Genomic DNA, 136,092 nt, shown 5'->3' with positions numbered 1-136,092 from the left:
CTCTTGTGGGCTTTTCGGGTGTGCGTGTGCGGACACGTGCGTTTGCAAAGATTTCCCTGGGTGTGCTCATATGTGGGCTTGGTGCAGCGTGTCGAGGGGTGGGGTCGGGTCCCAGGGCCTCCAGGGCCGTGGGAAGGAGCAGAGGCCACCGGGACCCCACATCTGGCACCACCGGGGGACGCGAGTGGGAGGAGCCTGGCCCAGCCCCACACCAGGGACTCGTCCCTCAGACCCTCTGGCTCAGACGACACCCTCGTCCCCCAGCCCGAAAGGGAACAGATGTGTTTGTTTCAGTTCAGTTCAGTCCCTTAGTTGTGTCCGACTCTTTGTGACCCCAAGGACTGCAGCACGCCAGGCCTCCCTGTCCATCACCATCTCCCAGAGCTTACTCAAACTCATATCATGCCCATCGAGTCGGTGATGCCATCCAGCCATCTCGTCCTCTGTCGTCCCCTTCTCCTCCTGCCCCCAATCCCTCCCAACATCAGGGTCTTTTCCAATGAGTCAATTCTTCCCATGAGTTGGCCAAAGTATTGGAGTTTCACATTCAGCATCAGTCCTTCCAATGAACACCCAGGACTGATCTCCTTTAGGATGGACTGGCTGGATGACCTTGCAGTCCAAGGGATGCTCAAGAGTCTTCTCCAACACCACAGTTCAAAAGCATCAATTCTTCTTCACAGTCCAACTTTCTTCACAGTCCAACTCTCACATCCATACATGACCATTGGAAAAACCATAGCTTGACCGGATGGACCTTTGTTGGCAAAGTAATGTCTCTGCTTTTTAATATGCTGTCTAGTTTGGTCATAACTTTCCTTCCAAGGACCAAGCGTCTTTTAATTTCATGGGTGCGATCACCATCTGCAGCCTAGAAAAATAAAGTCAGGCACTGTTTCCCCATCTGTTTGCCACGAAGTGATGGGACCAGATGCCATGATCTTAGTTTTCTGAATTTTGAGCTTTAAGCCAACTTTTTCACTCTCCTCTTTCACTTCCTTCAAGAGGCTTTTTAGTTCTTCACTTTCTGTCATTAGCGGTGGTGTCATCTGCATATCTGAGGTTATTGATATTTCCCCTGGCAATCTTGATTCCAGCTTGTGCTTCATCCGGCCCAGTGTTTCTCATGATGTACTCCGCATACAAGTTAAATAAGCAGGCTGACAATATACAGCCTTGACGTACTCCTTTCCCAATTTGGAACCAGTCTGTTGTTCCACGTCCAGTTCTAACTGTTGCTTCCTGAGCTGCACTCAGGTTTCTCAGGAGGCAGGTCAGGTGGTCTGGTATGCCCGTCTCTTGCAGAATTTTACAGTTTGTTGTGGTCCGCACAGTCACAGGCTCTGGCGTAGTCAACAAGCAGAAGTAGGCGTGTTCGTTTACACACCCGGAAACTCGGGTGTCCCGGCCAGATGAGCAGTCTGCACTTCAGAGCCTCGTGGAGCTCGGGCCCCTGACTTCCGGCGGGTCACTGTTGGCCGCTCCTTGGTCGACACGTGGGAGGTGAGCGCAGCCTGGAGCCACGCGGGGCTGCCTCTCTGTGGGATGCCAGGCGATCTCAGGTGCGGGGTCCGGCACGTCACCCTGATATCCACGTCAGCTTCGCTCCACGCAGCGAGTCCATTCAGGGCCGGTGGGAGAGGTCGGCCCAACACCTTCCTGCGGCCCCTCCATCCCAGAAAGCTGGTGGGAGAGTCGTGCAGGCACAGAGAGTGACAAGGCGCTCGTGGATGCTCCCCTGGCCCGGGTCTCACCTCCGGCCGGCTGTTACCTGCCCTACGAAGGTGTGTGCGACCCCCTGCCCTCATCAGGGAGGTGGGGCAGGAGGGCAGGTGTCAGACCCTGCGCAGACCCTCCGGCCGCCTGCTCCTGCAGGCCTGGGTCTGCCCAGGCAGGGAGGGGCCTACAGCGGTCTCTCCCCTCACGCTGCCCTCGCTGTCTCATCGCCTCTGTCCCCCCAGCCCTGAGTGCACGGGACCAGAGACAGATGGAGATGTGCGCACGGGAGACGCCTCACAAGCACGCCCAGGCTCCCAGAGGCGGCGAGGGTCTCGGAGGAGTCCGTTTGATCTGCACGGTTCCTAACAAGCTCGGGGTGACCTCTGGAGCCCCAGCTGTGGCTGGAAGTGGCGCTTCCAGATGGTTCTTGGGGACGGTTTTCACAGACACCTGACCACTGAGGACCTGACCCTACGAGACAGAGGCCCCGCTCCGTCCGGCTCGCTCAGCAACCGCCACCAGGAATGGACATGTCCATGCCCCAAGCCCCCCGTACCCGAGTCGACGGTTTAAGCCACCGGCCTGAACCTCCCAATGACTCTCGTGAGGAAGGCCGACTGATGGAATGAAGACTGTGGCTGCCCTCCTGGGCTGCGTGGCGGGGTGAGGCTCGCGGGCCAGCCTCAGCTGCTCCGTCGCCTGTCCGTGGAGCCCCGGGCCTCGTGGACCAGGCGGGTGGACCTCGGTGGCAGGCAGGCGGAGGGGCCACGAGGTCTGAGCCTGCAGTGTCCTGGGCCGGGTGCGGGTGCGATGATCCCGCTCAAGGTCTGCACCCAGCCACCTGAGACGTGACTCTTCCCGGGAACGGCAGCCCTGCTGCAAGTCTGAATGTTGGCCGGGAGGAGGAGGGCCCGGGGCGGGGGCGCTGGGACGAGTCCGGGTGCACGCAGGGGGGTGTCAGGGGTGTGAGCGCCTGCAGGGTGGGGGGGGGGCAGGCCCGAGACGGGGCGCGCCTCCCCCAGCCTCTCTGCTTCCCGCAGAGCCGTCCCATTGAGCCCAGCGCCCCCAGCCCCCGAGAACAAAGCCCCAGGCCCACTTTCATCTTCTCTGCTCAGGGTCCCATGGGGAGGGATGAACAAAAGCCTGATGCAGCATCCCTTCCCGCCCCGTCACCCTCTGGCCACCCTTTTCTTCCCTTTATAATGTACTTTAATAGGGTCAGACCAAGATGGATGGCTCCAAGCCCTGGCAGGGGCGGGGGCGGCGGGGCTGGAGCTGGGACTGACCGCCAAGAGGTGTCACCCTTGAAGGCTGAAGTTGGGGTGCCCTCTGTCTCCTGGGGGACCAGTCTGGGCCTCTTGGGGTGCTGGGCCCTCAGCCTCGATCCTGGCTCTGGTCTTCTCCCGACCCACCGCCCCCACGCCCCTGGCAGTCAGCCAGGCCATGTGTGGGCCCAGGGGTCCAGTCCTGAGCTCAGCTCTGGTGTGGGATGGTAGGGGCAGACCCCGAGTCACTGCCCCCATGAGCCTGGACTCTTCCCGTCATCTGCCAGATGCTCGTTCACGCCTGGCGGGCTCCTCACTCACTGCTTGTCCTCATCAGCCCAGCGACTCACTTCTTGTTCTTCAGTCCCTCAGTCACGCCCGACCCCTTGCGACCCCACAGACTGCAGCACATGAGGCTCGTCTGTCGTCCACTGTCTCCTGGAGTCTCCTCAAACTCATGACATGGAGTCGGTGATGCCATCCAACCATCTCATCCTCTGTCGTTCCCTTCTCCTCCCGCCTGCAACCTTTCACAGCATCAGGGTTTTTTCCAGTGAGCTGGCTCTTTCCATCAGGTGGCCAAAGTGTTGGAGTTTCAGCTTCAGCATCAGTCCTTCCAATGAACACCCAGGACTGATCTCCTTTAGGATGGACTGGTTGGATCTCCTTGCAGTCCAAGGGACTCTCAAGAGTCTTCTCCAACACCACAGTTCAAAAGCATCAATTCTTTGGCACTCAGACTTCTTTATGGTCCAACTCTCACATCTGTACCTGACTCCTGGAAAAACCATAGCTTTGAGCATATGGATCTTTATTGGCAAAGTGATGTCTCTGCTTTTTAATTTGCTGTCTAGGTTTGTCAAAGCTTCCCTTCTAAGGAGCAAGCATCTTCTAATTTCATGCTTGCAGTTACCGTCTACAGTGATTTTGGAGCCCAAGAAAATAAAATCTGTCACCGTTTCCACTGTTTCCCCTTCTATTTGCCATGAAGTGATGGGACCAGATACTGTGATCTTAGTTTTCTGAATGTTGAGCTTTAAGCCAAGTTTTCACTCTCCTCCTTTACCCTCATCAAGAGGCTCTTTAGTTCCTCTTCACTTTCTGCCATGAGGGTGGTGTCATCTGCATTTCTGAGGTTATTGAGGTTATTGAGGTCTTGATTCCAGCTTGTGCTTCCTCCAGTCCAGCATTTCTCATGATGTACTCTGCATATAAGTTAAATAAGCAGGGTGACAGTTTACAGCCTTGATATACTCCTTCCCCAATTTTGAACCCGTTATGTTGTTACATGTCCAGTTCTAACTGTTGCTTTTTGACCTGCACACAGATTTCTCAGGAGGCAGGTCAGGTGGTCTGGTATTTTATCTCTTTAAGAATTTTCCACAGTTTGTTGTGATCCATAAGTCAAAGGTTTTGGCATAGTCTCTGAATAAGAAGTAAATATTTTTCTGGAACTTTCTTGCTTTTTCTATGATCCAAAGAATGTTGGCAATTTTGTTCCTCTGCTTTTTCTAAACCCAGCTTGTATATCTGGAAGTTTTCAGTTCACATACCGCTGAAGCCTAGCTTGAAGGATTTTGAGCATCACCCTGCTTGTATGTGAAATGAACACAATTGCACAGTAGTTTGAACATTCTTTGGCATTGCCCTTCTTTCGAATTGAAATGAACACTAACCTTTTCCAGTGCTGTGGCCACTGCTGAGTTTTCCAAATTTGCTGGCACATTGAGTGCAACACTTTAAAGGCATCATCTTTTAGAATTTGAAGTAGCTCAGCTGGAATTCCATCGCCTCCACTAGCTTTGTTCGTAGTGATGCTTCCTAAGGCCCACTTGACTTCTCACTCCTGGATGTCTGGCTCTAGATGCGTGATCACACCATCATGGTCATCTGTGTCATGAAGACCTTTTTTGTACAGTTCTTTTGTGCATTCTTGCTGCCTCTTCTTAGTATCTTCTGCTTCTGTTAGGTCCATACCGTATCTGTCCTTTATCACTCCCACCTTGCATGAAATGTTCCCTTGGTATCTCCAGTCTTCTTGAAGAGATCTCTAATCTTCCCTATTCTGTTGTTCTCCATTTCTTTGCATTGTTCACTTAAGAAGGCTTTCTTATCACTCCTTGTTATTCTTTGGAATGCTGCATTCAGTTGGGTATATGTTTCCTTTTCTCTCTTGCCTTTTATTTCTCTTGTTTTCTCATTTATTTGTAAAGCCTAAAATTCTCCAAGCCAGGCTTCAACAGTATGTGAACCGTGAACTTCCAGATGTTCAAGCTGGTTTTAGAAAAGGCAGAGGAAGCAGAGATCAAATTGCCAACATCCGTTGGATTATCGAAAAAGCAAGAGGGTTCCAGAAAATCATCTATTTCTGCTTTATTAACTATGAAAAAGCCTGTGACTGTGTGGATCACCACAAACTGTGGAAAATTCTTAAAGAGATGGGAATACCATACCACCTGACCTGCCTCCTGAGAAATCTGTATGCAGGTCAAGAAGCAACAGTTAGAACTGGACATGGAACAACAGACTGGTTCCAGATCAGAAAAGGAGTACGTCAAGGCTGCGTGGTGTACCCTGCTTATTTAACTTATATGCAGAGTACATCATGAGAAACGCTGGGCTGGATGAAGCACAAGCTGGAATCAAGATTTTCATGAGAACACTCACCCTCAGATGTGCAGATGACATCACCCTCATGGCAGAAAGTGAAGAAGAACTAAAGAGCCTCTTGAAGAAAGTGAAAGAGGAGAGTGAAAAAGTTGGCTTAAAGCCTAACATTCAGAAAACTAAGATCATGGCATCTGGTCCCATCACTTCATGGGAAATAGATGGGGAAACAGTAGGAACAGTGTCAGACTTTTATTTTTTGGGGCTCCAAAATCACTGCAGATGGTGATTGCAGTCATGAAATTAAAAGATGCTTACTTCTTGGGAGAAAAGTTCTGACAAACCTAGACAGCATATTAAAAAGCAGAGACATTACTTTGTCAGCAAAGGTTCATGTAGTCAAGGCTATGGTTGTTCCAGTGGTCATATACGGATGTGAGATTTGGACTATAAGGGAAGCTGAGTGCCAAAGAATTGATGCTTTTGAACTGTGGTGTTGGAGAAGATTCTTGAGAGCCCCTTGGACTGCAAGGAGATCCAACCAGTCCATCCTAAAGATCAGTCCTGGGTGTTCATCGGAAGGACTGATGCTGAAGCTGAAGCTCCAATACTTCGGCCACCTGATGTGAAGAACTGACTCATTGGAAGAGATGCTGATGCTGGGAAAGATTGAAGGTGGGAGGAGAACAAGAGGACAGAGGATGAGATGGTTGGATGGCATCACAGACTCATTGGACCTGAGTTTGAGTAAACTCTGGGAGTTGGTGATGGACAGGGAGGCCTGGCGTGCTGCAGTCCATGGGGTTGCAAAGAGCTGGACATGACGGAGCGACTGAACTGAACTCTAAAGCCTCCTCAGATAACCACTTTACCTTCTTGCATTTTTTTTTCCATTGGGATGGTTTTGGTCACTGCCTCCTGTACAATGCTACAAACCTCCATCCATAGTTCTTCAGGCACTCTTTTTACCAGATCTAATCCCTTGAATCCATTCTTCACTTCTACTATATAATCATGAAGGATTTGGTTTAAGTAGTACCTGAATAGTCTAGTGGTTTTTACTTTCTTTAATTTAAGTCTGAATTTGGCAATAAGCAGTTCATGATCTGAGCCACAGTCAGCTCCCAGTCTTGTTTTTGCTGATTGTATAGAGCTTCTTTATCTTCGGCTGCAAAGAATATAATCAATCTGATTTCAGTGTTGACCATCTGGTGATGTCCATGTGTAGAATCTTCTCTTGTGTTGTTGGAAGAGGGTGTTTGCTATGAGCAGTGCGTTCGCTTGTTAAGACTCTGTTAGCCTTTGCCCTGCTTCATTATGTACTCCAAGGCCAAACTCTCGTATTACTCCAGGTATCTCTTGATTTTCTAATTTTCCATTCCAGTCCCCTAGGAAGAAAAGGACATCTTTTTTGGGTATTATTTCTAGAAAGTCTTATAGGTCATCATAGAACCGTTCAGCTTCAGCTTCTTCAGCCTTAGTGGTGGGGCATAGACTTCAATATCATTACTGTGATATTGAATGGTTTGCCTTGGAAACAAGCTGAGATCATTCTGTCATTTTTGAGATTGTATCCAAGTTCTGCATTTCAGACTCTTGTTGACTATGAGGGCTACTCCATATCTTCTAAGGGATTCTTGCCCACAGTAGTAGAAGTAATGGTCATCTGAATTAAATTCACCCATTCCAGTCCATTTTAGTTCACTGATTCCTAAAATGTTGATGTTCACTCTTGCCATCTCCTGCTTGACCACCTTCAATTTACCTTGATTCATGGACCTAACATTCCAGGTTCCTATGCAATACTGCTCTTTACAGGATCGGACTTTACCTTCATCACCAGATGCATCCACAGCTGAGCTTCATTTCTGCATTGGCCCAGTCTCTTCATTCTCTCAGGGGCTATTTCTGCACTTTCCCACCTCCTGACTACTCTCTGTAAATCCCCTTGGTCATGGTCACCTGCTCACCTGCTTGGTCTGGTCACATGATCAGAGGTCACGGCCTCTGATCTCTCCCGTGGTCCTAGCGGGCAGATGGTGGGGTCCCTGCTTCACAGATGAGGAGGCTGGGCCTCTGGGCACAGAGGTCATGGCTGAGCGACAAGGTCAGGAGTACTTTTGTCCTGGCGAGGGCCTCCCTGGCCCATGACTTCATGGGAGACAGGCCCAGGCTCACCCTCTGAGCAGCAGGGAGACGGGACTTGGAACTGGGGGCTCGGGTACTGGGCAGGCCTGTCTTTGTTCAGGTAACAAAGGTGCACAGTCTCCCTCCCAGAGATCCAGTCACAAACTGAACTCACACAGTGAATGGAGGGGTTGGCGTTTCCCTTAACAAGCTTCTTTGACTGGGTTCTCCTTCCTGGGGGGTGGGGGCAGCTCTATCCACGGCCGCCAAGAGATGGAAACAGCGCATGTGTCCATCAGTGGGTGAGGGGATAGCCACACGTCTATCCATGCGGTGGAGTACTGCTCAGCCACGAAAGGGGAGTTCTGACACCTGCTACAGTGTGAGCGAACTTTAGAAACACCACGCTCTCTACAGGAAAGAGGCCAGATGCAAAGGGCCCGCGTTGTGTATCCCCACTTAGTTCAGCATAGGCGAAGCCACAGAGACAGCGAATAAGCGGCTGCAGGGGCTGCGGGAGGGGTAGCGGGTGTGACAGCCGGATGGTGCAGGGTGTCTCAAGGGGATGAAAATGTGGAGTTAGTGATGACGAACGCGCAGTTCTATGGAAAAGTAAAAAGTCACTGAGTTGTACACTTTAAAAGGATGACTTTTGTGGTTTTTGACATATCTCAGCTTAAAAACACACACACACAAAGCCATACAGGGGAGCTCCGCATGGCCAGGGGCCGCGCCCTCCTCTCTGGCTAAACAAGCGGCAGCGTGGGTCCTGTTTCTGGTGCTTCTGGAATTGGGGCCCAGGTACAGCCCAGGCCCTGCTCAAGGAAGGGAGGCCGGGGTCAGGACGGGGGTGGGATCTGTGCATGCTGACCGCACATCTCAGGAGGTCTGGGCCTCTCTGCCCAGCTCCCGCGTTAGACGGAGGGGAGGCTGAGGCTGGGAGAGGGACACCGGCTCCGCGGGGAGCCCTCAGACTTGAGCCGTCTTCCCTGCGTTCTGCCTCAGCAGCCCCGGGGTCGTGGGGGCTTCCCAGGGGCCACCTGCAGATCTGGACCTGGGACTCCTTCCTTTGATCTCCGGCCGTCCCTTAGGTCTGCAGTGGACTACTGGCCTTGTGTCTATCGCTGTCTAAGCAATGATGCTCCACGCAGCAGTTTCAGCGATGATAACCATTTGTGGTCACGCGCAGTTTCTCTGCATTTGGGAGCAGCTTTGCGGGGCAGGTCTGGTTTAGAGGCTCTTGAGAGGTTGCCGTCAAGGTGCCAGGGGGCTGAAGTGACTTGCTTGGGCTGAAAGGTCCACTCCCAAGGGTCTGACACACATCACTGGCACGTCAGTGCCCGCCGTGGCCAGGAGGCCTCGGTTCCTCCCCCGGTGGACACTCCGTGGGGCATCCTCACAGCAGGTGGCAGCTCCCCCAGGGCCGGTGATCTGAGAGCGAGCCAGGCAGAAGCCAAGGGTCTTCGGACCAGCCTCAGAAGCCACCCCCCATCATGACCACACGATGTCCACCTCTGCCCGCCATGGGAGGGGACCACCTCAAGGCTGTGGACCCCAGGAGGCGGGGTCACTGCGGCCGGCCAGGGGACTGATTACCTGAACTTGTTAAGTCCACACGAAAATCAAAACCTTTCTGGGGCTGGTGCGTGCAGTCTCTTCAACCCTTTGATCTTGCTGTTTTTAGTCCTTCCAAATAAACTGACGCTAATTCACTGTGATTGCTCCTGCCGCATGGAGCCCCGGGACCACCTCTCGGCTGAGGTGACATTTTTAAAGCTGCCTGACACGGTCTCCTTAGCAGGCAGGAAGACCGGCAGACCTGAGCCCTGATGTGGAAACACCCCCAGGCGTGTCCCGGCCTGTACCCAGCGGCCAGTGCTGGACAGGGAAGACCCAGTGGACTGTCCACGGGAGCTGTGTGCTGGGGGATGGCCAACCCTACGATAATCAGGAGGGCCTACAACTCAGTGAGAAACGCTGGGGCTTCCCGGGCAGCCCAGTGGACTCTGCGCTTCCACTGCTGGGGCCCTGGGTTCCATCCCTGGTCGGGGAACTAATCCCACAGCCAAAATATTAATCAATAAAAGTGAAAAGGGCTCCCTCGGCGGTGCGGCGGTATAGGATCTACCTGCAGACGCAGGAGACACAGATGGGGGTTCAATCCCTGCGTCCAGAAGATCCCCTGGAGGAGGAAACGGCAACCCGCCCCAGTGTTCCTGCCTGGGAAATCCCACGGACACTGGAGCCTGGTGGGCTTCCGTCTGTGGGGTCCCAGAGAGTCAGTCAAGGCGAGGAAACAACAATTAAAAAGAAGCGAGAAATGCTGCTCCCGGGGGGCCCCCTGCTTTTATTTCCATGTGGCTCTGCGTTCTCAGAGGCTGACCTCACTGATGGAATCCAGGCCTCCCAATCCTCCAGCTTTAGACGGCGGTGGCTGTCACTAAGCCGTGTCCGACTCTTGTGACCCCGTGGACTGTAGCCCTCTAGGCTCCTCTGTCCGTGGAATTCTCCTGGCGAGAATACTGGAGTGGGTTGCCATTCCCTTCTCCAGAGGGGTGAACAATTCTGGTCAGGGTGTCGATTTCTCTCCAGGAGGCCAGTGCCTGCCAGGTGCCCCCATCCCAAGCCCTCTCTGCCTCTGGGTTCAGGTCACCAGTCCCACTCGTCCCCCTTGCTTCTCCAAGCCTAGGGTGGGGACAGGCCCTGCTTCCAGCCCTGGCTCTTGGGGCCAGCCTCTTGCAGTTTCTCTCACCTTTGCAAACCCTCTGGTCTGTAAGCAGTCCTCAAATTACTCTGCCTGAGAGCAGCAACAAGAGGCCCCCCAACTGACGTGCCTCTGAAGGGGAGAGTGGGCAAAGGACAGCCGACAAGCTCCTCCCCCTCTTCTGGGAAAGTCCATCTCTTCGCAAGGGGAGGCAGAGTTTCCATCAGTATTGTTGGTGTTCAGTCGTTCAGTCATATCTGACTTATTGCACCCCACGGACCGGACTGCAGCATGCAGGCTCCCCTGTCCTTCACCATCTCTGGGAGCTGCTCAAACCCATGTCCACTGAGGTGGTGGTCAGTGCTGTGGACTAGGAGACCACGAGGCAATGTTCACACGACTTTCATTGAAACTCCAAGAAGACACAAAAAATTTTCTAAGAACATAGTGTAAGCGGGTGCTGGTCCCTTCCTGGGCTCACCAAGCCTTGTGGGCACAGCTGGACCAGAGGCCAGGGCTGGATGCACGGCCCAGCCTGGCAGTGAGTGTTCCTCCAGGGGGCGGGGAGTTGGAAATAAACGAAGATGTTGAGAAGATCCCCCGGACGAGGGCACGGCAACCCACTCCAGTCTTCTTGCCTGGAGAATCCCATGGACAGTGGAGCCTGGCGGGCTACAGTCCACGGGGGCACACAGAGTCTGACTGAAGCGACTTAACACGCACACAGGTACAGAGGACATTCATCAGATGTCCTTAATTCTAGAAAGAGTTGAATAACTTAATCTAAATTTGCCTGCCAGACCCCGATGTCAACATTACAAATGATAACTTGAGTATTGAATGAGTCAGGAAAATGTGTATGATATAATTTTAATAGAAAAACAAGAGCACAAAAATGGTAAATATAGTATGATCTCTAGGTTTAATGTATATATATATATATTCACAGAAAGTGAAAGAGAAGAGTGAAAAAGTTGGCTTAAAACTCAACATTCAGAAAACTAAGATCATGGCACCCGGTCCCATCACTTCATGCAAATAGATGGGGAAACAGTGGAAACATTGAGAGGTTTTATTTGGGGGGGGGGGGCTCCAAAATCACTGCAGATGGTGACTGCAGGCATGAAATTAAAAGACGCTTGCTCCTTGGAAGAAAAGCTATGACAAACCTAGACAGGATATTAAAAAGCAGAGCCATTACTTTGCAAACAAAGGTCTGTCTAGTCAAAGCTATGCTTTTTCCAGTGGTCATGTATGGATGTGAGAGTTGGACTGTAAAGAGAGCTGAGCACCAAAGAATTGATGCTTTTGAACTATGGTGTTGGAGGAGACTCTTGAGAGTCCCCTGGACTGCAAGGAGATCCAATCAGTCCATCCTGAAGGAGATCAGACCTGGGTGTTCGTTGGAAGGACTGATGCTGAAGCTGAAACTCCAGTACTTTGGCCACCTCATGCAAAGTGTTGACTTATTGGAAAAGACCCTGATGCTGGGAAAGACTGAAGGTGGGAAGAGAAGGGGATGACAGAGGACGAGATGGTTGAATGGCATCACCGACTCGATGGACATGAGTTTGAGTAAACTCTGGGAGTTGGTGATGGACAGGGAGGCCTGATGTAATGCAGTCCATGGGGTTGCAAAGAGTCAGACACGACTGAGCGACTGAACTGATCTGACTCACAGAAAAGAAAGACTAGCGGAAAAAGCCATAGTATTAATAATGATTGTTTCTTCATGCTGGGATTATTGGTGTTTTAATTTTGTCTCTTATCCTTTAGCTTTCTACATTCTCCAGACTTTCCCAAAGGAATTGCTTTTTCATTTGTTTGTTTAGAAAGTGTTACAGTAGTCGCTCAGTCATGTCCGACTCTTTTGCAACCCCATGGACTGTAGCCCACCAGGCTACCCGGTCCACGGAATCCTCCAGGCAAGAATACTGGAGTGGGGAGGCTGTTCCCTTTTCCAGGGGATCTTCCCAACCCAGGGATTGAACCCGGGTCTCCTGCACTGCACGCGGATTCTTCATCACCTGAGTCACCAAGGAAACGACTTAAAAACGCACAGCAAGGAGGACCAGCACAGACAGAAGTCACACGGGCAGACCGCATCACGTGACAGCCTCTCAGTCCTGTTCGCGTGTGATTTCCAGATGCCTTTCCCTGCATCATCGCTGGGGCGGCGCGGGGGGCTCTGGCCCCAGCCGGCTCTGGCTCGTCTATCTGACAGCTATCTGTCCCCGTTGGACTGGTTCAGAACGCGCCTCCCCCCTCCCTGCCGCCTGACTCCTTCCAAATGCTCTTCTTGTAAGCTCTGTGGCTCTTCCAGACGACACCGAGATCTGCTCAAGACAAGGAGGTCGCACGTCAGGGCCCTGAGTCCTGAGCCGAGCTGCCATTGGCTGGGGGGCTGGTGGGGACCCTGGCAGAGCCGCACGCTCCCGGGAAACGTACACTCACTGCGCACCTAAAGCCGTGGGAGACGGACTTCCCTGGTGGCACAGCGGCTAGGACTCCGCGCCTTCACTGCCGAGGGCGCGGGTCCCCTGGTTGGGAAGCTGAGATCCTGCAAGCCACATGGTGCGGCCTAAAAACCCCAAAAGGCAAACCCTAAACCCCACAAAACAAGAGCATCACAAACCCCGACGGGCCACCGAGCGCCGAATCAAAATGAAGGACCGGGAGGCGGACGGGCAGCAGAGCGTGGCCGGAGGGTCCTGGTGAGGTCAGGGTCAGCTAAGCCCGCTGATTGCAGTCGAGAGGGTTATAGGATGGACGGAAGGGAAACGGGTTCTTAAGAGAAATCGTGGGGGAACTGAAGGCATGTCGATGCCAGGGGAGCGGCGGGGGCCTGAGGACGCTTGACCGTCACACCTGCAGGGTCCGCTCCCGACGCCCTGCACCCGGTTCTGTGTTTGTTTTCAAGAGGCCTGCGATCTGCCCGCTTCCTGCCGTGCAGAGCCTGGCTCTGCCTTGACACGGATGCCCGTCTGAGCCCCCGTGGGGGGTTCCCGGCTCAGAGAGGGCAGAGGCGGCCCCTGGGCACGACCCCTCCGGCCCCACGGCTCAGCCCTCTCTCCCTGGAGTGGGACCCGGGAGTCGGGTCCATTCTGCGGCCTCCCCGGCCCCCTCTCCCGGCTCCTCCAGCTGGAAACATGCTTCCTCTGAGGCTTACGTTGCACCCCTTCCTTGGGAGCCCCCCGGACGGATTCGGCCCGGGTGGTGCCCCACCCCCGGCCCACCACTCCCCTGCCCTAGCCTAAGGCTCTCTTCTCTCCCTGTTATCACAAGGCCAGAACCCCGCAGACAGGCTCTGCCCTGGTCACCCCGGTCCCCAGCGCCAGGCTGGGTGCCCGCTGCTCAGGAGATACTCAACACTTTCTCCCTAAATAAGCCCCAGAGTCAAGGAAGGACTGGAAGCAGGCCCTGGCCAGGCCGCGTGGCCCTGACAGGCGTCCGGCGTGGGACTCCGCATCGCGCGGGGTCCTGAGCGGGCGGTGTCCTTCCTGCCGGAGGAACCCTCGTCTCCGTCCTCCGGGCCCTTCTGGGCCAAGCGGCGTGGCCCACGCGGGAGTGGATTCTGCAGGAAGCCCGCGTCTTTCCCAGCTCCGCCCCCAGCAGAGAAGGCTCCTCCTGCTCACCCCGCGGGTCCCCCTCTCGGCCCGTGCGGGGACCTCCGGATAAAGCCGCCCCCTCAAAGGCCGCCGGCCACCGCAGGCTCGGCAGAGGGCTATGAGGCCTGTGTCCCTTTCCCGTGTCCCCCGCCGCCCAGCTCCTGGCGTGGAGACCACGGCCCCAGCACAGCCGACCCGTGGCAGGTGGGCCTGCTGGTCCCCTTTGGCCCTGACAGCCTCGGTGACACCCTATTAAAAGCTGAACACGCGTTTTCCTCCTGCCGATCTTTTTCCTTTTCATTTAGCAAACATTGATTCCCTCCTGCAGATGGAATAGAATGAAATCACACATGCCTCTTTGGGGCGATTTAGCTGTCAGAGCCGGAGGCGCTGGGCAGACGGGGGCTTCTCTTGTCACCTCATCCACGGCTGGCTTCGTGACCTCAGACAGTCGTTTAGGCTTTCTTGTCTGCCGGTTCCTCCCCCTGGCCCCACCGGCTGGAAGAGGAGCCCCCCGCGCCCCTGGCCTGTGGAGCAGGAGGCTTTATTCACCAGCCAGTGGGGCCTCCCGGAGAGGCTCAGAAGAAACCTTCTGTAAAAAAGCCAAGTTCAAGGTTGTGTCAACACCAAACACCATGAAGTGGCAATTATCCAATTAACTTGATTAGTGTAGACAGAACCGCCAATGTCTGCTCGGCATACCCACTTCCGCCCATTTCCTGAGCTTAGGCAGCTGCGGCAGAAGAGAGAGAACGCTGGGAACAAGAGACTGGGCCTCTCTGCATTCCGGCCGCCCTGACTCTAGTCTGGGGGTGACAGAGCTTCCCCCGCAAGTCTGTGGTGAAGGCGTGTGGGCTGACCTCGGCAAGAGCTCTGGGTCGACGGGGGCGCTGGCTTTAAAGGCAGTGCACGTGGGCCTGGGTGGTGCAGACCCACTTGCATCCTGGTGAGCTGTCTTTTTTTCACCCTCCATGACTTTAGACGCTTGAAAAGTGTGTATTTCGTGGGGACTCCCTCCTACCAGGGCCAGCGTGGGCAAGGTGCTCTGTGCCTGGGTTTCTCCGTCTGGTCCATGGGAGTTCTAACGGCCTGAGCCTTAGTGGGGCGTGACCACAGGTTTGGAGAGTGATGACGGTATGACGGTGGCACAGAGGAAGATGATGGTGGTGATGATCGTGGCGATGGTAGCGAAGGCAACGACGGTGACAGGGACGGTGGTAATTATGGTGACGATGGTGTGATGGTGGTGATGGTAGAGAAGATGATGCTGGTGGTGGTCATGACGACGGTGGAATGGAGATGATAAAACCCCATTCTCATGGGCTGGCTGCACAGCCAACCAAGGAAACATTCTTAACCACACAGTCCTATCCACATAGGTGGAGTCAAATCCCCTTCTCTTGACTCGGGACCCTACAGCTTGCTTAACCAACAGAGCACCAGGGAAAAATGCCACGTGACTTCCAAGTCTGGGTCAGACGACGTTTTGCAGCCCTCCTGCCCCGCGGCCCTGCTAGGACATCCCGGGAGCCCTCGGCCATGCGTCAGTCTAGCTACCCGGAGAGCACGCCGCTGGGAAAGTGCGCTGGGCGACAGTCCCCGCTGAGCCCAGCCTTCCAGTCCTGCGGTGAGGAGCCAGGCTTGTGAACAAAGCCATGCAGACCAGCCTGGTTGTCAGCTAAGACCACCATGCAAACCCGCCTGTCACATGGAGCAGGAGAGTTGCCTGGTTGAACCCCAAAGGGACTCCTGACCCACACAGTCTTGAAACAGAACAAAGTGAATGCCGTGAGCTGCTCCATGTGGGGGCAGCGTGTGAGGCGGCAGCAGGCGCGTGGGACTGGCTGCTTCTGGTTCTCGGCCACTTCCTGGATGAACATGTGTCTGCGGGCGGCTGCTTGGCTTGGCGCCACACATCGGAGTCCCTGCCGGGGCCTGGCCCTGCTACCGGGTCCACTTCAGACAAAGAACGGACAGGTTCGCGCCAACTTCTCTGCCAGGGGGAAGGCGGGTGTATTTTGAAGCTAGGGCTTACAGGGCTGTGAAAAGTCCCAGACGGAAGGCCCTGGGTGGGCCTGGAAAGAGCCTGGCACTGTGTGAGCTGAGAGCTCCCTGGTGGGGCCCACCTGCAGCCCCAAGCCGCTCCACTCAAGGGCAGGACGGCCCTGAGGGACAGGAATGACTGGACGGGGCCAGCCGGGCAGCTCCCGGCGGGGCCCGTGCTGACCCAGCCTGGCACGTGCTCCCGCCAGGTCCTGTTTCTGGGGGCTCGCTGGGGGTCCTGGCCCGTTGGCAGGCTGCCCTGAGGGAGAGAGGGGCAGGGAGGGGGTAGGAGCCGCCAGGGGGTGGGCTGCCCCGGCCCGCCCCCGGCCCGCCCCCATGCGGGAGGGCAAGGGCGCCAGCGTCCCGGGGCTCCGACTCTGGTGAGCCGTCAAGGTCTACCAGAAACCAGTGAAAGTTTGACTGGGATTGTGTCAGTTCCTCGTAGGGAAAGATCTCATATCTCATCCAATATTCAGCCTTACAATCCATGAACATGGTACATCCTTCTGTTTATTTAGATCTTTATTTTCTTTCCTCAGCACTATTTTGTGATTTTTAAAGTAGAGATCTTGGACAAATGTTGCTAGATTTGTTCCTGAGCACTTTAATTTTTTGTGCTATCCTAAGTGGAATTTTTAAGACTTTATTTTTCCATTATTTGCTGCTAACATGTGAGTATGACAGATTTTTTTATATTAACTTTGCATTCTATGACTTCTCTAAATTCATTTATTGGTTCTTATGGTTGTTTTGTACATTTCGTGGAGTTTCCTACGTGAATTATCATATCATCTGCAAACAGGCACAGTTTTGCTTCTTTTCTGAACTTTGCCTTTCTTGCTTTTATCTTGGCTTACAGCAATGTCTGGGACCACCAGTACCAGGTTGAACAGGAGCTGCAAGAGACACTTTTGTTCCCAATACTGGGGAGACAAGTCAGTTTTTCACTGTTGAGGATGACGTTGACCACGGGTGGTTTTTTAGCAGATTCCCTCCATTGGTTTGAGGACGTGTCCTTCTAGACCTAGTTTACTGAGAGTTTATAATGGAGGAGTAGTGAATTTCGTCAAGTACTTTTTATGAATCTTTTGAAATAATCATATTTTCTTTTAAAATAATATGATTTTCCTCCATTAGCCTGTTAATAGCATGAATTCTATTGTTTTTCAAATGTTGAATCAATAATATATTTCTGAGTTAAATCTTAGGGATTGAGCTATTATCTCAATGAGGTAGTATCCCTTTTAAAGTGGATGGATGGGATTTAATTTGTTAATATTTTGATATTTTATGAAATCTTTGAAAAATATTTTTATTGAACATTTGACAAACGATTTGAATGATTGCTAGAATTCATCAATGAAACCATCTGGGCCTGGAGTTTTGGGGTTATTTCTGATAAATTGAATTTCTTTAATAGCTGTAGGATTGATCAGATTTTCTGTTCCTTCTGTCAACTTTGGTACATTGTCTTTTCTAAGAAATATGCCCATTTCACCCACACTGTCATATTTTTGGGTACCAAATTGCATATACAGAATTCTCTTTTATTTTATCAATATTTGTAGGATCTGTAGTAATAACTCCCTTTTCATTCTGATACTGATGATCTTTTTAATACTGGTTATTTTTGTGCTCTTTTCTCTTGATCATCTAGGCAGGGATTTGTCAGTTTGTTGATATTTTCAAAGACCCAGTTTTTGGCTTTGTCAGTTTTCTCTGTGCTTTATTTCTATTTTGTGATTTTCTGTTATTATTTTTCTTATATCTCTCATTCTATTTACTTTGGATTTAGTTTATCATCCTAAGGGGAAACCTTAGGTCACTGATTCTAGATCTTCCTTCTTTTCTAATATAATTATTTAAAGTCATGAATTCCTCTAAGAACTGCTTTAGTTGCATCCCATGAACTTTGATATGTGGGGTCATTGTTAGACAGCAGCTTTGTTCCCGATATTTGGAGAGAACAGGATGGACCCAGGAGTTAGACCTATAATTTCATCTCTGGGCAGGAGGACAGAAACGGGTCCACGAGGCAGCAGACTCCTTGGCCTGTCGTGGAAAGGGCGGTGGGCCGCCTGGACCCTCCCGAGGGCTCCGCTGCCTGCACATCTCAGGCTCACCGCTCTGCCTCTCCCAGCCATCCCGCCCGCCTCTGCCCGGGGCCGTCTGTCCATCCCTGCTCTTGCGGCGGCACTGCCCGCCTTGCGTTCCCCTCTGTCATCGCTCCAGGTCCAGGTCACACTGGCGTCCGTTCGTCTCTCTGGAACTCCATCTTCATGCTTGGCCCTTGCGGCTGCCAACAGTCCCTCCTTCCATGAACAGAGAAATCCGTCTTGCTCCTCGTCTAGGCGGCGGGTCGCTGCTCGAAGCCTGATAATCATGGTGATAGCCCAGCTTGCCATGCTCCTCACTGCCATCCTGGCAGAGACTGTCGCCCCATTAAGGATGGAAAGGAGGTTCAGGCGTGCTGGGGTCTCGTCCAGGCTCCTGTCACGGGGCTGATCTCAGGAGGGGCAGGAGATCCGACCCAGGTTCCCCTGCTGCCCAGAGAGAAGACAGATCCCGACTGGCTGCATGCGCTCCAGATTGGCGGTGGCTCTGTGTCCTCGCGTTCCAGCCACGAGTGCTGGCAGGGGTGGGGCTGGGCCCCCTACTTCAGCGGGGCCGCCTCCTCTTGAAAAGACCTCAGCGAAGACGGCAGGCCAGCCAGATGGCGGAGGTGTTGCTCAGAAGTGTGTGCACACTGCTTACGGGAGAAGAACCAGCCTCTTTCCCCAGCCGCGAGGATAGGTTTCGGAGTCTCTGGGAGTCTCCTTTCTTTTTTCCCACAGTCAAGTTTTATTTGTTTACTTTTAAAGCAAATGTATTCACTGTGTACTCTGTATGTGCGCTCCGCACATTCTTTGACCCCATGACCCCCCGAGGGGGTGGGGCTGGTGCTATTACTGGTTTCCATTTTATAGCCGAGGAAACTGAGGCTCAGAGAACACGGTCAGAACCCAGGTCTGCCAGGCCACACAGGACGTGCCACAAGTCTTCCCACCCCGCCTGGAGTGTCCCTGGAGAACGCAGGGGACTGAAACTCTATGGTCGCTCCTTTCGGGTTCCGTGTAGGCGGGGGGAAGCCATCAGCACCCTAAAGGGTGTTCCCCTGGGCCAGTTGAGGCCAGTGCAGCCTTGTTGGACATGCAGATGCTGACCCAGGACTGCTTGGCCGCCCCAGACAGACATCCTAGGCTCCTCTGGGGGCAGTTCCAGTGGGTACCTTTCCTCATGGGACCCAGCAAACCCCGTGTCCGTTAGAGGATCCACTGGAAAGAGACTCCGCTAACTAGCATCCTTTGTAGGCATCACGGGCCCAGCCACAGCAGGGACACACAGCGGGTGTCAGGCCTGACACTCCGCATGCTGCATCTCGGACTCTTTCAAGGACCTTCTAGGAAGCTTCTGGGGCCCTTCAGTGGGGATGAAACAGGGACAGAGCAGCCCAGGTGCTGGGCCCCGAGGACATGTGAGCTGTTAGAGCAGGGATCCTTCCGCGGGTGGCTTCCAAGGTCCAGTTCTCTCTGCACGCCCACCCCACAGGCCCGCAACAGCCAGGCGGAGGGCTGCCTGGCTCACAAGAGAGCTGTCTGTCTGTTCAGGGAGCTGGGCCCTCGGGGCCTGGTCAGAGAGGCCTGAAATCCAGCTTAGCTCCGAGCTTGACTGGAAGATGCAGACGGGAGCCGCTCAGGGCTGGCGGTCTGGGCGGAGGGAGGGGAGTCAACACTAATTCGTCTTCAGATGGCCGAAGGGGGTAATCGCCGGAGTGACAGGGCTGAGAAATCCTGTTAGTCCTCCGCTCAGCTCCGGCTGTCACGCGGCGTCCAGACAAAGCCGCTCCTGGGGGCTGCGGGCGTGATGAAGAGCTCACATTCAGGGAGGGCAGGCGGCAGGGACCCCAGAGAGGGGCTGATCCCTGAGGCCTGCTGGAGGGGGGAGGGCCGAGCCCCCGCAGCTCCAGGGCCTGCTGGAAGCGTCTGAGGGTCCAGGGAGCCGGCCTTGGGTGAGCCCCTCCCTTCTTCTGGGCCCCAGGGTCCCGTGTGTAAAATTGCGGGAGCGGAAGAAGACCTCCCGGGGATCAGGGTGGTCTGGAGACTTGCTGAATCCTGCCTGGCACACTTGACTTGCCAGTCCTCTGGAAACTGGTAGCGGCAGGGTGAGGCCACGGACTGTCTTGCCACTAGGGCAGCCGGGGCCCTGCACTGGACTGACCTGGGGTAGGATGGGGGGAGAGGGCCTGGGGTAGGCTGGGGGGGAGGGGGCCTGGGGTAGGATGGGGGAGGGGGCCTGGGGTAGGATGGGGGGAGGGGGGCTGGGGTAGGATGGGGGGAGGGGACCTGGGGTAGGGTGGGGGGAGGGGGCCTGGGGTAGGGTGGGGGGAGGGGGCCTGGGGTAGGATGGGGGAGGGGGCCTGGGGTAGGATGGGGGGAGGGGGGCTGGGGTAGGATGGGGGGAAGGGGGCCTGGGGTAGGCTGGGGGGAGGGGGCCTGGGGTAGGATGGGGGAGGGGAGCTGGGGTAGGATGGGGGAGGGGAGCTGGGGTAGGCTGGGGGCAGGGGGCCTGGGGTAGGGTGGGGGGAGGGGGCCTGGGGTAGGATGGGGGAGGGGGCCTGGGGTAGGATGGGGGAGGGGGCCTGGGGTAGGATGGGGGGAGGGGGCCTGGGGTAGGATGGGGGGAGGGGAGCTGGGGTAGGATGGGAGAGGGGAGCTGGGGTAGGATGGGGGAGGGGAGCTGGGGTAGGCTGGGGGCAGGGGGCCTGGGGTAGGATGGGGGAGGGGGCCTGGGGTAGGATGGGGGGAAGGGGGCCTGGGGTAGGATGGGGGGAGGGGCCTGGGGTAGGATGGGGGAGGGGACCTGGGGTAGGATGGGTGAGGGGACCTGGGGTAGGATGGGGGAGGGGACCTGGGGTAGGATGGGGGAGGAGGCCTGGGTAGGATGGGGGAGGGGGCCTGGGGTAGGATGGGGGAGGGGGCCTGGGGTAGAATGGGGGAGGGGACCTGGGGTAGGATGGGGGAGGGGGCCTGGGGTAGGATGGGGGAGGGGCCTGGGGTAGGTCGGGGCGGGAGCGTGTAACCTGCTCCACCAGTCAGGTCGATCAGCTTCTCCCTCTTGGACCGGGCTCCAGCTGTGGACGAGTCTGGACCGCGGCCGGGCAGGGCCCCCGGGAAGCTGTGATGGAAAGCAAGTCCCAGCATCCCGACCTGGCTCCCCTACAGAACAGGGCCCACCGCGGCGTTTGTCTCCGTGTGAGAATGAACGTGCTCCTGGAGGAGCTCACAGTCAGGAGGGCGGCCCCCCAGGCCCAGAGTCCCCTCCCCAGATCCCACCCCCTCTGGCCCCAGAGATGGAGGCCCTTTCAAACCTGGGCCACCCCGACTTGCTGGGGCAGAATCACTGTTCCCCGCTGAGCGTGCTGAGCCCCATCCGCCAGCCCCTGCAGTTGCCCCCCCCCCACCCGACCTCCCCATCAGGAGGCTCTGCCCTCTCCTGTCCCCCTGGAGCCGGCCCCACATCCAGGCCCCTCCAGACCCCGAGCCATGACGCCTGGTCAGAGAGCCCGGGAGCCCTGCTGGCTCTCTGAGCCCTCATCTGCATTTCTCCTGGGCTTCCTGTCGCGTCCCCTCTCTTGTCTGGCCCACCTGGGCGTGTGTCCCACCATGGTGCCACCTGCAGATGGAGGAAGAGTTGGCCCGGACCGCCGGCTGTTCCCTTCCTCGCTGCTGGTCCCCTTGAACCCTTGACCGCTGACTCCCGGGAGGCACCGCTGAGCGAGGCTGGCATTTGTGGGGTGCCGGGGCCCAGGCAGGGCCCCGTCCTGCCGCTCAGGATGTCTTGGATGAAGCCAGCCGTTCAGCTGTGTTGGCAACAGACAGCCAGGAACAAAAGCCAAGTGGCTTCTGCGTCAGCCTTTAAAACCACTGAAATGATCTCACTTGTCACTCTGTGGTCCAAATATTTTGCCCACTTAGACGCAGCCTTCTGTGCTTGTGAAAGCAAGTGTGTTATTACTCTCACCTGGCCCGGTGACAAGGTGGGCAGATCAGATAAATAACCTCGCAGCCGATCAGGCGAGTGGGAGCGTCTCCCTATCGGCACAGCCTGGACGCGGCTGCTTCCGGCTGGATGTGGGTGGAGGAGGGGCTGCCTGGGGTGGGTGGGGTGCGGGTGGCCTGGTGGTGGGGGCTGGGGGGGGTCCCCCACAGCGAGGAGGGTGGGAGGCAGGTGTGCTCAGAGAGGAGATGAGACCCCTGGCTTCCGGGGCTCAGGAGGCTGTCTTGGGGGTGGGGGGCCGCACAGGGCCCCGGGGGTGGGCTGGGGTGTTCTGAGTTGTAGACAGGGACCTGGCCTAGTGTCGCTGCAGCGCCAGGAGTCAACTTTCAGATGCATTCAGACAGGCTTTTGTTAACTCTATTTTTCTCTTTCTTTCTGATTTTAAATGTGATAAAGGCTCATTATAGAAAAACGAAGAAAATTACAAAGGCGGGTGTGCAAGCTCCCGGCTCCCCACCCGCAGCAGATGGGGCGAGGGGTCTCTTTCCGACTCTTGTGGGTCGTTTATGGTCAGAGTCTTCCCACCACAGGACTTTGTTTCCAGCACGCGTGTGTGTTCTGTCGGGGCTGATCCTGGATCATTCAAGAGACGATCGGCGGTGTCTGTCGAGGCTGCCCCCCTCCCCGGCGGCCACGCGGCCTCCCCTTCCTCACTCCGCCTCCTCTGAGTTTTGTTTCCTCAGGATGGAGCACAGCCAGCTCAGCTCCGGGCACCGCAGGGGTGCTGGAGGCCGGGGCATGCCCAGGGCAGGGCTCGGGGAATCACTCACCAGCGGGGTGCGGGAGGCAGCTTATGTTACAGCGGAGGAAGCCGAGGCTGGGGAGAGGACGGCCAGCCGGGGCGGAGGATGAGCCGTCGGGGGCACCCCGGGTCTGAACCCCAGCGAGTGACACCGGTCAGGCTCTCAGGGTGACAGTGTCCCCGGGCGGCTAATGTTTCTCTGAGCCCAGTGAGCCGAGAGGGCCAGCGGGCGGGCTGCTGCGTCCCAGGTACTCACAGGGCCAGCCCGGCCGGTCAGCTCTTGCAGACAGCCCGACACAGGCGTGGGCGGTGCTGCGTGGGGACCGCGGCTTCCCCAGGTGCCGTGACTCACCCTCTCTGCCCAGGGTGACGCGTGTGCGGCTGGCTAGGTGTGAACTCGCCTTTGCTGGTGTCCCTGTGGTCTCTCAGGCAGCTCTGAGCGGCCCCGAGGGCCTGCTGGGAGGCCCTTCTGCCCTCCCGAGTGTGCACTTAAGGCCTGAGACCCCGGGGCCGAGCCAGCAGGGCATAGCTCGTGGGGACGGGCCCTCACCCAGCTCAGCTCCAGGGGCCCAGCCGTGGCCGACTCCCCAGCCGTGGGCATGGTGTGGGCAAACCCGGCTGAAACGGGCCTGTCCCCACCGAGAGGCCCAGTCCCCTGCAACAACAGAGACCTACGTATAAACACCGGGACGATCAGGAAATGTCTAGCTACGAGGCTTAAACCGGGTGATGCTGGGACCTCACCTGGGCGGAGCCCCTGGAGGGACCTGGGGTGTGAGATGACCCTGGCGGTGACCCTGCAGGCTGGGCCGGGTGGGGCTTGATGACCAGGTCACCCCAGCGGGTTCCTCGCGGCTCGCTCAGGGCCGGCAATCTGCGACTTGATCTCCTTCAGGCCACCCTGGGCGCCGCAGGATCAGCCCTGTCTCTGCCCCCCGCTGGGGGTCCCCTCTTGACTCAGGGGTCTGTGACTCGGCAGAGTCGGGCCAGCCTCTCAGGGGAAGGGGACTGAAGCAGGGCGTGGCGCTGCCCCTGTCTTGCCCCCCTGCCCTCCACAGCAAAGGCCTTGGAGGAAAGGGCCTTGCTGCTAAGCCCACTTGCAGCTCCTGGGCCGTGCGGGGGGCCCGTGACCGCCAGGTTTCCACCTCCCGTCCTGCATCTCCTTCACCCCAGGGAAGGTGGGAACTCCACTCTCACATCCTAGGGGGAGGTGAGGGCAGCCCACCGCATGCAGGGTCTGGGCACTCTGGGGGCGAGGCGGGGCGGTCCGGGACGAAGCAGAGACCCCTGTCCTGGGAACGTGCTGCTGGAGATGCCCGGCCGGTCCCACATGTGGCCAGCACCGCCTGGAAGCAGGAGGCGGGGAAAGTGGCCAGCAGGGCCCACGAGGAGCGGGTGTCCCTGGGGGAGTGAGCGGAGGTCCACGCCCGTGGCCGAGGAAAAGCCAGCCTGTCTCCTCTGGCTCTTTGACAGTGCGTGGGGCTTGGGCTCACCTTCCCGTCCTGCCAGCGAGGGTGAGGCTGCATGTCCCGGGGAGGCGGGGTGCCGGGCCGGGCGCCCTGTGGGCAGCTAAGTCTGAGCGCTCGTCCTGGGCGCCTTTCCAGGGCAGCCCCTTTTCTCTTGTTTTTTTAGCTCAGACGTAGCTCCTCTGGGGAGCGTGGACCCTCGTCAGTGCGAGAAACAAAAGCCACAGTCATCACCAACCTGAGGATGGGGCTCCCTGAAGGGAGCCCTGGGGACTGGGGGCTGGTGGGTGGGCCAGGAAGGACGGGGCAGGGTGGGAGTGACGGGGGAGGGAGTTCAAACCCCCTGGAGGTTTTCTCAGTGCTGTCGCTGGGTTCTTCCCAAAGCAAACCCTAAAAGGCTTTCTCAGGGGACACAACTGACTCAGGGACTGGAGACCCATTGTACTGATAGGCAAGCCGAGGCCCCGAAAGGGAAAGGTGTTTTCCTAAGTACAAAAGTTCTGAGATGTGAATAGGGACCCTGAGAGCCCACCCCCAGGCTCGGAGAGGAACCCAGCCTCGGAAAACAACACCATACTTCCGCCCTTGCCCCGCCTCCCTGAGTATCTTGAGCTCCCATGATGTCCCAGGTAGGGCAATGGAAGGCTGGTGGTCCCACGCCCAGGTCCCCAGCCTCAGTGGGATCTCAGGTCTGTGGGAACATCCAGGAAACAGGCCTCCCGGAGGCACCGGGAGGGTGTGGGCTATCGGCGGGGCAGAGGAGGCTGAGCCAGGCTTTGGGGTGTGCGTGTCAGGAGCGGTCAGCCAGCTGCCCACAGGGGCCGCAGTGGGGCCGGGCCTTCGGTGGAATGTGGAGTGGCCGGTGTGGACAGCGGTCCAGAACTGCCGTCTGCCCGGGATCGGGAGGCTTTGAGGGCAGGGCTGGGTGCCGGCAGGAGGGAGATGACTCAGGGCAGGAAGGGAGGGCCTGGCTGGTTTTCTTAGGAGTTTTGGACTTTATCCCGAGGGCAATGGGGAGCAGGAAAGGGTTTTTAACCTGCTGGGCGGGGGGTGGCAGGGCTCTGCCCTCCACTGGGTGGCCGCTTCCTCGGACCTCGAGCTGTAGCCAGACCAGGCCTTCCTGGAATGGTGCTGGCCAAGGGCAGCCGTGGCCTGGCTGGTGGGTGGTCTGGGGGTGAGCGGGGTGGGGGGCGGTGTTTCCAGGGACAGCTTCTCTGGACGCAGGCACGAGGAGCCCCGGGCTAACTCCGTGGCGACGTTCCTATCCCGCAGCGCACTGCACTCCCCTTCACGGCTGCCATCAATACCCGCTCCCTCCTCCCGGGTGCTGCAGTGGCCACATATATAATATTTAAACCACATTGGTGGGTGACAGAGACGTACGGATATTTTTAATCCCAACAGGCTATTACGGTTCATATCATGTCTGTCAAATAAATATTATGAATCATTTCCCGTTATCTTTATGGGGGCAAGTTGACTACATCAGGGAGATTGCGCACGGCAGCTCTGCCCTGCGTATTTATCCGCCTCTTATGTATATGTATGTGTATAGAGGGAGATTTATGGAGCAATTGTCGATAATAAATGCTCCCGGTAAAACACATTATCTTCTTGCTCGGTGGGCGGCGTCTGGAGAGGGCAGAGGAAGAGGAGTCAGGGAGGGGAGCCAGGCCTGGGAGGGGGTCAGCACCCCAGGCTGCGCCTCTCGGCCTGAGCCCTTCTTCTCTGCTCCCGGGATCCGTCAACACTGATGTCCCTGTTGATGTTCTCATTTCACGTTAAAAATAAAAAAGGTCTAAATAAAAAAAAGTCTCTATGATTAGCTGGCTCTTTTCTTCCATCTTAAGAAGAGACTGAGGTTCAGAGAGGGCCATGGGCTTGTCGGCGGCTGAGCCAGGCACAGCCTCCCCACTCCTGGTACCCACCCTAGCACCCAGGTTTCCAAGCCCACTGCCTGGCCCTTCTCTCTGCACCTGGCCTTAGCGTCTGCACACCTGTGAGAAGCAGGGAAGTGGGGCAGCTCGCTGGAAGCCCGAGTGAGTGGTTGTCCCTAAGCGGGGGTGGGTATCTGACCATCAACCCTTATTGTGAATCTGTTGGCCTTGGTGCTGGAGCTGCTGCGTGACCTGGAGCCAGTCACTGCTCCCCTGGGCTTTTGTATCTGGTTAAACGGGGGAGCAGGAGTCTGTCTTTGGGGCCGGAGTTGGTGGATGGGGTGGCTGGCACTGCGTGGCCCCAGGGAACAGCCGCATCCTCCTCTACTGACTCGGAACTCTCTGGACCCCTGCCATCTGCCCCTCACCCCTCCTGCCTGCCCTGCCCCGGCATCTGTGACTCCTTCCAGGTGGCCCTGGGGTTTGGACGGACTATCTCTATGGAGGCCTCTGGAAGGATCCTGGGGCTTCCCAGGTGGTGCTAGCGGTAAAGAACCTGCCTGCCAATGCAGGAGACGTAGGAGACATGGGTGTGATCCCCAGATCAGGAAGATCCCCTGGAGGAGGGCACGGCAACCCACTCCAGTCTTCCTGCCTGGAGAATCCCATGGACAGAGGAGCCTGGCGGGCCATGGTCCCTGGGGTGGCAGAGGCAGACACGACGGAAGTGACCTGGCACGGAAGGATCCCGCCAGCCCTTGCGGGGAGCTGCCCTGAAACCCCAGTATTTCTCCACGAAGTTAACCCCATCCCCTGAGGCCTGTCTCACACGGACTGGTTTGGCCAAACCGCCTTTCAGCTCCCAGAGGTTTGGGACGAGGCTCCCACACGATGGGGGGGGGAGTGGCCTGCCTTCAGAGCATCTGATGGGGATGAAGCCTAACCTCTGTCTGGCCACGCTGGTCTGGATGCGCAGGGCTGGCCGCTGCTGTGGACGGGAGTGGTCAAGGGCCTGCAGGGCGACAGAGGCTTCGTAGAAGGCGTCTCCTCCTCCACCGTGTCCCACCCCCGGTCCGCTCACTTCTCCCCACTAAGCAGGACAGACTGAGTGCAGACCAGCCGCTTTCCCGAGCTCCCCCACACGATGGAGGGACAGGGCGGGACTCGGAACAGCTCTGTCCGCCTCGTTGGGCGAGCTCAGGTGCTGCTGCCCCTCTGGGCTTCCTCCCCACCTGCCAGCTTGAGTCAGCTGTCACCAGCGACAGAGAGGGACGCCCCCAGAGGAGGTGAGAGCGTGCCTTCCAGGCTGGGGGACTTGAGAACAGGCTGGGGTGTCTGAGCCCCAGCCCTGTTTATGGGGGTCAGGACCCCCCCCCCCCGCCCCCCGCCTGTGAGATCCTGCTGGTCATCAGCCCGGGATCACATGGACCTTCCCTGGAGGGAAGGACCCGGAAGCAGCCAAGGTGAGCCCCAGTGCTCCAGGAGCTGTCAGGAGCCGTCCACCCAGACGCCAGTCTCCGGGGCCCCGCCTGGCAGACAGCGGCCTTTAAAAATATTATTCACCAAGCGATTCCAGAGACAGTTTACAAGCCTGAGCTGAGACAGGCGCAGGGAATAGGCCAAAGCACCTTAAAAAGCATCCTTCAGGGGAAAAAAAAAAAAAAGAAAAAAAAAACCCCAAACAAAAAACAAAACCCTCTCAGATCCCAGGTTGTAAATAGATGGATATTACTATAAAAATATTTTTGGCAGCAGAGGTACAAGGCGGGAATGCTGGGGGCGGTTTTTTCCATGGTTAGCTGGGACCTGGAGACTCCAAATGGGGCAGCCACCGTCCCGGGCGGGGCCCTGTGGGATCCTTTGCACCAAAGAGCCCTGCTCGAGGAGGGAGTGAGAAACAGAAATAACAAGGGCAAGCACATTTTCCACCAAGGAGGCTGGATGTCTGCCTCCCTCCGCAGCCCGCTCGCCTCCCCTTCCGAGTCAGCCAGCTCCTGCAGCACCCTGCACCCCACCACCCCCGGCCCCCCGCCAAGGGCAAGGTGAGGCTGAGAGCAGCGTGGCACCTGTCGGCACCAGAGCCGGGCCCGCGGGGCTCCGGACACATGCGCCACTGCCCCCGCGGCCTCCCGGGGTCCTGGCTGAGGCTGGGGCTTGGTGACACCGCTGGAGGTCCCTCCTGGGAACAGAGGCCCCGAGGAAGCCACGTGGAAGTCCGCCTGTGCCTGTCTCCCTGGCTCCAGGCGCCAACAGTTCCAAAAGGAGTCGCTGAGTTTTCTGGGGCAAGGGGCTGGGGGAGGACTGGGAAGCCCCGGGTGTCCACTGTCACAGGCAGGCGACTTCAGACGCTCCAACTCAGGCTTCGAGGCCTCTAGGACCGGCTTGCCTACGAGCGCCCGGCGTGTTCCGGCCTGCCTGCCAAGGCTGTTGCAGGCTGTTCCTTCAACAGGCTGGCTACCTCCCCGCCCCGGGCGAGAGCTTGTGCTGGTTCTTCTGCCTGGAGTGCCCTCAGCCCTGTCTCGATCCGATGAAAACTCCCTCCTTCAAACCCAGCCCAAGAAACAGCCGTGTCCAGAAGCTGCGGGCCCCTGACACGTCCTGGCCCCTCGGTCACTGTCCTGACACTTCCGGCCTGCCCACCACTTCCCACCCCCTTGTGGGTGTCTCTTAGGTTCCCCCTGGGCTGGAGCTCCCAGAGTGCCCACTTCATCTCATAATATCGATGACTGCAGTGGCAGGAACGCTCAGGACTGAGCTCCTCCTCCTGGGGCCAGGCTCTCTCTCAGTTCAGTTCAGTCGCTCAGTCGTTTCCGACTTTTTGGGACCACAGCACGCCAGGCCTCCCTGTCCATCACCAACTCCCGGAGCTTGCTCAAAGTCCTGTCCATCGAGTTGGTGATGCCATCCAACCATCTCATCCTCTGTTCACGGGACTCTTGAGGCAAGAATACTGAAGCAGTTTGCCATTCCCTTCTCCAGTGAAGCACATTTTGTCAGGATTCTCCACCACGACCTGTCCATCTCGGGTGGCCCTACACGGCACGGCTCAGAGTTTCAAGTTGGACAAGCCGTGGTCCGTGTGATCACATGGCTCTCCCTGCCTCACCTCATTCGGGCTTCTCCGTGACTCAGAGGCACAGGGTGGCCATGCCCACTCTACAGATGAGGGCAGTGAGGCCCAGGGAAAGAGGGACCTGGCCAGACCACACAGCTGGTACGGGATAGAGCTGGGAGCCAGCCTGTGCCTGCTCACCAGGGACCACACCTCTGCCTAAGCAACGTCTGGGCCCTTGGCAAGGGCTCGAGAGATGTTTGTTGAATGAATGACCAACCCACGGAATGGACTCGGGGAGAGTTCACGTTTCTCTGGCACCCCACCCCCCTCCGCAGAGCACGGCTGGCTGTCCACACAGGATGCGGCCCGCAGGCCACTGGGGGCCAGGGCCTGTGCACGTTCACCTCGCTGGCCCAGGGGTTCCCAGGACAGGGCTCGGCTCTATCCTCGCTGCGGAGTGACGGTGCTCCGCGGTGTCACCTCTCCCAGCCTTGGCCGTCCTCCTCAGCCAGGTGGGCGAGCAGTGCCCACCGCCCAGGAGTTGTTGGGGGTGACCAGCCAAGAAGTGGGTGCATGGTACTGGGTGGTCTCCTCTCCCGAGCGGCAAGGGCCTCTTCGTCTCTGGCGGCAGTGGCGAGGTCTGACGTAGGTCAGGAGGACAGGCTGGGAGGACGGAGTTCAGACGGGCCACAGACGGTGCACACAGGGAGGGCCGTGCCAGGGGCAACGGAGACAGGCCCAAGGATGGGGGCTGGCACGTGGCGCGCACCCCAGACGTGTCAGCACCCGTGTTCACTCCTGCTCATCCTGCAAGCTTGCCCGCCCCCAGCCCAGGCAGGAGGAAACGAGCTTTAGAAGTGGGTGGCTGGCGGGGCGAAGCGGGGAGTGGGTTTGCTGCGATGACAGTGATGAGGACCAGTGTCAACACCGGCCACGGCTGAAGCCAAGGGCAGATGGGCAGAGGGCTCAGGAGCCAGCAAAGACCAGACTTTCTTGAGTAAGAGAGGAGGGCAGGCACGAGCAAGGGGGACAGGGCAAGCCTGGGCCATGGCCTGTGGTTGTGCCAGAGGAGGGAGCGCTCCCCAGCCAGCACTCACCCGCTCCCCCGCCCAGCCCAGGATGCTCCGGACAGGTCTCAGCAGCCCTGTGGGATCTAGCCCCTCGTTGTCCAGGGGGAGGCGGTCGTGTTGGGTGCCCATTGCACAGAGAGGAAAGTGAAGCCCAGAAGGGGGCTGGGGAGGCAGGCTGGAGGCCACGCAGGTGGCAGTGATGCCCGAGGCAGGAGGGCCCCCCTCTCCTTCAGGGTCGTGTCTGTCCCTGAGCTGCCGGCTGGGCCCTCCCGTCAGCGCCCCCGGCCCAGGGGCCACAGGTGCGGCCTGGGTGGCCTGGGAAAGCGTCTACGGGAGTGGATCTAGCAGGGCTGCGAGCCCGGGGTGGGGGCGGGGTCAGGAGGCCCAGGTCCAAGCAGGTATATAACCCTAACCCTAACCCTAACTCACGCAGGAGCCCCAACTCCAGCTGCCCCGAGCTGTCAGGACGGGAGTCCGTCCTTTAGCTTTTAAACAAACACGTCATGAATTTAAAAGTCAGGGCAGAGAACTGTCCAAGGCGTAAAAATAGCCACCTGACCACAGAGTTAGCACCCAGCTCGCGCGCCTGGTCCCCAGCCTGGTGCTCCCAGAAGAAGGGGCGCTGCCCCCCAGCCCCCCTTCCCGGGGGTCCCCCCGCTGGCCGTCCGTGGGGGCGGGGCTGGGGGCGCCCGGAGTGTGGGAGTGGGGGCTGGATGGGGGTCCAGAAAATGAAACCCCCCACTAGACGCCGGAGCCGAGCCTGTGCCGCCCAGGGCCTCAGTTTCCCCAGGCGCCCGGCAGGCTCTGCGCGCCGCGCGGCCGGCCGCTTTGTGTGGCCGCCCAGACAATGGCCCGGCCGCTGTCCGCCTGCTCCGCCCGGTGGTTTTTTTTTTTGGGGGGGGGGGGTGGGCAGGCCGGGGAGGGAATTCTGCTCCCGCCCCGCCCGCGCCCCCCGCCCCCGCGCCGCCGCCCCCGAGCGACTCCCGGGAACCCCTGGCGGAGGAAAACTTGCAAGTTTGCACCGCGCTCGCTCGCCTGCAACTCGGCGGCGGGGCTGGCGGCGCGGGGGAGGGGGGCGCGCGGGGGGCGGGGGGGGCGGAGGGGGGTGCGCTCCGGGCGGGCGGGGCTGGGCGCGCGCGCGGGGCGGGGGGCGCGCTCCGGACGGCGGGGGGCGCGCAGGGGCGCTGCGCTCCGGGCGGGCTGGGGGGAGCGGGGGCCGGCGGGGGGAGCGCTCCGGGCGGGCGGGGCTGGGCGCGCGCGCAGGCCGGGCGGGCGGGCGGCGGCGCTGCGCCGAGCCCGCGCCCGTCGCGGGCCCCCCGCCACCCCCCCGCAGGCGCCGCCGCGGTCGGAGCGGGCGCGGGCGCGCGCGGCGGGGGCGCGGGCGGGGGCGCGCGCGCGGCGGGGGCGCGCGGCACAAGTAGTTTACATTGTTGGGCGACTTTTGCAACAACTCGCCGCGCCGCGGCCTCCGCGCGCCGCCGCCGCCCCGCCGCCGCCGGCTCCCGCCGCCCGGGCCCGGCCGGCTGCGCCGGGGGCCGCCGCGAGGTCGCCGCAGCCATGGACACCAAACATTTCCTGCCGCTCGGTGAGTGATCGCGGGCGGCGGCGGGGCGCGTCCCCGGCGCGCGGGGGCCCCCGGCCGCCCCGCCCGGCCCCGCGCCCCCGCCCGGCCCGCGCGGAGTTGGGGCGCGGGGCCGGGAGCGGGTGGGCCGGGCAACTTTTCCCCGGGCCGGCCGGGCGCGGGGCGGGCGAGGGCGGCGGGCAGCTCGCGGCCGCGGCGGGCCGCCGACTTGGAGCGGGCAGCGGGCGGGCAGCGGGGCCGGAGGGGCGGCCGGTCGGCTGGACCGGGGTGGGGGGGCACCCCTTGCCCCGCCCGGCGGCAGCTGGCGCCCCCCGCGCGGGCGCCCAGCTCCAGCGGGGCGGCGCAACTTGTGCGCTCCCAGGCTCCGGCCGCCCTGGCATCGGGACGGCCTCTGCGCCGCCGCCCGGGCTGCGGACTCCAGCAGGCCGCCGGCCCTGGAACGCTCGGGACCCCTCCTCCCGCAGAGCCGCCCGGGCGCCGGTGGGCAGGGTCGCCGAAGGGCTTTAAGCCCGGGGCCATCAAACCCGGGGAGGCCCCTCCAGGAGCGGGGACCCTCACTCCGGCGCACGCGAGTGTTCCCCTGGCGTTCTCTGCAGCTGGCCCTGCACTTGGGGTGGACAGCCTGAAGGCACGGAGGGCCGGCTCTCCCGCCCTCCCGCTGCCATCGCCCCAGAGGCTCCCTTGCCCTGGACCGCTCTCCAGCTCCAGGTCTGGCCCCACAAAGGAGGAGGGGGCATGGCCAGGTGCCCCCAGCCCGCTGTCCTCCCGCGGGTTTGGGAACCAGTGAGAGGCAGGGGAGGGGGTGGGGAGACTTTATAAATGAGCCCGGGAAGGATATTAATTTGGCGGTGGGGCCGGCAGCCGGGCTGTCAGGCTGGGTGAAGGATTTGTGCTGAATGGAAATTAAAACAGCTGATTATGAATGAAACCCGCGGTCTGTTGCCGCTCCTGCCTGCCCACCCCCTTGCAGCCTGGGGTGCAGTTTGGCCACCCGGTTGGCCGCCGGAACGCGGCGCAGCTGCGGGGACGTTTGTTGAGATGGGGAGGTGGAGGGGAGCCGCGTGGAGCTGGCCCCGCTTCCCGGGGTGGCTGGGTGAGGGTCTGAGCACTCCTGGCCTGCGCGCAGAGGGGTGTGTGACAGTGACCGGGGTGGGCTTCCAAGTTCGCCAGGTCTAAGAAGACTCCTTCCGTGACCCTGCATGGTCCAGACCTCTGCAGGCGCCAGGCTGGGCGCTCTCCTTCCTCCTCAGAGCCTCCAGGGCGGGCACGCACGTCCATTTTGCAGATGAGAAAACTGGTTGAGCCCACCGGCTACAAAGTGATGGTTTGGGGTTTGAAGCCGCAGCCCGTGGTGGTACCCTTGTGTATGAACTGAAAGCTGAGTTGATTGTGACTGGCTGCTCCTGGGCCGGGCTGGGGTGCGGGGAGCCCTGTGTAGGCCAACAGCCTCTGCTGTCGCCTGTTAAAGTCTTACACACACGTGTACACACAATACACACACACAGAGGCGCCCCCTGGAATAAGAACGTTCAACTGTCTTTGCTCTTCTCCCGGCCCCCAGCCCCCGATGAGGCAGGGCCCTGCCTGGGTACGTGGAGCCGGACGGGTCCCCGTCCCTGACATGCTGGCAGGGTCCTAGGAGTGGGCCCGTGGAGGGCCCCAGCTGCAGGCTGGCTGTGCTGGGGTCCCCACAGGGAGGAAAAGAGGTGTCCCAGGAACCTGGACGGGTGTCATGTTCCCCCCAGTCCTCCCGCCGTGGCAAGGAGGCCGTGGGGGGGCTTCTCTCTGACCCGGCCTGCGGCCTCCCAGACAGCCCTGGACTCTGATTACACTTTATTTTTTTCCTAAGCTTGTGACCAGCTCTGAAGTCCAGTGGAGTTGAAGGTCCATTTAAGCGGCTACTTGCCTAAGCCCTTTTGTCAACACGGCCTAATCCCTCGTGGGGGGTGCGTGTCAGAAGGTCCGGCCTGGCCAGGCGTGGCTGGCCGCCCAGGGCAGACCTGGAGCAGTTGGGCAGGCGGCATTGCCCCTTAACGGTTGTCCGTCCACTTTTGGGGCCTCAGGCAGAGGGCCCGGTCCTTCCAGCACCCACTGCCTGGGGTGTGGCGGGCCTGGGTCCTTGCTCTTACCTGCCCGGGCGTCTCCCAGCTGCTGGGCCTCCCCGTGAGGGGAGGGCAGGGGCGAGCCCGAGGTACGGATCTGGGGGCCAAGAACTTGTCCACGGTCGCCCCTGCTGCCCACGGCTGACCAGCGCCCGTGCCTGTTGAGGGAAGGCCTGTGCTGGCACCGGGCTGGCCGATGGGGCTGGAAGGCTGAGTCTGCGGTCTCGAGGTCTCAGACCCCAGACCCCTGGCTGCTGTGGCCCGTTTGCCGGGGACGGGTGTAGGGGGCAGTAACAGGATGGTAGGCCCACTGGTCCCCCTCCGGGCAGCTCTTGGGGACCTGGGAGAGCTTGGAGCCCGGGTGAGGGGCATCTGGTAACATCAGAGCCCTCGGGACCCAAAATAGAGCACATTCTCGGGCCTCCCGAAATAACAGGGTCACGTGACTCTGCGGAGGCCGGGCTTGGAGGCCGGCCTGCCGAGGCAGTCCCGTCTTGGCCTGGGCCCTGGGACTGTTGGGGCGTTTGTTTTGGTAAACTCTGGAGGGGGCTCTGTTTGTTGACGGGGGAAGTGTCAGGGTGAGAAAAACAGCCCTCGGATGGGCTTGGCCGTGGCCGTGGCCGTGGCCGTGGCCTGGCTGGCCTAGACTTGGACGCCTGTCCACTGTGCCTGGGCCGGGTGCGTAGCCCTGACCCACTCTGCCTGGACGCGGTGGGACGCGCTGGGGACCCTCGGGAAGGGCCCCGGGGGGCGGGCCGGGCGGCTCTGAGCTGGGGCTTGGCTGAGCTGACCGAGCAGCCGTGCGCGCACTGGGGCGGCCGCTGGGGCCTGGCTCCAGCTCTACCAGCTCGTCCAGCTGTGCCTGTCCTTCGGGGCCTGCAGGGAGCTGGCACCTCCTCCAGGAGGCCCTCCTCCCGCCCTCCCTGGCCTCCCCCCTCCCCCCCGCCCTGGCCCCCGGCCCCCGGCCCCGTGTGGCTCTGGGGGCTGGTTTCCGGCGGTGGTCCTTGTCTGTCGTCCTGGGAGAGGAGGCCCCCGGGGCTGGTTGTGGAATTACTGTGCGTGCAGAGTGGGGCGGGTGTGCGTGGCATCCGGCATCAGGACGGGGCCCTTGCTGAGTCGGGGTGGGGCGGACTTAGGGGGTAGCACGTGTTGGGGGTGAAGACTCTTAACGGCCTGCCCAGAGCCTGCGGAAGCCGCCTGCAGAGTTTCACCTTCTGGGCTCACCTGGGCTCTTTCCACAGTTGGCCTGTTTTTGCAGCGGGTGGTGGTTTCGAGCTTGGCGTGTCCGTAGGAGCAGAGGGCTCCTGGGCTTGACTCAGCCGTCCACAGGACAGGGCAGAGGCCCCTGAGCTGGCCCAGGACAAAGCCTGACCCTCCTTCCCGCTTCCACCTGCTCCTGGTTTTGTCAGAGTTCACGGTAGGTGGCCATGGTGGCCAGGTCTTGAGGTGTCGGGTCTACGGTCTGTTCCCGTGGCAGCCGGCTACCGGCAGGGTCAGGTACGGCAGGGGTCTGGACCCTCGAGGGCCCTGGTGGCTGGGGGGCTGCTGCCCATCGGCGGGTGCCCTTCGAGCCCTTTGCCCTGGTGTGTGCCGGGCAGGCCCGTGTCCTGCATGCTGTGGACGGTTGGAGGATGGGCCCGGTCCCCTCCCCTCTCCCCGCCTCCTCTGCTTGCGCCGGGACGGCTCCGTTTTCACTCTCCCGTCCTCTCTCCTTCTCCGCAGGCCCCCCGCCTGCACCCTCTCGAGTGACCTGGTGTGCCCCGGGGACGCTGGAGCTGCCCCTTCCTGGGGGGCTGTGTCTTCCTGTGGGCTGGTGATCAGGCCCCTGGGGATCGGGTCCTCCGTCCTTGCTGCCTGTGTGTGTGCCCTGCCTGCCGGCCTATCGGAGCCTCAGTTGTTCATCTGTAAAATGGACGCACGCCCCGGCAGTCCATTGTGTCTCCCTGATGGCCTCCTTCAGAGGCGCGGCCTGTGGTCAGAGCCTCCCTGTGTCCCCTGTCTGGATTGGCAGCGGGCAGCGGACGGGGGCGACCGGGTGTCCAGTGATAGAGCAAAACAGGGCCATGAAGCAGAGGCGTAGCTGCTGCTGTCACAGCCGTGGGGCAGACGCAGGAAAGAGGGCGGCCCCCGCCCCGTCTTCCACGCGTGGAGCGCCGCCGCGGCCGCTGGTCTGGGCTCCCGCAGCCCGGCTGGGCCCTGCTTCCTGGCCCCTGGGAGGTGGTGCACGCGGGCCTGGCTCGCGCGCCCGCCGAGAGCCTGGTGCGGGATGTTCGAGCAGTCGTGCCCCAGCGCCTCACAGACCGGGAAATTGCACCCTAGAGTTACAGAGCAATTGTCTAGCTCAGCAGCGGAATGAGCGTGAAATGGAGCAGAAAGCAGCTAAATAAAATTGGCCCGGGCCGTCGCAGGGGAGAGTGGGGACGCACGCGCGCCCCGGCCCGCCCGCTGCCGGCTGTCCCGCGTCCCTCCGTCTGTGTGTCTGTCCCGGAGAACTGCGTCCCTGGGTGAGCCGGGCAGGTGAGCCTGGCGCCCGGCCAGGGCCGCCCTTCCGTGGGTCCCGTCTGTCCCGTGTCTCTGAGTCTCTCCTGTGACACGTCCAGGACCTGGTGCTGCCTGTCCGAGGACACGGTGGCGCCATCCCCGGGGTGCCCGCTGTGTCCCTGGGCCTGGGTTTCTAGCCCCGTGACGTCCTCGCAGGGACGGGCCCGTGGAGCGGTGGGAGCTGTCGGGCTGGGCTCGCCTCTGCGTGGTTCTGCCTGCCTTTTCTCCGCTCCGGTCGGGCCCCGGGTCCTGGGACGGGCCCCGACCGCCTCATCCCCAGGTGGCGTCTTCAGAAACCACTTGCCTGGCGGGCCCTGCGTCTGTGCCCCGTCCCGCCTCCCCGGGAGCCGTCCTAGGTGTCCTGGGCCCTCGGGTGAGCCTTCTGTTCTGGGAGACCTGATGGGGGTTGCAGCTTCACTGCGCTCGTTCTCTCCCATTCGCCCTGGAAGGTTCTCCTCCCACGTTGTCCGTGGCTGGGGGTAGGGCAGGGCTGAGGGTGGGGAACCGCCGGCTGGGTCACAGCTTGAGGTGCAGCCTCAGGACCCTGTGGCCTGGGGTCCCCGACCTCACCCTCACCCCCCAAGGGCGGAGCTGCCCACAGCCAACCCCTCAGGGCCCCGGGGGGTGCTGGGGGCGGACAGCCACAGGCCCAGGGCAGGGCGGCGCCTCGCTTACCTCCGTGTTCCCCACCCCCAGCCCACGCACACACGTGCTCGTGCCTGCACACCCCACGCGTCCGTGCACACGTCCGTGTACACGAGCAGGTGCATGCACGTGCGCGCACACGCACGCTGCCACGGGGGTGTGCATGCACACACAGCCCAGTCCCCACGAGGTCTTCCTTAGAAGGACTCGGGCCTGCCGGCTGGCTCCGGTCCACTAGGCGCCCGGGGAGCACCTGCCTGGTGCCGGCCGGGCCCTGCCGCCCCGCAGAGCTGGGCGTGAGCGGTGGGGGCGGTCAGGCTTCCTGCTGGAGCCAGTTCTGGCGCGGACTCTGGCGGAGAGGCGGGCTTGCAACAGGTGTGGGGGAGGGCCCTCCGGATCAGGGTCAGCTGAGACCAGCGCCCAGAGGCTTGGCCCCTGGGCCTGCACGGCCTGCGCTGGGAGGGCGCTGCTGTGTGAGAGGCGGCTGGTTGACACCTGGACGGGGAGGGGCCCCAGGGCCGCGGGGGTCGGAGTCAGGCCGCCAGCTCTGTGCAGAGGCTGAGCCGAAGGCAGGCGGGGGCTGGAGCGGGGAGGGTCCTGGGTGGGCTTGGAGCCCGGCGTGGCCGGTGCCCCTGTGAGTGGGCCTGGGCTGGGGGTGGGGACCCCACGTGGCTTCCTGGGCGCTCAGGCTGGGCCCCCGGGCTGGAGTTAGCTGTGCCTTCCTGAGCACGGGGCCAGGAGAGGACCCAGCCCCCTCGTGCGGGCTCACCCGACCTGCACGGCCTCTGGCTGGGCCCTAGTTTCCCTGGCCGGGTGTGGGGCATGGGGCTGCTGTGACGGGCACTCGCCGAGGCTGTGGCTGTCCTGAGTCGAGCCTCCAGTGCAGAGGGGAGGGGACGGAGGGGGAACGAGCTGGGCCTGGGCCAGCCGCGTGTAAATCCTGCAGTGGCCACGGATCCGCCCCGCGGAGTTCAAAGCTGGCCCCGGGTGTGGCTGCTCGGCTGTAATGAGGTTACTGATTCAACCGGCTTCCTGGTGCTGCCGCGCAGAGCCGAGGGAGGCCTGGAGCCCCGGGACGGATCTAAGTAGCCCGTAATTGGCCAATTTAGCTTAAGTGTCCCTACTGGCCCCGGGCAGAGGTCAGATGGTGACAGCCCAGGTGGCCGGAGTCGCCGCACTCACGGGCCCCTGGTGGACGGCTGCCTTCCGCCCCTCTCGGGAGCGGGCCCCAGGGGGGCGGCTGGCCCCAAGCCCCCGCCTGGGTCCCCGTCGCAGTCCCCTCCTTGCCCGTCTGTGGGCCCGTGTCCTCCGGAAGCTGCGAGCTGTCCCCGATCAGCTCCAGCCAGGCCGTTCCCGGCCGCTCCCTTGTGTGTGTGTGCAGGACGCGGGGCGGCGGGCACTCTGGACGGGGCGCTGGGCTTGGACGTGGGGTGACAGCGTGACCTTGGAGAAACAGTGGAGGGCCAGCCGGGGAGCGCGCAGGACCCCGCGCCGTCCAGAAACGTGCCGGGGGCTGAGTGGGGGGGAGGTCACCGCAGCTGTTGTTCGTGCCAGCTCACCCTGCACCGTGGAGGGCGCGCCCAGAGCCGTGTCCAGGGGCCGGCGGGCCAGCCTGGGCCCCCGGAGAATCCCGGCTGTGAGTCCAGAGCACCCACCTTGCCGGCCGTTTAGCCCTGAGAGGCCAGGCCGGGTACTGGGGGCGCTGGGCGGCGGTGCTGTGGTGGTGACCTGGCTGAACCGTCCCCCTCAAGCGCAGAGGCCCTGCGGTCCACGTTTTGGGGGGTTCAGTCCTGGGGAGCTTGAGAGACGTGCCCAAGGTGCCCTGGCTGGTGAGGGCCCGGAAGCAGGCCAGCGCTGGGGTCCGAGAGGTGGTGGGCATCCCTCTCGGAGACAGGGCCCGCTGTGCACCCCCGTGGCTCAGCTCTGTCTGGAGCAGCTTGGGGTGCCCTCAGCGGCAGAGGAGGTGTGTCCTGGAGACACCTCCCGATTGAGCTCTTGGGGGATCGCCTGAGCCCGCTTGTGGTTGCCCCACCTGGGCGGGCGGGTGGTCGCGCCCACCCTGCCTCCAGGGGTCAGGAGCACCCGCGCCCCGCAGGGCTGCAGCCCGGGCCGGGTGGACAGTCCGGCTTGCTCTCTGGCCAGCTCGCTGCGTGTCCGGGCAGATCCCGTCTCCCCTGCCGCGGTTTCCCTGGGGCCCTCTGGCTGATGGAGTGTCGGCCTCTCGCCCTTGGCCTCCTTCCTTCGAGCTGGGGGCTGCTCCTCAGGAAACGGCCCCGGGTCCTCTCCCCGCTGAGGGGGCCGGCCCGGGGCTGTGGGAGCTGGGTGGTCGGCTGGGGTGGGCCGGACGGTCGGTCCCGGTGGGCCCAGCTGCCCAGCTGTGGTTCTCACCTGGGGTGTTCTGGTGAGGCGGTTTGGGGGTGAGCAGCGTGAGGGGGAGTCGTGAGCGTTGCAGATGGAGGTTGGGCGGGGCCTGCGGGTTCTGTCGTGCCGGTTCGTGCCCTGTCCCCTGGCATTCTCCTTGGGCCCCCATCGCGGCACTCGGGCCTCTGCTCAGTACCGGGTGAACCTCACGCCCCCTTCCCCGCACTCAGCGCCGCTCACTCTGCTTTCTGGCTTTCTCGTGTTCGGAGCTGGTCGGTGAGAATCAGTGTCAGCTCTGAGCGGGGAGGCCGTGTGTCCCTGGCCTGGCCGGGAACCTTTCCGGGTCTCAGTTGCCTCACCTGTCACTGCCTGGGGAAGTCAGGGAGGTTGCAAAGAGGAGGTAATGTTGTTAGGCTTTAAGGGATAAACTAGATTCTGCTGGGTGGGCGGTGGGTCAGGACCCACCCTGGGAGGTTTCAGAAGGGTCCGACGGCACAGCCAGGCTCCTCCGCTGGCCTCTGGTTGCGTGGCCCGTCTGTGCTGGCGAGGCTCCAAGTGAGCATGGGGGGGTGTGTGGTCATCTGCTCTAGGAATAATTAACCTTGGGAGGAGGGAAGGCCGGGAGTGGGCCTGGCCAGCACCTGGCGGAGCCCAGCCCGGCGGCAGGCAGCCCCTTTGGGCCCTTTCCTGCTGACCTGACGTCCCCTCTGCTGCCTGGGCCTGGGGCGTGCTGGTCTGGAACGTGACCACACTGGCCCTGCTCGTGAGCGTCCGTCAGCTCCGGCTCCCGGGGAAGGGGGTGGCCGGAGCTGGGCCCCTCTCCATGTGGGGCAGCTGGAGGTCCTTTCCTCCGTCGCCTGTCTGTTCCCCCATCCCTGGTCCATCGCCGAGGTTCCCCGCCCCCGCCATGGAGCCTCCTGCAAGAGCGCTGGGCTGCCTGGCAGCTCCTCACTCACCCCGTCCTCGCCTGGATTGAGGAAAAAGAGCTCTGATTGGGGCCAGAGTCCACAGGGGGTGGCAGAGCCGCCCTTGCCCCACCCCTGCTCCCGGACTTTCTGCCCAGGATCAAGGTCGGGCGGGGGTAGGGCAGGAGGTGGGGGCCTTGGGCACCGAGTGCCGGCCGCTCTGGGCTTAGACGGAGGCGAGGTGGGTCACGACCTTCCTGGGTCTAGCCGGAGGGTCTCAGACGTGGGGAGGGGAGCCGGGGCCTCCCCGCTTCCCTTGTCTGTATCCCTGGACACAAGGTGGGTGCCAGCGACGGCCGGGGGCTGCTCAGAGCCCCGGCCCTCCTGCGTGAACTCTGTGACTTGGAGCGCGCTACTTCCTCCCAGTTTATCTCGGTTTCCTCATTCGTGAAATGGAAGGAAGGATGTTGGGCCGCGTCGGAGGTGGAAGTGCTGCTCCCCGCCGGGACCCTTGGCCGACACCGCTGGTCAGGCGGGCTCTTGCTCCTGGGGTGGGGGGACCCCGAGGCCTCGGTGGGCTTGGCCAGAAGGCTCGTTTGCTGCTGAACGCAGAGCGGCAGGCGCCACCGCGGCCCCGGAAAGTGTTTGTGGGCTGAGTTAGTGTTTCCCGAACACATCGCCCTGCTCCCTCCACTTGAGACTCAGAGTCCTCGTCATTGAATATGCCCGCTCTGGGGGTCCATCCCGACTCCCAGGGGAGAGGAGTCCTGCTGTGTGCCTGTCTACCCCGGGCTGATTCCTGGGCGTGGAGCAGCCCTCGAGGGAGCCTGAGGCCAGGGCCGGGGCGGTGTGTGTGTGTTCCTGTCCCCCCACGTCCGCTCTGCGTGCTGCAGAGGCCGCCGCCGCCTGCTGCTGGACAGAACCCGGGTTTCCCTTGGACCCAATGCCCGGATGCAGCGTGGGGGGCCCTCAGCCCCAGGTGATGCCCTGTGTTGAGATCTGGTTCCTTCCTCTGTGGCTGAGGCCTGTCTTGTGGAAACCTGACTGGTGGGGCGAGAGGTTCAGAGCTAACCTCCCGCCTGCCTGCTGTCGTCTGTCCATCCCTCCGTCCGTCTGACTGCAGACGCTTGACTCCTGCTGGTCGCTGGCGTGGCAGGGTTGTGTGAGGCCCAGGCCCCAGGATGGTGAGCGGTGCTCGGGGTCCGAGGGACGGGGCTGGACCCCAGCACCATCATTGTCTCACTTTAGACCAGAGTCTTAAAGCCCGTCTGGGCCTTCTTTGTAGAGTGTGGCTGATAAAGCGTGGCAGGGTAGGTCACTCACGGTTGACGAGCGTGGCCATGCCCGCCTTTGCTGTCGGGGAGGATGGTGTGAGTGTAGTGGCGGGAGGACTGCAGGAGGCAGAGGGCGCGCAGGAGAAGCATTACCGGGTTGGGATCTCTAGACTGGGTCGTGAAGGACGCGTAGGAGTTTGCCTGGGAGAAGTCAGTTTCAGATTTGCACGTTAGTTCTGTCTAACTAACATGTCTGAGGCCTCCCACCCAGAGCTTCGCGCATCTCCTGTGTGGCTGGCGCTGAACCAGCGAGGGGGAAGGGTAGAGATGCAATCAGAGAGCACAGAGAAGCCTCTGGAACTTCTGTCCCAGGGAGGTGGAGCCGTTGGAGGGTCCTGGGCCAGGGAGGGTGGCATCTGGCTTGTGTGTGAGGAGGGGCCGGCGGGCAGGGCAGGGGCCTGGTGAACTAGGCAGAAGCGGTCTGGGGCTTTGGCCCTGAGCGTAAGAGGGCCTGGGGCTGTGCCTTTTACCCAGGGAGGAGATCACAGTGGGGGCGGGTTTGGGGGCATCAGGACTTCGGGGGGGTGCAGCCTGGTGCCTGGTCGCTGCTGCCTGGCAGCTGGGCGGGCTGGAGCTCGCGCCGTGGACTCCCACGCGCTGTGGGCCCAGTGCAGTCCCACTGGTGCGGATGGGCGCCCGAGGGGACGGGCGATGCCGCAGGCCAAGTGCACCGCAGAGCCTGGGGTGTCCGAGAGCTTCCGAGGCCTCGCTGGGCCTCCCTCTCAGGCTGGAAGTGTGGGCAGGTGTGCGGGCTCCCACGGTGCCTGCCGACTTCTTCCCGGCTCCGTGGCGAGTGTGGGGCACGGGCCTCCTCTGACCCGGTGCGGTCTGGGTGCAGGACCGCGGGCAGTTCTGGTTCCTGGCTGGCCGGCCCCCAGTCCAGGTGCCGCCCCTCTGACCCTGGCTGGCACCCTTCCCGCTTGCAGTCCCAGGGTCACGGGGCAAGGTCACACCTCCCAGGCCTTCGCTGGCTGCGGTCTCTGGGAGACAGGCCGGCTCCCATGTGTGTCTCCCTGTCGCCCTGCCCGCGGCTCATTGCTGAGACCCACCTGCTTGTGGACAGTCCCCGTGTCCCCCCGACGGGCAGCGGGGCACTCTCGCAGCTGGCTGACGGAGAGGGATGAAATGGCTCTTGCGCCTGCGCTGGTCCTGGAAGGGGCTGATAAGCTGGAGTCTTTATCACGGGGCAGCCAGGGACTCCCAGGCTCCTGGGCCTGGACGGGGGCAGGCCGAGCGTGGCCTTGGGGGGGCGAGTGGGCCTCGCTGGGGGACCCTCCAGGGCTCTGGAGGCGGCCTGCCCTGGGCCTCCCTCCCCTGCTAACCCTAGGCCCCTCATGGTGGCAGGCCCCACACACACGAACGTGCACCCGCGTGCATCCCTCCCTGGTTCCTGAGAGGACTGCTGTCCCAGCCGTCTGGACGCCCTGCTCGGAGCTTGGTGGCCCTTGGCTCACGTGCCCGTGTGGGTGGTCCCTGCTGGCCGTGGGTCCCTTGGACTTGGCCCTCAGGACCTAGAGGCCAGGGGACCCCAGGGTCTGCCCCGTCATCCCCTGTTCTCACGGGACCCCGACTCGCGTGCTCCGGCCATCTCAGGGTCTGTGAGGCTGCTGGACAGAGAGGCCAGGACTGCGAGTGGGGTGTGTTCGGGCCCCTTGTCCTCAGGGACCCCCATCCTGCCCAGACTCTCCTTGGAGACTTGGAGCCAGGACCCCGGGGGGTGCAGAGACGGGGCCGGGTTCCGGGGCCGGAGCGCACATGTGCGCCTCCGCGTGCCTGAGCGGGTCGCGTGTGCCCACACGGGCAGGTCCGGCCTGGAGATGGACCCGCAGTCCTTGCGGGCCCTGAGGGCCCGGAGCGCAGCTGAGCGGCAGGCGTGGGCAGCGCCCAGAGTGTGTGCGGAGAGAGCTGGCCAGCCCAAGGGGCCAGCGTACCGTGCAGGATACTGGGGTTTCTCCTGGGGACTGGGGCGCGGGGCCCGCGGGCAGATGTACGCTGGAGGAAGACTGCAGGCCGCTGTGTGGAAGGGGGTCTGGGGCCAGCGGGTCCTGGGTCAGGCCGCTGATGTCACCCCCGAGTCTCCCCGGCCAGTCCCCTGGAGCTCCCGCTGGTTCCAGGCCTGGGGGAGGGGTCAGATGAACGTTAGACCAGGGGTGGAGGTGGAAGGGGCCAAAGGAGGGACGAGGATGCTCTGAAAAGGCCCCCATCCCGCTGCCCCGGGCCCGCGCTGTGGCGACCACACTCACGGTCAGCAGCGCTCGCCCGCCTTTTCAGCGGGCGCCCCGGGCAGGCTCAGACGGTCGATGACCATTGACCCAGCAAGGGAGGGCCCCCCTGGACGCGGCGGGTGGCCGAGGGTCCCCGCCCTGCCAGAGTTGGGGGGCGGTGAGATGAGGGAGCCCCAGCCCCCCTCATGCCCTCTGGCTGGGCCGTCTTCCCTTCCGAGGGATCCGGCAGCCTGGGGGAACGGGCCGGCCGTGAAGCCGGGGTCAGTCACGCACACTTTAGCGCGAATGAGCCTGACGCTAACCCTGCAAGTGCCTGCAGGGGAGGAGGGCATGGAAGGCTTCCTCGCAGAGAGCCAGGCCGGCTCCCTCACGGCGCCCTGGTGCCCTCACGTCCTGACCGCCCGCCTCGGACACAGCGTTCTGCTGATGGTGAGGGTCCCAGGCAGGGAAACCCGGCAGAGGGAGGCGGTGGGCTGGAGCCGTGGGCAGGGTAGGGGTCCGTGTCCGAGGCCCACAGGGCCTCAGCCCCTCGCCCAGGGTCACTCGGCCGGTCACGGCAGAGCTGAGACCCGAACCTGGCTCTCGAGAGCCCTCCGGGGCCTTTCCTGCGCAGGGCCGCAGCTGGCCGCCTGGGGTGGCTGAGTCTGGGCGGGGGGAGACATTCCTTGTCCGGGAGGGGCCCAGCGCGGAGCCCGCCCTGCTGGGCCGGGAGATGCCTTGTTTCCTACACAAACAACCAGGGCCGGCTGGAGCAATTTTATTTTTATTTCCTATTTTTACTTCCCCGTTGGCTCTTTTTAGCAACTCTGGGCTAGATAGGCCCCCGCCCTGCAGTCTCCACCCGGCTTCCTGGCGCAGTCCTGGGGCCGTGGGGAAGCCAAGTGTGTGTGCGCGAGACCCTGGTCAGCTGCGAGGCTTGCACAGGCCTGGTGGCGGGGAGCGCGTCTCTCCCCAGGCTGTCCTGCGAAGTGGCCGCTTCCCCTCCCCGGAGGCCCGTGGTGGGGAGTGGGCGGTGGCTGTGGGTGTGCCCCCCCCCCCCCCGCTCAGGCCCGTGCCTTGACGCCCCGCCCTGGTTCTCTGCTGGAAGCTGAGGTTGGGGGTGGCCGTGAGGGAGGAGGAGGGGTGACCAGTGTGGGCGTGCCTGCTGGGTGGAGTGGGCTGGGCACGCGCAGGTGAGCAGTGTGTGTGCCTCGGACCTGGCCGGGCAGAGTGCGCCGAGGGCAGGCCTGGGCTGGGCCTCCTGCAGGCCGCATCTGCTGGACCCAGGCCATCAGATGGAGTGTCTGGCCAGCCGAGGTCTTTCTGCGACGGGTGTGGGGGATGTGGGAGCCCCGGGTTGGGGGTTTACTGCCCAGTCTGGGGCGAGGGGGCCCTCACCTGCCTGCATGGGTGCAGCTGGGCCTTGTGCTGGCATCTGGCATCCGGTGGTCGGTCCTGGGCTCCCGGGTCAGGCCTGGGTGGGCCTGGGGCTCAGGTGGAGAGCTGGTGGGCTGCAGTCCAGCCGCTGGCCTGGTGCTAGCCTCTGCCCGGCATGCTCTACCCCCCCATCTGCAGGTGCAGGCAGGCTCGGAGGCCCAGCGGACCCTTGAGGCCTCTCGGGTTGCGGGTGTGGGGCCGCCAATCCCGAGTGTTCTGCAGACCAGGAGCCTGAGGTGCCCGGTCTGGGCACACCACATCGTGCTGTCTGCCTCAGGCCTTCCGTGTGGAGGGGCTGGCGGGACAGGCCAGGGCGGCAGGGTTTATCCAGGGCTCCATGTGGGACTAGCAGGGGGCCGTGGGGTCAGAACGGAAGGCCTGTGTGGTCCTGCCATTGGGGAGTTGCTGGCCAGGACGTGGACACAGAGGCACGTCCATCTCACCAGCCCTGCAGTGTCCACGTCAGAGATGGACCAGCAAGTCTGGGCGAGACCCCAGTGTGCTGCGGGCGCCTGAGGACGTAGGGCGGTGTGGTCAGGAAGGGCTGTGAGCGGGGATGGACGGAGGACACAGGGGCCCAGCCCAGTCCTGTTCTGTGCCCGGGGGGCCCCGCTCCATGCCCACCCCTCCATCTGTTGGCAGTAACGCAGGTGCCAAGCAGCTGGTTGAGCCTGGGTTCGCTCCTGCTGAGCCCACTTGTGCCCGGGACCCTCTGCCACTCCAGAGGTGCTGGGTGGGCTTCCTGGGTGGGCCTGGGCAGCAGTGCCCAGACCCAGCTGGTGGGTCTGGGATTCTGACCCGAGGGGCCAGTGCCGGGTCCCCAGGGAGGAACCGGCCTGGCATCGCTCCTGGCCCGTCATGCGCTGGCTGGCTCAGCTGGTCTCCGTGGTGACTGTCGTCCCGCATGAGGCGGCCTTCTCTCTGGGCTGAGGGATGTGGCTGGCCCCGCCCAGGAGGTGCCCGCTGCTGCTGGCCCGTGGGTGCCGAGACCACGGGGAGTACCTTCATCAGAGGCCAGAAAACCGAATCCCGTGGCTGAGGCGGGTGGGGGACACCTCCTCCTTGGAGACGATGGGATTTCTACGCCTTGCAGAGGCAGCGTGGGCAGAGGGCATCTGCCTGGTGGGGCTCCTCCCGGGAGCCTGGAGAAGCCACGTGTGGGCTGGGTGGCCCTGTGGGGGCAGCCCTCCTGAGCCTGGTCTGGGTGCCCACTCGGCCCTTGCAGCTGAGTGGCCTGGGGCAGCGTGTCCCTCTGAGCCTGGGCCTTGTCCTCTGTGGAGGGGGGTGGTGACACTTCCGGGGTGCTCGTGGGGGTGAGCCTTCAGTTCTGGGGGCCGCTCTGACCCTCGGAGTCCTTGCCTGTGGGTTGGGGAGCGGAGTCCTCACTGTGGTGCCTAAGGGCCTGTGGAGGACTGCCCCGCGGCACCCAGAGGTGGGACGGGCTGTAGGGGGGAGATGTGGGAATTTGCACCCCCCCGGGAGGGTTTCCCTGGAAGGGGTGGTTCCAGACTCTTCTGGGGCCCAGGAATCCCCCAGGACCAGGAAGGGAGCCCCCTCGCAGGTGCCGCCGTGATGCGGACCCGGTGGGGAGGGGGGCGCTCAGTGCCTCGTCCGCGCCGGCCTCTGCCCTCGCGGCCTGGACAGGAGCGCGCGTTCCCTGGTGGGCGGGCTCGGGCGAGCACGGCCCCAGTCCGTGGAATGGTGTGATTCTGGGTGCCTCTCTTCCTTCAAGCAAAGAGGATCTTTCGAAACTGTGGGAAAGAGCATTTCCTCCCCAAACGCGGGTGGGGGTGGGGGCTCGGTCAGCAGACGTGACGTCCCCGGCGCCCTCTCGCCCTCCTGTACTTCCGCCCGTGACACTCACGGGCCCTCGCCGGAGGGGTGGGTGGGTGGTCAGGCCTGGTCAGCTCCCCCCTCTCCCCCAGATCAGGCAGGCGCCCCCCGCAGAGCGGAGCCCCGAGGGGTCCCTGCTGGGCCATGTGCATTGTGAGTCCCCAGCTCTGAGCCTCGCTGTCTCTGTTCCCGCTGCCGGGTGGGCCTGCCCTCCCCTCCCCGGGTTCTTCGCCCCTGCAGCCTGATTCCGGCACCCCTCCACCTCAAAACCGTCCCAGGCCCGAGCCTGCTCCGTGCCCCAGGAGGGGCTCCCATGCAACACCCGGCCTGTCCTGCCCCCGGCCTTGGTGTCCGCAGCCCCAGGCGGGTCCCTTCCTGGGCTGAGAAGAGAGAGGATGCTTGGTCCCGTGGTGGGGGGGCTGGTCCTGTGGGCCGGGCCGGGCCGGGCCCCGGGGCGGGAGCTGGGCTTCAGCGAGCTCACTTCCTGCCCATGCTGCTGGAAGGGGCTGTGATTTGGCCCACCCTCCCCCAGCCCGGGCTCCTGACTCAGCAGCCACAGGGCGGAGGGGAGACCGGATTTCTCGACAAAAAAAAAACCCCAGCCCAGGGCACCCATGGCCCAGATTTCTTTTGCGAAGGTGGGAAGTCGAGCCCCGGGTTCTGTCTGGGTTCCCAGCAGGAGGATGGGGGGCGGGTGGGGCTGGAGCCGGCTCTGGGCCTTGGGGCTGCGCGCTGCCCCCCTCCCCGCCCAGCCGGACTGCCCTTCCCTGGGCACAACCCTCTGTGGGTCCCCAGTGCCCGCAGGATGTGGTTCTCGCTGCCGCCTGGCCCTGCTCTCCTGTGACCCCCGCCCCGGGTCGCTTGGTCCTCAGGAGCCACGCCTGCCCCGTCCTCCGGGTCCTGCACACCTTCCCGCTCAGTCAGGAGTCTGCATGTGTGCGTCCTCCTCCAGGAGGCCCCCCTGGGTTAGGTCCCCTCCCTTCACGGCCGTGGTGCCAGCGTCCCATCCCCTGGAAGGAGAGACGGGCAGGGCCTCGGAGCCCCGTCAGCATCAGTGCTGGCCGGGCGGTCCGACGGCGACCTCCAGGGGCCCTGGGCCAAGCGGAGGGCCAGGGTCTAGTGTTCACAGAGCCCGTTGCTTCGGCTGCTTGAACGGGAGGGCCCTTTGCCTGGTGGAGTGTTCAGGGGCCCCTCTGCCTGGAAAAGGGGAGTGGGTGGCCCCAGCGGCCACGTGAGCGTCCAGTCTCAGGCCTCGGGCGGCGTCTCCTTGCCTGTCGGGGGCACAGCCGCTCCCCCGGGAGTGTCTCAGAGCTGGTGTCTGCACGACCCGAGGAGTGTGCGCCAGGGAAGGGCCACGTCTGCAGGTGGGGGCTTCGTGTCTCCTGGGCCAGCAGCAGTGGGGGCACCTGCTGGGCTCGGGGCCCTTTCTGCCCAGACCTGGGGCCAGGATGGACGCGGCCCTTTGGGGAGTTGGCTCCTGGGGTTGGGCAGCCGCAGTCCTGGCCTCAGCAGCCTCCAGCGGCAGGGGCCGCAGCCACAGGCTTGGGTCTGGCAGGACCATCTCTATCGCTCTGACATTGCGTTCTGGGCCTGGTCCTTCCTGGAGGTCTTAATCCAGAGTCTAATAACAGCCCCGGTGACCCCCACTCCTGGTGACCCCCACTCCAGGTGACCCCCCACTCCCGGTGACCCCGACCCCGACCCCGACGGTGCCACCAGCAGCTGCCTGCTTGGCCCCTTGAGGTGTTTGAGAAGCCTCAGCTGGGAGGGGCTCTGCCCCAGGGAGGGCGGCGGGCGGGAACAGCTGAGGAGTGCCCGGCCGGGAAGTGGAGAGGCCTTGGAGGCTTGCTCCCAGCCCCGTTCATTCGTGACTAAATCTGGGTCATCTCCCGGCGCAGAGGCGAGCCGGCTGCTGCACCTGCCTTGCGGGCGGCGCCCGGACGCCCCTTCCTACGGGAAGCCCTCCTAGATGCTCCCCCCCGGGAGGGCCCCCTCCACACCCACGGCGCTTGTCTTGTGCATCTGGGGTGTCTTCCCCCCGCCTGCCACGTAGGGACCCTGTGGGGAGCAGGGGGCGGCGGGTGGGTGTGGGTCGCGGGGCTGATGCCTGCTTGCAGCGCTAGCTCACCCATCCCGGAATGCCGGACCGGGCCGTGCCTTCGTCCTGCGGTCCCTCCTCCGCCACGCCGTGGTCCTCGGGGCAAAGCCGCGGCCCCGGACCGGGCACGCGTCTCTGCTCCCGCGGGACCAGTCTTCCTGCTCTGCTTCCTGTTGCTAGAACGTTCGAGCACGTGCTGGGTCTGCCCTGAAACCTCCCTCCCGACGGCCGGCCCTGCAGGCGCTCTGCGGCCCCTCCCCGCCCTGTGTGGGGGTCGCCATCGCCCTCGCCCCCACCCCCCGAGTCTGCCCTTCCCTCTGAGGCTCTACGTCCGCGGGGGGTTCGCTGGTGGGGCCTCCGTCCCACCCCCGACCGGGGCCCAACTCTGCGTCCGCGGGGGTCCCAGGGGCTGTGGCCACCCCCCCCTCGCAGGTCTTCACACACGGAGGATCGTGGCTGAGGGCGGGGCTGGGGGCTTCTGGGGGCTGCCACGTCCCCCCGCGTCCTCCCTGGGTGACCTTGCGGAGCTGGGGTGGTGCGAGCTCTGGGGGTCTCCCGCGTGGGCACGGGGCGGGGGCTGACAGCTGGGCCTGGCCAAGGCCCTGGGTCACAGGATGGGAGGACCGGGCCCGGGGAGGTGCTCTGCCCGACTTGGTGCGGGGGCGGGGGAGACGCTGCCCCTCGGCTGCACTGGCCGGAACCGCGGCCGCGCGGGAGGACCTTGGCCGTGGGGGAGGCCCTGTGCTTGGGGGGGACCCCCGCAGGCTGGGGTGGGGGCCGGGGTGTCTCCCCGGACAGACTCTGCTGCCGCAGGGGCAGATAAAGAGTTAAGGGCCGAGGGAAGTAATAATGTTTCTAATTTTCCCCTGTGATTTAATAAAAATGTAGATCACTGGGCGGAGGACGCCCTGGCTGGCCGTGGTGTTGACCGAGGTGAACTGTGGGCTCGGGGTGGCTGGCCTGCCTTTGTGTGCCCCCCACGCAGAGCGGGGTGCTGCCGTCCCGGGAGGCCGGGCGGTGAGGGGCGACACTGCGCCCTCCGCCCCGATGGACGGGTGCTGGGGGTCGGGGGGCGGCCCTCACGGTGTCCGGGTGTCCACTGAACGCGGGGCCCCCGGGGGAGCTGCTCGGAGCTGGGCTCCCCTCTGACTGCCCCGCCCCCACGTCCAGAGGAGAGCGGGGTCTGCGGTGACGATGGCCGCAGCCTGGGTACGTGGGATGACGCTGGAGGTGCACGGTCGGACGAGACGGGTGGCCAGGCGGCGCTGGGGGGGCCTCGGGGCAGCCCGTCCAGGGGCCCCGGGGTGGGGGTGAGGCCGGCCCAGGGGGGTCAGTGCAGGGGCCCGGGTTGACGGCAGTGCAGTGGGTGGGGGGCAGAGCCGGGGGCTGCCATGGGAAGCCCTGCTGCTGCAGAGACGGGGCCCCGGGTCAGGGTGGGGTCCCGAGCTCCCGAGGGCTGGTGGCCTTGGGGGTGGGGGCGTGGTGGGGCTGGGCTGCGGTTAGAGCCATATCCCAAAGGCCAGGACTGGAGGCCTTGGGAATCGGGGTGTCTGCTGGGAATTGGGGTTCTCTGGGTATCAGGTTTCTCTGGGAATCGGGGTGCAGTCTGGGAATTGGGGTTCTCTGGGAATTGGGGTGCCTGTGAGGCTTGGGCCTGACAGGGGGTGCTGTTTGTGGGGCGTGGTGGGGAGGGTGGAGTCTCGGCCGGTCGGTTGGGCTGCATGGGGTCGCGTGGAGGCCGGAGGACCTGGGGACACTGACCCGGGCTGGGGCCGGAGCCTGGGGACCTGGGGCCTGTGGTCAGAGCGCGGGGTGTCCTCGGTGCGGCATTTGGTCAGCACGACCCCGGGGCTCGAGGGTGGGGGCAGGTGGCGGGGTGTCGGCTCGGCCATGGTTGGTGTGGGGGGCGTGGCCTGGCCGGGGGGTGGGGGCTGGCAGCGTGCTCCTGGGGGGGGCCGGGGTGCTCGCTGAGGGCGGAGGGCTCCAGGGGGCCCTGCCTCAGGCCATTGGGTCAGGGCTGGGGGAGCCTGGTGCTGCTGGCTGAGCCCCGGGGGCCGCTGACCCCGTCTTGGCTGTGGGCCTGCCTTCTGGGGTGGGGGACGCTCCTGCACAGCGTCTGCACCCCCTCCCTGTCCCGAGGTCCATCCCTGGGGGGTGTCCCGCTGGGCCTGGGCGCTTGATGACCAGGGTGGGGGGCAACCGGGACCTGGGTGGGGAGAGCAGAATCCTCAGAGGGCCCTGAAATGCCGGCCGACCCCCGACCTCGGGGACGTCAGCCTAGCTTCACCCCGGACTCCGGCTCCGCAGCGTCCCTGGGAGGCGCCGCGTTGCGCCAGTGGGCAGAGCGGCTCCAGGCAGGGGCTGGCGTATCGGCCGAGACCCAGTTCTGTCACTAGCAGTGCAGGCAGTGCCCGCGCTGAGGGAGGGGCTGGCGAGTGGGTTCGCGTCGGCCCTGCGCTCACGGCGGGGTGGGGGTCCCCTGAGTCCTGCCCCGGCCCCGGAGAGCCCACGTGGAGGCTTTCCCAGGGGAAGGGCCTGTCTGGGCCTGGGGCTGTCCCCCCGCCGATTATGCTGTGCCTGGACATCTGGGCAGGGAGCGACCCCGCCTGGGGGAGGGCTCGGTGGGCTTGGGGTGGGGGTGCCCTCCTGGTGGAGGAGGAGCCAGTGGACAGGGGCTTGCGGCCTTCTGCGGGCGCTGGGGAGGGGGCCGTGCCTCTCGGAGGAGGGCGCGGAGGCTGGCTCGGGGGCTCGGGCGGGGACTAACGCCAGCATCCTCCCGGGAACACTGCCCCTCCTGCCGTGCGGGACCCCTGCCACCCTCCCCGGGCACACGCCTCTCTCCAGGGTACGCGCAGGCCCGGGGCCAGGAGGGGTGGGTGTCCAGATGGCCGGGCGGCGCGCCTGCCCAGTGATACCAGGAGATGCCGTGCTGATCGCGGCTGTGATTAAATGACCTGTCCAGGCTGGCTGGGCAGCTGGTCAGCGTCAGCTCGCACGGCAGGATGTGTGGATGCTGCCCGCTGCAGCGGAGGTGGGCTGGTGGGGAGCACGGGCCCCCAGGAGCCTCGGGGGCGGGCGCTGCAGGGTGCAGGGGTTAGAGACGCCGGCCTGCCCTGGGGTGCAGGGTCGGATGCACTGCTGCGGTTAGAGACCCCGGCCTGCCCCACCTGCCCGCCCTGGTCCCTCCGAGCCTCAGGCCCCTCGTTCGTGGAGGCGACTGCCCGTCTTGCTCTTGCAGCTGGGCGGAGCAGAGGCCCCTGGCAGCTGGTAGGTGGCCGGGGCCCCCTGGGGGCCGCCTGCCGCGGGCTCCTGCTCCTTGGAGTCTGCAGAATCTTTCTCCTTGGAGGCCCAGCGGGCATGCGGCCGGCGGACGTTCCCAGACCTGCAGCCGGGGTCGCCATGTGGGCGCCTGGCTGGCTGCGTGGTGGCCTCGTTCACTGTCTCTCCCACCCTGGGCGGTAGCTCATCCCGGATGTTTTCCTCCTGGGGCGGGAGGCAGGCGGGCGGGAGGTCGGCCCGGCTCCTCACCCGCCCCACGGCACCCGGGGCCATGTTGCGGGGGGGCTCGGGGTCCCGGGTCCCCCCGTCCTCATCTGTGTTCTCAGCTGACCGTTCCCTGCGCCCAGGTGAGGTGGGCAGACGCCCCGTGAGGGCCGCCAGGGCCTCCTGCCTCAGCATCCCCGCCTGTAAGACGGCAGCCGACGCAGCGGTCGGGAGGAGCGTCACACCGTGAGGCCTGCCTGCCCGCTTGGGAGCAGATGCTGGCAGCAGAGGCCACCCTCTGTGGTCCCCTTAGGAAGCGATGGCTCTGGGGAGGCGCTGACTCTTCTGGGGGCGGGCCGGCCCTGGAGGTCCAGGCAAGGCAGGACCGGAAGCAGAAGGTCGGGGTTGCTGCTGGTGGCCGTGGGTCCCTTGCTCCCCTCTGGGGACTCGCCCCCTGTCGGGGTCTGTGGGCCCAGGGCAGGACGCTGGGCAGGGAGGCGCGCGGCCCAAGCGATGGGACTGTGCTGGCGGGGGGCGGCAGGTGTCCAGCCCCCGCCCTGACCGCGTCACCCCAGCCTCGGTGCCCTCCCAGCTCAGAAGCCCCTGTAGTGGCAGGGATCCGACGCCCCGGGAAACGTGATCCCCTCCCGGGCCTGTGAATATTTCATCAGTGGATTAAAAATTGAAGCCGAGCCATCGTCCCCCACCCCGGGAGGGTGGAGGAGGGGCGCTGGCTCCGTCTCAGCCCCGTTTGAGCCTTCTTCTCGATAATGGAGCCTTGTCAATTAGAGAGTGACATTGCTGTTTAAAATGCCGCTGTGCGGCCTTGTTAATTACGGCCGAGATGCAATAGCCAATCTGCTGCGTGAGTGAATTCTTAACCGTCTGAACGAGGGGTGACTGGTGCCCAGCGGGGTTTGTCAGGGTGGGTGTGCTGGGGGGCCTCGAAGATTCGTGGGGGCTGCGGCGCTGGCTAAGCGGGGGGCGTTTGGCGTGTGTTGGTGATGGGTGTGTGTTTCTGGCGTGTGTTGGTGGGGTGTGTCTGTCAGGCGTGTGTTGGTGAGGGGGTGCGTGTGTCAGGCGTGTGTTGGAGAGGGGTGTGTCTGTCAGGCGTGTGTTGGTGGGGTGCGTGTGTCAGGTGTGTGTTGTTGGGGTGCGTGTGTGGCGTGTGTTGGTGAGGGGTGTGTCTGTCAGGCGTGTGTTGTTGGGGTGCGTGTGTGGCGTGTGTTGGTGAGGGGTGTGTCTGTCAGGCGTGTGGTGTTGGGGTGCGTGTGTCTGGCGTGTGTTGGTGGGGGGTGCGTGTGTCTGGCGTGTGTTGGTGGGGTGCGTGTGTCCGGCGTGTGGTGTTGGGGTGCGTGTGTCAGGCGTGTGGTGTTGGGGTGCGTGTGTCAGGCGTGTGGTGTTGGGGTGCGTGTGTCAGGCGTGTGGTGTTGGGGTGCGTGTGTCCGGCGTGTGTTGGTGGGGTGTGTCTGGTGTGAGCTGGTGGGGTTGTCCAGGCCTGCGTGTGGGGCTGGGGGTGCAGACTCTGGCTCCGTGTGTTCGTGGGTCGGGCCGGGCGCGCCTGGGGCTGAGGTCAGGAGGCCTGGCGTGGGAGCGCGGGGCGCCCCGGTGGTCCGAGGGCCCCCTGAGTGACAGGAGGGACTTGGGTGCGGTGGGGGCAGCTCTGGGCTCCAGGGCTGCGTGGCTGGGGCTTGCCCAGGCCTGTGCTGGGTGCTTGGCAAGCTGGGGTCGGGGAGCCCCCAGGCCTCCCTGGCCGTTGGGGAGCCTGGACGTGGGGGACAGTCCCACTCCAGCCAGGCCTGGTGCTTGCTCGCCGGGACCCTGGGGTCTGCAGGGCTGCGTTGGGGCCCGCGGGTGTGTCTCGGGCCCCGGGGTGGCAGCAGGGGTCCCCTCCAGGCCCACGGGCGATGGCCCGGCGCTGGGCAGAGCTGCCCGGCTCCTCCCCGCTGTGCCCCTGCCCAGCGGCGGGCAGAGGTGGCCGCCCGCCAGGAGCAGGCTGTGTGCAGCGGCGCGTCTGGACCACCCAGCCTCCAGCCTCCCTCCGCCGGGCCTCGTGTTTTCCTTTGGCGGGGCCGGTGCTGATCCCCGGCTGCTGGTGGGCGCTGGGCGCCGCGCGCCCCGGCTGCGTCCGGCGGCTCCCGCCCGGCTCTGCGGCGGTTTCCCCAGTGAGGCAGAGTTGGGGTGCGGGTGTTGTGGGGTCATCTGAGGGGCTGAGGGCAGGGCCAGCTCGGGGCAGCTTCCCGTGGGTCCTCAGCCTCCCCTGAACGCCGCGGGGGGTGGACAGGGCCCTCGCGTTGGGCACGGTCCTCCTGGAGAGCAGTGTGCCCGCCGCCTTGGGGGATGTCCCGGGGGCACTGCATGGGCTGGCGGGGGGGTCTGCACCTGGAGTTTTGGGGCCTCAGGAAGCGAGCTCAGCTGGGAAGGAGCCGTGTTTATTTTCTTGGATGATTTAAAGGCTGCTGGAACGGCGCTTGTGAATGTCCGCACAAGGTGGGGTTTCTGATGGCCCTGGGTGTGGCAGGCCCCGGGCCAGGCGGACGGAGCCAGAGGGGGCCCTGGCGGCCTGGGCTGCGTGCGTGCATGTGTGTGGTGCGTGTGTGTGCGTGTGTGTGTGTGGTGTGTGTGCCTCTGAGCATGCACGGGGGCCTCAGGCTGGCGTCCGCTCACGTGGCTGCCCGGGGCACTGCCCGCCCTCAGCACACCTTCCCCTGCGTGCGGAAGGGCCCTGACGGCCCGGGGGCTCCATCTGCTTCTTGGGGACTCTGTGCCCTGGTGCGTCCGTTTGCCAGTCCTCCCGAAGGCGTGGCCTGGACACAGCCCGCCTCTTCCAGGTCAGAGGGGCGTCTGCCCTGTTCCCCCGCCATCCCTCCTCAGGGCGGGAGGGCTGAGGTGCCTTCTGTCCGGCAGTGACGCCTGGCCTCGGGCAGGGAAGGGCCTTTTCTCCTGGAAGCCTCCTGGGGCCTTCGGAGGGCGATGGGTGTCCAGGGCTGGGTGAGCCGAGCTGTCTGTGACCTGGGCTTCCTGGCCTCTCCCTGACGGCGCTGGCAGGACTCGGGGGCAGTACCAGACACCGCTCCAAGCCTCACTGGGGGCGCCCTGAGGAAGCTGCACCTGCAACGGGGGGGCGGGCTGGGGCTTGCCGTTCTGGGGAGCAGAGGTCTCGAGGCCCCGGAGCAGGGACTCAGGCTGGCCCTGCCCTCAGGCCTCCCTGGTCGGCCAGCCATGGCCGCCTGGGGCCTCCGGAAGGTGCAGCCGTGGGGGGAGGGCATGGATCGTTCTGACCCGGGCTCTGCCGTCGTCCGCAACTAGTGGAACTGAGCTCTCTCCGCGGGAGCTGAGTGACCAGGCTGTGTCCCTTGTCACTGTAACTTCTGCAGAATTTGCAGCCAGATGCCGCTGCGGGTTACTCTGTGTCTGCCTTCCTGAGCGGTCGGCCTGGCGTGAGAAGGCCTGTGGGCTCAGTGAAGTGTGAGGCTGAGTTAGCTGTAGCTCTGACCCAGTTAGGGCGTCCCCGCCCCGGGCAGCCCGCCTTTGAAAGAGGGGAGCTTTCAGAACTGCGGTGTCCGGACCACGGCCTAGCCCAAGGAGGGCGGCAGCCTTGGAGCCGGGCTCCCCAGCGGCCCTTGGTGACGCTGACGTGCAGCTGGGCCAGCAGCTCCCGGTGCCCTTCCTGTAGCTGTGTGCGTGCGTGTGTGTGCTCGTGTGTGCATTCGTGTGCGTGTGTTTGCGTGTGTGTGCATGTGTGCGTGTGTGTACGTTCGCGTGCGTGTTTGTGGGAGTGGCGTGGGCATGCGTGTGTGTGCATTCGTGTGCGTGTGCGTGAGTGGCGTGTGTGCACGCGTGTGCATGTGCGTGCATGTGTGCATGCGCGTGCGTGTGGCGGGGGCGGGTATGTGTGGTTCCCAGGAGATCTGCGTCTTCGGGAGCTCTGCTGTTGCTGAAAGTCTCAGATCTGGGTCAGGCCACGCCCCGCGCCCCGGGCCCTCCTCGCTCCTCAGGCGATGCTTATCTGAGTCCCTGATCTTGGCTCCCGTCCAGTCCCCCACGCCTGTGCACTCCGACTCCCCTGCCAGCGCCCGTGGGCCTTCCAGGCTGGCGATGAGCGTGGGCCTGCAGGGACTGGGGCCACCAGGACGTGTCCGCTGGGAGTCGGGGGGCCTGCCCCAGCGCTGCGGGGTGTCTGGACCAGGGGGACTCCCAGGGCTGGCTCCCCTGCCCTCAGGGAGCTCAAGAGCTGGGTCTGTTCCAAAAGCGCCAGGACCTGTGACTGAACGAGGGGTGTGCGTCCTCTCTTGGCCTCCGGGGTTCAGGGTGGCTGGGGCCGCGCTTCCTGCAGTCAGGACCCCTCCCACACCGTGTCTGGCTCCCCCCTGCCTGTCTCTGCCCCGGGGCTCTTTCTTCCTCACCTGGGGAACTGCAGGCCCAGGTCCCTGGGGGGCTGTGGGTCCCCAGGGTCAGTGGGAGCAGTGACTGGGGGGCTGGGCCAGGCAGGGGCTGGGAACCCTGTCAACCAGAGGACAGACGATGAAGGCAAGTGGGACCCTCACTGTGGGTCAGGGAGACGTCGGGCGCGCCCCACCCGTTTGTGGATCTGGCCGTGGGAGGCGGGGAGGTGAGGGGCTCTCGGTAGGCCGGCGCAGGCCCTGCTGCTTGTCCGCTTAGGTTCTGATCTCCGCTTGTTTGGGCTTCACTCTCCGGTGGGGTGGGGAGGGGAGGCCCAGAGTTCAGGGGCCAGCAGAGCCCGGGAGAGAAGGGACGGGGTGGCGGCTGCCCGGGGCAGTTTGCACAGGATCCTCCGTGGCCGGGGCGAGTGCCCGAGGCTGGGTAGGCCTGGACCCCTGCCCGCTGCCCCCGGGGGGGGGGGGGCGGTACCGCCTCCGCCCTCGCCCTGTTCCCCAGCCTGCAGGGCGGCGGGTCCTTGCAACACGGCGGAGGCAGGTAGGGGCCTGGCCCCTTGTGCAACCTACAGCTGGGTGTGGAGTCCCTCCCAGGCCTTGCCTCTGCTCTGCCCTGGAGTCTGCATTTTTTGGAAAGCTTTGCAGCGATCTAGTCCCAGGGGGGCAGAGGCTGGGAGTGGCTGGGCTGCTCCCAGGTGTCCCATAAGCCCTTGGTGGTGGCGGGGGCGGGAAGCGGCGGAGTTGACCACAGTTAGGTTGGGGAGGGGGGTGAGGTCTGGGATGGCTGCTGGGCTTTGATGTCCCTGAAGAGGGGCAGGGTCGTGTGTCCACGGGGAGCCAGAGCGGGGTCCCCCAGAGCTCTCACTGGCTCAGACCAAGTCTCCTTTCCCCGCTGACCGGAAGCATGGGCCCTGCTGGCTTTTGCACCTTCCCTTGCCTCCCCTGGAGGGCTGGGGCCTTCTTAGGAGGTGCCTGTCTTCATCCAGCTTCTCCACCCCAGCTGGCTAGACTTGTCCCGAGCTGGGGGTGGTGTCAGGCTTCTGTGGGCCGCCCACTCAGGAGCAGGGGGCCTGTGGGCAAGCTCCTTAACCCACCCTGCCGCGCTCGGCTTCCTGGTCACTGGCGTGGGCAGGATACGGTGCTGCTGCCTTGCTGGTTCTCTGGGCGGCGGTGGGATCGGCCTGGTTCACGTGGCCGCGGGGCCTGGGGTCCCTGGACCGGGCCTTGGGCTGGATTCGCGGTGCTGGGTATAAGACTCCCTGGAGGTCGGTCCAAGGGGAGGCGGGGGTGCCGGGCACGCAGCCCTGCGAGGAGGGCGGCCCCTGTGCAGAGTGGGGGCCTGCGGGGCGGGGTTGGGGCCTCCCTGCCCCCACCTGAAGGCCCTGAGTGCCCGGCCCGGGGGCACACGCTCCTGTTCACTGGTTCTTGGGCCAGACACCGCAGGGCTTCAGGCGGGAAGGGTGGAGTCTATCAGGGTCCTGCTGGGGCGTGGTTGCAGCTTGGGCGGCCGCACCTGTGCCCACGCGGCTGGGAAAGGCCTCCCCTCGCCGGGCCCCCCTCGGCCCCCGCCCTGCTGGAGGGCGCCTCCTGGGGCCCCTCACCTGCCTCCCTCCCCGCCCTGCAGGCGGCCCCAGACCTCAGGCCCGCACCTCACGCGGGCATCCCAGGAAGCCCTGGGGAGGGCTGAGGAGCGGAGAGAGTGCAGCGGGGGCAGAAGCTACACAACAAAGCAAAGCAAAAGCCTGCCCCCAGCCCCCAGCCCGCACCCCCACGCCTCCTTATCTGGTCCCCGGGCCTGCCTGTCGTAATCGTTCACTCGCTCGGGGCTGGGTTGAGAAATGCGATCGAGAGATAGTCGTCCGGGGCGGTCGGACGGGTTTGGATCCAGCTCCCAGTGGAGGGCCTGCTCTCCCCCCACCCCAGGAGAAACTGGCCTGCACCCTCCCGCCTGCGCCTGGCCCTCTTCTGGGGAGAGGGGGGTCCGGGGCCAGGAGGGGAGCCTGCATCAGGAGGACCTTCCCCCCGCCCTTGTCCCACAGCTGTGTGACGTCAGGACCCCCCCTTCGCAGCCTCAGTTTCCTCCTCGGCCCCTGGGGTCTGTGTGCAGGGGTCGTGCAGGCCTGGGGTGGTGCCAGCCAGGCCCCGCGAGCCCGGGGTGCTGCGGGGACGCAGCCCTGAGCAGGGTGGAGGGAAGAAGTGCTGGGACCTTCCGGGAGGCAGACATGTCCAGAAATAAGCAGTGAGGGCCACGCTCGGGGCGGAGCACGCATTCCTAGAAAATGCAGTGAGAACGGCGCTTTCTCCGGACGACGATCAGTTTTGCCCCCACAGCCTGTGACCTGTTATCAGAGGACGAGAGTGTGGGGCAGCTTGGGGAAGGGAGTGGTCAGTGCTGGCCGAGGAGGAGCCCGCGGCAGCCAGGTGTCCATGATACTGGGGAACATGGGTGGCGGGCTGAGGTGGGCGGGCTGGAGCGTGGGGGGCGTGGGATCCTCTGGGTGCGTGGCGGGAGGGAGTGCGACCCCCCACGTGTGTTCCTGTGGACAGACCCTGGTCGCTTGCCCTTCAGAGGGGTCCCCGTGGGAGGCCGTGTGTCACTTATAAGAGTGGCCCCGGCCGAGGAAGGAGCCAGCTGTAACCCCTCCCTGGGTCAGAGCCCAGCCTGCGTGCTCTCACCTGTGGGTGTCCCGGCCCGCTGGGCTCTGGGCTGGACAGGGGGCTCGCCAGGCCGTCAGTGGCCGCTTTTAGGCAGGAGGTCAGTGAGGACTCAGAGTTGAGTTGGGGCGACGGGCGGGACGTGGGCAGCTGCTGTCCAGCGTGACAGGGCCTCCATCAGCCTGGGCTGGGGTGGAACTTGAGGGGAGCCTTCCTGGAGGAGGCAGCAACCTGCAGGTCTAGATAGGGGAGTGAGTGGGGGCCCGGGTGGGGGCCCGGGGACAGCAAGCACAGAGGCCGAGAGACGAAAGAGGAATTCTGGGTTCTTGTGGGGAGGCCAGACCTGAGGGCAAGGGGGGCCACGGCAGGCCCCAGAGGGCTTCACGGGGTCTGACTCGAGCTCCTGGGCGCCCTGGCCGTGTCACATGCAGCAGGCGGCGAGGTCCAGTGGCAGAGGACTCTGCAGGACCCGGCCTTGCGGGCGCCGTTTGCTGCTGTTGCCCTAGTCTCCCTGCCCCACCCTGCTGTCTGCAGGATGGGGCTGGGGGGCCGGGGCTGGGGTGTCCGCGAGGCCGCGGGCTGGCCTTGGGCGTGTCGGCAGTTCTGAGCTTGGTCTCCGTGTGAGTGTGCTGGGCACGTGGGCAGAGGACCAGGAGCCCTGCCGCTCACCGTTCACTGCGTGGGCTCAGGAGGTGGCCCCAGGATCCCTCGGCGCCCAGGAAGCCACAAGGAAATAAGGGGTGCGGGAGAGCCCCGGGGGCCACGGCGGAATGGCCGGCCGACTTACGCTTCAGTGGGCGCAGGCTTGGGTGCAGAGGGCGTGTGAACACCCCCTGGTAAAGGGGAGGCTCCAGGTGAGGCCAGGAGGACGCAGGGCCAACAGCGGAGGCCGGGGGGCTGGCGGGGGTGCCCCTGTCCGTCACTGGGACGGGAAGGGAGGCCGCGGCGCTGCTCTTGGGGCCGGGCTGGGGTCCCTGGCCCTCCCGAGCGAGGGTGTCTTAGAACCGGACTTGGAAGCGGCCGTTCCCCTTGGCCCCTGCGGAAACTGAGGCCCGGCGGTGGGTGCCTGAGGCCGTTCAGAGCCTGGGAGGCTGCAGGGCCGGTGGCTTCGGTGGTCTCCCGTGGCGGGGTGCCTGTGGGCTTGGTGTTGGGGGGCCGCCTTGTGGTCAGAGTTCAACAGCAACCAGCTGACTGGCCGTGCGGGGCGGCCCGCCCTCCCCAGGCGCCTTTCTCCTCCGGCTTCGCTCCCCTTCCCCCTCATCCCTCTTGGCTCCCTGGTGCTCCTGCCGCTGGGGAGGGTGGTCCCTTCCCCTGGCCTTCCCACCCCCATCAGTGGGCCTGGGTTTGAGTCTTCCTGAGGACTGGTTGAGACAGACCCCTCGCCTTCTCTGCTATAAATAAATAATAATAATAATAAACCCAGTCAGCATTTGTGGCCGGATCCCTACGGGGGGCAGGTACACGTGGCCGGGGGTGGGACCGGCCTCGGCGAGCCCTCGTGGGGGCGGGAAGCAGATGGCCCCTCCTCCGTGTCCACCCGTCCAAACCCACGGCCGAGGCTCCGGAGGTCCTGCGCCTGCCCTGGGGACCCCAGCCCACGTCCCGTCCGTTTCCCTCGCGGGCTGCCTCTGGCTGGCTGCCTGGGGGCAGCCTGGGGGCTCTGGTGAGCCTGGCCTGCGAAGGGAAGGGGCTCACATTCCGAGACGCCTTGTTGCCCCCACCAGGGGTCAGGGTGGAGGGTCTGGGGACCCCGGGATCCCGGGCTGGAGAGGGGCGAGGAGCCAGACCCGGCGGTGGAGCTGGGGGGGCCGGGCACCTGGCGGGGCGGCGTGCTGTGGCCTTCAGCCCTGCCCTCTGGGCTGGTGTTCCCACGGCCACTTCAAGGCCCGGCTCTGACCCAAAGCCCCTTTGCTTTCGTTGTCCTGCCTGGGGGGGCCCGGGGCTCCTGGGCCGGGCTGAGAGCCAATCGGTGGCCTGCCCAGGCCCTGGGGCGCGGGGTCGGCATCCGGCCGCTGCCCGAGCTGGTGACAGGCTGCAGACTCCCTGTCGTCGGGCCGGGGCGGAGTTGGCAGGAAGCAGCTGTTCCTTCCCCTCCCTGCCCGCTGGTCACGGGATCGTGCTGTGGCCGTGAGCCCGGCTCTGCCCTGTGGCCTTGCAGAAGTCCCAAGTTCAAGTCTGCATCCTTGTGGCTACTTCCTTCCCCAGAGGCCTGGCGGTGAGGACCGCGTGGGCGCAGCACCCGCCCCGGGCCCCCGGTCTGAGCCACTCTCAAGCCCACCAAGTGGTCTCTCTTGGTCCTGCAGACGAGAGGCGCGTCAGTCACAGGGCTGCCTTGTCTGGGGGCAGCCTGGGACCTGGGACCACCCGGGGCGGGGGAGTTCTGGTCAGCGCCTCCTGGAAGCAATGGCCCCATCCGAGGTCTGGGGATCCTGGGCGTGGGGGGCTGCCCGCTGGCCTGGCCAAGACCTGGGACCTCGGCCGGGGGCACGGTGGTCACATGGCGCTGAGGTGGGCTCTGAGCTGCGCTGTTGGGCGTCTGGGGGACGGGGTCCCGGGCTGGGAGTCCGGCCTGTCTCCAGGGGCTGTCAGAGCCCCAGGCGAGCCCCATGCTGGCTGTGGTCTGGGGTCGGGGAGACACCTCGGTGGGGTCTTGGAAGGCCTGACTCCCTCCGAGCCTACCGTGGCTAGTACCTTGTCTGGGCTCTGCTGGGGTTTTATCTGATGGGAGCCAGTGGCCTTGCGGTGTTGGACTTGACTTTCCCACATGCCTTGCCATCTGACTCATCAGGGTAACGTAGTGACCGTGTTGCTAATTCGTTCGACTAATTACTTCTGGAGCTTTCTCTGGGCCTGGCACCTGGTCTTGGAGCCAGGAGGGAACTTGGAGAGCTCAGTGACATGGCTTGGAAAATGCCGGCCTCCCTTGAGGCGGGGCGGTTGCCCCCAGGCCGGCCCCGGCACTGCCCGGGCCCGTGACCCACTGGGCTGCAGGCCCCTGTGTGCCGAGGTGCGTTTCAGGGCCTGGCCCGCGGCGTCTGGCCCTGGGGTCCCTCCCTGCACGGCCACCCACCGCCCCTCACTCTCCCCAGCCCGAGTCCGCCCCGGCGGGGGTGGGACAGCTGTGGCCAGGAGGCCACGGGGCTGAGATGCTTCTAGCGCACTGGATTCACCGGTAGCTGGGGCGCCCGCCGCATCATGCCTCCATCTGTGGGTGATGAGCTTTCAGTGCTGTAACCTGCCTCCCGCCCGGCGTGCTGCGGTCCCTGGGGTCGCAAAGAGCCGGACACTCTGAGCGACCAAACTGAATTGCTGAGCTAGTGCCTGATGGAGCTGGTTAAAATCTGGGGCACGGCGGAGGTTCCTGGTTTGGGATCAGGCCTGTGGGCGCTCAGGGTTGATCTGCCGTCTGCCCACGTGGCCAGGTGGAGGTGGAAAGTTCCAGAGCAAGCTCCCAGCCCGAGTGCCTTGGGCTTGCTCCTGATCTGATGCGTGCAGGGGCCTCCCCGCCTCCCCCGGCCCCTCCGGGCTGGGCTTGTTCCCAGGGTGCGCCCAGCGGCAGCTGGCGCTGGCCTCGGCGGATGCGCTGAGAACCACCTTTCATCCCTGGGGTGGCGGGTGGGGGGGGCCTGGGGTCACACGAGTCTCCCCCGAGCAGGAGAGATCGGCGGTCCCAGGGTTGAGCCTCAGGGCCCGCGTTGCGCCTCTTGTCTCTGGTGTGGCTGTGGCTGGCTCCTGGGTTCCGAGTGGGAGGTGGAGGGGGTGGTGGTCTTCTCCTCCGCCAGCAGCCCTGCCCCCCGCCGCAGCCTGGCTCCCACACCGTGTTCCCGGGGCCTGAGGTGTCCATGGCTGGGAGCTGTCCTTAGGGGAGGACAGCGAGGGGCTGCAGAGCTGGCACCGCTCCCCATCCCCCGCGGCAGGTCGGGGACGGATGGTCACCCCTGGGCGCTTGTTTGCTGCAGGGCTTTGCCTGCAGGTGGGGAGCCGCCTGGGGTGAGGGATGCCCTGTGAGCGGTGGCCATGGGCGAACGGGCAGCAGGACCTCGCTGCCCCCTGCCCCTGCACAGCCTGGGGGCGGCAGGGTGGCCTCAGAGGGGCCCCTCCCCCGGGAGACAGGCGGTGGGCCCAGGAGACTCCGGCCTCGTCTGCCCACCCTCCTCCCCGCCAGAGGGGAGAGGTGGAAGGCGTCCACTTAGGCGATCAGCCAGTTTCACAGCCCACTGGTTTCCCGTCTGAGCGCCCGTCCCAGTGGGCCTGGGGTGGGCCCCGGGCCGCTCTGCTGGTGCTGGTCAGCCGTCGCCCTGCGGGGGCGCCTGTGTCTGCGACTCGCTGGCACTGTGTCCAGGAAGACGTGGACGGTGCATGTGGACGGAGAGTCCTGTGGCGAGGCTGCGGTGACCACGCCGCGGGAGCCCGTGTCCCGGGCCGCGCCAGGCACGGTTCTGCTCGGCCAGGGGCATTCACTGGGGCCTCAGCAGGAAAGAGCCCTTCTGCAATGCCGGAGGCGTGGGTTCGACCCCTGGTTTAGGGAGATGCCCTGGAGAGCGGAATGGCAGCCCACCCCAGTGTTCCTGCCCGGGAAATCCCTTGGACAGAGGAGTCTGGCGGGCTGCAGTCCACGGGGCTGCGGAGTTGAACACGACCGCCCGGCTGAACGCAGCCGCCACTCAGCTGATTTGGCGGCAGCCCCGTCCGCCTCGGCCCAGCCCTCGGAGGCGTGAGGACGCCGGGTCCTGGGGGCCCCCCGCCTGGTCCGGGGCGACGCCCGCTGCCAGCAGATGCGGGGGCGGGCAGGGCCCCGGCTTTCGGGCAGACGCAGGTGGTGTGAGTTTTGGGTAAACACAGTCATGCCGCCCTTAGCGGAAACCTCGGGCGGTGACGCTGTCACTTCCACTTACTTTAGCAGTTTAGGGGGAGAAGCCTTTCCTGAGAACTTGACGGTCTGAGGAGAGAACAGCACATCCCCGGAACGGGGGCAGGCAGCGAGGCGGGGGTGGTTGCGGGGCGCTTCCCAGCCACGCTGGGTCTTCTCCGCCCCTCCTCCCCCGACCCCCTCCCTCCCACTTTCTAGATTCTTCTACCTGGATGGCGTGACGGGTCTTTCCCCGTAAATCTCGAGCTGAGCTGAGTTTCCAAGGCCCACAGCGTCTTGCCCGCTTGTCGCAGACCCAGGCGCGGACGCCGTGGGGCGGGAACCCATGTGTCCTGGCGGGGTGGGTCGCAGGCTCCGGGCTCACCGCCCCAGCTCGTGGACGTTACAGACGAGGCTCTCCGATGCCTTCCCCCCTTCCGCCCCCTCCCCTTACGCGTGAGGAGGCTGAGACTGCAGAGGGCTGTGCCCGTCCGCCCCCCGGTAAAGGCCGTGCCCGTCGGGTGGGCCGTGTAGCCGGAGTCGGGGTGCAGAGACGGAGGCCCCGATGACGGAGCCAGCTGCACGCAGGCCTCAGGAAAGCCCCCCACGGCGCGTGTCGTCTCCCAGGGTCCTTTCGGGGACCCCAGCTGTAAGGACGGGGCGGGGCACTCAGGGCCACACACGGGAGCCTGCTGGCGCCCGGCCGACAGCCCCCGGGGCAGGGGCACCTGGGCGGGTGACGGGCACGTGGGCCCTCGGCCCTGGGCGCGCTCAGGCCGTGGGCCGACCCCGTCTCCGAGGACGGGCTTTGGCCGGTGTGTTGGCCCCAGGGTGAGGCCGGGCGTCCTGGCCCCTCTGCGGGCCTCACGCCGGCCCCGTGTGGACGGTGGGCGCTGTGCTGAGCGTGGCTGGGCCCTCTGCCCCTTGCCGGGGACTCTGCCGTGGGGGACACAGTGTGACGCGGGCCCTGCCGACCCTCAGAGGGCCTGGGGCGGCGCTGGTGAACCAGTTTCACACCTGCTCTTGGTGCTCGTGGGAGGGCTCTGAGGGGCTGGGGTGGGCTTGGGGAGGGCTCAGCAGGCTCCGTGGACGGGAGGGAAGGTGCTCAGGGCAGACCTCTCGCCACGCCGTTCACAGGGCCCCACACCCATGCTGCCTGGGTCAGGCCCACGCTGGAGGAGCGGTCCCATGCCGGGGGTGGGTGGGGGGCTTATCTGGTGGGGGAGGCGCACACAGACGCCCGGCCTTGATGAACCTGAACCCTCTGCGTGAGCCTGAGGGTGGCCTGGAGGTGGCGGGTCAGGGGTCAGGTGAGCGACCTCTAGGAGCCTGAGCCTTGATGTCTGGGGTTTTGTCTGATCTGTCTGCTGCCTGCTTCTCGCACCCCTTCCTCTCCGGCGGGGCCAGCGGGCTGGCACTGCTCAGCATCTCTCAGGCCGGGCCTCGGGGGCCGTGTGGTACCCGGTCTCACAGGGAGACTGAGGCTGTGAGGCGCCAGGCCCCGGGGGGAGGCGCCCAGGGAGGGTTCGTGGTCCCGGGGGGGGCGGGGGGTCTCCAGAGCCAGCACCGCCTGGGTGGTCCCCGGCGCACACCCGCGTGCACGGGGCGGGCGCAGGGTCTCCTCTGCAGGGCTGGCTGCCCCCCGGGTTCAGGGGCTTGGCCGGGGCTCAGAATTCCCCGTTATCTCAGGCCGTCGGGCTTCCTCAGCAGGCTGTCCCCGCCCCCGCCCCGGCCCATCTGGAACTCGTTACCCCTGGTGTCAGCGGCACAGCCGCCCCCATGGCGGGCTCCCGGGACGGGGATGCGGACCCCCCTCCAGCCTGAGCCCCCTCGGGCAGCGCGAGGCCTGCGGCCTGCCTGGGGCCAGTGCGGCAGGGCCCGTTGTGGGGGGCCGTCAAGTGTCCCCCATGGGCGGGCTGGGCAGGCCTGGTCTTCCTGCTCCAGAATCAGCGCCTGGGAGGGGATGTGGTCTCGGGGTCTGGGGGAAGCGGGTCCCTGCGTGGATGCGGGGGCGGCTGAGGCCGGAGCGGAGGGTCGCTCGCCCAGCCCCGGGGGCAAGGGCTGCCCCCTGCCTCGGTGCCCTGGGGGGTGGCCGGGTGGTGGTCTCGGGCGTCCGGGGGGCTCAGAGCAGCCGGGGAGCCAGCTCCGTGTGGGCGGCTCGAGCCTCTGCCCGGCCGTGGGCCACCCCGGGCGGGTGTGGTGGGCTCCCCCGGCCAGCCTTCCTGGTGTGCACCCCTTCACACCTCTGGGCTCCTCTTCCTCGCCAGGTGTCGCCGGGGACTGGGCTCCGGCAGCCACGCTGGCTCCCGGCCCCGCTCAGCCAGCCCTGCTGATCCTGCAGGAGCTGCTGGTTAACCTCATGGTGCCCCAGCTCTCCAGTGTCAGCCGCAGGCTGGCCCCCCCGGAGATCCTCAGCGCAGGGCCTTCCCGCCGGCTCGCTGTCTTGTCGGTCAGCAGCCCGGCTCGCTCTCGCCCTGGGGGAGCCAGCGTGTGGGCTGGGCTCCAGGCCTCGGCCGCCTGAGCGGGGCTGCAGCAGGGATGGACCGGGGTCTCTGCTGCCCTCTCGGGACTTCCCGCCATCTGAGGGGCGGTGGCCGGAGCTTGGCGGGCCTGAGTCGGGTTTGCGGTTGGAGGAAGCGCAGGCCTTCAGCCTGGGAGCGCTGCAGTGTCTCACCTGCTTCCAGTCCTTCAGCTACGGAGGGTCCTTCCCCCTTGACACTTACATGACGTGGGGGTGGGAGGGCGGGGTGGGGGGAGGCCTGCAATCAAAGCCCCCTCCCCCGGCCGTGTCTCCAGGAGCCCCGTCTGCGCGGCGGCCGCCTCCCCTGGAGGAGAACCCACCGGTGGCGGCCCCGCCCGCTCTGGACTTGACTCCCAGTGTCCCGTGCCCCCCACCCCGGGCTCAGCGGACGGTCGGCAGGGGCTCGACAGAGGCACGACCAGGCCCCCGGAGGAGGCGGGGCCCCTTTGGGGACGGGGCCACAGCTCTCACTCTGCCCCAGGGCTCTGATGGGTTCGTCCCCAAGGGCCAGGGGCTTCCGCCCGAGGCTAGTCGGCCCCCGCCTGGGGGACCGCCCGGCTCTGGGGCGCGCTAGACGTGCACCTCTCGGCGGCAGGGCCTGGCGGCAGAAGGTGCGGAGGGCTGGCTGTCTTACTGAGTGAACGGGGCTCCGTCCTGCGGGCGGTGCGCGCATGTGGGCGCCTGAGAGACCGTGGTCTCTGGGGCCCCGTCACCCTGTCCCTGTGAGGTTCCCACTCCCCCTCTCCCGGGCCCCCTGACCCCTCGGGGGCTGCCGAGGTTTGGGGGCCCTGGGCGTGGCTCCAAGGTCCAGCCGGGGATGGCTGAGTGGCCTCGGGGAGTCCCGTCCCCTCTCGCGCTGGTGCGCCCGGTCTCCTGCAGCCTCGCGGTTCAGAGGTGGGAAGGGAGGTGGGGGCTAGGTGCGAGGCCTGTTTCACCTGGAGGCTCGCACTGCCCCTTAGGACAGGCATGCGTGCGCGTGGGCCTGTGCAGAGAGCCGCGTGTCCCCATGTGGCGAGCGCGGCGTCTGCAGCGCTGCATCCTGCCGAGGGTGGTGCGTCCCTCATCCCTCTCGGCTTTCGGATCCTGCTGGTCTGAAGGCCCAGCCTGGGCGCCGGGGGAGGGCATCCCGGTCATTTCGCCTGGGAACAGGGAGGACAGACCTGTCTGTCCCCGAGGGCACGTGTCCAGGGGCTTCCGAGGGCACGTGGGGTGACGACCCTCCTCCGCGGGTCCTGGGAAGCCTCTGGCCTGAGTGAGCCCGGCTGACCCTGCCCTCCCCCGCAGGAGAGCCCCCTGGCTGCCGTTCCTGCTGCTCGGGGCGGGGGCCTCTTCCGGGCCTTGCCTGCCACTGCGTGCAGACCACGCGTCCCGAGGACCGTCCCCATTTCTGTGCAGGTTTGCACTCCGTCCCCCCAGTGACTGCTCTGCCGTGTCCCCGGATCTAGAACAGCACCCCATGTGTGGGAGGCGCCTGGGGCCCTCCTGATGAGGGCGCAGCGTTTGAAATTGTGTCTCTGTGGGCGCCGCCGGCCGCGTCAAGCCTTTCAGGGTTTCAGAGCCGCCGTGCTTCCTGGTCGCCCGTGAGCTGGCTCTGAGAGCCGGCTGGACGTCGTGCTGGCCGCTGGTGGGGGCACCTGAGTAGACATGCTGGCCCATGGAGCCCCCTGTGTGGCCAGTCTGCGGGGTGGGCTGAGTTGAGACCCCGGAGGGCGTGCTGCGCAGAGGGAGCCTCGCGACTGCAGGGCCACGTGTGCTGAGAGGCGATGCTGCTGGGGGCAGCGCCAGGCCGGGTGGCCGGGTGAGGGTGCAGTCACTGTGGGGGGAGTGCTGCCGTGTCCCCCGCCCCCCGGCCCCGCCCCAAGTGGTCCTGGATGTGTCCCGAGGGCCCAGGGCCTGCACTGTGGGCGGCTGTGCTGGGACCCTCGGTCCCCGGCGCTGGGGGGCCGGCAGGCTCCTGGGGTCTGCAGGGGCTGGGGCCTTGGGCATGTGGGCAGAGTACCCCGTCAGCCCCGGGGACACAGGGAGAGGGATGTCCGCCTGAGGCTGACCCCCACCCCAGCTCGCCCTCCCCTCCCGCCGGCCGCGTGGGGTCCCCGCCGCCCTGCTCCTTCGGGCGCGGCCTTGGGCCCCTCACGTCCTCCTCTGAGGCGGGCTCAGCAGGTCCCTTCTGGGCAGCAGGGGTGCCCTTGGGCGGCAGCTGCTGTCCTGGCTTCTCCCGTCTTCCCTCGATGTTCAGCCAAGGGACGTGGGCCACACGCAGGCTCGGCCGGACCCCGTGCTGACTGCGAGGCCTGGGTGGGCCGGGCCGCGCCCTCCCGACTCGGCTCTGCCCTGCCCCGGGACTGGTGGGGGGGCCTCCGACTGCGGGGCACGCTTGCTCTGGGATGTGCTCTCCCCGAGCGCTGGGTCCGTCAGGGCCGCACGAAGCTCGGGGCGGAGCAGGCCTGTGTGGGCTTGTGGCGGCCCAGGGCCGGGGGGCGGCCTCTGCACCTTCGCCATGGCCCAGCCGGTCCGTGCACCCCGAGGATGCAGGCCGAGGCCCTCCTGGGCGCCGCTGCATGTCGAAACCGGCCGCTGACGTGGCCGCAGTGTTGAAACAAGTGCCTGCGGGTTTCCCAACATCCTGCCGCCGTCACAGGACCGAATGTCAGGAGCCGGGTTCCAGGCCTGGCCGGGGCCCTTCTCTTGGGGTGCCCGGCTTCCCCTCCTGTCCCCCAGGAGACCGAGAGAGACCGCCGCTCCGCCACGTCCCCCCAGGGCAGGGCGGAGGCCGTGACCTCAGGGCCGGTGACTTTACTCTGAGCCCTCGTCAGCCTGCTGACCTGCCTGTTGTGTGGAAGTCAGGTGGCGTTGGAGTGGAGGGCCGGATTCAACACAGGCCTCGAGTCTGCGCTGAGGCTGTGGGCTGGGCAGGAGGCGGGAGCGGGCACGTGCCCGCCCGGGAGGCACACGCCCGTCTGGTGGCAGCGGGCGGTGGCCAAGGGCCCAAGCCCCTGTGCCTCCGAGAGGCTGCCCTTGGTGGGGGTGTAGCTTTGAGCCACGCACCTCGGGGACCGGGGCCGGGGGAGCCTTAGGTTGGGCCAGGTGGCCCCCTCTTTCTTCTGCTGCCCGCGGGCCTGAGTCCGGGCTGCGCTGTGTGGGCAGACAGCGACCACGAGGGCTGCAGGTTCACTGGCCACCCGCTGTGCGGCAGGCCCTCGACTTCGGGGAGCCCGGCCTGTGGCCTCCCCGGGGGGCTTTCTTATTTTCACTGCTTACGGAGGAAGCTGAGGCCCAGAGAGGCCAAGTGACCTGCTGGGGTCACACAGCAGTGGGCTGGAGCTGGCGTCCAGGCTGCCCGATTTTCCTAGGATTCTGCTGGGTCCGTCCAGGAGGGGCTGGTACTGTGGGGAGGTCCACCCCCAGCCCAGCGGCGGGTCCAGGCCCTGCCGGGCCGAGCTGTGCAGCCTCGGGCACACCGCCCAGGCTCTGATCCCCCGAGGGGACCCTGCGGGCTCTGGGTGAAGGGGAGGAGGAGAGGGTCTCGGGCCCACCTTCCCCGCCGGCTGCCGCCACAGACCCCAGCCCTGTCCCCCCGCGGGGTGGGGCCTGGGGCTCTGGGAACCTGTGGTCAGGCCTCGCCCTGGCTGTGGTGTCAGCCTGTCGCCTGCCAGCAGGGGAGGGGCCCTGGAGACACGTCTCTTTTGGATGAGGAAGTGGACGCTCAGAGAGGGTGAGGGGCCGGGCTGGGGCCACACAGCGAGGCGGGTGCTGAGCCCGGGGCCTGTGGAGAAGGGTCATCCGGAGACCCATGCCCGAGACCTTTCCTGGTAAGGCGGGGGTTTCGGAGGTCGGGGTGGGCAGGACCCTGCGGGCTCCGGCCCGTGGCACTCAGCGCTTTCCCCGGGGCTGGGAGTGACAGGGATGGAGGCGCGGGGCCCCCAGGAGGATTCCCGGTTACACTGCCCGCTGTGTCCCGGGCTGTGGTTGGCGCCTGCCCCGAGCACCAGCAGCGCGCCCAGCGTGGCGCCTCTGTGTCCTGAGACAGATCTGTCCGGACGGATCGTTAGCCCATTTTGCAGATGAGAACCTGGGAGCCCAGAGTGCCCACGTGGTTTGCTGCGGCGCTCGGTCAGGAGGTGGGGTGGACCTGGCCCCTGGCTGGATACCCCCTGGCACCAGGGCTGCGCTGCGTGAATCTGTAGCCCTCCCTGGGACTCTGGCTGGGCTGGCAGTCCTCAGGGTGGGCGTGCGTGCAGGGCTGTCTCGGCCTCCCAGCTGTGCGTGGGGAGCCCAGGGCTTGGTTTGGGCCGGGAGTAGGAGTCTACTGTAAGTTATAGCTGGAGGGTGCCCCCCACAGGCAGCCCTCCTTGATGTCTGTGCCCAGAGAGTGCCGTCCCTCCTGCCCCCTCTCTGACCGGCTAGCCGGCTGGGCGCTCTGGGCTCCTGGGAGGCCTCTGACTGCGGCCTGGCTGTCCCTGGCAGGGCCCGGCCTGAATTATCCGCCTGTTCCCGGCACAGTGGAGGCCGTGGGGGGTAGGCCACCCACTTGGGAGGGCTCTGTGATACATACCCAGAGGGGGCCCTTCTGAGTTCGAGGACGCTTAGATCCAGCTAGGTCGGGCCAGCCGTGAGTCGTGCCGCCAGGACCCAGGCCCAGGTCCACAGGCAGCGTGCGCACCCGCGCTCAGCTCGTCAACTGCGGGGATGGCCAGGGACAGGCCAGCCTCGTGGTCACGGCCGCCTGGACGCTTTCCTCTTGGGTGACGTCTCTTTGCAGGAGAGGAAATGAAGGCTCAGAGAGGCTGTTCAGCCTGTTGGGGTTGCGCAGCTTGTCAGCAGCTTGGGGTCTCTTTGAAAGTTGGTCCTTCCCTTTGAAACTTGGTCCTTCCTCAACGGGTTCTTACGGATCGTGGTGAAACCTGCAGCTTCTATCAGCCCGTTCCTAGCCCCTCATCCCCCTCCGCTTGTCCATTCAGTCTTCATCCGTGCCTGCAGCATACCAGGGTAAGGCCAGGCCCCAGCGCTGCCCGAAGAGCCGGTTGTGGCTCCTATTCTCGGGCCTCCCAGACTTTGGCGGCCTCAGGCCCGTGGGCCGGGGGCACGCTGTGAGTGCCCTGTTGAGGGTGTGCCGTAGAAGGCACCACTACCCCGATGGGGAGAAATCGCGAGGGCTTCCTCGAGGCGGTTTTTATTTAAACTGGATTGGAGCGAGCCAAGAGAGGTGCAGGGGGACTTTCAGGCCCAGGGAACAGCATGTCCTCGAGGCGAGAGAGCCGATGTGTTTCTGGAAATGACCCGGTTCCCATGCCTGGGGGTAGACCCAGATCGGGGAGGGCCAGGCACCCTGAGGGCTGGCTAGGCGCAGGGAGAGAGGTGGGTGCTGGGCGCCCAGGAGAGCGTCCTTCTGGACCGCGGCGGAGCCGGGGATCACCTGGCTCATCCCTGATCTGGGAGGTGGCAGGCTTCTTAAAGGGAGGCCGCGGGGTACCCAGGCTCCCCAGGAGGCTCAGCGGTGAGGAATCCGCCCCCCAGTGCAGGGGACCCAGGGGTCTTGGGTTCAGTCCCTGGGTCGGGAAAATCCCCTGAAGGGAATGGCAACCCCTTGCAGTGTTCTTGCCTGGGAAATCCCATGGAGACAGGAGCCTGGCGGGCTGCAGTCCACGGGGTCACGAGAGAGTTGGACGTGACCAAGCGACCGAGCCCCAGCATGACGGTCCGCGAGTGGGCCTCGGCCCTTTCTGGGGCCCGGGGTTGGGGTGCTGAGGTGAGCTGACTCTAGGCGGCTGGGGGCTCTTCAGGCAGACCCCGGCCCAGAGGAAACCCCAGTTCATCTCAGAGTCAGCCCGGGCCCGCTGGATGGGCTGGCGTTAGAGCTCGGGCCTGAGTGACGCGGGTTGGCCGTCTCGTCTTTCAGCCCAGGCCACGGTGGGATGGCCAGTGGGTGCGGGGCTGGGCAGGGCTCCCCCTGCCCTCCCGGGCCCCTCCCAGCCCACGTGCGGGAGCCTTTGAAGGGCTCTGGGGCGGGTGGGGTTCTGAGAAAATGGAATCTTCCTTTGGCCTGGAGAGCGCTTTCGGCGGGAGGGTTTGTGCACGTGGCTGATGAAGGGAACTGCTGAGATTCTGTAAAGCATCCCCCCCACCCCTCACCAAAGACAGAACAAATTCAAGCTGCCCTGCAACTGTTACCACAGCCAGACAGAGACTAGAAACCGGCCCCAGAATCCCACTCTCCCAAGGTTAGCGCGCTGGCCGCCTTTGCCCTGCGCCTGCAGACAGATAACGGCCTATCTCGGTGTTTATTATTTTCTAAGTAAAAACGGAACACAGATTTTCAACGTCTTTTCAAATTAAGGCCTCTGGTGACGAGGAGGAGGAGGAGGAGGCCTTTGTGGGGGGCCAGCCCTCCCACGACCGGTGGAAGAGAGCAGGTTCTAGGGGATTCTGGACCCAGACCCAGGGTTCTGCACCAGGCACAACGCGCCCCCCGCCCAGCTGTGCCGACTGCCCTGAGGGCATTGCCAGGCATGGGGGGCGTTCAGGGGCTCCTGGGCCTCCCGCAGGGCATGTGTTGGGTGTGTGCACACGCCCTGATATGTGTGTGTGTGCTGACGGCCGTCTCCGTGTCTCCACCCCCTGCGGGACGGAGGATCTCACTTCGCCCCTTAACCGTCCCCCTGCTGGCCCCGCTCGCCTCCCTCACCCCCGCGCCTTCTGCCCGGGCGGCCTCGGGCACCCGTTCCCCCTACGCTGACCAGCGCGTGGCCGCGGGCAGGTTGAGGTTGGTGTCCAAGCCTCGCTTCCCCTTCTGCAAGAAGACAGCGACGCCTGTAGGGTTTCTGAGCGCGTGGGATGAGCCGCACGTTCAGATGTACGCAGGGCAGGCTCCTGGCCACGGGGTGCTCAGGAGACACCGGCCGTGCGCTGCCGGGTTGGCGTGTACGGGTGGGCCACGGAGGCCAGACAGCTTGCCGGGGGTCCCGGGCTGCCTGTACTTGAGACCAGTGAGGGGTTTGGGCGCCGAGGATCCGGGGGCCTGGTGGGGGGCGGGTGCGGGACGCTCGCCCCTCCCTGAGGCTGCCTGCTGGGTGGAGTGTGTGGGTCTCTGAGCTCAGGGCAGTCTGTATGTCCTCGCCACGTGCCCCTGTCCATCCTAGGAAGGCCCTCTGCTGCTGTTCCCAACCTGAGCCGTGGGATCCTTGTGGGCCGCGCGGTCCCTGGCCTAGGAGGGGCCCTGCGAGCGTCAGGGGCTCGGCCTGACTTGACCTGGTCGAGGACAGAAGCCCAGGCTGGCGGCTTCCGACCTGCGGGACCAGGGAGTCCTGCCTCGTTCCCTGGGGCCCCGGCAGGGTTGGCACTCAACTCTCCGCTGGCCTGGGAGGTCAGCCGCTGGGCCCCTGATGGGCCGACGCTGCCCTCCCTGTGTTCCCTGGCGCGGGGGTCATGGCCTGTCCTGGAGACGCCCGGCCAGTGACCAGGTAAGAACAGGGGTAGCCCGGCCCCCCTGCCCCCCTGCCCAGAGCAGGGCTGGGTCCCTAGGCGAGCTCCTCCACGGGGCACGCAGGCTCCGCTTGGAGCTTGCCCCGAGCTCCGGGGTCTGTGCGCTCCCAGCGAGAGCTTGGGAGCCCCACCCTTGTTCAGGGGCCCAGAGTGAGAGCCCGCCAACCCGTGTTGGGTTTGGGGGTGTGAGGAGCACCCCATCCCCCTGAGATGTAAAACGCTCACCCCGGAGTCTGCGTTCCTCCCTTTTCTTTCTTTTTTTTTTTTTTTTTTTTCAGCTAAGACAGCAAAAGAGAGGATTTATTGTACACGTTACATTCAGCCACAACTGAGAAGAGAACTAGTCCACAGTTATCACAGGCCCAGGGCAAAGGACCAAAAGGGGCGGCTTGGGTCCGAGCAAGGTCGGTCTCTCAAAGGTGGTCGAGGCGATCGGAATGGCCACAGATGTTCCAGGTCCACTGAGAAGTTCTAGAGAGTAGGCATGCAGTCCACAATTTGTACCAGCGCCCCTGGCCTCTGGCTTCCCTTGTTTCTGCTTCTGTGGCTTCCATGGGTGTACAAGTTTACTTGGACCTCTGCCTCATCTTTCTTCTTTTGCGCTTCAGCCTGCGCATTCGCTTCTTCCTCCACTTCGCTCTCATGGCGCAGAGGTTTCTCAAAAGATGGCGCTAAGGCCGAGAGGTGTTCCTCCCTTTTCTACCCACCACGTGTGTGTGTCTTCAGGGCCATGGGGCCCTGCTTCCCAGACCCACCCGTGTCCCAGCCCCTTGGGTGGGGGCGGCGTGTTGGGGGGCGCCGTGTGCCTGGGCTGCCTTGGGGCTGCGGAGGTCCGGCCACCTGGGCCTTGAGGCCTGCGTTCCTCCCCGCACGCGGCCCTCCCGCCCCACACGTGTCCCTCCCGCACGCGGCCCTCCCTCCCGCACGCGGCCCTTCTCACACGGGCCCCCCACCCCCGCACTCAGCCCTCGCTCCCTGCACGCGGCCCTCCCCGCTTGCGGCCCCCGCAGCTGCCCTGGATGCTGAGCAGGCCTTGCACTACTGCGGGTTCGGAGCCTCTGGCAGGAAGCTGGCAGCCGCCACGCCTTCTGGGCGAGGCAGGGAGGGGCCAAGGGTGTGGGTGAGCGAGGCCCTCAGCTTGGGGGCGGCAGGGTGCGGGCCCCCCGGGGCTTCGCCTTCTGCAAGGGGAGGGGCTGGGGTCTCGGACAGCGGGGGAAGCCTGACCACCCGGGGCTTGGCTGTGTGTGGGGGTCCTAGCCCTCAGTTTCTCTCTTGCCACCTGAGGGGCCGCCCACTCCTGTCTCCAGAAGGTGGACGAGGGAGAAGAGGTGTCACTCCTGGGGGGACCGTGGCCTGGGGGGACCGTGGCCGGAGGTGGGGACCTTGGCCTGGAGGGGAACTGTGGCTGGGTGGGGGGACTGTGGCCAGGGGTCTGTGGCCAGGCGGAGGACACACGAGGACCCTCCGGGACCGGGGCAGGGGGGCGGTGTGGCTCTCCCTGTCTCCCCTGCGGGCTCAGCCGTGGTTCACTGGGCCCGTGGAGAGCTGGGCTGCCCCCGGAGGTGGGGCGCTCCTACCCCCTCGTGCTCGCCCCGCTTTGCTCGAGGGGAGGCCTGGAGCCGGCTTTGCTGAGGGACGCGGGTTCCGGCTCGCCCAGGACTCTGGACCCCAGCGGGGCCGCAGCCTGACCGTGCGCCGTCGGCCCGCAGGCGTCCATCCGGGCCCCGCCACGCCGCCCTGGGGCCTCCCCTGCTCGTGACTTTGTTTTGTTCCCTCGAGTCAGGTTGTCCAGCGCCATCCTGCGCCCGGAAGCGGGGTCTGCCTGTGCTGTGGGTGGGGGAGCCGCGCTCCTCGCCTTCCCTCTGGTGCGGACCGTCCAGCGGTCCGTCAGCGAACGCGGGCAGTGCTGGCCACTGTCTCGCCGGCAGGGCTCTGGGACTGGGTCCCGGGCCCCCGGCGCGCCCCGCGCGGCAGGGCCTGCTTCACACCGTCCCGTGGGCCTGCGAGTGGCAGCCACCTGGTCCCTTTGTCTTCATTTCCCGTGCAGACCCCGCCCGCTCACCTGGGCTGGCCGGGCTCCTTGCCTCGGGGCTTCTTGCCTCCTGTGCAGGAGTGCTGAGCCTTGCCTGGGGGCTGGAGGGGCAAATGCCACCTTGAGGTGGGCGCCTGGCCTGGTGGTCTCCTGGGGGGCCGTGGGGGTGCAGCAGGGGAGCCTGACGGGGCCCTGCAGGGCTGGGGGATGGATAGATATGGGTGGACATGGCCCTTCTGCATCGGAGGCCTGCTCTGGCCTTTGCAGCTGCTGTGAGGCGTTTGCTGCGCTCCCCTGACGGCTGGCAGGGCCTTGGCTCCCGGCTGTCATGGCCCCTTCTTGGCCCCTCTGGTTTCTGGGAGGTTACAGGACAGCCCTGACGGGTGTCTGAGACCTCGGGCGCAACCTCAACAGAAGTAAGGCCTCGGCTCAGCGCCCCCTATGGATGTGAGAGTTGGACCACAAGGAAGGCTGAGTGCTGAAGAACTGATGCTTCTGAACTGTGGTGTTGGAGAAGGCTCTTGACAGTCCCTTGGACTGCAAGGAGATCCAACCAGTCCATCCTAAAGGAGATCAGTCCTGAATATTCATTGGAAGGACTGATGCTGAAGCGGAAACTCCAATACTTTGGCCACCTGATGCATAGAACTGACTCATTGGAAAAGACCCTGATGCTGGCAAAGATTGGAGGCAGGAGGAGAAGGGGACGACAGAGGGTGAGATGGTTGGATGGCATCACAGACTTGATGGACAAGTTTGAGCAAGCTTCTGGAGTTGGTGATGGACAGGGAGGCCTGGTGTGCTGCAGTCCAAAGAGTCAGACATGACTGAGCGACTGAACTGAAGCCCGTCCTTGCGGTGGGCTTCCCCAGGGGGCACCTGCCAGAGCCTGAGATCCGCGGCCGTGGGGGCCCATTGGCCTGCCCGGCGTCCGGGTGACGCTTGGCCGTGCAGGGAAGGGTGGTGGTCCGGGCCTGGATTTGGAGGGCTCGGCTCCCGCCCCGGTCGCTCGGTCAGCACCCTGGTGTCTGGGCTGCTGGCGCGGGGCAGGCAGGAGTGCAGCTCCTGGGCCCTCACCTGAATGCTCCCCTGGGTCCGTGGAGTCTCTGGGGTCAGACTGCAGCTCCTGGGCCGCCTGCCTGAGTTCGACCTTCCTGGGCCTCTCCCAGGGGCCCTTTGTGGCCCAGAGCCGGGCCGGCCCCGCCCCCGGTTCCCAGGCCCACCCGCCGGCCTGCGGCATCGAGTCTGGACAGGTGTGTGTGTGTTCAGGGCGGCCGCCTGCGGGGGGGCCGGAGGCGGCGTGCCGGCCCCATGAGTCACCCCGAGCCTGGGCGTGGGGGCGGCGGGGGCCGGGCCGCGGGCTGGCATGACGGGGCACGCCGCCGACCAGGCCTGGGAACTGGCCGCGGCCCTGGGGCGGTGGGGGAGTGGGGGCTGCGTGTGGCCTCCTGGAGCAGCCGGGACAGCCCAGGCCTGCGCGCGGGGTCTCCGAGCGCCTGGGGGGGCGCTCTCCTGCTGCGGGCCAGGCCGTGCCTCACAGGGACCCTATGCCCCCCCGTGCCCACCTTCCGCGTGGGCTGAGAACCTGCTGGGGCCAGGGGAGGTGGGGCGGCAGACGGACATGGAGTCCAGGCCCCGGGGTCCGGGGGTTCCGTGTCCAGACCACCTCCAGGCCAGGCCCTGGTCCTCTGTGCCCGGGCTGTCCCGTCCCGTGTGGCGGGGGTGGCCGCATCCCGCTGACCACGTGCAGCGCCCTGGCGCCTGGGTCTTGGGAGTCGGAGGCCAGAGGAAGGGCCCCTGCGGTGCGTCAGGGCCGCCAGTCCTGGGGTCGGGACGGGGGGGGGGGGGTGCTTAGAGCCGCCGGGGTTCCCATCCTCCTGAGGGTCAGCACCCTTCTTGTCTGCTTGGTGGCAGAGCCGGCAGAGCCCCGGAGGAGTGGGATTCGGGGGCCCCACGGTGGGGCGGGGTGCTGGCTGTGCGGGCTGCAGACGGAGCTGGGTCTGGGCCTGGAGATGTCCCGCCTTCCAGGGCCGGCGTGGGCACCGCCGCGAGGGGCGGCTTGTGGGCTGGGCTGGTCTCCCAGGTCCTGGGGGCGGTGGAGCGTGGGGCTGGAGCAGGCAGAGGTGGCCGCGGCCTGAGAAGGCAGCACGCCTGGGGCGGGGACCCTGCCTGCCCTCGGGGGCGGACGGCTCAGACCTCAGCTGGCATCCACGGGGCTGGGCCCCTGTCCTGAATTCCCTACTCTGTCTAGCAGGTGTGAGGAGGGCTTCCAGGAGGGGGTGTCCCTGGCAGGAAGACGCAAGGGGAATGAATGACTGCGTCTACGCTGAGGGCCAGGGCTGGGGCCGAGAGGGGCCGAGGGCCACACCCACTGGAGGGGCCGGGGCGCTGGGCCCTGAGGACTGTGTGGGGCAGGTTGGGCCTGCTGGCGCTGACGGGTGGAGACCTCTGCCGAATCTTTTCCAAGATAACGGTCAGCAGAGGGCTGGGGGCCCGGGTCTGGGTTCTGGGGGGTGGCTTCCCTGCCGACCAGCCTGTGACTTGCTGGGTGTCCTGCGGTGCTTCCTGGGTGTGGGGACAGGGGCAGTCCAGTGCTCCTGGGGGGCGGGGGGCGCTGCAGGTGGAGGGACCCAGCCTCAGTGTGCCCGCCGCCGGGTGTGGCAGCTGGGGGCCCTCTGCCCCGCCCCCCGCCCCAGGCTGGGCCCCGAGGGGCCTTGGTCTCTGCGCTGCACCCCCCGTGCCCTGCCCCCGCCAGGATGTGAACGAGGCGGGGGCGCCGCGGGCCGGGCCCGGGGCACGGGGGGCTCCACGTGGCCCTGGTGAGGCTGCCTCCGCCCACCCTGGCCCTTGCCTGCTGTTCTCACCACTGGCCGTGCGGGGAGGAAGGAAGCTGAGGGTTGGGTGGTGTGTGTGTTTGTTTTCGCCTGGGCTCTGGGGGCCCAGGGTAGGGCCCGGCCTCCGGCCGCCAGCGCCTTGACTGCCAGGGCGAGAGGCCGGGGCTGCAGTGGGGCTGGGCGGCCTCCTGGAGGCTGGGAGGTGGGCCCCGAGGCAGGCCTAGGACAGCCGGTGGGAGCCAGAGGCTGCCCACGGGGCGAGCCCTGCACCAGCGTCTTGACTGCTGCCGGACCAGCCGGGTGGCCCAGAAGCGAGGTCTGGACCGGACCCTGTGCTTGGAAGGAACAGCAGATCTCTGGGGGCGAGGGGAGGAACCTTTCAGGCCCCCTGCCGGCCCCCTCCAGCTACACCTGGGGGGACGCCGAGGCCAAGCGGAGGGCAGCCTGGGGCTGGGTCCTGCGGTCCGTGGCTTGCTCTGCTATCCGTGGGGCAGACACTCCCGCCGTGGCCAGCCTAGGCTACCAGCGTGGCATTGCTGAACGCGGCTGGGGAAGAGAGGTGAGCGCCGTGGGCTGGCCCCGGCTGGTTCAGCTCCGCGGGTCGGCTCCCCGGGGCCCCTCCTTTTCTGCCCACCCAGAGGCACTGCCGCTCGGGTTGGACCCACAGATGTGGCTCGTGTGCGCGCACGGAGGTGAGGTGGCCGGGGTCGATACCTCTGAACACATAGGCCTGCGAGAGCCCCCCGCCCCGAGTCGTCTCCGCACAGGTGGGTCACGTGTCCAGGGTGCGTCGCCCCCGAGGCCACCCGGCCGGCGGGGCAGGCCCGGCGCCTGCTCAGCTCCACTTGCCCTGAGGGTGCACAGGGTGGATGGGCTGTGATGGGGAAGGGGGGAGGAGGGACTGTCCCCGCGCGGGTCGATGCTAGGGGACGGGGTGGGTGGGAGCCAGCTGCCAGCCAGGCGGGGCCCCGGGTCTAGCACTGGCGCCGCTGGGAGTGGGTCTGCAGCGACGCTGAGAGGCGGCCCCGCCTGCCACCTGTGCGGCTGAGCGCGAGCGGGCCTGGGGGTGATGGTTGGAGGGAGCATTCACGTGACGAGGCTTGTCGGCTGCAAACGAACTGAGTCAGTGGGGTGAGGGCCCCGAGGACGTCACGGGCACCTCCCGGCCGTGTCCTGGGAGCCCAGGACCCTGGCTGCCCGGCCGGGCCCTCAGCGGCTGGGGAGGAGCCGGGTGTCACGGTTGACCACCGGCCGCAGCTGAGTTGGCCTGGCCTGCCCCTTGGACTGGGCCGGGCTGGGATCCTCGCCGCGGGCGGGCAGGCCCCCGCCACACCCCACCCCCGTCTGTCGGGCGAGCTTAGCCCGGCGCGCTCCCGGGCCCGGAACTGGAGGAGCAGGGAGCCGAGAGGAGGAGCGAAGCGGGGAATCCCGGCCCCTGCGGAGGAGGGGCAGCCGCAGCTGCAGGCCCGTCGGGTGGGGATCCTGCTAAAACAGGAGTCCGCAGAGGCTGTTTGTGTCCTTATCGTGAAAACCACACCACGTGGGCTCGGCAGACACCCGAACCAGGCGAGGTGGGCAGTGACGTCCCACCTTCCACCCCAGAGCCAAGTGTCCTGGACTCGCCACTCGGCCGTGTGACCGCTCGGGAGTCCCCTCTTCCTTGCCGAGCCCCCGCCTGGGTGGTTTTCCGCGAGCGTGGACCTTTTCAGGCAGGGGGGGGGGCTGGGGTGGACCCCCTCACCTCCTGCCCAGGCCCCACAGGAGGCTGGGTTTCAGGTGGAGACTTCAGTGGGGGCTGACGCGTGCCCGAGGGTGGGGGTACGCGGGAGACGCCCGGGGGCTGCTGCTGGGCCTGTCGCCGGGTCAGCCTGGGCAGGGGGACCCCGGCCCTTCCGGAGGAGTCCTGGGAGAGGAGGGAGGCAGCCTGGACCCCGCGTGGGCGCAGGGTTCCCACGTGCTCGGGGCGGGCAGGGCCGCCAGCATGCCCGCAGCCGCCGTGGAGCAGGCAATGTGCACGCAGCGTGTGCGGCCAGAGCTGCTGGGGCAGCCGGCCTGTGCAGCCGGATGTGGACAGCTGGCTGGCCCTCAGGCCTCTGGGGGTGGGGGGCCAGGACTCGCCTGTGCGGGCCCAGGAGGGCCAAGGGGCCCTGTGACGCGGCCCCCGCGCCCCACCCCCACTGCCGGCCCCGGGGCTGGGCCGCTGGCCGCTGGCCTACAAAAGGCATTCTGTGCCCCGGAAGAATGACCCCGTTGTGTGGCTGGAGGGTGGCCGGGAGCCACGACGGCTTCCTTCCTTCCCAACTTCCTGCTCGCTCCCCTCTGGGGGGCAGAGCCCCCACCTGGGGCCCAGCTGCTCCTGCCAGGGCCCTGCTTTCCCGGTCGGGGACGCCTCGTGGCTCGCCCCCTCCTCCTGGCGGTCAGAGCCCCGCTGTCTGCCCGCCGCCCTCACCAGACCCCCTGGCCCATCCTGGGCTCAGCCTGGGCCTCTGCTGTCACTCTTGCAGGACCTCCGCTGCTGGTGGGCAGCGGGGTCAGGTGGAGACCTGACGGTCGGTGGCCGGGGGTCTGTGGACCCCACGAGGGCTGTGTCGGCTTGCTCCAGCGCCCCGGCCGAGTCAGTGCACCCGGAGGGTTGAGTGTCCCGGGTGAGACGGCCGGCCTCGCGTCGGGAGCCTTTGCCCCCATCCCTGCGTTCTCACACCAGCCTGCAGCTGGGGCGCTGGGCTCAGCCAGCCCGCTTGGCCGGCCCTCGTCCCGGCTTCTGGTGGCCGTGAGCGGGTTTGAACTGCAGTCCGGGCCTCGCCCTTGGCCTCTGCTGGCCCCTGACTGGGCCCGGGTCCTGTGCGCAGCGCCGTCCGAAAGCCGAGGCCAAGCTCAGATTGAGGAAACGAGGCTGGGGTCCCCGTGCTCCTCTAAGCAGCCCTGGGCTTTGGCCAATGGGAGCGGCCTGTGGTCACAGGTGTCTGGGCGCGGGTGGGGGGCCGGGCGGTCCTGGGAAAGGGGAACTCGGCCGTCTGGCGAGTTCCCAGCCGCCTGGCGGAGACGCTCGCCTCCCGGGCCCCTTCCCAGGCTCCCGCGGCTGGCTTGCCCACCATGCTGCAGCGCCAGGGGCCGCGGGACCCCGGGCCGGCCGGCCGGGGGCCGGTGGGGCCACCCCCCTGGTGGGACCTCTCGCCTGCCCTGGCCATGAGGCTGCACCTGCTGGCCTCTCTTTCGGGAGGCGGCCTGGCCTGGCGGGCGGGGGACCGTAGGTGGCTGGCAGGTAGGGCTGGGCCGGGGTTGGGGGGCTCTGGGGGCCAGGTGGCGTGGGAGGGGCCAGGGTCTCCCCTGCGGGCTTTGGCGCTCCTGGCGGGTGTCTGGGCTGGGCGGGGGCAGGTGAGGAGAGCGGGCAGGGGCCAGGCGTGTCCCTGGAGCCCTGCACCTTCCCGGGCCCCAGCGTGGCCGCCCAGCGTGTGCCCAGAGCCTGGCCGTGCCCAGGGCGTCTTGTTGGGGTCCCGAGTCTTCCCTTGGTGTCTGCGCAGCAGGTGTCGGATGGGGAGGGGAGGGGGACTGTCTCTTCCGTCCCCTCGCCCTGAAACTCCCTGGAGGAGGGCCTCTTGGAGTCTGGCTCGGCCCTTCTTCACACGAGGAAACTGAGGCCGGGGCGGGAGGTGTTTGTCTATCTGCAGGAGGCCCTGGACCCACTGAGGAAGCTCTGTGTGGGTCGGGCTGCCCAGGGCCGGCCCAGGATGGACAGCTGGCCCTGGCCTCGGCTCCCCTGGGGCAGGCAGGGAGGAGGCCTGGAAGAGGCTGGAATCCCAGGGGGTCCCAGCCCCCGCATCGTGCAGGGGGGGGCAGCACCTGCTCCCGCCTGGCCCAGCTCACAGCCACCGCCTTTGTTTTGGTTGCAAGGCACTCTCTTCCGTCACGGTCGCCCTGTGTCAGGGCCCGCTAGGCTCACTCAGCACGCTTTGCCAGTGCTCCCGTAAGGACGCACTCCTCTGCGCCCAGTTTTGAGGGGACGCCGAGGCCCAGAGACGGGACGTGACTGTCCCAGAGCCACACGGCGGTTCAGGGAAGGGGTCTGGCAGCCCACACGGGAGCCAGGAGCACTTTGCCCGTCCAGGCCTCCTGAGTCCCTGCTGTTGTGATTGGTTAGGGTCCAGCCCCTGCATCTGGGATGCCTCACCGGCCTGTCCTTGGCTGGGGGGGGGGCCTGGCCCGGCTCCCCTCCCGCCACGTGGATGGTGCTGGCGCCAGGGGAGGCTGCTCCAGGCCGTCTCCGGGAGCCACGCGGTGTTGGAGCGGGCACCTGAAGCAAGAGCGTGCTGGAGAGTGGGGCGCTGGGCTGTCTTGGCTGGGGCTGCCTGCCCTCCCCTGCCCTTGACAAGCCTTGCACGTGTTCTGCACAGTCAGGATTTCAGGGGCGGGCACTCAGGCATGCTGGCGCCCCCCACCCTTGCCAAGGGACCGCGAAGGCTGACTCCAGGTCCAAGTCTCCGAGCCCAAGCTTCCTTGAAGGCCCAGGGTTTCTCGAGGGCTGCGTCCTCCTGCAGTGGAGGGCCCTGAGCGGCGGGGGGCTCTGCCTTCCTCATCTGGAGGCGTTGGTGGGGGTCTGTGTCCACATTCCCCAGCAGCTGTGTCTCGAGGGCACGTGCTGGGCAGCCTCTCCAGCCCCGCTGTTGGTCTCCTCGCCTGTGAAGTGAGTGCGGGGAAGAGGACTGTCCAGGTTCGTTTGTCTCCTGACATGACTGAACGTTCAAAGTCACGTGAAACGGCCTTCATACAGAAAACGTCCTGGGCCGGCCTGGGCGGCTCTGTGCTCGTAGAGGGTGTGGGATGTGTTGACTCTGAGTCCGGAGTTCTCGGGAGCAGTGAGTGTGTGTGTGTGTGTGTCTGGCGGGCACTTTGGTTGTAGCAGCGCGCGTGTGACAAGGTGTCATCGTGTTCGGTGGCCGCACATTCCGAGTGTCCGGCAGGCACGCTGCGCATCTCCTTGGCGGAGGGGACCCTTGTTCAGGCCACACTCAGGAGATGCGTGCAGGTGTGGGGGTCTATCGCCGTAGAACATGCACCTGGCTGCTGGGTATTCGGTTGATTGCTCTTTTTTTGCCCATTGTCTCCTGCCTGGCTTCTCTTGGTACCGCCTCCCGCTTTTTCCAGTTGCTCACTGTCTGGGAAGTCCTCCAAAGCGGCGTGTGAGCGTTGTGGGTAGCATCGAGGCACTCGGCCCTGAGCGAGGACGGCTCCCTGAGTCAAACGCGAGCCGTGTCTGAGCGTCTGCAGTTGGTGCTGCCGTCCCGAGCGCACCAGGCCTTCCCGCTCATCCCCGGGGTCTCCCTGCACCTGCGTCTGCAGCCCGCTCGGCCCTGCAGGTGTGGCTGCCGCGCTCACGGCCCCTGACGGAGCGCGGTTGTGCTTCACTGCCTTTCTGAAGGCGCAGGTTGCAGCTGATGGCTTGCGGGGCCAGGTGGCAAGGGTTCCCCAGAGGTCCAGCAGGCCGCGAGTCCCCGGCAGGGACTGAGCCCCACTGCCCACGCAGCTCTGTGGATGGCGTGTGGGTTTGGGGATCAGGGTGGGTTTGGAGCCTCGAGAGGCATGGTTCTGGGTCCCCGCCACTCTGTGTCCCGTGCCGGGGGGGCAGTCCACTCCCTCGGGTGGCCGTGAGAGCCGGAGAACCCTGCCTGCCTGGCTCGCGCCCCCCGGCCTTGGTGTGGCCCCACCCCTGAGGCTGGGCCTCCTGGAGCCCAGCTGCCCTGGGCCAGCGTCTGGTCACTGCAGCCCCTCCGCGTGGCGCTGCCCTGGGGGTGCCCGTCAGCCACGAGGCTGCATGGTGATCGGCAGCCCCGGCCCCCACCTCCTGTCCAGAGCTGCCCGGGGCGTGCAGCTTGTGGAGGCTATCCGCCGGTGTTCCGAGGGCAGGCACCAGCGGTGGAAACCTACAGTCCCCGGGCCCCCTCCCACACGGTTGACCGCCTCGAGGTGGTTTGTGGTTGTCAGCGAGGCCAAGAAGGCCGGGAGGGGGCGCTGAGGCAGGGGGCGCGGGGCCAGCGGCCCGGGGCAAGGCAGGGGGTGCTGGGGAGGCGAGGAGAGGGGGCCTTTGGAATTGAGGGGCGTGATGGGAGTCGTGGGAGGTTCTGGTGGTGACCGAGGGCACGGTGGGCCTACAGCTGAGTGACCCGTGCAGGGGGCTGCCACGGGGCCGGGAGGGCACGCTGAGCCAGCCGCTGTGGCCTGGCCACAGCCAGATGGAGCGTGGCCTCTCGAGGCTCCGCTGCACAGAGGGGCTGATGGGGCCCTCATGGAGGTCACGGTCATCCGGGCCCAGGGAGGCTTTCCAGCCAACAGCCGGTCCATCCGCTCCTGCCTGGAGGCCCGTGGACTGGGTGGCCGGGCTGGATGCTGCCGCGGGAGGTTGCCGAGTCCGTACGTGGGTTCTCTGGGCCGGGGCTCGAGGGGCGTGGATGCGGCCTGTCCCCTGTGTCGCTTGTCCACCCTCACTGCTGGGGGTCAGCCGGCTTCTCCCCTCTGCTGCCGCCACGGCCCCTGAAAAGTACCTGCTGGGGGTTGCGGAGGGTCTCAGCCTCCTGGCCGCTGGCCCGTGAGGTGTGTCAGGAATGAGGCCTCAGGTCAGGGACCTGGGACCATGCGCCGATGCTTCGTGTGGATGAGGCGGGGTTCTCGGGCCTCCTGGGTCTCGGGCCCCTGGTACAGAGTGGGACCCCCCTCCTGTCCCTCCACTTGCTGGGGGCCTGGGGCGGGGGCTGGAGAAAGCCTGGCACGCAGCAGGTCCCCGAGGGGCAGCTGGGCGGGGCTCAGATCTCAGCGTGGGGACAGTCCTGCCAGCTCGTGAGCCCCCAGGTGGGCCGACACAGTGGGACGGAGCCCGAAGGCGTGCCGAGTTGCAGTCTGTGTGGGCCCCCCCACAGGTTTTTAGCAGGGGTGTGTGGGGGCCGCCGTGCCGGTCCAGGCAGGAGGCGCCCGCGCCATGGCGGAGACGGGGAAGCCCCGCTCCCGTTCTGTCTGTCTCACGGGACCAGCCCTGCCTCCGTCTGCAGAGGCCCTGCCGCCCGCGCCTCCGCTCACGACGGGCACCAGCCTGGTGACTCCGGCTGAGTCAGTGCGGGGGGTGGGGGTGAACCTCTGCCTGGGAGGACGCCGAGGGGCCAGAGCTTGCAGCACGTGGCGGTGGCGGGGTCTCCAAAAGCCCCGCAGGAGCCCCTCGGGTGCTGGGCCGGCTCTCTGCGCCCCGGGTCTCAGGCTTGGCCCTGCTGCACCCCTCACGTGGCCCTGGAGGTGCTGGGCGTCCGTGCCCACATCCGAGAAATGGCGATGCTTGAGGGCCGCGGGAGGGCTGGGGATGTCCCGGGAGAGGCCAGCCCACATCGAGTCCCGAGGAGTCGCCCTGCTCCCTGACCGCCCGGCATCCTGGGGCGGGTGGGCCCCCAGGACGGCTGCCCCGTCTCCAGCACAGGAGGCCTGTGTATCTGCCGGGTGTCCCCGATGCCGCGGGGCTGCGGGAGACGTGAAGGAGTAGACAGGCCGCGGCCGGGGGAGGGGCAGGCGGCGCCCATGTTCCACGACAGAGCTGGGCGGCGGCCCCTGAGCCCGGGGAGCAGCACGGCTCAAAATGAAACAAGCATCACTTCTTTTCCTGTTGAAGAGAAACCGCCTCAGCCGGTCCGCAGGCTCGGGGGGCCCCCTTGCCCCCCAGACGGTCGTGGGGCAGGCGGGGTTTCATCAGGAATTCCCCCACTGCCCGCATCCCCTCCTCCTCCGCTGCCTGGGCCAGCGCCCTGTAGGTGCTGGGGAAGGTTCAGGGGCGCTGCCTGGACGGGAGGCTGTGGTGCCCAGGAGCCCCTGCCGGGCCCCAGAGAGGTGAGCGTGCTCCTGGCTGCCCGCACCCGTCGTCCCCACGGTGGGCATCCCCACTGGCAGCAGGTCCAGCCTGGAACTCGGGGCCGGCCTCCCGGGCTGGCCTGGGGCCCCTGCGTGAGACTGAGGGCGTCCGGCGGAGAGCCGGCTCTGGCGCTGGCGGTGGGAGCACCCTGCCCTCCCAGCCCCTTCCTCACCCCGAGGCTCCCAGGGTCAGGGCGGCCACTGGGGCTGTTCCCCAGACTCGAGCTTTGCCTCGAGGATGCTCTGATTTCATGCGGGGGCGGGGGGTGGGGGCGGCACGAGCCACCAGCCGCCAGCGGGCCCTGGGTTTGGGGATCTCCGTTTTGCAGAGGCCGCGGCGGTGACGGCGTCGCACGCAGGTTCAGCGGCGCTCGTGGTGAAGAATCAACCTGCCAGGGCAGGAGATGCAGGAGACGAAGGTTTGGCTCCTGCATCAGGAGGATCCCCTGGAGAAGGAAATGGCAGCCCACTCCAGTATTCTTGCTAGAGAATCCCGTGGACAGAGGAGCCTGGCGGGCTACAGTCCACGGGGTCGCAGAGTCCAACACGACCGAGGGGCTGAGCACAGCCTCAGCAGCCCTGTGACCCCATCCCTGTGGTCCCCCTGCCCCGCTTTCTGTGCCTCCTCCTGGGGATTCCAGCAGGCCTGGGGGTGTGGGTTTGGCCCCTCCCTGGCCTCCCCACGGGGCAGCTCCTGTCTGGCCGCTGAGCAGGAGGAATGACGCTAGGGAGGGCGGGGAGCCTTGTCAGTGAGGTCGCCTGAATCCTCGTTGTCCCCAGCTGTCTCCAGGGTGGGCGGAGGGGGCGCCTCTTGGTGAAGTCGTAAGCCTTGGAGCTCTCCTAAAGGGCCCGGCCTCGTGTTTGGGGGCCCCAGCTGGTGGTTCTGTGGCCTGCGCCCGGGGTGGGCACCCTGCTGGGCGGATGGAGAAACATAGCCAGGTAGGAGCCTGGCCCTGGGGAGGGTCTCCGAACGCCATGGGTGCCGTCCAGTCATTGCCAGTCCTGACCCTAAACGCCCCCAGCCCCCAACTTCCCCAAAGCCTCTGGGGACAGGCCCGCCTGCTGGGCTGACCTAGAGACTGGTCCGTCTGGGGTCATTTGGCTTCTCCTGAAGAACTGGCCGAGCCCTGAGGTTTAGGAAGCCCTGGAGTTGTGGGGCAGGGGAGGGGAGGGTGGCGAGTTGGCATTTCGGGAGCCAGCCTTCGGGGCTCTTGCGGCGTGCAGGATGGGCAGGGGGGGTGATATCCGTGCAGCAGGCCCCGTCATCCCGAGGCTCTGAGCGGCCTGTGTGGTGGTCTTAGCACCAGGCACGCTCGGGGTGTCTTGGCGGAGGGGGCGTCATGCTGCCAGGGCCCTGGCCAGAGCTGCAGGCGTCCATTGCGGTCTGGCCCCAGCATCCCGGGGTTCTGGCCAGGTGTGTTCCCTGAGCCCGCGAGCCCAGCTCCCTGAGCCATGGAGAGTCGGGTGAACGGGGCTCCGGGGCTCAGGCCCCTTCTCTGTACTGTGGCGGCCGGAGCAGTGCCCCCTCCAGATTCAGCATGCCCCTCAGCCCCTAGGGTGCCCTCAGGGAGTGCCCTCCGTGGGTGCCTATCCAGGTGCCGCCGACCCGGTGGGTCGTGGAGGGTCCGCTGCAGGAGTCGGGAGGAAGCTGGCTCTCTTGCTTGGCCTGGCGTGCAGGCTGGACCCCAGCCCCCTGGGACGGTGAGTTTCCGGGGTGGGCCTAGGGGGCGGCCTCCTGCCCAGACCCCAGCCCGAGCGCCCCACCCAGGGCCTTGGCACTATTACACCTCAGCTCTTTCGTGATCCTGGAGGTCCAGGTGCTGGCCGGCCCCGGGAGCCCCGTCTGCCCCCCGCCCCCGCCCCCTGCTTGTGCTCCCCGCTTCCACCACGGCGGCCGGGCTCCAGCCACACCTGCCACCACTGGGCCCAACCACAGTGCCCCCAGACCGTACCGGTGTGCCGGGCGAGGACGGCCCCACCACTTCCCCTTCCTCCCCCTGCCCCTTGCCAGCCCCGGCCAGCTCAGGACGGCCATCAGAACCCCGGAGCATCGTCCCTTTGTCACTCATGGCAAAAGCCATCCAGGGTCACCGTCCACCGCCTCGGGGGCAGGGCAGGTGGTCCCTTGGGTGGTGATGCTGGCCTTGGTGAGGGTGGTGATGGTGATGGTGGAGCTTCTGTCCACCGGGCCCACGCCCCTGGTCCCTATGGGCCTGGGCGTAGCCTGGCAGCCGTGGAGTCATGCGGTCTGCCCCTCACTCAGCAGCATCCTGCCGGCCCCTCAGCGTCCACTCCGCCTGTCCTCTCCTCCCCCTCCCCCAGGTGTCACAGAGGCTGGGGAGGGCAGTGCCAGGAAGCTACAGTTGGCGGCCGCCTGCCTTCCTCGCGGCCTGCTAGGGTGGAGCCCTGTTGGGTGTCCAGGGGTGTCTGAGCGGTGGGCGAGGGGTGAAGGAGACGCGTGTCTTGGGTCACTGTGTCGCCCACCCCGTCTCCTCCGGGGTCTGGAGGGTCGGGGCCGCCCTGGGCTCTGGCGTGGCCCCTGACGTCGATGGCCTCCTGGGCCTGGGACCCTTTCGGCCGGTGGGGAGGCCCCTCGCTAGGGCCCCTGAGGCCGCCTGCCTGCTGGGCTCGACCCTTCTCTGAGGCCCCAAGGCGGGGGCCGAGCTGACCCGTGTCCTCTACGCTGGGGCTGAGGTTTGGGGCTGGGGGCATTGTTGGGGAAGGGGCCAGGTTACCCCAGCGGAGCCGCAGTCCAGGCCACCTGAGCCCCCTGGGTGGAGGCCGAGGGCCGGCCGCGCTGCCTGGCCCACCCGCTGCAGGCCCCCGGCTTGGGCTGGGACCCCGCCCTGCAGGGGCTCGAGGGCCCCCTTCCTGGGTCTGCAAAGCAGGTGCGCCCACTTAGAAGGGGCGCTGCCCCCACTCCCGAAGGCCCCGTCCCCGTGGGGCCTGTGGACCTCCCCGCCGCCCCGCCTCCTCCCCCAAACCCCGGCGCGCCGCGGTCCCGCCGCAGGCCCCGCGGCTGCCACTTCTGCCTCCCTCGGGTGCCAGGGGAAGCAGTCCTTCCGGAAGGCGGGGGCTGGGGGTGGGCGTCCCAGGAAGCTCCGGAGGGCCTGCCAGCTCCCCGCCGTGGGGTTTCGGTTCCGGGGGGCCGGGGAGGGTGGTCCCCGGGCAGGGGTGGGGGGCGGACGCTCGTGCTCAGAGCCTGGCTTGTTCCTGGTCGGGTCGGGGGCTGGCTCCCCCGGGGTCTTGTCACCTGCCCCTGCCCGTCTGCTCCCGCCCCCTGCCCAGCTCCTGCCTGGGGCCCCTCCCCACACTCCCTCGCCTCTGCCGGGCTTCCTGCTTGGCCGGGCCTGGTGCCCTCCTGGCCCCCAGGACGTGCGGTCTGGGCCCTGGATCCCAGCCCGGGGCCTGCTCGGACCCCGCCTTGCTGGGCCCTGCCAGTTCAGGAGAGCGGCGCAGCCCCCCGAGCCCCGCTTTCCGAAGCTTGGGGGTCCCCTGGCCACGAGGCTGCGAGGCTCGCCTTGGGCTGGCATTTCCTGTTGCCTCCCCCGCCTTCCTTGGCAGAGGCCGGAAAGGAGTTGGTGGGGGTTCCCCGGCTTCCTTCTGGGGGGCCTGGGGCGGGGAGGGAGGCAGGAGGGCCCTGGAGGGCCTTCTGGAGGAGGGAGCCCATGCGGTTGGGGGCTGTTGGCTGGGGGAATGCCCCCTGCCCCCCAGAGGGAGCCCAGGGCCTCCTACTTGGCCATGCCCAAGCTTGCCTACAGCCCCCACGGGGAACTCGCCACCTCAAGAAGCGGGCTGTGCCTGTACCGTGGGAACAGTCTCTAACTCTGCCGAGTGTAGCCTTTCACCCCTACCCTGGGGCCCTGTAGTCACTGCTGTGCCCTGGGCGCTGAGCCTCCCGGGACGTTTCGTCTCTGCTCCATGCCTTCCGTTTCTGGTCTCCAGGTGTTTGCATTTAAGAGTCAGTTTAATGGCCTGAAACGCTTTCTGTGTCAAGAAAGAGATCTGTCCCTCACTCTGCCAGCCAGGCCTTCCTGACCCGAGCCTGGCAGCTCTTGCAGTCACTTTGCCCGGGTCGGGGCTGCCCGCCTCTCCTTGGAGGTCCCTGTGTACCCTTGGAGCCCTCCTTCTGAGGCCTGGTCTCACGGCCTGCTGCTGGTCTGGCCCCCAGGGGCAGGGAGGGGAGGGTGTCAGCGGAGGTAGGGGCAGGGAGGGTGTCAGCGGAGGGCGGTTCTGGGCCTGGGTCAGGCTCTGGGCAGGGAGATTCGGGAGTTGGGCTTTGCCCCTCCTCCGGAGCTCGTGGGTCCTCGTGGGTGGGAGGGCTGGGTGTCAGCGGCTCCCAGGGTGGGGTCTGGGCCTGAGCCTTGAGCCCTGAGCCCTGCAGCCCAGAATCAGATAAGCACGTAGTGACTGCTGGTGGCAAGTCCCCTGCAAGTCCAAAGTGTGACTTCGAGAAGAGCGCCTTATCGCAGCCACTGCTTGTCAGGGGGTGGGGACACACACTGGCCGGAAGCAGCAGAGCCTGCGTGCGCGTGGAGCGGGGGCTGTTCGGGCGCTTTTCTTCCTGAGGTTCCCTGCCTGGCCAGACTCCAGAAGACTCCAGAAAACACACCAGGGCATTGTCACCCGGGCTCCGGGAAAGTGTCTGCGGTGGGCGTCGCGTGTCAGCGGGGAGGGCCCTGAGTGGGGGCCTGGGGGCCATGGGGGTTGCCGAGGTGGGCGTGGGCTGAGGTGGCCCCTCCCTGGGGCCCGCAGCCCCCTGGTCTGGAGCGGTCGGTGTGCACGTGAGCCTGGGGGCCGGCCTGGGGAACCAGGCCCTCCCCTTTGCATTTGGGGGGTGGGCTGTACCAGGACTGCTGCCCCCCTCCACCCCCCGCCTCCTCTTTCTCCCAGCGCCCCCCTTCCTCCTATCAGGCTCTCCCGCTGTTTTCCAGCGCCTGCCTCCCCCTCCTCGCAGTTCTCATACTTGGGGTGCCGCCTGGCACTGGCAGCCAAACAGGCCACTTCCCTGCTTCCTTCTGGCCAGAGCTTTCTCCTGCTTCTCCCGCCCCTTCCTGCCAGGGAGCAGCAAACAAACAAACAAGCCAGCGGCTCAGGCCCAGCTCAGGCCCGCGAGTGTCTGCGGCTGTGGGCGTGGGGAGCTCTGCGGCCCTGCCCCGCGGGCGTGGCTGGCCAGCAGCGGGGGCCGCAAGGGGCTCCGGGCCCCCCGGCCCTGCCGCCGCACTCTGCCCCTTACGGGAGCCCCTTTGCCTTCTCCTCCAATCTGAGACTCTCCAGTGCCCCCGGATGGCCACGTGGAGGTGGGGAAGCTGCAGGAACCCCGGGGTGACATCTCCCTCTTGGTCACAGACTCCTGTCTCATTTCCGGAGGAGAACGATGGGCGGCTCTCCTCAGGAGGCCAGGCCCTCGGGCTTCTGGATGCAGAGGTCAGGACACTCACCTGATCTCTGGCCCCAGTGATAGCCGCTGTGCTCTCTGGGGACGATGCCTGCAAAACGCACATTGTCATGTCCATCTTGCTCCCCCCCCGCGCCCTGGAGATCAGAAGGGTGCTCCTCGGGACTCAGTGGCGGGGAGGGGCCCATGCTAGCCTGCAGCAGAGTTCCTCACGCAGGAGGGGGCGCAAGCGCGGGTGAAGTGGGCACCCCAGGGTCCTGGGGAAGGAGCAGTGACTGTGGGCCTGGGGGAAGCTGCAGGTTTGGGGGGGTCATGCCAGCTGTGTGTTGTCCGTCACAGGTGGGTGGGCAAGGTCGCGGGCGTTCAGTGAGGTCAAGGGCGTGCAGCCAGACCTTGTGTCTACTTCTCTTCCTGCAGCCTGCCTGCTCTTGCCAACCCCTGGGGGAAGACCCCTGGTCACACAGGTGCAGGCATCCTCTTGTGGGTCATGTGTGAAAGTCGCTCCGTCGTGTCCGACTCTGCGACCCCATGGACTGTATAGTCCATGGAATTCTCCAGGCCAGGATACTGGAGTGGGTAGCCTATCTCTTATCCTGGGGATCTTCTCGACCCAGAAATCAAACCCAGGTCTCCCGCATTGTGGGCAGATTCTTTACCAGCTGAGCTGCAAGGGAAGCCCAGGAATACTGGGGTGGGTAGCCTTTCCCTTCTCCAGGGGATCTTCCCGACCCAGGAGTCGAAGCGGGGGCTCCCGCATTGTAGGTGGATTCTTTACCAGCTGAGCTGTCAGGGAAGCCCCCTTAAGGTTGGTGCAGGAAGCTTAATGGCTCTTAGGGCTGGGTTGCAGTTCCCATCTATGCCAGTAGGTGCCGCCATCTGGACCTGGACTCCATAAGCTCTTATTTTCAGTGAAATGGTTTGTGCTCCTTTCTGTGAATGGCGAGGGTTCCAGATGAGGCTGTCTTGCTGGTGCAGTGGCAGATGGGCCACTACTCCCTGGCTTGGAATTCCAGGCCCACTTGCCATGCCCCTCCTCCCTCAGAGGGCACGTGAGGGACAGGGTGTCCAGCAAGCTGGGAGCTGCAGGAAGGAAATGGGGAAGAGCTCCCGGAGAAGGCGGTCCCCAGGGTTGGCAGAGCCTCTTGTGTGCTTGCGGGGACCAGCCCCCAGAGTGGGGTGCCCAGCACCTCCGTGGACAAGTCCGGAAGGCCCTGGGTGAGAGCTCGGCTCCGGCCGGAGTCGGGCCTGCCTGGCTGTGCCTGGAGGTGGTGGTGTCCTGCAGCGTATCCCCAGGACTGTTGGCGCCGGTGACCGATGGGGGGAGGACTTGGGGGCGATGCCCAGACAAGGCTTCTTCCTGCTCTGAGCCTAGTGCTCTGGGCACGGCTGCTCTCCGGTTTGGGCATGCGAAATCCTCCTGGGGCTGTTGGGTGGTCCAGGCAGGGTGTCCCCCCAACCTGGGGGTGCCTGGAGAGGGCCACTGCATTGCATCCTTGGCCCGCTCGACTTGTCAGAAGCTTGTGTGATCACTGCAGGCCTGGCCGGAAGGCCCGGACGCCGTTTTGCAGACGGGAAGGCTGAGGCCCCGGGCAGGCTGGGGGGTGGGGTCCTGGTGTGCTCAGGGCACCCTGCCAGACAGAGGCAGGGTTCGCTGTGGCCTGCAGCTCTGGCTCCAGCTGCCTTGTTTGGGCCTCTCTGAGTTCCCGGGGTCTGCTCAGGCCCTCGGGCGGCAGTTTCACCCCAGAGAGCCTCCCTCCTGTGGAAGCTTCTCGCTGAGCCCTCGGGGTGGGGAGGGGAGGCCCAGTCAGTGCTTGACGGGACTTGGAAAACCCTGGGATGAAAGGCTGGTGTGTGGGAGGTCTGGGCCTCTCACCGCAGCTTCTGTAGGCTGCCTGTCTCCAGCCTGGCGCACACCCGGGCCCCTCCACCAGGCCCACTGGGAAGCTCCCCGCCCCCGGGCCACAGGCCAGCAGGCCCCGGGCACACAGGAAGCCGTACCTCCCCAAGGCCCCATGTGCTGGAGGGCCTGGGGGTGTGGTGTCTCGGCCACCGCCGCTTGGGTCCCTGAGCAGGCCCGTGCGTGTGGTGGGTAGTGGAAGGACGCAGGGCCTCAGTTCCCCTTCTGTGAAATGGGGTGATGGTACCTGCCGTGTGCCTCCCAGCTTGGCTCGCTCATCCACACTGAGGACATGGACTGTTTCTGCTGCACGGTGGGTGTGGTGGAAACGTCAGCCTTCAGGGTTTTTATTATCCCCAGACTTTCACCTTGACCCCCTGAGTAGATGGGCAGAGAGGCTGGCAACTCCGGGCCACAGGGCACTCCAGGTGAATGGCTCTGGGGTGCTGCGGGTTGGAGGGGCAGCCATCTGCCTGCCCTTCCTACGTCTGCCTCGGGCCCAGCCTAAACCATGGAGCTGGGCCGGGGTGGCGGGTACCCCGGAGGGAGCTCTGGGTGTGCCCGGCCGGGCCTCCCTGGCCGGCGGGGCCCTGCGCAGGCAGTTGCTTGCCATTCCAGGCCTGGCGTGGTCGCCGTGGCCCGAGGGATAGCGGGTCGCCGGTGCGGGCTCCTGACCAGCCTCCTGTGGCTTCTTGTCTTGCAGACTTCTCCACGCAGGTGAACTCCTCCTCCCTCAGCTCCCCCGCGGCGCGCAGCTCCATGGCCGCCCCCTCGCTGCACCCCTCCCTGGGGCCCAGCATCGGCTCCTCGCTCGGCTCCCCGGGACAGCTGCACTCACCCATCAGCACCCTCAGCTCGCCCATCAACGGCATGGGCCCGCCCTTCTCGGTCATCAGCTCCCCCATGGGGCCGCACTCCATGTCGGTGCCCACCACACCCACCCTGGGCTTTGGCACCGGCAGCCCCCAGGTAGGTGCAGGGCGGGGCCTGAACCAGGGGTGGGGCCTGGGCTAGGGGCGTGGCCTGGACCAGGGGGTGGGGCCTGGGCCAGGGGGTGGGGCCTGACTAAGGGGCGGGGCCTGGACCAGGGGGTGGGGCCTGGACCAGGGGGTGGGGCCTGACTAATGGGCGGGGCCTGGACCAGGGGTGGGGCCTGACTAGGGGGCGGGGCCTGGACCAGGGGTGGGGCCTGACTAGGGGGCAGGGCCCGGAGCAGGGCCTGACTTCACCTGCACCTTCTGAGATCCCTGGGAAGCAGGTGCCGTCACTTCTACCTTCTGCCTCTGGAGCAGTCTCAGAGAGGTGACCTCCTGGGCTTGGTGGTCTCCATGGTCGAGTTTGCTCAGATGCTTCTCGGAGCAGTCTGTCTTTTGGGGTTGTGTCGGGGTCAGGAGGCAGCTGGCCCCTGTCAGAGCCAGCTCTTGTCTGGGAGACCCCTGAGGCCTGGTCCCACCGCCCACCCCCGCCAACCCACCTGGTGTGGGTGCCTCTTGTCTGAACCCTGACAGAGCTGCCTGGGGTGCCCAGGACCCCAGCTGCTGAATGTCTGGGAGATCTGCTTGCATCCCAAGGGTCCTCCCTGTTTCTGGGGCTCAAACTCTTTCCTGACAAAGCTGAGTTCCCCTTTTCTGAGTGTCATTCATGTCTGGGAGCAGCTGTCATCCTTGTGGAGGGAGGTCCCAATAGAGAAAGACCAACCCCGCAGAGGGAGGTCTCCCCATAGAGGGAGGCTCCCACTAGAGGAAGCCTTCCTGTGGAGAAAGCACCCCTCCCCATAGAGGGAGGTCCCTGTAGAGGAGGCCCTCATAGAGGAAGGCCCCTCCCATCAAGGAGGCCCTAGTAGAGGGGGTCCCCTAGAGGAAGGCCCCTCCCATCAAGGAGGCCTCAGTAGAGGAGGCCCATCCATAGAGGAAGGGCCCCCATCAAGGCAGCCCCAGTAGAGGAGGCCCCCCATAGAGGAAGGCCCCTCCCATCAAGGAGGTCCCAATAGAGGAGGTGCGCCCATAGAGGAAGGCCTGTCCATCTAGGAGGCCCCAGTAGAGGAGGGCCCTGTGAGGGGAGCTCTGGAAGCTGTCTCCCTGGGAGGGGCAGTAAAGCCAGCTCGAGAGGGACTCCAGCACAGGACCCCCTACCCAGAGATGCGTGACTAACGGTGTCAGCATGTCCCGCGGGCTGCCTGCTGCCCGGGAGCTGCCCTGCCTCCAGGACTCCCCACTCCTGGCACAGGAGGGCGGGGTGCTTTGAGGTCTGGAACCCACCCCCTGCCCGTCGGCTGGGCCTGTCTGGAGCTAGTCTTGGTGGAGCACCCCCTGGCTCTTCCGGGCCCCTCGTCAGTCCCTTTGTTCCAGGGGGGCCCGTGCTCCCTTGTGTCCCCTGGCCTTCCAGAAGCAGACAGAAGGCTGGAGGGTTGGCACGAGGGGTCTCAGCTGCCTTCCTGGGCCTGGCCGTGTTCTTTGTAGCGTAGCCACCACACCCCGATCCTCACTGGCTGGAGTGCCTGCCCCTCAGCGAGAGGCAGACGAGGGCCGGCCCACACTTGTCCCCTGGGAACCGGGCCAGAGGCAGCACCTGCTGGTTCTCGGGGCGCGAAGCTCCTTGGTGCCCCTGGGCCTGGTGCCTGCCCTGCACGCCCCGAGGGCTCCTGTGCGGAGGAGCCTGGGTGTGAGTCTGGAGTGGGGGCTCTGCGGGGCAGGGCCCGAGGGTGGCAATGATGCCCCCCAAGCCTTGGGGGTTAGCCTGTCTGGGGGAGGGGTGGGGGGTCTGGGGCCTCGTCCGTCCTAGTCTGTGTTGCTGCCGGCACACAGCGAGGCTCCCGGCACGCGATGCGTGCTTGTTGAGTGCAGGTGCCTGTGAGCGAGGAGCCGCAGGTCCCCTGAGGCTGATGCCGGGGCTCGGGGAGCGGAGGGGTGCAGGTGTGACCCGACGTTCACCACCATGCGCTGCTCAGCTGTCCGCCTGTCCTTCTGTAGGTCAGTCAGGCCACAGGTAGTTTAGACACGGTCTGAGCCCTGGGCTCAGCCTCCGGCCACCATTCCTGGGAAGGCCTCAGTCGCCACCACCCTGCCCCCATAAACTCCTTCCTCGGAAGCCGAGTTTAGCTTCTAGGCATCAGCAGTTTGTCTTAGAAACTTGGGGTTCCCCATATTCATGGAAGTGTGGGTGGAGTTCGGGGGGGGGCATCCCCCCACCTCCGCCTCAAAACCACAACCGCGAAGTCATGGAGCTGGAACCAGGGAGGCGGTCTGACTTCTGCTGCCGGTGGGGACGGCCCCCCACTCGACCGCGCCCTGCGGGGAAGTGGATGCGGGTGGGGCTGGGGCCTCTGGGCAGAACCAGGCTGGGCCGCAGGCACTGTGGCCTGAGCTGCCTCTCCTCTCCCCTGGTTCGGGGGCTCCATCAGCCCAGGGGGCGTTTCCCACCTCGGCCCAGAGCTCACCTGCAGTGCCGGGCATGTGTGGGCACCTTGGCGCCCTGACCTCGCCACCTTGGCGAGCCTCCCCGAGCAGGACCCGTGTGGGCCCTGCCTGTCCTTGCTGTGGGCACCATGGCCGTGAGGCTGTGTCCACCAGGCTAAGTGTGGGGGTTTGTCCCTGGCCTCGATGGGCAGGCAGAGGCCAGTGGAGTCCAGGGGCCTCCCACTCCATGCTGATGGGGGTGATCGGCCTTACCCGCGAGGGCTGGAAAGGAAGGGTGTGGTGGGCGTGGACGAGGGGTGGCGAGAGACAGGAGGAGATCTGGGGCCCCGATGGAGCCAGGCAGTTATCTCAGTCAGTCCCGAAGGCTCCGCGGGAACTGAGATGAATGCCAAGGACGTGAAAGGGGAAATGGGATGGGCCCCCACCCTGGGTACGCCGCGGAGCCGCCACTGATGCTGACTGTGTCTGAGGGCTCTTCCCCTGTGCTAAGGCCGCCTCAGGTTACGGATGGCGGACACCAGTCCCAGGGGCCTGCCTGTGGGGGCCTGGGGGACAGGACAGGTGGCCCCTACCCACCCTGCATGGGTTGGGCACCCACAGAGGAAGTGCCCGAGTTCCATTCCGGGGTGCCGCCCAGAGGATCCAGCTGCTCAGAGTCACAGCCGGTCTCCCACAGCCCACGGGAGGCCTCGTGCCCAGCCTCCGGCCCGCACCGGCGTCCTCAGGGCCCCTGGACCTCCCTTGGCCTCTGCTGCTGACAGGCCACCCCGGCCACACCGGTCTTTTGCCCTTCTCCCAGCAGTCCTTTGGCGTGCCCTCCTCCAAGCACATGCTTGGCGGCCCCCTCTGCCTGGGTGCTGCCTTCCGTTGTCCGCAGTCCAGCCGGCCTGAGGGCGGCCCCCGGAGGCCCCAGTGCTCGGGCGGAGACTGCTTGCTGTGCCCCAAGCTGAGTTCATGAGCTCTGCTGTCAGCGCAGCCCCCAAATCGCTCCTGACGGCAACCCTTGGACGGAGGCACTCGTGTTTCTCCTGTCTTTACATGAGAAGCCTCAGGCCCAGGGCGGTTAGATAATTCCCCCAAAGTCACTCAGGGAACGGAGGAGGCAGAACCCCCATGGTCAGCTGTGGCTGCCCCGCCCCCCCCATCCTGGCAAGCCCCGCGGGGGTGGGGGTGTTCTCTGTGACCTCGGGCGCCTGGCTGGGTGTTTGGTGGGCTGTCTTGCGGCTCTGGGCTGGCGTGTTCCCGGGGCCCTGGACACCCTTTCTGCAGCATGCAGGGGGCCCCTCAGAGCTGTGGCTCCCAGAGGCCTGAGCTCACACCTGCATGACCCCTTAAAGCCGTGTGCCCCTGGCTGGCCACTGCATCCACTCTGGAGGGGGGCCGGGCAGCTCTCCCCGCTCAGTCAGGGCTTCCCACGGGCACAGCCCAGCACGGTGACACTCGGCAAATAGCCGGGCCCCCCGCTGAGTTGACTGTCTTCTGGGAGATGCTCCTGAAGCCTGCAGACTGTGTGTGGGGGAGCGGGGGGCATTCTTGAGGCAGTGGGGTCCTCTGGACACCCCTCGCCTCTCCCCTTGCATCCTGACAGCCCCACGTGGCCGAAGCTGGCCTTCTGGCCTCCCTGCAGCACCCCGAGTCCTGTGGGCTTCAGCGTCCTCACGGATCAAGGTGGCCGCCTGGGCAGGCGAGCCCAGGCGTCCGGGGCTGGGAGAGTCCCTGCAGGTGCTCGGTCTGTGCTCTCTGCACGCTGAGCACTAGCTCCTCCTGTCCCGGGAGGAGGGGGCCGGGAGTCGGGGCCCACATGGAAGGAAGCGGGTGAGGCTCCCGTGTGCAGGAGGAGCCCGGCCTGGGGCGACCTGGGGGCCGCGCGGCTGCTGCGATCTGTCCAGAGGTGCTGCAGGACCCGACTTCCGCCTTGGTCAGGGCTTTGCAGAAGTGAGGGCGCTGGGGGGCTGCCGGCTGGCGCCCTGGCGCCCGTGGGGCGCGGCTGGCTTGCAGGGTGCAGTGGGAAGCACCCCTGGGCCCTAGGCGCTGACGGGAGAGCTGGGGTGGGCTCAGCGGAACCAAAACTGCTGTGTCACTGCCGCGGCAGCTGTTGCCACGGTGACCGGTGAGTTTCCCACGCTTCCCCCTGGCGCAGCGTCAGGATGGCGGGAGGGGCGGAGGGGGTGTGTGTGTATGTGTGAGGATTGTGTGTGTGGCAGAGGATGTGTGTGTGTGTGACAGAGGGTGTGTGTGTGTGAGGATGTGTGTGTGTGTGTGTGTGTGAGGATTGTGTGTGTGAGAATTGTGTGTGTGTGTGATGGAGGGAGGGGCAGAGGATGTGTGTGGGGGGGTGAGGATGTGTGTGTGTATGTGTGAGGATGGGTGTGTGTGTGTGTGTGTGTGATGGGAGGGGCGGAGGGGGTGTGTGTGTGGGGGGGTGGTGAGGATGTGTGTGTGTGAGGATTGTGTGTGTGGCAGAGGGTGTGTGTGTGTGTGTGATGGCGGGAGGGGCGGAGGGGGTGTGTGTGGGGGTGAGGATGTGTGTGTGTGTGTATGTGTATATGTGAGGATTGTGTGTGTATGTGTATGTGTGAGGATGTGTGTGTGTGTGTGTGTGTGAGGATGTGTGTGTGTGTGTGTGAGGATGTGTGTGTGTGTGTGAGCATGGGTGTGTGTGTGTGATGGCGGGAGGGGCAGAGGATGTGTGTGTGTGTGTGTGTGTGTGAGGATGTGTGTGTGTGTGTGTGTGTGAGGATGTGTGTGTGTGTGTGTGAGGATGTGTGTGTGTGTGTGAGCATGGGTGTGTGTGTGTGATGGCGGGAGGGGCAGAGGATGTGTGTGTGTGTGTGAGGATGTGTGTGTGTGTGTGTGTGTGAGGATGTGTGTGTGTGTGTGTGAGGATGTGTGTGTGTGTGTGAGCATGGGTGTGTGTGTGATGGCGGGAGGGGCAGAGGATGTGTGTGTGTGTGTGTGTGTGTGAGGATGTGTGTGTGTGTGTGTGTGTGAGGATGTGTGTGTGTGTGTGTGTGAGCATGGGTGTGTGTGTGTGATGGCGGGAGGGGCAGAGGATGTGTGTGTATGTGTGAGGATGGGTGTGTGTGTGTGTGTGATGGGAGGGGCGGAGGGGGTGTGTGTGTGTGTGTGTGTATGTGTGAGGATGGGTCTGTGTGTGTGTGTGTGTGATGGCGGAGGATGTGTGTGTGTGTAGGGGTGCTATCGTTCCGTCTGAGACCCCCACCATGCCGTGTGTGTGTGTGTGTGTGTGTGTGTGTGTGTGTGTGTGCGCGCGCGCGCGCGCGTGGAGGGCTGCTGCCTCCTCCCTCTCCCCTCCCTCCTCTCCGGGGCCAGGCTTCGGTGCCCACCCATGGGTTGGGGCCCCCAAAGCGCCCGGCCACACCAGCGTGTCCCGGAGCTCTGGCTGGCTGCTGGGGCAGCGCCCGGGGGTGGCAGGCCGGTCTCACCTAGGTGAACGAGGGGCAGGAGTGTGAGCCGGGGCCTCGTGGGTCCCCTTCGAGCCTGAGGTTCCTGGGAGCTGGGGCCCCGGGGGCAGGACGGCCTCCTCCAGCCTGGCCCAGCCGACGGGGCGGACACCCTGCTGGGCTCCCTGTGGCTGGGCCGCCGCGCCACGTGGCCGGGGGTGGGCGCGGCCCCCTCGCAGCCCCCGTTTCTCTCCCCGCGGAGGGGGGCGTGGCAGCGCCTGCCTTGCCCCGCGGACGCCCCGCGGCACCTGCCCGGGCCGACCCCACTTTCCCTCCGCAGCTCAGCTCGCCCATGAACCCCGTCAGCAGCAGCGAAGACATCAAGCCCCCGCTGGGCCTCAATGGTGTCCTCAAAGTGCCGGCCCACCCCTCAGGGAACATGGCGTCCTTCACCAAGCACATCTGTGCCATCTGTGGGGACCGCTCCTCAGGTGAGCCGCCGGGGGCGCGGGAGGGCGGGGCCGGGGGCAGGGAGGGTGGGGCCGAGGGCCGGGGCGGGGCCGAGGGCAGGCAGGGCGGGGCCGGGGGCGGGGCCGAGGGTGGGTAGGGCGGGGCCGGAGGCGGGGCCGCAGGATCCCCCCGGGAGGGTGCAGGCGGCAGGAGCCCGGCCCGCCAGCGAGGGGTCTCCGCAGCTCCGAGCCGCCCACCCTGGGCCTCCTAGTGCCTCCAAGTCCAGGAGATGGTGAGCGGCGGGCGGGTGGCTCCAGTGGAGACGCTGGCAAGGGGGCCGCCGGGCTGTGCCCTCGCACCGCCCCCTCCCCAGCCCAGCAGGCCGGCTGAGCCCTTCCGGGCGCCAGCCCAGACGTAGCGAGGATGCGGGCCCTGGTGTGCGGGCCCGCGCGCGGCGCTCACGGCCGCCCCGCCCGCAGGCAAGCACTACGGGGTGTACAGCTGCGAGGGCTGCAAGGGCTTCTTCAAGCGGACGGTGCGCAAGGACCTGACCTACACCTGCCGCGACAACAAGGACTGCCTGATTGACAAGCGGCAGCGGAACCGCTGCCAGTACTGCCGCTACCAGAAGTGCCTGGCCATGGGCATGAAGCGCGAAGGTAGGCCTGCCGGGCGCGCGGCCCTCCCTGCCCGCAGCTCCTTCGCAGACCTCTGATGACGGGGTGCTCACTCCCTCCAGAGGCCTCCGCCGCTGCTGCTGGGTTAGCAAACATCCCTGAGGGCCCTGGTCTCACTCACTGACTCTTGACCTGAGCACAGGCTTCGTGCCAGGCTCTGGGGTTACAAGAGAGGTACCCTTGGTCCTGCCTGCCAGTGGCTCCCAGCCCCGCTGGGGAGAGGCATCCATCAGAACCTCTCTGCGGTCCCGGTGGGCCCTGCTGACTGGCTGGGCTCTGGGGGACTGTGGCGGGAGGTGGGAGGTGGGGGCTCCACCTGGAATGAGCCCCAGAGAGTGTAGAGGTGGGTCCTGGGGCCTGCTTGCCGCCACTCGGGAGGATGGGCCAGGAGACCCAGGGCTGGGGTGGGCGGCAGGGAGCTCTGGAGACCATCAGCACAACCCAAGCGTGCTGGGTGCTGGGCCGTCCTGGGCTCTGCTTCCTCCTGCAGCCGGGCGGGGGTGCCTCACGACCCAGGTCCTCACTGTAGAGAGACTTGGGCTGCAGGCCTCTTGGCCTTGGGACTGAGGCCGGGTGTCATTGACAGCAGGTGTGTGTCGGGCGGTGGGGCAGGGAGCATGGAAGGCTGCGCCCCGCGGTCACTGAAACTGTCCGGCTGTCCCGCCGACCGGGGCCCGAGCCCGGGTCGGGCTCCTCACAGCCCCGTGCCGTCTGTGGGCCTCGGCTTCCCTGGCCCGGTTTGGGGCCTCCTGGCTGGGAGGTGCTGTCTGGGGTCAGGGTCTGCGTGTCCCTCCTGCACCCGTCTGCTCCACGGTCTCCACAGGCTGGTGTGTGTGCACCTCCCCCCCCCATCCTGTGGGGGAGCCAGGCGACTGTCTCATCACCCCCCGTCCTGTGGGGGAGCCAGGCGGCTGTCTCATCACCCCCCGTCCTGTGGGGGAGCCAGGCGGCTGTCTCGTCGCTGAGGACCCCTCTTGTGGGGGCTGCAGTCTTCATCTCTTTCCTTTATCTCCTGGAGCCCAGTCCTCCTTGCTGACAACCTGAGACCCCAGCTGGGCCAGTGGTCCTGTAGGATTTGTGCCTTGAGGCTGAGAAGCAGTGATGGAACAGGGGTCCCAGCACTGGCGAGGGGCAGTGTGCCCGTGGACCCCGCAGAGGGGTGCCTCCTGGGCTCCAGCGTGAGCTGGAGGCTTAACCGTGGTCTGCCTGCCCAGCCTTCCTGATTGGGTGCGTGTTCCATAGAGACATTGGCCCACCCTACTGTGTGTGGGTGGAGAAGCTGAGGCCCAGAGGGTCTGGGGCTCGGCCACGGTCACATGTTGGGCTGGAACCGGGCCCTGGCTTCCAGCGCTGACCTTGTTCCTCAAGGCCAGCAAGAGGAGAGGAGGCGTGTGCCTGGTGTGGGGAGGCCTGTGCCCAGCCCCAGCTCCTCTGGCTGCCCCGTGGCGTCAGGGTGGGCTTCCTGGAGGTGGTGAGTGCAGTGTTGTTCCTGAAGGATGGACACTTGGGCAGGGGGCAAGCACGTGGTGGGCAGTAGATCGGTCTGCACCTAGCTGTGGGTCAGCGAGCTGTGGCCATCTGTACATTGAAAGTGACCGTCACACAGCCAGGCAGGGCCCCCTGGGAGTGGTCAGTGCTGCCTTTGGGGAAGCCCGGGGCCTGTGGGAGCCCAGAGGAGACCCCAGCCTTGCTGTGGGCATTGGGCAGCGCTTGGTGGACAGGTGTCCAGCTGACCCCTGAGGAGTGGAGGGGTGTTTGGCAGAGCGCGTATCTGGATGGAGGGGCAGCACGTGCAGAGGCGAGACCCCCAGCGGATGCGGCTCCCTGTGGACCCCAGAGACTAACCGAACACAAGTCCCCAGGGCCGTCCAGTGCAGTAAGCGCTGACCCTCTCCTAAGGCCCTCTTAAGCTTCCACTTGAGAGCCTGGGGGACACCCCAGAGGTCTGTCCCCCCAAGGTCTGGGCAGAGTGGAGACAGCGTCTCCCGTCCCGGGGGAGCTGCAGTCTCAGGTCTGGGGGATCAGCGGGTTTGACCCCCCTCCCCTTGGCCACTAGTGGCTCTTAGGGGCACCTGCTGTGCCTGGAGCCTCTTTGGGGACCCTGCCTGGTCTCACACACTCACCCACCCATTGTGCCGTGACTGCGTACCCCCCAAGGAGGGAGGGGGCCTCAGGGGTCATGTCTGCAGGGCCGTACACCCGCGCTCATCTGACGCCTGAATCTGGAGCTTTGGGCGCCGTCCTGAGGCATTGCGGCCCTCAAGGCCTGATTTATGGGCCATTAGATAAATACCTGATTCCATCAGGGCCCACCTCCCCTCGCCTCCCGCTGGATTTATAAGTCACAAGCAGGCAGTAAAAACACTCCTACATGGCCCTCCTGTGCTCCCAACACGACGTTAAACTCCTCGCTGGCCCGGGGGCGGCGGGAGGCGGCTCATCGGCTCGTGGGTGCGGCGCTGTTGGGCTCCCTGCTGCTGCGGGGCAAGCCCACCGCCTTACCCTCTGGAGTGGCCGCGGTGCCCGCCCTGCAGACGGCTCTGCGGGCCAGTGAGTTGCACGCCAGTCTCCTTCCTCTCTGCCCCTGCCCCGGGGTGTGAGCCCTGCTGGGAGGGCTCCCCGGCGGGGGCAGCGCTTTGGCGGCATGACTCGGGGCAGTGCAGTGCCTGGCGATGGGGCCCTGGTGTGCCCCCCTAGGCCTGTGCAGGCACATGTAGGCTGTAGGCCCCCAGGGCCAGCCCGAGCCCTCCGAGGTGCGGCCCCGTGGCGGGCAGCCATGCCGGCTGGCTCTGCCCGACACGACCCACGTGAGAGGCTTCTGGTCGCTTCTGGTGCAGCAGGGACACAGGCTCGGGGCTGGCATCTGGACTGGCTGACTGCAGGGAGGGCTGGCTAGCTAGAGACACGGCAGGTGATGGCTTCGTGTGGGGTGACGGCGCTCACGCGGCCTGTGGGCCCAGGGGCCCAGATGGGAGGTGCTCGCAGGCCAGGCCTCCCCAGTTGGGTCCAGGCCTGTCCGCTGGGCGTGCAGCTGCACTCGGGGCCTATCGGTGCTCCCGTCTGATGAGGGTGGCAGGCTGGCACGCAGGGCTTCCTGGTCTGAGAGGGAGACCTGGCCCCCGTCTGGGGTGAGAGCAGCAGGCCGGAGGGGTCACCCCACTGTCCCCTCTCTGCCTCGCTTCCTCCCTCAGGAAGGCCGCTCCCCGCTTCCTTCCTGTGTCCGTCTGCTGGCTCTGAGCGACGACTGTGGAGACGGAGCCTGGTGTGTGTGTGTGTGCGCACGTGCGTGTGCAGGCGGGTGTGGCACCACGTTCTACTGCGGAGAGAGCCCCAGCCAGGTCCCCACCTCCCTGTCCATGGGAGGTGCATGGCCTTGCCTCTCCCAGCCTTGGTTTCCTTACCTGTGCATGGGGGTGTCGGCAAGCTCCCCCAAAGTCCTATTGAGAGGAACGTTGCAGGGGGCATGGTGGGTGGGGGGCGGGAGACTGGTGGCCACAGAACGGGGTACGCGAACGGGGTACGTGTGTATGCGCATCTGTGTGTGTGCCTGTGTACACTTATGGGTGTGTGTGAGTGTGCATGTGTGTGTGCTGGTGTGCATGTGTGGGTGCTGGTGTGCATGTATGTGTGCATCTGTGTGTGTGCATCTGTGCGTTTGTGCGCGTGTGTGCATGTGAGTCCTTATGTGTGAGTGCTGGTGTGCATGTGTGTGTGTGCTTATCTGTGTGTGCCTGTGTGCATCTGTGGGTGCACGCGTGAGTGTGTGTGCATCTGTGGGTGCATGTCTGTGTGCATTTGAGTCTGTGTGTGTGTGCTGGTGTGCATGTGTGGGTGTGAGCCCGTGTGCATGTGTGTGTGCCTGTGTGCATGTGTGCACGTGTGTGTGCATCTGTGTGTGGGGTTGTGTGTGTGTGCAAGCCTGTGTGCACATGTGTGCATCCGTGTGAGCCTGTGTGTGTGTGTGTGTGCATGTGTGTCCAGGTGAGTGCTGGTGTACATGTGTGGGTGCCTGGGTGTGAGCCTGTGTGCATGTGTGACTGTGTGCACGTGACCGTTCTCGTGTGCAGGCTGAGGAGTAGGAGGGTGGGTCCTCTGAGCTGGAGGCACCTAACTCTCCCTGTGGCCTCCAGCAGGGACTCCCCCTCCGCCCTTGGGAAGGGGCAGCCGGGCCAGAGCCCCTGGTGAAATCCCATCCTGCCTGCCCCTTGGGCCCTGCAGGGGACAGGGGAAGTGCCCAAAGCAAAGGAGGCAGCAGGCGTGGGGTTCCCCCACCCGGACGCCCCCTCCCACCTCTCAGCTCCCTGCGCGACTCCCCAGGGGAGAGGGCTCCCACGCCGGAGTCTGCTGACTTCGGGGACCCTGGCTGCTCCAGGTGCTGGCTCAGCTGCTGGGGAGGGTTGGCCCCAGGGGTTTTCCTGGGAATCCCGGCGGGGGCCCACCAGCTCCGCTCTCCCGCAGCGTCCCCGTGCAGCCCCCAGCCCTGGGCTGGGAGGAGAACAAGGCCCTGTCTTGGCCGCCCCTCCTGCCTGAGGCCTCCCGCCGGCTGGACGTCAGTCACACACGACCACGTGTAAACGACGGCTCACCTGGCCCAGCAAGGATCCCAGCCCCCGCCTCCCGCCGCCGTCTATAAATAAAACCATAATTTATAGTGAGGGTACTCACAGAGCTTTCCTAGTTAGTTCTGCCTGCCCGCCCCCAAGCCAGGGCCCCCCGTCAGCACCCCTGGGCCCAGGGCTGTCTCAAATGCAGGCACCCCCATAACTGGGCACGACATGGGGGGCCTGGGGGCGGGAGTCGCGAGCGGACGGAGGACAATGCCCGCGGATCCCCGGGAGGCGGGTGCCGTTAGTCTCGCTTGGGGGTGGTGGTGCTGGGGCCCGGAGAAGCTTGGGGCTCATCCGGGGCAGAGCAGATCTGACCCCTGAGCCGCCTGCTCTCCTGAGAGCTCAGCCGTGAGGGGTGCTCTGGGCCTCAGTTTCCCCACTTGGTAAAACGCGCCTCTAAGCTGTCTCAGCTCTGTCCAGAGCACAGACCCCGGGGACCCCACCCTCAGGGTCTCGGGGACACTGCCCGTCAGCGTTCTAAGTTCCCGTCGCTCGGCTGTGGTCCAGATGGGCCTGTGTGGCTGCCTCGCGCTGGGTCCACCCTTCTGGCCTGTGACCCAGTCCCCTGCACAGATGGTGACCTGAGGAGGTGCCCGGCCCAGCCCAGCATCCGCTGTGGTAGGGGGTGGGGGCCAGCCGGCCAGCCTGAGCTTCCCACCCAGCCCCACCAGCTGTCAGACTTTGCAGAAGCGCCAGGCTTGCGAAAGCTCTGGCCCGACGCCTGCCTTACTCCGTGGCCCAGCTGGTCCGGTTCGCAGTGTCGGCCGGCCCCTGTCCGGAGTCCAGCTGCGCCAACGGAAAGTCCCTCGCTTGAGTCAGCATTTGGGCTCGGAGAATGAAGCCCCTGTCAGGGGGCAGCTGTGAACAGCCATTTGTGGAGGCAGGAAGGAGGGCAGGCTGGCCCTCAGGACGCCCCACGGCCCGGAGAAGGGCATTGATGGGTCCCGGTGTCTCTGAATGGTCATCGGTGGGGCCGACTTGGTGGAGAGGGGTCGACATGGGCTGTTACAGGGCTGTGTGGGACCTGGGGACCCCAGGGAGCCCCAGAGGGGAGCCCTCACACTCCCAGGCTCGGAGAACAGAGGCTCCCCTGGCCCCTGGGGGTGAGGGGCTGCGAGCAGGCCCTTTTGCTCAGTACGGCGGCTGTGTGCGCACCGCGGCCCTCCACCAGTGGCCTCGCACCAGCCCCTGCTCTGTGCTGGGGTCCCCAGGGGCCCCGCGGAGCCCTGTCTGAGGTGGGCGCTGAGGGCACCTGGGTGTCAAGGGGATGCCTGGACCCGCTCTGGCTCAGCAGGGCAGGACCACAGGGGGTGGGCTCAGGCGGCTTGGGGGGCTGGGGGCCACCACCCAGTCCTGGTGCTGCTGCTGTAGCTCGGGTGTCTGGGCGTCCGCGGGGCTCTGCTGGGAGCGTGCTGGGCTGTGCGGCAGCCCCTCCGACCTTGGACTAGGCTTCTCCCCGCTGCGGACTCCCCCCACTGCTCTGGTCCGGGGTCCTTGCTGTCCCCAGCAGAGGGGTGGGGAGTGGGGTCAGCCCAGGACGCTGCAGGAACCCCTTGGGGCTTTGTGGGGCTCTGGCTCAGCGTCCCCTTGGCCTGCGGGGCGACCTAAGGGAAGTCTGAGCCCCGCTTGGGAGAGGGCGGCCTGAGCTGCACGGGCTCTGAGATCGAGGGTCTGTGAACGCCCAGCGTGGGGTGCCCGGCCCCCTTGGCCTTTCTCCGCGTGTTGAAATAAACCCTTCTCCCTCTCCTGGGTTCCCAGAGACTCAGCCGCCCCCGTCTGCCCAGCCTTCCAGCCTTATGCTGGACACCCCCTCCGCCCACCCTGTCCCCCACCCGCCCGGCCCTGGCGTCCCTGCTCACGCCCAGGTTGTGTCCCACCCCAGCCCCTCTCCTCCCCGCAGCGGGCGTGGGCCTTCAGAGGTCTGCGTCCCACCCTCTCCCTCTCCCGGGGCCCTTGCGCCCTGTCGAGGAGCCTGGCCCGCTCTGATCTCTTGCTGACGCGCGAGGCCCTTGCAGCAGCATCTCTGCTCTGGCCCTTGGCCTTGGTGCGTGCCCCCTTCCCTGCCTGGATGGCCATCCCTATCTTTCTGTTCCTTCAACTTCATTGCCACTTCTTCCGGGAAGCCTTCCTGGCTTTGCCCTCATCCATAGCCCATCAAAGCCCTTCTCACTCCACCTCGGGATCCCCGCTGAACCGTCGGCTTCCTGAGAGCCGGGCTCTGTCTGCCCTGGCCCTGGGCGGTCCTGGTGTGAACCATGGTTGAATGAATCAGTGAGAGGCGGCGTGGTCTGTTCTCAGAGCGCACAGCCCCCCGGGAGTGGGAGGCCGGGCTTGGGGCAGAGACGGGGCTGCGGTCTGGCAGCGAGCGGGCGCGCTGCTTGGGCCCAAGGGGCGGAGGCTGCCCTGGGAGCTGCGGGCTGACCAGTGGCCACCACCCCCAGCCGTGCAGGAGGAGCGGCAACGCGGCAAGGACCGGGGCGAGGGCGAGGTGGAGTCGACCAGCAGCGCCAACGAGGACATGCCCGTGGAGAAGATCCTGGAGGCCGAGCTGGCCGTCGAGCCCAAGACCGAGACCTACGTGGAGGCCAGCGTGGGGCTGAACCCCAGCTCGGTGAGTGCCCCGCCCACGCCTGTCTGCTCTGCTCTGGGGGTGGGGGCCCTGGGAGCGTGCCCGGGAGGGGGACCCCGCATCTCATCACCCCCACCTGGGAGGGGGACCCCGTCATCTCATCACCCCCGCCTGGGAGGGGAACCCCATCATCTCATCACCCCCCCTGGCTGAAGGGGGACCCCGTCATCACCCCCCATCTGGGGGGGACCCCATCATCACACCCTACTTGGAGGGGGACCCTGTCGTCACCCCCTGCCTGGGAGCACGCCTGGGAGGAGGACCCCGTCATCACACCCCTCCTGGGAGCGCTCCTGGAGGAGTCCCCGTCACCAACCCCCAGCCTGGGAGCATGCCTGGAGGGGGATCCTGTCATCCCCCCCCCCCCCCGCCCCACATCCACGAGGCCCTGCTGCCCATCAGGTGGGCGAGTTTTCGGCTGTTGGGCTCAAAGCCCAGGACTTGACGGCTCCCTTCCAGCTTCCTGTTACCTCTGGCCCATCTTGCAGCCAGGCCTGTGGGCAGCCCTGGGTCTCAGCTTGGTCTGTGTCTCCCGTGTGGGTTCGGGGTGGCCCTGAGGTCCCCCTGGCCTCTCCCTTCTGTTCTGTCCCTGGTTCACGGTGGCCCGGATGCCCTGCCCCCCGCAGCCCCAGAGCCCCTGCTCCTGCGGCTTCCTCTGTTCCTCCTCCGGCTTCAGCCTTGCAAAGTGTCCCTTCCTGCGGGGACCTCACGACTGAGCAGAGACGCTGAAGGAAAAGTCAGGGATTGACAGTGGTCCACCAGGGTTTACTCTTGTCCAATGAGGACACCGTCTCGAGGAAACAAGGCTGCCCACTGCGCGCTCCGGGAACATAGAAGCGGGCGGTTTAGGGGACAGGCCGGTGGGCTGGCCGGCGGGGGCTCTACCCTCCTGTGGACGTTACTGGTGGATTGGCCTGGGTCCCCGTCTGGGGCTGGCTTGCTGGGCCCTTCCCTCACACCAGGTACACCTGTCTGCCCTGGGGAGCCTCAGGTCCCAGCCTGGGGGCCCCAGGGTCCCCTCCTGGGACAGGGCAGGCCCCGCCCTCTATGGCATGGGGCCAGAGCTCCTGAAACTGCTGCTGAGCTCGGCCTGTTTTGTCTTTTTGTGGGAACCGGGCTCAGAGAGGTCAAGTCCTGCCGGGGGCCACCCAGCAGGATGGAGCCGGGTGGAGTTCGAGCTCCGTCCCCAGGGGAACCCCTTCCCTCCAAGCCCAGTACCGCACCTCTGGTGCAGCTCTTTGCAACCTTTGCCCCCAGCTCTAGGTATGACCTGGCACCTGCCTCCAAGGCCCTGCCTACTCCACCGGGCCTGCTCTGGGCCCCTCGGGGGCTCAGGGGGGGCTCCTGCTAGTGACCAGAAAAGGCCCGACCTCTGGGGCTTCAGCCCGGGACTGGTCGGTCTTCCCCACACCTTCTGCCCCGCTCAGTGCAGCAGCCCCGGACCCCGCCATCAAGCTTGGGCTCCCAGCCGTGGGCTGGAAGGGCACAGAGCAGGGTCCCAGAGGAGTGGAGTCTGGCCCCGGGCTCTGGCTCGCTAGCTGCTGGGTGTGTCACTCGGGTGAGCCGGGTCCCCGGTGCAGGCTAGCTCTGCCCGTGGCTGTGGGCCTCTGGCGGACGGGATGGGTGTGCGACGCCCGGAGGGTGTGCTGGGCTTGGGCACGTGGCGTCTCGCCTTGAGTGCCGAGCTTCTGGTTGGTGCTCTGGGGCGGAGGCGGGGATGCTGTGTGGGCCGGGCCCCTGGGGCTCGGGGCTCGGTGTGAAGGTGACTTTGGGGGGGCGCCTGGGTGCTGGCGCCTGCCACCCTTTCCCTGCCTGGCCGTGCGTCCTGGAAGCCGCTGCTCCTGTGGCCCCAGGTCCTCCCCTGCACGCCGGTCCCCGTCCACTCTGCCGGCCTTGGTGCCCGTCTGTCACAGGCCTCCCACGAGAGCCCTCAGCAGGCCCTTCACGGCCGGATTGTTTAGACTGCGCGCCGCGGGAGGGCACACGGTTTCTCTCAGGGAAGCCCCTCCAGGCCTCCCCACCCGGTTGGGGACGCCTGGCCCGCTTGGTTCCTGGGATGAGGCGCTTCCGCATCCGCTGCCTGGTCCCACCCCCCAGGGCCCAGCGGGCTCTCCGTGAGCCCCGCGGGCCGGAGCCTGGAGCCACTGAGGCTGCCTGGGGTCGCCCGACTGTGAGGATGACCTGGTGCCCCCTTCTGGCTCGGGGCTTCCCGGGTGGCTTGGCGGTAATGAATCCACTTGCAATGCAGAAGACATGGGTTCCACCCCTGGGTCAGAAAGATGCCCTGGAGGAGGAAATGGCAACCCACTCCAGTATTCCTGCCTGGAGAATCCCGTGGACAGAGGAGCCTGGCGGGCTACGGCCCGTGGGGTCTCGAGTCAGACATGACTGAGCACACACGCACACTCCGTCTGATTGGAACCTTCCGGAAGGGCCTCTGGTGCACCCTTGTCTGCGTGCCACCTCCAAGTCTGGGAGGAAGCGGCAACACCAGAGGGGTCGGCTCTGCCCACCCCCTCCCCAAGCCTGGTCTGCAACACGAGGTCACTCGGCATCGGCCCAAGGGCCGCAGTGGGGACCTAGTGGGTCGTAACTCGGTGATCTTTCTGTGGCTGCCGGACAACTGACTACAAACTGGGTGCCTAAAACAACACAGGTTTTACTGCCTTACTTCTCGAGGCCCGAAGTCTGAGATCTGTGTCCCTTGCCAAGTCAGGGCAGGGCTGGCCCTCCCCGGGGCCGCACGCCAGCCTCTCTAGCTCTGGAGGCGCCTGTGGGCCCCGGCTCCTGCCCTTGTTCCACGTCGGGGCGGCAGCTCTTCCCTCCTTGACTTTGGCCTCGGTCCCCTCACGTCCTCCCCGCCCTCTGACCTTCCCCCCACCTCCAGCAGGGGCTCTCTGACGCCCTGGGCCCACCCACACCTTCCAGGGTAGCCTCCCCTCAGAAGCCTTCACTCGGCTGTGTCCGCCGTCCTTTGCTGGGGTTCGGGGCCTGAGGCCGTCTGAGCCACAGGGGCGTTGGTCAGCTCCCTCCCTCCGCCCGGGTGGGCGTGTAGGGGCCGGGCCGGTGCTCACCACGGTGCCCCTCCGCAGCCCAACGACCCCGTCACCAACATCTGCCAAGCGGCTGATAAGCAGCTCTTCACGCTGGTGGAGTGGGCCAAGCGGATCCCGCACTTTTCCGAGCTGCCCCTGGACGACCAGGTCATCCTGCTGCGGGCAGGTGAGCGGCGGGCCTTGTGAGGGGAGGGGCGGGGGCCTGGCGGGGCTGGTGGGCGGGGAGAGGGGCGGAGTCTGGTGCGTGGGTGGGGCGGGGCCTTGTGAGGGGCGGGGCCCTGCTCCTGCTCAGTGGGAGGTCTGGGGGTGGGGGGGCGCTGCTGGGGAAGGGCCCGGGGGCTGATGGGAAGAAGGCCTGGGGACACAGGGCTGGGGGGGCTGCTGGGGAGAAGGCCTGGGGCACGGGGCCAGGGAAGGGGCCTCAGAGGAGGGCAGGCTTGCTGGGGGCCTGGTTCTGCCCCTTGACGAGGTCTCATCCTCAGCCCCCTGGGCCCTGGTGTTTGGCCAGTGGGTGTCCGTCCACGATGGGCCCAGGGGTCGGGAGGACAGTCCCTGGAAGATCTTTCACTCTGACTGGGGCACAGACCCCAACCCCAGAGCCCACAGGAAAAGATGCCAACCTGCGGGGTTGGGAGGGGCCCTGGGTCCTGAGCTGAGCGGGCAGTCTCTTTGTCTCCCGGGCTGTCTTCCTCTGTGTAAAGTGGGGCAATACTAGCTTCGTGGGGTCGAGTCATGATTGAACAGCATCACCCCTGTGACACGGTCACAGCCACCAGCCCAGAACCTTTGGGGCACCGGTGACGGTCACCGACACCACTGCCGAGTGTTCCGTGGGCTCTGGGCTGGGGTCTGAGACGGTGGCTGGTGACGCTCCGGAGACAGCTTGTGCATCCGGTTTGCAGGAGCGCGTGCGCACGGGGTCTTTTTTCTGCCCTCCCCAGCTCAGTGCCCACGCTGCGTGTGCCAGGGCCTCTCGGAGAGAGGGCAGCGGTTCCCCTTTGACTCCAGCACTCCTGGGCTCCATAATTTACTGTTTTGTGGCACCCCCAAAACGTCAGATCTGGGAGTCTGCGGTGGGGGCTGCCCAGGAGGGTCTGGGGGCTCTCTTGGGCTCCGTGGCACCGGCGTCCGGCATGTACAGAGAGGGACTTCCCGGGCACCAGAGTGTGGAGGGCCCGGCTTAAGCAGCTGCAGGAGCTGCTCTGTGCGGGACTCCTCGCGTGTGCTGGGGGCACGCGAGAGCGTCAGTGCCCGGGAGCCACCTTCTGTGGAAGGGTCATGGGCTCGGGGTTCCAAGGAGGCCCTGACTCAAGAGGGTGCCAGCTGCCTCCCGGGGCCGGGGGGTCCGGGGCGGGGCGGGTCCCAGGGGCGAGGGGCCGGGGCGGGGCCTGCTGGGGGCGGGGCCGAGGGGCGGGGGCCCGGCGGTGGGAGGGCGGGGCCCCGGAGCCCTGCGGATGGGATGAGTCTGCTCCTGCTCAGTCGGGGGGGCGGGGCCTAGGGGCGAGGGGGCGTGTCCTAGGGGCGAGGGGCGGGGCGGGGCCCGGCGGGGGGCGGGGCCTAGGGACGAGGGGCGGGTCCAGGGGTGAGGGGCCGGGGCGGGGCCGAGGTGGGGGCCCGGCGGGGGGGCGGGGCCTAGGGGCGAGGGCCGGGGCGGGGCCGAGGGGCGGGGGCCTGGCGGGGGGCGGGGCCTAGGGGCGAGGGGCGGGGGCCTGGCGGGGGGCGGGGCCTAGGGGCGAGGGGCGGGCCCAGGGGCGAGGGGGCGGGGCGGGACCTTGCGCGGGGCGGGGTCAGGGCCATCCAGCGCCTGGAGAGCACGGTGACGGTGACTCTGTGCCCCGCCCCGCCCCCGCAGGCTGGAACGAGCTGCTCATCGCCTCCTTCTCGCACCGCTCCATCGCCGTGAAGGACGGCATTCTCCTGGCCACCGGGCTGCACGTGCACCGCAACAGCGCCCACAGCGCGGGCGTGGGCGCCATCTTCGACAGGTGGGGCCCCGCCGCGGCCGCGCAGCCTCTGTGCCCGCAGGGAGGTTACCCTTTTGGAGACGGCAGAAGAGCCCCGGGACAAAGTCCTGGGTGGCTCAGAGGGTAAAGCGTCTTCCCGCTGCGCGGGAGGCCTGGGTCCGATCCCTGGGTCCAGAAGAGCCCCTGGAGAAGGGCCGGGCAACCCGCCCCAGTGTTCTTGCCTGGAGCATCCCATGGATGGAGGCGCCTGGTGGGTTACAGCCCCGTGGGGCGCAAGGAGTCGGATGCGACTGAGTGACTTCCCTAAGATTAAAATCCCCGGGCCCGCCGCGCACCCCAGCTCCCATTGCGGTGTCCTTCCCTCCACGTCCGCGTGTGGGAAGGAAAGCGGCTCGTCTGTAGAGCAGAGTAGACGGTGGTGCCGTCCAGGGGGAGCTGGCGAGGATTGCTCCGACGCGTCGCGGCCCGTGAGCCTGCGCACGGCCGTGTCCCAGCGCTGCTCTGGGCTTGTCCCCGGCGGGTACGCCGCTCTCTGCTCCCGCCCCTCTCAGCACCTCTCAGGCGGCCGGTGCTGGGCGGTGGTCAGTGACCCTGTTCTCAGGCTTTGAAATCGCGACTCGTCTGTCTCCACTGGCGGGGTCACTTCCCGTCCCTGGCTGGCTTTGCCTGTGAGCCCAGAGTACCTGGGCCTTCTGGGGACCAGGGTGTCAGCTCAGCCAGCCAGAGCTAGAGGGGCTGGGGAGGGGCGTGGGGGGGGTCCCTCGGGCAGGGGCGCTGCAGCACAGGGTGAGTGGGCCCCCGGGGAGGGGAGGCGATGGGCGGGGTCCCAGGTGAGCCCCTGAGTGAAGTGAGAGTCGCTCAGTCATTTCCAACTTTTTGCGACTCCATGGACCATGGAATTCTCCAGGCCAGAATACTGGAATGCATAGCCTTTCCCTTCTCCAGGGATCTTCCCAGCCCAGGGATCGAGCCCAGGTCTCCCACATTGCAGGTGGATTCTTTACCAGCTGAGCCACCAGGGAAGCCCCAGCCTCTGAGTACAAGAGCATTAAAGTGGGGGGGGAGCAACAGAGACCCCTACTGTGGCCCCCTGGGGATAAACGCGGGAGCGTGCTGCCACGTGGGACAGTTCAGGAAGAACAGGGGGGCGACTCCTGACCACTCCCCCCACCCGCATGCACCAGGCACCCTGGGCAGGCACTGATTTAGACACTGTAGGGCGTGTCTCTGCCACAGGACATTTCGGGGCCTTCGGCAAGCTCGAAGAGGGGCTGTGGGGTGCTGGGTTTATTGCTCACATGTTAGTCGCGCAGCCGTGTCCGACTCTTTGCCACCCTGTGGACTGTAGTCTGCCGGGATTCTCCAGGCAAGAATGCTGGAGTGGGGTGTCATTCCTTTCTCCAGGGGATCATATTGCTCATAGACGGCTTCTTTAGCAAGCCCGTCCGTCTGAGGGCACATTTAAAAATGCCTCGCCAGCCGTGCGCCCAGCTAACAGCTCCAGGGGCCCAGGTGCTCGGGAGGCGCCTTCCCACGGACTTAGGGAGCGGCAGGGATATGGGTCCGGGCCTTGGCCTGATCTGCAGCTGGGCGGGGATGTGTGCTGGTGGACTTCGCCCCCGACGTCCAGGACCCTGGCTCACCCCTCTGTCCCGTGGTCCCCCTCTAGCCTCCGGTTTCCTGGAATAAAATCCCACCATGCTGAGCTCCTGGAGCTAGAGGAGAGGAGCCTCCCCTCCCCTCTCAGGGCCGCAGGGACCGGCCTACCCTGTCTGAACCGCCTTACCCTTCTCAGTTGCCCTCCAGGCCTGCGCTGAGTCCTTCGGGGTGTTTCTGGGGGCCCCGGGAGGGGCACGGTCTGACTTGGATGTTGATGGTTGCCTGCCCCCCCCCCCCCCCCCACAGGGTGCTGACGGAGCTGGTGTCCAAGATGCGGGACATGCAGATGGACAAGACGGAGCTGGGCTGCCTACGCGCCATCGTGCTCTTCAACCCCGGTACTGCCTGCTGTCCAGGCCTGGCGTCCGCCCCCCGAGGGGCCCGGGCACGGGGCGCCCACCGACAGGGTGGCGTCAGCCCCCTGCCTCTCCTCTGAGCCTGCCTGTCTCGCTTGTGATGGGCTCTGCTCCCAGAGTTCTGGAGCCCGACTGGTCTTGGGGCGCAGGGGGCACGGGGGCAGGGCTGGGCTCTGAGCACTTCTCAGGGAAGTGCAGGGCGCTGACCCGGCGGTGAGAGGGCCGGGCAGCTGCAGCGCTCGTGGGCCCTGAGTCCTTACCCTCCGTTGACTTCAGTGCTGAAGGTCAGGCTGGGGTGAAGCTGGGGTCCCCTAGTGGGGACAGCCCGTCTCCAGGGACATCTGTCTCCAGGTCTGTGTGTGAGCCCACAGCCCTGCCAGCACAGGCGTTCCCAGTGGGATCCCTGCTGAAGTCGAGCGTGGCTTGGCCGCTGGCACTGCTTTACATGCTGGGGTCCAGACTTGGGGTTGCTGGGGGTGGAACGGAGGTGGCCAGAGCTGGCACAAGCCCAGGTGTGGGGGGGCCGGGGGCCCAGCTGTAGAGGAGTCTGCATTTCCCGAGGTGCCCAGGACCCCAGGCCACAGTGGCATTCACGCTGGGCACGGTGCTGCTGCTGGGATATCAGACAGCCGGGGCAGGGCCGGTGTGGGGGCCCCTAGCCTGGGGCTCAGAGGCCACCCAAGAGCAGGCCTGTCCCAGGGCTACACTGGCTTCAGATGGGCAGCAGGGGGGCTCCAGCCTCTGCCTCCTAAGCCATCAGGTGGACCATGCCTGTCAGGGTGGTGAGCCCGAATCCCAGTGCCCAGAGGGGGCTGCTGTCGGGGGTCAGTGGAGAGAGGCTTGTCGGGTGTCGGCTGCGGGGTAACCTCGGAGATGAAGAGGCAGAGAGGGGTTTAGCTTTGCCCGACCGAGGAGCTCTCACTGCCTCAGGAAGGCCTGTGACCACTGCCCAGATGACCCAGGGTGGCCCGTGCGCCTCGGTCCTCACCCCCGGGCTCTGGGGTTTTGGTGGCCCTGGTCCCAGGCATCTCTGTCCACAGGCAGAGCCCCTTCCAGACCAGGCTCCTGCTGCCAGGGTCCCAGGTCTCGCGGTGGCTCCAGACCCCCCATGGGTTTGGCTGTTTCAGACAGAAAGAGGTTTGGGGTCTCACGGTGGCTCCAGACCCCCCATGGGTTTGGCTGTTTCAGACAGAAAGAGGTTTGGAGCCTACATTTGGCTCAGAGGGGCTGAGACCCAATGCACCGAGGCCTCTGGAGGTGACGCGGTAGCCGTGGTAACCAGGGGTGGTGGAAGCAGGGCCGCCCCACGTTCCTGATGGGGTAGTGGTGTGGCGGGAGGTCAGGGGACTGGCCCAAGGTCGAGTGGCCAGCACGCAGCAGGCAGGGCGTGTGTGCGGGGCAGCCTCATCCGGGTGGGGGCTCTGGGTCCCCGCTCCCCGAGGCCAGGCTCTGACCTGTGGCCCCTCCCCCTTGCAGACTCCAAGGGGCTCTCAAACCCAGCCGAGGTGGAGGCGCTTCGTGAGAAGGTCTACGCGTCCCTGGAGGCGTACTGCAAACACAAGTACCCCGAGCAGCCAGGAAGGTGAGACCCGGGCGCAGCCTCCACCCAGATGGACCTCGGGGTCTGGGGCAGCCCTGCCCCCGCCCCCAGCCCTTCAGACACGCCTGTGGGTTAGAAGGCAGCTGCCCTCCACCCAGGGCAGCCAGGGACCCAGGAGCTCTTCGGCCCCCAGCGGATGCACGCTCACGGTTCCCTGCAGCCCCACCAGACAGACGGGTCCTGTGCTGACGCGCAGTAGGCACGCGTGGCTCTAGAGCGCGTAAACCAAGGCGGTGCTTTCTTCCACCGGCTCGAGGCAGGGCCGTAGTGTGCTCGCCCCGGCAGGGACAGACGCCAGCACACAGTAGGTGCTTTACAAACGTGTGCGGAGCAGATGGCCGTGGGCTGAGCACAGAGCCTGCCTGTCTCTCTCCCTGCCGACCGCGGACCCGGGAGGGCTGGACTTGTCTTCTTGCCGGGTCCACCGAGCCGGGCACGCAGTGGGTTTCTGGGAGGAGGTGGCCGCAGACCGGTTGTCCAGGTTCCTGCCTCCTCTCTTCCTGGACCAGCCTCTGTCTGCTGGCAAGGGATGGGGCCCCAGGGCCCCAGGCCTGGCTCTGCCTTTGCCCGCCGCGCCAGCCAGCACACACAGAGTTAAGTGTCCGACCAGCCTCATCTGGTTTAAAGTGAAACTTCCCGGAGGAGGGGTGGCAGGCCCGCCTGTTTTTCCTGGCTCCCCGCCCCGGCCCATCTCGCCAACTCAGCAGAAAACAGCGCGTTCTCTGGCCCCGCTCCAGCCTCTGAGCTGCGTTTTTGCCTTTAAAACGTGGGTTGTGTTGCAGCCAAGCCCGGGGCTTTCCCCCTGAAATAAGACATTGTTAATAATTAGCGAGGTCCCAGGGTCCCCGGAGGGTCGTGTGGAGAAGGCCTGGAAGCACTCGGGGCGGGGACTGGGGTACGGGGCGGGGAGATGTGGACGTCCGGGCGGGGGCATTGGGCCCCGTCCCCACATGGCAGCTGTCCTTGGCACAGCGCTCAGGAGCCTGGCGTCCCTGCTCCAGCCCCCCCCCACCCCCCGCCAGCCTCCCCTGCCCCTCCGCTGTGCAGTGTCCTCCCCAGAACCTCTGCAGTGGGGCAGGCACGGCCCGAGGAGCACCTCCCCTTCCCGGCACCTGCCCTGTCCGACGGCTGGCTGCCCTGCTGCAGCTCTTTCTGGGCAAGGTGGGTGCTGGCGTGAGCCCCCTGGAGGCTTGTTGGAGCTCAGACCTGCTCCTCCAGCTCAGGAGCAGCTTCACCCCGAGAGGGGGGCGCCCTGCAGCCAGGGGCTTTGCTGGTGCTCAGATCTGCCGTCAGAGCCCTTCTTCCCGCGTAAAATCCTGCTGCGACTCCTGCTGCCCTTGAGAAAGCCCGCCTCACCTTTTAACTCCTCCACGAAGCCCTGTTCAACCCATCCCAGCCCGGCCACCGGCCCTTCATCCTGAATCTCTGCCCTGGGGCTGTCCTCTCGGGGTCTTCTGCCCCTGGGCCCTGGCCCCTTCTGTGTCCATCCTCTGCCCAAGAAACCCCTCCCCGTTCAAGGCCCCGGTCTCAGGCAGGTCCCCTGCGGTGGCAGCCTTGGGGGCTGGGGCGGTGAGACCCGGTCCCTTCCCCGGGCAGCTGCGGGGCGGTGGGAGGGCGGCGTTGCTCACGCGGCTGCATCTGCAGGTTCGCCAAGCTGCTGCTGCGCCTGCCCGCCCTGCGCTCCATCGGCCTCAAGTGCCTGGAGCACCTCTTCTTCTTCAAGCTCATCGGGGACACGCCCATCGACACCTTCCTCATGGAGATGCTGGAGGCCCCGCACCAGATGACTTAGGCCCGTTGGTCCCGGCCCGCCCCGCCCTCCTCTGCCGCCTGGACCTGGGGGCGTGGCCCGCCACTGCTGAGCCTGCACTGCCCGATCGCCCTCCTCGTTTTCCACACGACTTGTCTGGACCAGAGCAGCGGGCATCCCGGGGCGGCGTCCAGAGTGGCAGGAGCTGGTGTGAGCCCCGGGGGGAACCTGGGCGGGCTTACGGGGTACACGCCGCCACCCCCGGAGCCGCCGCAGTCGGAGGGCGGCTGGGCTCCGTCACTCACGTTCTGTGGTCTCTGGGTTTGGCAATCTCCCGTGTGAGGTCCTCTATTTGCAAGGATCCCTCTGCCTCCTGTGTTGGCTGGCGCCCTGCCCGCCCAGCTTCACCCGTATTCGGGAGGAGGGGACAGGTGGAGGGGGGGCTGCCAAAGACCCCCACCCGCCTCCTGGGAGGACAGAAGGGGTCTGGTCCCTCAGAGTGAAGGGTGAGCCCTTTTTCCAAAGATGACTTTCAACCTGCTCCCCAAGCCAGTCAGATTAGGAGCCGACCTCTGTGCTGCGTTTGGGGGTCACCTAAGGCTGCAGGGACACCCGCGCACCCCTCCCACCTCGTGTTCTCTTTGCGTTGTCCTGGTTTCAGCTTCTGGTCCCATGTGGTCCTGCCCAGCCCACCCCCAAACCTTCCAGCCTGTGCAGTGGGCTGAGGCTGGCCCCAAGCCTGCAGGGTGTGCCCGATCTCTAGTGGACCGGAGGTCTGCTGACCACCCAGGAGGTCTACGGGGACGGGAGGCGAGGAGGGGCCTCGGCCGGCCGCGCACGTTGGGAGAGGCCCAGCGGCGTCCAGAGCTGGAGGACCCGTGGGCGCTCCGCTGCGGGGAAGGGACAGCTGGCCGGGGCCTGCAGCACTCTGGGCGGGGAGGCCCCTCGGCGGGCTGGCGTCTCGCGGGCCCCTGGGGCGGGGAGCGGCCAAGCTCCGGCACCCGTGGAGCGGGGGGCTCCCAGAGACAGGCTGTCGCCACGTGTCCGTCCACACCCAGGCTGGTCGGGGACTTGCCTCGCCCGGCAGGCCCTGCGTCCTGGGCCGGGTCTCTCAGGGCCTCTTTGCAGGGTCGCACGCTCCCTCCGGTTCGTTTTCCCGTCTCACACCCCGGAACCCGGCGTCTGTCAGCTGGGGGGCCAGAACTGGGTGTCCGGGGTCCCGCCGCCCCTGCCAGAGGCCCTGGGGCAGGAGTGGGGGTAGGCGTTGTGGCTGCTCCCCCCAAGCCTGTCTCCCCGGGGGGTGCGAGGGTGCCCCTGAGGCTGGGTGGGGACAGGCCGGCCTCCCAGCCTCCATGGGGAAGAGGGTGCCGTTCTTTGCCCTCCGGGGTCCAGCCCAGGCTGAGTGTGAGGCTCCTGGGCTGACCGTGTGGAGGACGCCACAAAACCTCCTTTCTCTGGGGCCCCCCATTCCCGCCCCCAAGAGACGCGTCTCTAGGGGACGCACCCCCAAGAGACGGCACCACCCCGTCTGTCCTCTGCGGCAGAGGTGGGGCAAGCTGGGGCCTGCCCAGCACCCCCCGAAGTCTCGGCTGCCTTTGGGGGCATGGTTGTGTCAGCAGAGTGACGCAGGCACCCTGGGGGTCCTCCCCGGGGGTCCCCCCGGTGGTGGGTTTGTAGGTCTGCCCCCCACCCTGCGCCCAGCCCGCCCCGCTGCCGTGCACCACCTGGAGCCCAGGATGGGGCCCTTTGGGGGCTGGCCTCGGGGGCCGGCTGCCCGTATAGCACTGAGGCCCCCCGGCCACCCCTCCCCAAGCCAGAAGCCCCCGGCCTCCCGGCACCCCCACCCCGGGCCCTGGGGCCGAGCCCCCATCTTCTCCTCGGGCGCTGTCATCATAACGTCGTTGCTGTGTTTGAAAAGGTGATGGTGGGGAAATGGCACGTTACTCAGTAGATAGAAGTTTTCTTTAACCAGACCTTCAGTAGACCCATCTGGTTCAATTAAGGTGATTTTGTTGGTAATTATTATTTTGGTGGGACAGTCTTTAATTTTCTAAAGATAGCACTAACGTCAGCTCCTTAGCCATTCTGCGCGCGTCCCCACTTGCTGGATGCTTCCGGCACGCCCCCCCCGCCCCCCCCTGCCAGCATCCCCTCCCGCTGGGCCATCAGTGGGGCTCCCGCGGCCCAGGAACGAAGTCAACCACCTCTCAGGTTCGGAAGGTGTCGGCCAGGCCATCCTCTGGCGTGTCCCCCACCGGGTGTTTCCTTGGAAGCTGGCCCGCCTGGGCACACCCGTGCAGAGGGCACCCGTGTCAGCTGCTGGCCCTCATCCCCCCGGCGGGAGGACACCCCCCGCCCTGGGCGTCCCAGGAGGGTTTGGGCCGGCAGACCCCTGGGGGCAAGTGCGGGAGACCACACTGCGCTCCCTGCTCCGCGGAGGCCCTGACTGGGCCCAGCCGGAACGTCCAGCCGGAGCGTGATGGGCTGGTGTTGCTCCCGCCGTGGAGTTGGGTCCCTGCCCACGCAGATGCGTGTGGACAACACCCGCGCTATAGAGACCGTGTGTGCACAGACCTGCTCGCCATCTGCAGACACACAGACCAGTTACCAGCGTTTTCTGTTCATTTTTAATCAAGACTCTCCCCCGACCCTGTTTTCCTATAAATTTGCTTGTTGTAAGCAAGTATGTAAGGACCCCTTCTTTGGTGAAATCCGGGTTCGAATGAATACCTTGAGGCAAGGAGACGCATCTATTTTAAGATGCTTTGGAGGAAACAGCTTTAGCCGTTGCCAGCCCTTAGCAATGCCTTAGCCGGGACGCGTAGCTCAGAGAGGACGACATACAGAGAGAGAGAGGAGACGTCTAAAGCATCGGGAAAGGTAGAAAAAAAATCTATTTTTGTACAAATGTAATTTTATCCCTCATGTATAACTTGGAGGATGTGGCGGGGAGGGGGGACTTGTTTTGTTTCTGCTTCTAGAGGTGGAGGCTCTCTGAGTCGACGTCGGGACGCGAAGTGGATCCGACGGGGGGCGCTCCGGCCGGGCGCGCGGGCCTCGGACGACACCGCTGTGCTGCGCTTCCCCTCGGGCGGGAAGGTGGGCCTGGAACTCTCGAGGGTTTTCCTCCCCTTCAGAGTAACGTCCAAGCCTCGCTCTGCGCTCTCCCCGTGGCCAGCTGGCTTTCCCGCGACTGACTGTGAAATTACTTCCCCCCACGTGACTGTTCTCGAAAACATCGCGGCCGCAGGTGCCGGGCAAACAATGGTGTCAGAATTGTGGAAAAGAGACTCAGAGCAAAACGTGAGAGGAGAAACAAACAAAACATGAGCGTTTAAAAATACCCCCCCTCAGCTTGCCTTTGTTCTGGGGGGGCTTTCCTGTCCGCGGCTGGAAGCCGGCCGCTGGGGGGCTTCCGGCCGCCCTGGAGGGGGAGGGCCTGCCGCCTTCACCCTGCCTCGAGGGCCGCAGCGGGCGCCCCAGCCGCCCTCCGATGGGGGTGGCGGCCAGTCCACGGCAGGGAGACCCTGACTTGGGGCTCCTGGGCCCTTCCTCCTCCTGGATCTGCTCTGCATCTCAGGGCTCTGGGGCGACACCCCCCCCGGGCCTGGGCCCCGTCCGGAGGGTCGCCCTCGGCCCTCTCGGGGCTGGGCGTGGGTCAAGCCCGGCCCTTGCGTCCGCATCAGCCGGGACAGGCGGGAGGCTCGCCCGGCCCCAGGATGAGTGATGTCATCGGCTGCCCCATTAACGAGCAGGTAGTGGCGCCCACCTGCTCCCACTCGTCTCCACGCCGTCTGGGGCTGGACGGGGCCGGCCGCAGCGTGCCGCGGTCCCTGAACCGTCTCCTGGGCCTCCGTCCAGCTGGCACCCTCCGGGGGCCCGGGGCGTCCTGGGGCTGGAAGCCCTGAGGCCCACAGCCCTGCCCGGCGGCGCTGGGCATGCCCCCGCACGCGTGACACGCACGGCCTCACCAGAACTCAGCTGTCCCAGCCCCCATCGCCCGCTGCCCGCGACAGCCTCCTGGCAGTCAGCTGTGGCCTTGCCCACCAAGCTCAGCCTGGACCTCCTGGAAGGCTGTGCACAGGAGACAGACCCCCAGAGCCTCTGCAACCAGCCCACTCTGGTTTCCTGTCTTAAAAATTCAAACAACCGCCGTGGGGACCCCTTCCAGGTCTAGGAAGTGTGTTAGCCCCGGGGGCCTGGAGAACCGTAGGGTCTCCTCGCCAGTGAGGGACCCTGGCCTGCCTTCCACACGCCCAGGCCCAGGGGCTCCCTGGCCATTGACCTCGGCCTCTGCAGGCCCTGGCCCAGCTCTGGACACGGCCTCCACGGGCGGACCCTGCGGGGACCTCTGGCAGGTGTAAGTGGACCCGGAGGAGGGCTGGCTCTGCTGGCTGCAGGGCCTGAGGGGCCATCGGAGTCTTTGGGGAAGACCAGGGCAGGGACGGTTCCTCGCGGGCGCCTGGGCTAGCGCAGGGCTGTGGCCGAGGTGACCTCCCAAGGCTGAGGGTCCCCCACACGTTGTCCAGGATGCAGGCCTGAGGGAGCACCCCTGGGCTGGAGCGCCAATCCTGGAAGAGCAGGGCAGAGCAGCCAGTGGGCAGGGGCCCGAGAGGAGGAGGGGCCCAGGGCGCAGGGCTCACACCCAGCTTCCTGCCGAGCGCCGTGCCCTGAAGGGCCCCCGATCACGTGGAGACCCCGGGCTGCCCACGGCCACTGCCGGGCAACCTGGCTCCTGGCCTCCCCGCTGCCTCGTTGCCATGGTGACCCCGGCCCAGGGCAGGCCCCCTGGACCACAGATGCTGGGCTTGGTAAGTTGATCTGCCTCAGGATCCGGTGGTGACTGGCTGAGTGACCAGGGCTGGGGAACCTCAGAGGCGAGGCTGAGGCCTTTGGACGGGGCTGTGCCGGGCATCCCTGCATGGCTGGTTCCGAGCTGGCTGCTGGAGCCTGGTGGCAGGAGAGAGCGGGCCCTGCCGTCGCCAGGCAAGCAGTGTGGTTGGAGAAAGGGCCTGTGGGAAATGGAGGGCGTCCCAGGAAGATGGGGCGGGCCCCCAGAGACACCCAGCAGGGTACGCCGAGGACAGAAGCCGGGGGTCATCACGGCCTGAGCGCGGCGGCAGCAGCAGGGGCGGCCAGCAGGGCTGAGACCTCAGGCAGGAAACGGAACACAGTGCGGTCCTGGTCCTCTGCCCCCTAATGCCTACGCGGTCCCCTCTGCCTCCGCGCTTGGGGCTCCTCTGCTGTGCCGAGGGCTGACCCCCAGCTGAGACACGGGCTACTGCTGCCCGCCAGCCTGGCTGGACGCAGACTTCCCATCCCTCCTGTCCCTGGGTGTGGGGCGATCTCAAGGACTCAAGAGAGTCGGAGTGGACTGGCCATTTCACCCAGCTGCCCTCCAGCCTCAGAAGCCATCTGGGGATGCGGGGGTCCCAGAGGAGCTGGGAGGGGCCGCACCCCGGGGAAGGAGTCCTGAGACAGATGGACGATAGTGCCCGACCCCTGTGTTGAGGAGCTCACAGAACAGACGTGTCCACGCCAGGAGGCCCCAGTGCGAGGCAGCACTGCCCCCTGCTGGACGCACAGGGCAGAGGCCGCGTGGGTCCTTCCCGTCCGGCAGGTGCCCACTGCCGGCCCCTGGAATCGCCAGGAGTCTTGGGAGGCTCGGAACTTCGCGCTCCAGGCCACACCCCGTCCGGTTACATCAGAGGGTCGAGGGTCGGGGCGGAGGGGGGCCTCCCTGCTGGGCAGCGGAGCCTGCTGCGCGCTCAGCCCTGACTGGGAGTGGGCGGGCCCTGTCCTGTCTGGACCTCAGTTTCCCCATCCCCCCAGTGGGGACAGACACCTCCACCTCCCAGGGCGGTTGTGCTGAGGTGAGCGAGACCTCAGTCATCCAGAAAACACCCTGAGGTCACCACTTCCTGGGTCATTTTCCCGGGACGAGGCCTTCCCCCGTGCTCAGGCCTGGCAGGCGTGGGGGCTGGAGCCCTCTCCACCTCTGGTCTGGGGCCACGTCTGGAGGAGGCTGGGGGACCGGGAGGGTCAGCACTGTCATGCCCTTGACGGTGAAAGTCCCAGGGAGGTCAGAGCCGCCCATGGGGGCGGGCATTCGGGAATCCTAGGCTGTGGGGTCCTTGATTCCTCATTCATTGATGCACTCACAGACCTCACTTACAGGCCAGGCTCCACCTGAGGGGCTGTCTATCCCACCAGGGCCCCTGGGCCCTGACCTGACCTGGGGGCTGACTGCAGACGCAGACTCAGAGCCTGGGGGCCGGCGCTCGGCACCCAGCGAGCGAGGCTGGAAAAAACCCACTCCCGCCAGAGGCGTGCTGTTGGTTCTCATGCTTCCAAGACAGAGGTGGGTCAGGAGCGTTTAGGGAATCCAGGCCCACGGCCCCGAGGGGCTCGTGGCGGAGGCAGGGGCAGGATCACCGTTCTCAGCTTTGCTGGCCGCCCTGTGGCGGGCCCCACCCAGCTTGGGAAGCCCGCTCTGCCTGGGGGCCTGAGGTCTCAGAGCCGCCCCCAGGTCCAGCCTCTGACCTCCTGTTCCTCTTGCTCCAGCGGCTGCCGGGGCCGTCTGGGAGGCCTGAGGCTCAGGAGGCCGGGCCCGGGGTCCGCGCCCAGCTGGACGTGGGTGGACAGAGCACTGCCCTCCTGAGCCCCAGCCTCCCCTCTGCAGACAGGGACAGCCGCAGTGAGTATGGGCCGTGCAGGCGTGGAGCAGAGCCGTGATCGCCAAAGATGAGCAGCCCCGTTGTTCGGGGAGGAAACCGAGGCCAGGAGAAGAGGTGGGCGCCCGCCTTCAGCTCCAGCAGCGGGGCGCAGGCCCCCAGCGTCCGGGCGGCGCTCCTGCCTGAGCTGGCCTGGGTGCCTGCCGGGGAGGGCCAGGTGTGAGCTTGTCCGGCCGCCTGCCTGGAGCCCAGGCTGCCCGGGAGGACAGGTGGGGCCCCAGGGGTGGTGGGGCCTGGTGGAGGTGCCCGTGGACTTCCCTTCCGTCCGCTGCCAAGCCTTCCAGAGGCGGGGCAGGGACCGGGCTGGGCGAGGGGCCCCTGCTCTTCTCTCAGCCACCAAGGCCCTGGGAGAGCGCAGAAAGGGGAGAGGCTGCCAGGACTCTGGGGGGGGGGGGTGCGGGGGCGGCTCCCTCGCACCTGAGAGCAGAGGTCGCCTGCTCTGGGAAGCAGTTTTCTTATGAAGTTCAGCATCATTTGGTGACCGCAGCCCTAGGTGTTTATACAACTGGTTTGAAAACATGTCCACCCCCAGCCTAGCACACAGACCTTCATAGCAGCTTTATCCGTAACTGCTAACAACGGGAAGCAACCAAGATGTCCTTCAGTGACTGAATGGATAAGCAGACTGAGGTTCCTCCAGACAGTGGAACACTCTTAGCAATAAAAAGAAATGAGCTGTCAACCACGAAAAGACATGGATGAATCATAAATGCATATTGCTAAGTGAAAAAGCCTAGGAAAGAGAAACTACACGATTCCGTTTATGCAACATTCTGGAAGAGGCATCAGTCTGGAGATGGTAAACAGATGAGGGGTTCCAATGGGGTGCGAGTTGGGGAAATGGAAGATTTTTTAGGGCGGGAAACTCTGGGCGGGTACCTGACACTACACTTGTCCAAACCCGCATGACTTTTCTGCACAAACAGTGAGCCTTCCTGTATGCAACGAGAGTTACTTGGGAGGTCAGGAGAATCCCAGGATGGCGTGCGGACTGAGACAGGGCAAGCTTCCTGGCGGAGGGGAGGCAACAGCAGCTGAGCTCGCAGCTTTGGGGTTGTAAACTTAGCCGTGAAGGGTGCCGCCGTGGGAGCCCGTTCTCTGGGCGATGAGGCTGTTTCTGGGGCTGCAGGCTGACGGCTCTGATCGCTGGTGCTGCCCTCTGTCTGCACGGAAACGACCCGGCAGCTGGGCGGTGGCGCTGGCATGTCGCTGCCGGGGTGAGAGGGACGGACAGGCGGGGTGCTCGAATGACCCACGTGGCGGTGGATGAGAGCCGGAGACGCAGCGGGCACTCGGGTCTAGCTCCGTACAGACGGCTGCGTGGAGACACACCTGTGCTTAACGGTGGCAGCCGGCGCAGCACACGCGCAGTCTCCTTGCTCCGTCAGCTGAGAGGCTCCGCGAGTGACGGATTGCTTGCCGAGCACCCCGGCACCAGAGCTCGGCTCCTCACACCGTTCTCCAAGGCAAGGACCAGGGGTCCTGCGGGAGACCACGCCACGGCTGGGCAGGAAGCGCTGGCATGAGCCAGGCACATCTTGTTGGGCTAGAAAGTGAAAGCGAAGGGACGCAGGAGCCACAGAGGCAGGCCAGCGGGTCGTGGGGGCACAGGACTGACCCGCACGGTCCCCGCGGGCGAGGCTGGGACAGCCGGGGCTGGGGCAGAACAAACAGTCGCACGGGATTATGGCTCAAAGGCCAACATGGACATCCGTGAGCCTGCTCTCGTGTAAATACACGGCTGGATAAACAAACTCGTGGTGCAGAACTCCAGAGGATTTGTGTGCATGCTCCCCCTCCACGAGCTGGAACCCGACCCCTCATCCTCGAATGCAAGCCGTGACCTCCTTGTAAAGAAGGCTGCCGGGGGAGGCAGACGAAGGGGGACGTTCCAGCGGAGGGCGGGGAACCCGGCAAGCCCGACCTCAGGCAGGGGTCGCGGTCAACGCCAGCGGTGATGAGCGCTGGTGCCGGCTGCACCCCTGGCACAGCGGCGTGAATAGGGCACCTCCCTCAGGGTCTTCCTCCCACCCCCCCATCAAGGCCACCACGAGAAAACCACTGGAGAACCCCCCGCTGAGGGAGCTTCCACAGAAGCCCTGAGCAATCCTCCTCAGAACTGCCAAGTCATCAAAGGACAGAAAGTCTGAGAAACCGCAGCCCAGGGGTGCCCAGGGGGACGTGACAACACAGGGCCGGGTGGACTCCCGGGTCAGAGGAGGACGTTGGGGGAGACGCGAGGCGAGTGGAGTAAGCCAGGCTTCGCGGGCGGCTCGGGCGGTGGAGAACCTGCCTGCAGTGCGGGAGACCTGGGTTCGGTCCCTGAGTCAGGAAGATGCCCTGGAGGAGGAAATGGCAACCCACTCCAGGATTCTTGCCAGAATCCCATGGACAGAGGAGCCTGGCGGGCTGCGGTCCCTGGGTGCACAAAGAGCCGGACATGCCTGAGGGACGGACACTTGCACTTTCGCTTCGTGGGCACGAACAGGCGGAGCTCGCTTTATTGCGCTTCGCTTTGGTGCAGAAGCTCTGCTGCTCACATGCTGGGGCCAGTGGCGACCCCGAGCCGAGCAATCTGTCGGCGCCTGGCTCCCAACGGCGTGTGCTCATGCTGTGTCTCTGTGTTGCACTTGGGGAATTTTCCCAGCGTTTCAAACATTTTCATTACTGTTAGATCCGTTGCAGTGACCTGTGGCCTCTGGTGTTACTGTGGTCATTATCTGAGAAGCCATGAGCCGCACCTGCATAAGGCAGCGAACTGAACCGACAAACGCGTGTGTTCTGACAGCTCCACCAACTGGCCGCTCCCCCGTCTCTCTCCCTCTCCTCCGGCCTCCCTTTTCCCCGAGATGCAGCAATAGTGACATTTGGCTGATTAAGAACCTCCCGTGACCTCCAGGTGTTCAAGGGAAAGGAAGAGCTGCTCGTCTCTGACTTTAAATCAAGGCTAGAAGTGATGGAGCTCAGTGAGGAAGGCGTGTCAGAAGCTGAGACAGGCCTGGAGCTAGGCCTCTTGCACCAAACAGTTAACCAGGGTGTGAAGGAAATTAAAAGTGCTGCTCCAGGGATCACGCGAACGATACGAGAGAGAGACAGCCCTCCTGCTGGTGCAGAGAAAGTTCGGGTGGTCTGGATAGAAGATCAAACCAGCCCAACAACCCCTTAAGCCAAAGCCTCATCCAGAGGAGGACCCTAATCTCTTCAATTCTGTGAAGGCTGAGCGGGGTGAGGAGGCTGCAGAAGAAAGCTCTGAAGCTGGCAGTGTTGGCTCCTGAGGGTTCGGGGGAGAAGCCGTCTCATGACGGACAAGTGCAGCGGAAGCAGCGAGGGCTGACGTGGAAGCTGCAGCGAGTCACCGGGAAGACCCAGCTCAGACCATCCATGGGGGAGGCCACACTAGACGGCACGTGCTCAGGTAGAGGAAGCACCCTCCCCTGGAAGAAGCGGCCATCCGGGCCTTTCGCAGCCAGAGAGAAGTCAGCGCCTGGCTTCAAGGCTTCAAAGGGCAGGCTGACTCTCTTGCTGGGGGCTGACGCAGCTCGGGGCCTGAAGCTGAAGCTGGTGCTCATGCACCATCTGAAGATTCTAGGTGCCCCCACTTTTTAATTTTTCAGACAATTAGTGATGTTGAGCATCTCTTCATGGGCCTTTTGGCTGTCAAAAGTGATTTCTTGAGATGGACCCTACTCCTGGTGAAGGAGGGGTGAAGATTGTTTAAATGACCACAAAAGATTGAGAATATTACATACGCTTCGTTCACTGACTCCGATTTTGGAAGAAGGTCCACTGTGGGTAAGATGCTCTCGAACATCACTGCGTGCTCCAGAGAAATCGTTCATGAAAGCGAGAGTCCGCAGACGTGACCAGCGTATTGTTGCCTTCTTGTAGGAAATGGTCACGGCCACCGCCCTGACCACTCGGCAGCCGTCAGCAGCCAGGCCAGACCCTCCACCGGCAGAGACTGCACCTTAGCAATGGCTCCGATGCAGTTCGCACGTTTTAGCAGTGACATATTTTAAGTTGAGATTTGCGCACTGTTTCCTTAGACATAACGCTGTGGCAGTCAGCAGGGATGCCCCATAGACTACGGTGCAGTGTAAACAGAACCGCTCGCGCCCTGGGGACCAGAACTCTCCCGTGACCGGCTTTCCTGTGACGTGTAGCAGTGGCCTGGAACCGAACCTGCTGTCCCTCTGAACTGCCGCCTTTAATAGTGACGTTTTGATCCTGGTTCCGTAGTCACGACACACGAACCAGATGAATGTAAGATGTTAGCGCTGGGAGGAGCTGGGTGAGGGGTCTGTGGGAACGCCCTGTGCTATCTTTGCAAATCTGGTAAATCTAATACGATTCTAAAATAAAAGAGCTTATGGAGAAAATTAAAGCAGCATGGACATGTAAAAAAAATGTCACAAGCTGTGGCCTGAACACTGACTTTCGGAAACCAGTGTGTTTACTGAAGGCCTCTTGTGAGCTGGCCCAGCTGTGGTGAATAAGGACGTTCTTTTCTAAAGAGATTCCAAATGCAGCCTGTCTTTAATATCCCGTTTTCAGGAGCGATGGAGGGAGGGAGGGAGGGAGACAGAGGGGAGGAGAGCGTGACGGGGGCACCGTGGATCGGGGATGGGCGCTGAAGGGCTGGCCTGCAGGATGACCGTCTCTCCCACCTCTCTCCCCTCCCGCCCCGCCGAGGCCTCTCTAGGGCCCCTGTTGTATTGCCTGAGCCCCTTCCCCAAGAATGAGAGCCCCCCGGGGACAGGCCTGAACCCGATTACAGAGCCTCATGGGCAGGTTTTCGCCCGGTAGCTCAGCTTTGTATTTTGATTAGAAAGGCCCCAAACCCAGCTGAGAGAGCAGCAGCCTGGGTACTTGGGTGAGGGCTGGGCTGCGGGGAGACCAGTCTCGTCTCGTGGCCGGTGCTCGTGGGCAGCCGGGGGCCTGGCTTCCGGGCCTGGTGCTTGAGAACACACGGGGGATGACAGGGGGCTCAGCTTGGCACCCCAGGCCCCACCATGCATTGCCCCCTGTGGGCTGAATGCCAGGCTTCCAGTAGATCACCCCCACCCCTCCCTGGCAAATTCTAGGTCAGCAGGACCCAGGCTGGAGGTCACAGGACCAGGGACTTTCCCAATAGAGAGGCAAGGTTTCTGATATGTCTGGGGCTGGATGGGGCTGGGTGTGAGAGGGGAGCTTGGACCATCCTTATGGAACCCATAGTGGGGTCTTCAGAGCCTCTTATCAGAGTCTCAGCATGGGGCCGGGGGCCAGGGGCCAGGAGAACGACTGGCGTAGCCCTGGAACTCAGTCTGGGGCCTTATTTTCCCTCACCGGCCCCTGGGAACACAAGTCTGGGTCCTGGAGTCACACACATCAGCTCCCCCCGCCCCTGCCACCGGAGCAGAATGTCCCGGGGGCGTGGAAGGTGGGGCCCTCCCGGGCTGCAGGTGGCCGTCCAGGGCGTAGAAGTCCAGGATGTCGGGGTTTCTGGAGGAGCCTGAGGTCTTAGAGGGCCTTGGGTAGGACAGGTTGAAGGAAAAGGTCTAGGGATTTGCCAGTGAGCACAAACTCAGTGTGACCTTTGGGTACAAGAAATAAGTGACACTTTGATTAAAAGAAAGAGAAATTTACAAAAAATCCCATGAAAAAAAATGAAAATGAGTTCAGAGCAAATAGAGTGTTGATTGAGGATCTGTCCTGACTGTTGATCTCCAGGACCAGCTATGCGTCCATTCCAACGAACAGCGGACGCTGCCTGGGGCGTGTGTTGAGAAGGGTCCAGAGGCCTGAAGGGTTGGTTCTGCCGCGGCTTTAGGAGCCGGGAGCCCGTGCAGGCATCAGCCTGATAAAACCGCCTCCGTGTAGCTGCATCAGTGGGTCGGTGGAGTGACTGTGAGTGTGAGGGGGGCTGGCTGGCTTCACCTGCTCTCCCTCTGACCTTGGTGGTTTCTTTCTGTTGGACCCACCAGGACCTCTTAGGGCTCTAGAAATCCCACCAGTTCCTGGACACCCTCTCTTACTCCCTGCCAAAAACCTGGCCCTTCTGTTTGAAGAGTTACAACAGCTTGTAAAGCTGGGTTGCAATTCTCCAGGTCAACAGTGGGTGGCGCTCTCTAATTATTCCAGGTGGTGGTTGTTCAGTGGCTAAGTTGTGACCGCCTCTTTGTGACCCCATGGACCACAGCACGCCAGGCTTCCCTGTCTTTCCCATCTCCTGGAGTTTGCTCAAACTCATATCCATTGAGTTGGTGATGCCATCCAACCATCTCATCCTCTCTCACCTGCTTCTGCTGCCTTCAGTCTTTCCCAGCATCAGGGTCTTTTCCAGTGAGTCAGTTCTTTGCATCAGGTGGCCAAAGTATTGGAGCTTCAGCTTCAGCATCAGTCCTTCCAGTGAATATTCAGAGTTAATTTTCTTTAGGATTGACTGGTTTGCTCTCCTTGGAGTTCAAGGGACTCTCTTGAGTCTTCTCCAGCATCACAGTTTGAAAGCATCAATTCTTTGGTGCTCAGCCTTATTTATAGTCCAACTCTCACATCCATACATGACTACTGGAAAAACCACAGCTTAGAATATGCGGATCTTTGTTGGTAAAATGATGTCTCTGCTTTTTAATATGCTGTCTAGGTTGGTCATAACTTTCCTTCCAAGGAGCAAGCCTCTTTTAACTCCATGGCTGCAGTCACTGTCTGCAGTGATTTTGGGAACTTCCTCAATTCTGCAACTTCAGCGTTTATCAAACCGAAGTGACTTACTGATTGATCAAGTTCAATAAAGCTTTTCTTTGTGCATAGAACTTTGTGGATTATGACTTTGAATTAAGTCAGAATCAAGGAAAGATGCATTTCATGATCTATTGCTGTCCTTGGCTTGTGGGGCAGCAAGTGAGGCTGACTCCAACAAAAGGTAACCTCCTTGAAGTACAGGTTGGTTGTGAAACTCGCCACAACTGGAGGCATTCGGCCCCCTGCCCCAGAGAAGCATGCAGCGGTGCCTCCAGCCGGCCTGATGGCCCAGACGGGGCCGGGCCACCAGCTCCCCCGTCCACCACCGGAGGGCAGCATCGCCCCATCGAGGGCCCTCCACCGCCGAGCCGGACGCCCGGGGCTGATTGGCTAAGCCCTGCCGTCTCCCTGGCAACCGTCTCCGGCCCTCCCTCTTCCGGCGCCCACCCAGCCGCGCGCTGCTGCGGGACGGACAGGGGCTGCCCCCGGCTCTCCGTCCCGGAGCCTGGGCCCGCGGAGCTGCCCGAATGGACCGTGCCGGGCGCAGCCGGGCCCGTAACAGCATCTCTGGGTTCCTCTTGGCCGAGGGGCCCTCCTTTCCCCCAAATGCTTGCCTTCCCCACCTCCTGCTGCTCTGTAAGAGGGCGCTTTCAGAGCCGGGTCCAAAGGCAGCGACCCCCTCACACCCCGCGGAGGGGAGGGGCCGCCGGCGGCCGAGGAGTTGGGGCGCAGGGTGCGGGGACCACCCACGGGAGTTTGGGACCCCAGCTGCTTCCGCACCGGGTCCAGTGGGAGCCCCCTCTGTGGCCAGACACTGTGCAGTGGGAAGTGATGATGAACTGTGACCGCCTTGGACCCCGACGTGACGCCCCAGGCTCGTCCCGGGGCCTGTAGAAAGGCTCAGGTGGGCACCTTCCCAGTTCAGAGCGAGTCGGGGGAGAAGGGAGGCCACGGACACGCAGGAGCCGTAGAAGGGGTCGAGCATCTGCTCCCGGGGGTGGCGGGCAGGGCCATCGGGCTCAGCTGGCTCTGAGGAGTCAAGGTGAGGGGCGGGTGGGGAGCCTCTCTGGACGGCGCGGGCAGGGCAGATCGCGGTGAGAAGTCGGGGAGGGACAGCCCGGCCTCCCGCTTCCTTGCCCAGCTTGGCCTGGCCGATGCTGACCCCGACCGGGAGGTGGGCACCCAGCCTTCCCTGTGCCTGCACCGCCCGCCACGCTGCCTGCGAGAATGGCGGAGGGCGAGCTTGCAGGCCTCAGATGGGCCTTGCTCCCTGGAGCTCCCCCTCTTCTTCCTGGGGTGCCCCGGAACCCCAGCATAGGGCCAGGCACCCAGTGGGGCCGGTCACGTGATACGGGGTTGGGTGCAGACTCCAGAGAGGGGAGCTTGATTCAGTAACCTTCTCACGGCATCTGAATTTCAACAGGATGGTCATGGGTCATGCTGGACGAGTCAGGCTCCAGGTCAAAGGCAATGACGGTCAGCCCTGAGTACCCATCCATCTGTTCATTTGCTCAGAAATCACTGCCCTGGGCTGGCTCGGGGAGGGCAGCGTCTGCCCCATAGAATGTAACACGTGGCTGGAAATTTTCTAGTAGCTACATTAAGAACTATGTGAATTTTATTAATATATTTTATTTAACCAATATGTCAACCCATTATCATTTCAACATGAGAGTCATCTAAAAATTATTAATGAGCTATCTTACACTCATTTGGGGTACCAAGTCTGAGACTTGATAGGTATTTTACACTTTCAGCACTTCCCCACTTGTATAAGTCAGACTTCGAGCTCTCAAAAGTCACAGGCAGCCAGGGCTGGCATGCTGGGGAGTGGAAGTCCAGAACATGCTCTTGGGGCTGCATGCAGACAGCCCGTGTGGGCTGATCTGTGCCAGGACAGGGTCGCGGGACTGTGGGGATTCAGAGGGAGGAACAGCCAATGGGGAGGGGCTTGGAGGACTCCCAGGAGGAGGAGGCATTGGGGCTGGGCGTGGAAGGGTAAAAAGGAGTTCTTTGGGTACAAAGTAGGGGAAAGAAAATCTTCTAATTTCATTCCTGCTTCCCAAGTTAGGGCCTGAAGAAATCAAGGACGTTCAATGATGTGCCACCAGGTTCTCCTAAAGGAACCCCTGATTTAAATCCTCTCATTTCAGGACTTCCCTGGTGGTCCAGTGGTTAAGGCTCCCTGTTCCCAGTGCAGGGCGCCAGGTTCAGCCCCTCATC

At 65.2% G+C, this 136,092-nt stretch overlaps 1 protein-coding gene across 2 annotated transcripts; it reads left to right on the top strand.

Annotated features, from left to right (window-relative positions):
* The first annotated feature begins 31,816 nt into the window (after positions 1–31,816).
* Positions 31,817–123,753, top strand: RXRA (retinoid X receptor alpha). Of its 2 annotated transcripts, none has more exons than XM_065928057.1 (10): positions 31,817–31,964; positions 95,548–95,813; positions 102,005–102,155; positions 102,594–102,773; positions 109,840–110,009; positions 113,120–113,249; positions 114,936–115,068; positions 116,953–117,044; positions 118,539–118,644; positions 120,307–123,753. In XM_065928057.1, exons 1-10 carry the CDS (start codon positions 31,937–31,939, stop codon positions 120,452–120,454), a joined length of 1,404 nt encoding a protein of 467 aa, XP_065784129.1. In that variant the 5' UTR covers positions 31,817–31,936; the 3' UTR covers positions 120,455–123,753. The 2 variants fall into 2 exon arrangements, with proteins under 2 accessions (XP_065784129.1, XP_065784128.1); XM_065928056.1 differs by lacking the exon at positions 31,817–31,964 and adding an exon at positions 80,347–80,438.
* Positions 123,754–136,092: the final 12,339 nt, after the last annotated feature.

This window comes from Muntiacus reevesi, chromosome 3 (assembly GCF_963930625.1).
Source record: "Muntiacus reevesi chromosome 3, mMunRee1.1, whole genome shotgun sequence".
NCBI lineage: Eukaryota > Metazoa > Chordata > Mammalia > Artiodactyla > Cervidae > Muntiacus > Muntiacus reevesi.
Note: the sequence above shows the minus strand (reverse complement) of the source record. Positions and strands in the feature narration are given on the sequence as shown.

Bases quoted from the DNA above. Each gene is read 5' to 3' on its own strand.
- RXRA (XM_065928057.1), top strand. From the start codon at position 31,937: ATGGACACCAAACATTTCCTGCCGCTCG. The intron at 31,965-95,547 runs GTGAGTGATCGC...CTTGTCTTGCAG, and splicing joins CAAACATTTCCTGCCGCTCG to ACTTCTCCACGCAGGTGAAC. The intron at 102,156-102,593 runs GTGAGCCGCCGG...CCCCGCCCGCAG, and splicing joins CTGTGGGGACCGCTCCTCAG to GCAAGCACTACGGGGTGTAC.